At 39.6% G+C, this 144,179-nt stretch overlaps 1 protein-coding gene across 5 annotated transcripts; it reads right to left on the minus strand.

The window, feature by feature from the left end:
* Positions 1-1,992: 1,992 nt before the first annotated feature.
* On the minus strand, positions 1,993-101,067 carry PCDH19 (protocadherin 19). 5 transcript variants are annotated; one of them, XM_012767376.3, is made up of 6 exons: positions 98,833-101,067; positions 95,857-95,997; positions 94,844-95,171; positions 46,312-46,370; positions 37,828-37,997; positions 1,993-2,834 (listed from the first exon to the last, which is right to left on the minus strand). In XM_012767376.3, exons 1-6 carry the CDS (start codon positions 100,977-100,979, stop codon positions 2,236-2,238), a joined length of 3,444 nt encoding a protein of 1,147 aa, XP_012622830.1. In that variant the 5' UTR covers positions 100,980-101,067; the 3' UTR covers positions 1,993-2,235. The 5 variants fall into 5 exon arrangements, with proteins under 5 accessions (XP_012622830.1, XP_012622831.1, XP_012622834.1 ...); XM_012767377.3 differs by having other exon boundaries at positions 37,828-38,000; positions 95,857-95,907; positions 98,833-101,066; XM_012767380.3 differs by having other exon boundaries at positions 37,828-38,000; positions 98,833-101,066.
* Between the last annotated feature and the right edge of the window lie 43,112 nt (positions 101,068-144,179).

Consider the following 144,179-nt stretch of genomic DNA (forward strand, 5'->3'; position numbering starts at 1 on the left):
CAACATAATATCAGGATGGATCAGGATGAGGAACAGTCTAAATTCTATAGGCTGCCATTATAACTTAAAGCAGAAAAAATTATTTTTAATGTGCTAATCAAATAGTCACTTGCAAAGAGAAATAAATACCTAATTCAAAATCCACTACTGAAAAAAAAATAAATCAGAGGGGAGAAAAGTGTATGAGAGAGAATGAAATAAGGCAAAATGAAGATGTTATGGTAATTGATCCCTAATTGTGTCAGAGGAAAATTTTCAGCCACACCAATATTTTTGCATGAGGTAGTATTCAGCACTGAATAAAAAAAGGATGGATTTGTAGCTTCACTATAGGCTCTTTTACAGAAATGTTCTCCCCTACCTAACCCCATCCCCACTGTCTTACCCAACCTCCCACCCCACCCTCAAAACCCTTCTCCCTCCCATAAAAGAAAATATTCCTAGTAATGTATAAAGCTAGGAACTCAGGCAAAAATAACTAAAACATTTTAAAAAGATGACTTATCTACCTAAACTTAAGAAAATAAATCTTCTTTTGCATTCGAGTGCTCTAACCTCCAGGCCTTCTCTCTGGGTACCCTTGAATTTCAAAAAATGAAACAAATGAGAACAGAACCACAAAACTTGTTTCTCTAGAAACAACTCTTTCATGACAAAAGTAGAGCAAAGGTGACATTATTTCTTTATTTTTAAATAATGAGCTCTTACGCTGCAAGAATACTATGTTGGCTAGTGAATATTAATAGAGAAACAATGAATGGGGGAGTTAGAACAATGTGAAAACATAAAAGAAGAATGTACAGTTTGTTAATTTAAAAAAAGGTATATTCCTAGCCTACAGCAAAAAGAGTTAGCTAAATCAAAAGGATTTTTATTTTAATAGTCTCTTGTTCACATTTTTAATCAAAAAAAGTATTAGTCATAAAAAGACGAGTTCAAGTGTCCAAGTGTCTCCATTTAGAAGGCACAGTAATTGGATCAGCAATTCTGTTACCTGTTACCTGTCTTTTCCAAAAGGTACACTTTGTACTGCTTACTCTATCCCTATTTATAAGTCTAAGATACAGAGCAACATGGAGTTCTCCATTCCAGCCCATGACGTGCTTTGCAGTCTAATTCTAATAGTGATTGGGAAACACTGAATCAGGAAGTGTGTTTCTGAAGGGATGCTAATTTAGAGCTCAAAATAGATTCAGTTGTTTCGAGGTTTAGATTATTGTAGACAGGGAATTTCTAAGCCTGGAAACTGATAACTTCAGGAGCAACTTTCCTGTTCAGGGCCTGAAAATTAGAAAAATGGATCTCATAAAACTTTCAGCACAGTATTTCTGACAACTGCAAATTAGATAGCAGCATATCCAAAAATGACTTTCTGCAATGATCTATCATGGACCTGGGCAGAAGACTGAAAGGCAGGAAAAATACTTCACAAGGTGGTGAGCAATCACTACATGGGTTAAAAACCGTGAGTATTCTCCACGTACTCAATCTGTACGTGTGGTGTTGCTCATTCATTTGCCGTTTCAATTGTTTGAGCTTTGTTTTTGTCTGTAGTTTTATTATTTTTTTAAGAAAAAAAACACCAATCTTTAAAAGCCTTTTGCCATCACCACACACGTAGCAATTTGCAATATCAAATACAACAATAGCACAGCTAGCAAAAGGGTTCTTAAAGCAGGGGTGTCCACAGCAAAGTAGCGGCATTGGAAAGTACTCGAGCTTCAGAAACAACCTTTTGGGGGCTCAATTTCACATCACTGAATCAATGAATAATACACAATAAATGACCATTAACTTGTCTACACTACAAAAAACAGTGGCGAGCTTATTAAAGGTGTCCAGAGGTTTTTTTTTTTTTTTTTTTTTTTTTTGCTTTTTTAATGTAATCCTCCACAAACAATGGTAATTTATATTATAGTTTTGACATAGAAAAATATATAAATTCAAACACTTAATACATAATACTTTTCACAACTGAATTTGTCTCTGTTTCCCCAACATCAAGGCCCCATGAACAACTCAAGCCAAAGCTAATTTGCTCCAACTGAACACCCCTGCTGCCTGTTGAAACGAGAGGGATTGTCACAGAATGATAGTCATTTATAAACAATACATTTAGAGAAAGCTCTGAAATACAGCCACTCAAGAACCAACCATTGGTGAGCAATTAAAATGAGCAGCTCCTGCTTCTTCGCAAGCCAGCGTGGTTTCTCTCTCTTCTTCCCCGGAACTGGTTTAGAGAACGATATCCTTCAGACGCTTCACGACAGGGGACTCTTTGTCGCGACCCTCCTTCAGAATGGGCTTGACCTCATGCATGACTTTCTCGCTGTCAGCTCCACGGGGCTCAGCTTCAGAGGGACGAGAAGGGCCATTGTTGACGTTGGTGACATACTGCTCCAGATCACGCGCCGGAGGAGCCAGGGCAATGGTGTAAGACACGGAAGGCTTGGTGGGCAGAGGGCTCTTCAGGTGGAGGGGGGAGGTGACAGGGCTAATGGCCTCACAGCCATTGCCAGCCTCCCGGATAGCGCTGTTGACCTTGGGGCTGCAGATGGTCACATCGACAGTCCTCTTGCCTTTCAGGGTGGGCCTCTCCTCAGCCGGGTGGTCGCTGACATCTTTCCCAAAGGTTGCGAAAGTCCGTTTGGTGGGGCCGCAGTCGTCATAAGCCTCAACATCAGCAGCAGCAGCTTCAATGGACAGCGCGATGATGTTTCTCACGTGCTCAGGAGACTTGGAGCGGGTCGGCATCGGGTTGCGGGGCATCCAGCACCTGTCAGAGTGGCCAAGAATCCGGCATTCTTCCCTGCAATGAAATCCTTCATTCTGATCTGTTTGGAAAAAATAAAAACAAAAACAAAAACAAAAACACATCAATTTCATCAGCTTTTCCCAGGAATCATTGTTACTCCCCAGTGTTCTGGTTTCTTAGGTATCCACAGGCCCTTCTGGGAAATGGCACTTTTAGATAGTCCTTTATTGCCTTTTGGGACATGTGTGAAGAATTGGATTTTTAAAAGGCTGTAGATCTTCTCCTATGTACTATCCTTTTAAAATTGTTGTTGCTGTTCCCACTGCTGACAAAACAAAAAACCTAAAGGGAAATACGTTATGATGAAAAAATATATTTTTAAAAAGTTTATCCTGGGTGTCAAGGTGCTGAGAATCAGCAATTTTATCAACAGCTCCTGCTAAAAATCACCTGTGTTTGAAACTGGATTCAGCAGAAGATAGAATGGAGGTAAAGCAGGGAATCCAACAGTCAGTATATCTAAGAGGACTCGGCCATATTTTTGAGCAATAGCACTTCCAACCACCCTTCTACCCTACCCATCACCGATACACAGGGCTTAATTTAAATTTAGATTGGTATCATACTCTCTTTGCAAACCAACCACATCCCTTCTTTCTGATCACAAGTCCTGCTAGCCAATCTCCTCACTATGCCATTTCCATGACTTGATTTCCCATCAGAAGGAATATACTGAGATCCTTTTTCTTTCCACCTGACCCATAGGCTTCAATTGGCCCTATGCACACATCAGTCATATGTGGGGCATTATTAATTAGACCCAACTAGCCATCCTTCTTTATCTTTGTCTCCAGTTTTATTAGGGCAATATTTCTTAAAATAAAGAAATCTTTCATAGATTACTTTAACCTTATCATAGAGGATCTCATTAGCTGATGCACATCTGATAAAGGGCTAAAAACAAGAATCTATTTAGAACTTAAGAAAATTCAAACAACACTAATCAGAAGTGGGCAAAGGACATGAACTGAAACTTTTCAAAAGAAGACAGAATAATGGCCAGCAAACATTAAAAAGGGCTCAACATGTCTAATCATTAGGGAAATGCAAATCAAAACCACAATGAGATATCACCTAACTCCAGTGAGAATGGCTTTTATCAAAAAGTCCCAAAACAACAAATGCTGGCATAGATGTGGAGAGATAGGAACACTCTTATGCTGCTGGTGGGACTGCTAATTAGTACAACCCCTGTGGAAAGTAATTTGGAGATATCTCAAAGAGCTTAAAAGAGAAATACCATTTGATCCAGCAATTCCACTACTAGGCATCTACCCAAAGGAAAAAAAGTCATTCTATAATAAATATATCTGCACTCAAATGTTTATTGCAACACAATTCACAATTGCAAAGATATAGAAACAACCTAAGTGCCCGTCAATTCATGAGTGGATTAATAAAATGTGGTATATGTATACCATGGAATACTACTCCACTACAAAAAACAATGGTGAACTAGCACCTCTTATATTATCCTTGATAGAGCTTGAGCCTACCCTTCGAAGTGAGGTATCACAAAAATGGAAAAACAAGCACCACATGTACTCGCCATCAAATTGGTACTAATTGATCAACACTAAGGTGCTCACATTTTAATATTCACTGGGTACCGGTCTGGTGGGGGGGGGGGGCTGGGTAAACTCACAACTAATGGATGCAGTGTGTACTGCATGGGGGAAGGGCAAGCTTGAAGTCCTGGCTTGGATGAGGCAAAGGCATCATATGTAATCAAAATGTTTGTACCTCCATAATATTCTGAAATAAAAAAATATTTTAAGTACCATTAATAAAAATAAAATGCCGATCATTAAACTCTGAAAAAAAATCTCAGCAGTTAGAATTCATAATTATTGGGAGACATGCCTTTCTCTTTTCAGGTCAAGTTCATTAAGGTTAAGGCATCAATTTGGCTCTCAGAGGGGCTTTCTACACAGGCTTCACCAAAGAATGGACCCAGGGTTGACTTCGGCCTGTCCATTGGAAAACATTAAATCAAAGTGTCTGGTTTATAGCCCTAGTTTTCTAGATCCATATATATTTATGTTACATTCTTACATGGGATGACCTAATGAAAAATTTCATCACTTTGCACAATGCATCAAAATATGAGCAGCTTAACATTTACAGAAAACCTTGGGGCAGGATCAGAGGAGGCGGGAAGACTAGGATATTGCAAAGACTATATATATATATATATATATATATATATATATATATATATACACACATACATATATGCATGAAAAAAAGTTGAAAATGTATGCTATGACTGCTTTTTTTGCAGGGAAAGAATTCTGCAATTCATGATCTTGCCTGACATTAGTCTATATATAACATACCTTCCTTGTACACTTGTATTTCTATTTTTTTTTGGTGTGTTATATTTGCTTCTTGATTGTTTTTAAAGAGTAAATGGCATAGCAAAGCAAGATACTGCTCTGCCTCATTCATCAAAGGTTCTCTGGTGAAGGGGCACAAGGTAGAAGGCTTAAGGAGTAATGGTTAAATTGGTTGTATACTTCATCATTTGGAGAAAAGTCATTGGAAGCAGTTAAATGTCACAGATCTAATCCAAGCTGAATCAAGATTTCAACACAACTCTAGGCATGGCCCTTAACCTCATTTAAGATACTTAAAAGCCAACTAAAGATAAGACCTCTTCAGTGTACCTGGATATAATTTGCCAGTTTATCTTTAAGATGGACATTTTTCAGCACCCTTTTGGTGTTGGGGAATGAAACACTCAGAATTTTGCAGAGTTGGAACCAAATAACAAATGAATGACATAACCAACAAGACAAGTGCCTTCTGCATAGATAGAACAATGCTTCTGCAAACTCCAACACAGTTCCACATCAGCTTCCAAGGCCACCTCTGCAAAATGAAGGGTTTCTCAAAGCCCTTTCTCTGCCCTTTCCCTGCAAACTCTCAGTGCTGCCATTGGATACCCTGCCATCATTCAACATGCATATGTTCCTGGGAGGCTGAAAAATATGAAAGTAAAGGAAACATGTTAGGACCTACTTGGGAAACACTTTGTGTAGACTCAAACAGTATGAGTGGAAGAGTTGATCCACCTTTAATCTGTTTCCTCCAAATCTAGCACTTTCCCCAAAAGGTCCCAGAATCTCTCTAGTAGTAGAGCAGAAATCACATCTTTGGGGTTTCCCAATAAGATGTTTCTGCCTCTCCATCTCCTTTGGGGCCAATCTCATAATTTTCCAAGTAATAGATCTAAAGAATTAGTGTGAGTGTTTGGGGACAGAAAGTAAGGAGGTACAGGTGGGGGGAAAGTTCAATAGTTGATTTCCATTTCTACAAATCACAGCGAAAAACCCTAGAAGCCAATGAAAAATGTCCAGAAGGCTGTGACATCTCTATCCTTTTTGTCCCTAACTTAAGGCATAAAAGCATAAAGGCCTTAGCCTTTGAGTCCTAAAACCATGGCATATGACCAGCTATGAAAAGAAAATCTCAGCTGATCTTAAGACTGATATTATACCTCACTTGCTCACACTTCTAAAGCAGAACAATAGTGAACTACAATCAAGTAGAATCTGCCTAATATGCTCAACATAAAGCTTTTATTTCTTTTAGTTTTTAGTATTAAGCGACTGTCTTTAAATTTTCAAATGCAGCTTTCTTCAACACCATTCAATAGGAGAATGCCATCTATGCATCACCCTGAATCCAAGTACAGTGCTCCTTCCCTATATTAGGCTGCCTCTAATCAACAGCATGAGGAGACCTGGATCCCCGGCATACAGGAAAAGAGAACAGAAACCCCTGATACAGACACTTCCAAGATCTTATGAATCTAGGAAGACCACAGCAGGAAACTCATTCTTCTCAGAAGCTTCTCTGTCTGCAAAGATCATATTTGCCTTCAGCTTACCCACTGTTTAAATGAAAAAAATCACTGTCTGGGAAAAAGAAAACGTAAACTTACTCAGTGCCTCCAAGAATGCAATCAGGCTAAGCCTACCCACCAATCTCACTAAACCTACCTCAGCCATATATGAGCTAGAATAATATGTAATTTTCTCAGATTAATTATGTGAACTTATTATATGCATTGCTCTTACCTCATGCAAGTGAAGACTTGAATCTAAGAGACTCTTTTACTCACACTGTCTCATCCCTGGCTTAGATCTGACACCTGTATTTTCTTAGGTTCTTACCAAGGGCAGTGAGATGCTGTTTATTATTTTTGGTTTCAAACAACACTTCATGACATTTGTGTCAATAAAATTAAAATGAAATCTAACCTAGCTTTAAAGTGTTTATAGCCATTTTATATATGAAAGAAAACATCGTTAATATAGACAGGCAGGAAGAACATCTCTGCCTAGCACAAGGTAACTTACATTCATAAATGTACTACAGATGAATTACCTTTCAAAAATCGAAACTTCAGTTTAGTAAAGAAATTAAGTGTGTATTAAAAGTGGGAAAGTCACAATACAAAGCCCCTTAAGAATACCAATGAATACATGTGGTGTTTGTTTTTCCATTCTTGTGATACTTCACTTAGAAGAAAACCAAAACGTGTATACCCCTGTAGTAGTCAGAAATAAATAAATAAAATTTTGAAGTGTTCAAAAAGCAAAAGATACCAATGAAGACAGAGTAGATGTAAAAAAAATCAGAGAGACTACTTCTGGAATTGTATAGAACTGGTAAAGATTATGTGCTGGCTATCACATAGTATAGCAGCCATCGATGGAGGTATGTGGCTAGAGAGAAGCCATTTTGTATTATCACAAATAAACTGTAAATACCCTGAAATGATCACTATGCATTATACATACAACCAAATTTCACATGCACCCCATAAATTTGTACAACTAACAAGAAAATAAAATGATGCTGTCTCCAGCTTAAACAGGGGGAGGCTAAAATTTCACTAATTTCCTGCTAAGATTACTCTTATAAACCTATTTGTGACTTGATACTTTACTACACCTTTATCTGAAAGTATTGACCTGAACTTAGGCAAAGCAAAATTTAATATTCTAAAATCCACACATAGTTGTGGAAATACAAACACATTATCATGTACAGATGAATGAATGCAGGTATCTTTAATTCAAACATACACATGGTTAGGGTTGACTGATGAATTTGCAAATGGGTCTTTCATGCTTCTGATATTGTCCCTAGAATTTGGGGGAATAAAAGAGAGAGAGCGTAATTTGGAGGAGGGACACAAATCTTGAGACCAGAGAATGCCTTAGTTCAAAACAGATATGATTATTTTAGACCAAAAAAAGAAAACTACAGAGGAAAGAGCAAGTTTCTTAAATCTAGATAGTAATAAGTATTTGGGGCTCACAATTTGTCTTTAGGGACCTTGGTGAGAGAATTCTAAAACCTCTGGCAAAAAAAAAAATTAAATTTTAAAAGCATCAGTCTTGTGAGGGTGTGAGAGGCATACGTGGTAGTAATGACTAAGTCATGATGGATAAGGAAGTAATTCAAATAGAAAAAGATCAGAATATGTTATTTTGTGCAAATAATAGCAAAACTTTATGCAGCAATTACTACTGTTCTCAGGATATGAAACTGCTCTCTCTTCAGATGTGGGCAAACAATGTGCTTCCACACTAGAAAGAGCCTCCCATGGTCCCAACGAAAGTAATAAAAGCAAATGATGAAAACATCATACCAGGCTTTGCTAGAACTTTCAAAGTCCTGGTGGAATAGAGGAGCTAAGAGACTGTTGGGTTTGTATAGATGTCCAGTCACAATGGATGTGTTCAATAATGCTAGCAGTTCTTTACTGGGATTCAGAGTTTGGGTGTATTAACTCAAAGATCCTAATGATCACAGACAAAAATCCAACACTAAAATAGTTCAAGGTTACAGTTACAAGAGCAATGCGCTTCTTCTTCAGAACTGATCTGCAATCAATGAGGCAGAAAGGAAAAGTTAAAGAGCATACCAGTTCCTGAGAGCTCAAGTAGTTGGCTACTTCTAAGTGGCAGCAGTAATACAACCTATAAGCAAGTGATGTGTAAATCAGAAAAGCTTCCTGCATTATCCTCTTATATATATTCTTAGCTTAATCTGCATCATCCCATGAGCAAGAAAATCTATGACAAAAGCAGGACCAATTTTTGTGAGATATAATGGAAGGGACTGTGGCAATGATTATGAAGTTAAGTGCTATTAAAATTGGTCACATGCACCTAATCAAGAAAACACAATTGTTGAGAAATACACGCCCCCTTGGCATACCTAACTCCTACTCATCTGAAGCAGAGATAACTAATTTCCTGTTAAATATCCTTATCTATTTCTGTTAATTAGAAACAGAGCCCCACTTCTGTTAGGGGTGGTGATGTGCTCAGCTAAAATAAATCCCTATATTTCTTAGCCTACCTTGTAGACAGAGGAGCCCATATAACATAAGATTGGGCCAATATTATGAAGGCAGGATGTCAAGAAAACTTAAAAATGGGGAGCTAACTGGGAGACCATTTTGCCCTTATTCTTTTTTTGTTTGTTTTTGTTTTTTTTTAATTTCGGCATATTATGGGGGTACAGATTTTAAGGTTTCAATAAATGCCCTTTCCCCCCCTCCCCCCACAAGTCTGAGTTTCCTGCTTTGTCTGGTCTGGAATGGAGACATAATGGCTGGAGCTGCAACATCCATCTTACTATCATGAGGCATCTTACAAGACTCTAAGGATAGAAGCCATGCGCCTGTGGATGGCAGAATAGAAAGATATAAGGATCTTTGCTTATTAAAGATATTATAAAGCCACCTCACCAAACTTGAACTTCTTTTAATAAGAAAAATAAATCTTCTTACTTAAGCCACTAATTTATTTTCTTTGCTAGTGGAAGGGGGTCTTTATTACTAATAGTTAAACACAATTCATTACTGATACATTATCCCTGAAGTCTCATCTTAAATTTCACTTCCTTGGGGAGTCCTTCCCTGATCCCTTAGACTAAGTTAGGTCTCACAGCACCTCACTTTTATAGCACTCATCACATTTGTAATTACAGTTAACCCTTGAACAACAAAGGTTTGAACTGCATAGGTCCATTTACATGCAGATTTTTAAAATAAATACAGTCAGCCTTCTGTATCCTCAAGCAAATGCAGATCAAAAATACAGTATTCGTGGGATACAAAACCCACAGATACTGAGGGCCATGTTTTCACATCCACGCCTACCTCCCGATTCTGCAGGGCCGACTGCGGGGCTTGAGTATGCACAGATTTTAGTATTCATGAAGGTCCAGGAAACCAATCCCCCATGGATACTGAGAGATGACTGAATTTATTTAATGTCTATATTCTTTTGCTAGCTTTTAAGCTCTAGATGAACAAAGATTAGACCTGTCCTATTTCCTCAGTACCTACCGAACCTAGCAAAGAGTGTAGCACAGAGCAGGTGGTCAATAATGGTTTAATTTAATTGAATGAAAAATGTACAGAATGAACAAAGAATCTTGATCAACACCCCAGACACTGTTCCACTGATGCAACTCCTAAAGGTGGAAATAACTATTCTATCTACTGTAAATACTATAGAAACCTACAAAGTAAACTATGTAGCTTTGTCAGAGGCAGTAAAGTAAATGTAGAACTTGAGACACATTAAAGTCAAGTGTCATCTTAGACTCTGAGTGGTTCCCTGAACACTATGTGCAGACCTTAAAAAGATCTAGTATGCTTTGATGTCCGTTGAAAATACATTTGCCATGTACCTGCGAGTTTTCTGTTCTAACAACAGCTAATAGGGCTTATACTGTGATGAACTAACAGAGCCCTGAGTGACGGGCATCCAGGATATGGGAGTTTTGATAGGGCAAGAAATGCTAGAAATGTGTGGAGGTGGAGATGTTTCAGGGAGGGTAAAGGGTGAAGGTGGGATGTGGGAACAAAGTTCCTGAGACTGGCAAAGGGATATTGCCAAAAGAGAGAAGATTGGCAGAGAAAAAAGCCAGCCCTGATTAGCACAGCTTGGCATTTTCAGGATGGCTGATTAAACATCAGGAATTCTAAGAAGTTTAGTTTTAGCTTGAGATAGGGAGGGTGGCTGGAAAGACTGATGAGCCCCAACCTTTTCCGGGACCATTTGACAGATCAGCATGGGTATGCAAGTGCCACCCAGTATTTGGCCTCTGTGATGTCAAATGGTACACAGGCCTCTCCCCTTATTCACAGTCTATGCACCTTTAATTCACTTACTCCAAGTGCAACAAGAAAATAGATTAAAAAGATGCCTCTTTCAGAATTCAAAGCAATTGAATTATCTTCAGTGGAATCTTTAGTGCTGAGCTGGTCGAAGAGACAAAGTTAAAACATATTGAAGTATAAGTGTTTGAGAATTTAATATTTATGATAGATGAGAGTGTGGCATGTACAGTCATACAATCCAAGTTGCAATTTGGGCAATCACAATAGTTCCTGGAGTTTTCATTTTTGTACTGGGGCTCAATTCAATTCAATCCATAAAGAAGAGATTTCAAGATGTGTATAAGTATAAATCATTTGTGCTGATGCATGGGGAGCAAGGAAATGAAGCAGAAGGCTGCCTGGAAAATTGAGACTAAGAAATAAGAGGTGCTGACAGTGACTGAGATAAGCACAGATTGACTAGACTGGAATCTTTGTATTTTGGCTTCTATGATGGAGAAAATTATCTGACAAAGTGCTGAACTTCATCTAGGTGCTTAGAAACCATTTGAAAAGGCATCTTTATAAGTAAATATGAGGTGACACAGAAGACCAATGAACTATTTCCCAAAAGGCGGAACACTGAAATACAACTCTGAGCAACATGGGATCGTTTTTTGAAAGTTTTATTCTAAAATGCCCACAGAATTAAGTCCCTTAGCCTATATCCATTGGACACTTATAACACCTAGTCACTTCTCTGAAGAGTTCAAACCAGTTGTTTGACTCCATGTAGATTAAAAACAGTCAGAAACATTCTGCGGGTAGTTATGCCACTGGGAAAACAGAGCCTTTTAGATCACACTTACAAGTAGCTCTGAAGCTAAAGTTATCTCCAACTTGGTTTCACTCTTTCCTGGAAAGCAAGGAAATTGCTAGCAGATCATCAGCTTGTGAAAAAGCCACTTTTATGATGGTCATGATCTTCTGGGAGAACACATAGTAAGGATGGCATAAATAAGGCTGATACAGAAAGGGAGAGGAGACAGAGCACGTTGGCCAAGAGAAAAATCTTCCCTTTTTTAATGAAAATTTAATGTTGAATGGATAAAAAGGCACTCAGCAGCTGGTGTTCCCCTTAACAGGAACTGACACTTCCTTCAGTCAAGTCCCAAGACATTTAGTTTTGTAGAACAGGCAATGCTATACATGAGTCAATGAAAAATGTTGCAACTCTAACGTCTAAATTTTTTAAAGGTTCTTGACTACCAAAATATTTGTGAGACCGAGTGGGGAAGCTAAGAAACAGCATTAGTAATTCTCCATGCACTTCCTCCACATTTGAAAAATAAAGAGCTCAGTGAACCAATCTCTGTCTCTTGTAATGATTCAAAGGGATAGTGTGTGTTGTGTCATCAACTCACTAGTAATTGCTAGAAATGGTCACTGGAAGCAAATAGGAGTGTCCTAATAATAACATCTATTATCCACCTAGGATGGACTCTTTGTTACAAACAAAAGCCTGGTAGAAAAATCTGGCATTATCTTGATATTTCAGTGTAACTTCAGCAACCATCTGGAATAATGTAGTTGCGATGACACTGCTTCTGGGTACAGCAAACAGCATAATCATTAAAAAAATTCATTTCAAATATCTTCCTGGAAGCTAATAAATTTTACAGCAGTTTTAATCCTTCCTCTTTTCAACAAAGAAAAGCTTAGTTCCAGACAAATTAAAAGTAAATTGATTGCCTTGGGGGAATCAATTCAAATATTACTTTTCCATGTTAGAAATCTTTCTTCCTAAAACATTGAGAAAGAGAGACACAGAGAGCACGAGAGAGAGAGAGAGAGAGAGAGAGAGAGAGAGAGAGAGAGAGCGAGCAAAATCTTGGGTGGGGGAATGAGATGGATTATGGATATAAAGGGTGTGAAAGGGCTAGAAGCCAGTACTGTATATGAAAAAGACAAGCTATAGCAACAGAGGAAGAGTGAGACACAATCTAAACCAGTAAATCTTTGTTTGCAAAACCAGGTAGAAATCAACTTAAAATAAAATGCAAATGTGTCACTGGGGTGCAGGCCTAACATTTGTGCTGGAATTTATGAATAATAACTATGAATAATGAATACCAAAATTGAAGGGATCAAATGCCACCTTCTATGTTTACTTGTCATCATCCATCTTTCATGGACAATGCTCAGTTTTATTCTTTTGCTTTTTTCCTTAAAATTTACTTAGAATTATTCCTATTCCAGTTGTCCAATTAATCATACTAGTAGGAGAAAGCAAGCTAAATTTTTGGGGGGTGTTGCCTCAATAGCAGTTACACAAATTCAGAAGAGAGGCCAATTAATCTATTCTTTGAGGAAACGTAATAATTTGAAGGCATCTATACTTGTCCCTGTGTTCTTATTAGGAAGAAAATATCCATTACATCTTTAACATGTGGAAGTTCCAGTATGACCCCCTGGCCACCAGCTTGCCCAATTCTTCTCTGATAGAGAGAATAGCTCTTCCATCTGAAGCATCAGGGAAGTCTTGAAATCTAGTTGGGCCACAGATGTGAGGACTTTTTCTGAGTTGGCTCAAACCTTTGCACATAAGAATAGCAAAAGGCTCTCCAGTTGAGATGACCTGAGTTAAGACACTCTGCCATAGCTCTTGAAAAATCTATGTAGGAGCTGATGTATAGTAAGCCTGGATCATGGCCACAAAATTTCTCTGTCTCTCTCTTTCTCTCTCTCTCTGTGTGTGTGTGTGTGTGTGTGTGTGTGTGTGTGTACAAACATATATATATCACTACCACCACCACCAATTCTCATCATTCTTAATAGTAGTTTCCTTTCACAAATTAAAATAACAGAACAAATCAAAAGATTACTGAAAACCAGGCTGGTAAATTTAAATGACCTTTCCATTTGCAGATTATACATCTTTACACCCTTGGAGTAATATGTCTTTCCAAAACATTGCATCTTCTGAACTCCAATTTTATTGTGTTTTTCCCTCGTTGGTTAAAATGCTAATACTTCATGGCTGGGTCTGTGAAGCATGTGGGGTGGGGGGCGGCTAATGAAGGAATGCCATGCTGTGGTGGAAAAAGCCATGAGGAAGGACTCTAGTTCTGTGTATAGAGAGCAAGACAATACTCAGAGTAGAGAATATGAAGCTTCAGTCAAGCCTGCATGATTTCCATTCTCTGAGATTTCAATTTGGCAGTTACAAGAGGGAGGGTGTGCACTTGTTTAATATAAGATGTTGGACTCTAGCATAAAGATATTCTAAGAGTAAATGGAAATTATTAATTAAAGAAAAAGCCTTCTTTGGCCCTAGAGCTTTCTTATCCTCTTAATTCTACTTTGCAGTCTTTTTTTATTTGCTTTTATCAGTTAGTGAACAGCAAATAATCTGGCTTGTTATTAAAACTGCAGATAAAATAATCAGCTTTGGCAAAATGCAAACGGCGCCTAGCTGAAAAGCTAAGAATCATCATCTGCCCGTATATTAAGACATGGCACAACTCCTTTATCTATCCTAATGGCCCTGGATCAGTCAGTGGTAGGGGGAAGGGTAGAAAAAGGTTGGAAAGGAGAAGAGAGTGGGGAAGATGCACAATTATATTTTAAAACCTCCTACTGGCATTCAAAGAGCTCTCTGCTGTTAATCTCTCTCTCTCTCTCTCTCTCTCTCTCTCTCTCTCACACACACACACACACACACACACACACACACACACACACACACACACAGCGTCTGCACAGAATTGTAATGCTGACATAGCTTCCTGGATAAGATGCTTATAGGACACTAACAAACAAGGACATTGACGAATGGTTTTATTCTCCTGGGGAATCTTTGTCCCCCTTCTTCCAGAGTTTATGCAAACTGAAAAGTTTATATTTTTAACACCCTGTTGTCCGTTCCAATATGGGAGGTCAGCGATATTTCAACAAAGAAACCACTCATGAGTAATGATTTTACGGAGACAAGACTGGGGAAACGAACTGTTTGAAATGAGTCTAATTCCTTGTGTGACAGCTAATAAAAAGAAACATCTGAATACAGTGCTTGAGAAGCATTTTTGTACTGTTCAACAGACTGAAAATAATACCCTTTTTTCTGGTCTGCATTACCATTAATAACAGCCTTCCCTTCTGGTCATGTGTGTTTACAGAGGGAATGAAGATTGATACCAAGAGCTCTGCACCACCCAACTAGACACAGACTGTCCAGATGATTATTTTTTAGCACAAACTGACTTTAATTTTTAAAAGTAAAACTAATCATAGTCTCTAAATGTTTTGGAAATTACTTGGGAACTGTGAAGAAGCCAGAAAATTTTCAAGGTGGCTCTCAGAAAGATTGTTAGGAAAGTAAAAGGTGATGTTCATATTTGCCTTTATTTAAGGAAGCTCTTGAACCCTCCTGAGAGGAAATCTTCCATCTGTTTTGTTCACTTTCTCCTGACCACACCCTGAAGATTTTCCAGGGCAGGGAAATAGTAGATTGATTATGATTACTGGATAGAATAATCCATGAACTGCATGTTGTCAGCTCCCCTGGTGTATTTAAGATGGAATTGCCTTTAAAAAAATTTCAACATATTCACAAGCATTGCATAAAGAAAGGTTCCCCTGGAGTTCAATGAACATTTTATTCCAACCTATAAATAATAAGTGCTTTCATTAATTAATTCCCATTTTTCTTCTCAACTCCCTTTTCTCCATTCCATAGTGTTCAACTCATCTCTGCCATAACCAAAATATTCTCTCATTTTCCCATTAAATACAGCCCTCGTCTCTCTTCCTTTAGCTTTATGACCTTCCCTCATCACAGTAAATCTTTCTGCTTAGAAATCTCCAAGGAAGCTACAGGGAGACAATCAGAGACAACAGCAGTGGCTAAGTCTCTGCCAGAAAATCCGCCAATATGGAAAAAGTTTGTTCTCTGGGGCATTTCCTTCTTCCCACCAAAGAACCTTCAGAGAAAGCCTAACAGTTTGGTGTGGGGCAGGGAGAGGTCCTATTATTAGAAACAGCTGTGTCTGGAATTTCCTTAGCAGAATGTGTTACCAGCACCCTTTACAAGGAAAACAGAAGAATATTAACTGTACAACTACATAGTCTGTATACCCTATAAAAGGGCCCACATTTTGCTATTAGGAGAGTGAATGGTTAACATTTAGTATAAAATAAAATCTCAAGTCTTACAATTCCCTCAAATTCTAAAAAGCTGCCATGACTTTTGTGTCTGCCCCAAAAAACCCAACAGGGTATTCAGTAAACCACTCAACTATTTGCTCATTGGAAACTCACAGGCTAATGTAACACTGGTCCTCTCCCATCTTTCACATCAAGATCATTGGGCCATCAGCCAAAACGTAGAGAAGTAAGCCTCATCTTGGTGAACTGGAATCTCTAGTGTCAGATATAGTCAGACTGACTAATGGGAACCACAGCTTGCCAAAATCTACAGCCTCCCTGTCTGTTACACCCATCAAAAATGCTTAGAAGTCCCATGGCACAAGCCCAGCAGTCTACGGATCCCAATCAGCTATCAATAGCTTAAGTGTAAGTGATTGTGAATAAAGTACAAGCCAAATGTGTTTCCTTTTTAGTTGCAGGAATTCCAGTGGTATTATGACACCTATAATGTTCATACCTAATGATTCAGACAAGCTTCCACGAGCTAAATGTTATGGGACGCTCTGCACATGCTGCAATTACAGCATTCAGCACAGCACTAATAGGCATCCCAGTCTCAAGTTCCAGGGGCACCACATGGGCAGTACTGACAGGACCACCCCCTGCAGTTGAATATGATGGAAGAGAGAGGGGGTTCCTATATGCCCTGCTGGTAGTCTGGAGGCATGTTTCTGCCTCTTCAGGCTCCCACAGCTAGTGAACAAAAGAATGCATATATAAACATCATAGCCTGGAACTCTCTAGTAAGCCTCTTATCTCCCTGACATTCCAATATTGCATCAGTAGTAATTTATTGCATTTTCCTCCTCTTTCTCTTCTTGAACACTTTCCATATGATGCAAACTCAGTACTCTACCCAACCTAGCTTTTCTTCTCAATCCAGAGCTTCCCATTTTATAAAAGAATAGTCTCTCTCAGAGACACTGCTTTGAAGTGAGCTGCTCAGAAAAATAATTTTTCATTAGCCAGCTATATAGGAAATGGATATCATTGACTGGGTTATTACTAAACGCAGTAGCATCCCAGTACATTCAAAAGATAATCCTTTCTTTTCTTCCTTGATCAGGATCATGTCCTTACATTCACATCTAGTGGGAATCCATTGTGGTTAACTATCAATGACCCTCCCCTAAGAATAACCCGGAGAATCTGAAGCATTAAACGAAACCTGCTATCTTATCAGAAATCCCATACGTTGAAACTCAGGAATGTGTATGCCCATATTTCTCTTTAGAGAGAGAGAACAATTACTAGATCTCAGACTCAACTGAGCAGAGCAAATTTCGTACATAACCGTGGGTGGGGGGTGGGGACTAAGGAATTTGATGATCTGTAATATTTGTATTTGTTATGGAGAAATCACATTTTCTTCCATAATGATAATGCTCATATGTTAGAATTCTTTAGCATTATTAACCTACTCATTATTTAAACAAATCTCAAGGACAAAACTGAGCCCAGATATCAGAGAGAATAAATCAGTTTTTTCCAAGCAATACAATATTTCTCTGCCCTTGCTTCCAATGAGCACGAAAATAATCAACTGGAATATGAATGTAGCTACAATTTCAACAGATATTTTATTGGATTTTTTTCTTGTCATACTTAATATTTTGGACTTCCTTATTTTGTCAAATGTCTTCCATTTCTTTCTTTCCTACTACCATAACCGGAACATCTTTGAGTATATGACTTTAGATTTTCTTAGCCCTTGCCTAGTTCTCATCCCCTACTGATAAGACGCTATAACACAGTATAATTAACTCCAGCTGCCCCATCTTCACTTCTGACTCTAGGAGCTGAGCAAGCCGACCCCGCAGGGTGTGGACTGAAGTGGGTGGAAGAATGTCTGGCTCTAGCCCAGCTATGGTGTGCCTCTCCCAAATTGCAAGCTTCCCCCATTAGACAATACCTAAGTTCTGCAATCATGTTTACACAGCTGGAACTGTGCAGACCCTGAAAATCATGCAAAGCACAGACTGAGTAAGACTGCTCCTTGCTTCATTCTGAATTTAATCCTATTTATCTAAGGAAGAATAAATGAATGCATTAAATTCCCAGTGTTGGGGTAACGACTACTGGGAAAGAGTACGAATGCTCCCCTTCTGAACAGAATGTTCATTATCATGATTGCAGCAGCCCACAGGTGTGAAGCTTTCTGTTTGCTAGTAAGAAAGCAGCAGCCAATAAAAGCTCAGTCCAGAAGGAAAAACAGTAATAACAGAAAACACAACCATCCGCCTCAGAAAACAATTCATTGCATCACTACATCTTAAAAAAACTACTTTCAGCGGGGATACTGGCACTACCTGAGTGAGGCAGGGTTTCTAGCCATTCTGGCCCTTGAGTGTGAGTTCACTCTCCCCTTCACAGACCCTCTGTCTTAACTCTGTCATATTCCTGCTCCCCAACACCAAGGAGAGCCCTCCCCTTAGCTCCATCCGCTCCCTAAAGCAGGGAAAAGATAGAGTGTAAGCTTGGTTCTAGGCATTTAGCAACCATCCCCACTGAGGACCTAAAGCCATAGGGACCAGTAAAGAAATTTTTAACATTGCTAACTTTTGGGGTGCAGAAAAGCAAAGGCAATCCCTTCTGCTGCAGCGGCATCCAAAAGCAAGCTTCTCTCCAGAAAGAATGAGGCATGAGCCAGATCTACTGGAGCAACTCAAGACTTCATATGCTTCTTGCCAAAGCTTACTACCCTACAGCACATATGAAGCCACTTTCTTTCAGTTAAGTGTGCATGTGAAAAAGGCACCATCCCTCTCCCACAGGCAGTGTAGCAAAGGGTCTAAACTGTGCTTTCTGGAGTGAGACTGCCTTAGAGTCCCAGCTCTGAGACTTAATAGCCCTATCCTATGGAAATTACTTAAAGTTACCCTCTATGCCTTTTTTTTTTCATCTGTAGGATAGGACTACTAGGACTAATAGCACTGACCTCATGGGAGTGTTGGGATGATTAAAAGATGAAATGCAAGTAAGTTGAGCTAAAGAGTACCTGGCACAAAGGAAGAATTCAATACCTGTTAGGTGTTGTTATCCATCTCAGGCAGCTCTCTCTGGGGCAGATGGGGTCTAGGCTAGCCATATCTTTATATTATGTAGCCAACAATTGATGGGACAGGAAGGAAGAGGCTGAGAAAGACCCCATGTTAAAGACATCACTCCAGTCTGTAATGATGACCCAAATGCCATTATTAGTTATCATTTTGGATTGCCATCACATTAAGATGCAAATGCTATCTGGAAAAGGAGAACAGTTCATTTAACAGGTCCCTTGAAAGAATTAGGACCATGGGGGAATGGAACATGGAAGGTAAGTTTTTATGTGGAAAGTAGGAGACAAGCAAAGAAAGGCTGGGGATGCAGGGCCCTGAGTGGAAAGGCTAATGGTGACAAACTAAGAAAGCCTAAGGAGAGTATTGCATGTGCTCCCAAATGGAGGGGAAGGTGCAGGCAGACAGATATATTAGCACTGTACACACAATTGTGCCAAGGGCTGGCTCTTACATACACTTTCTAAGAATGTTGAGAAATGCTCTTTCCCTCTATGCTTGCTTTTCCTCCTAGACACAGAGCTGAATCTGACTCTCCGTTGCAGTAGATCTCATCATTTAAGAACAAAACCACACAAGCAGAATGCATCCAAATTTTAAAATTAGACCTCAGAAACGAAATATTGACAAAATGCCTAATATGCTAAGTATGAGGAATTAAAATGAATGAGGCACTTGAGATAGGGAAGCAAAAACAGGCTGCACCACACACATTTGGAAGGGCACTACTCGGTACTAAGCCCACAGTGCCTTTGGTTGATTAACAGGGAGCATAGTGTCAGAGGAAAATTGGAGTGGAGTGGAGAAGTTGACTGGATAGCTTGAAGGTAAGGAAAATATATGATAAAAGGAAATCCAAACAATTAACAATGAAAGCAGAATGATAAAATTAAAGGCCAGAGGGGCAGATTGAAGTCAAACCACCTGGGAAAAACAGCAATCACTTTCTTAAATACAGGTACATAAAACTAAAATGGAAAGACAAACAGGCAAAAGGGCCTTTTAAAAATTGAAGTAGAAAACCTATGACAAATGAGGGCCATTTAATTCAGGGGCAAAATACATTGAGTATCCCTTATCCTCTATTTCTCCATCAAAACCACATCAGGGATACCACGCTAGGTTCTCCTGATAGATCAGCATCTCAGAAGGCTAAACAATGGAATCACTGGAGATAGGGAGGCAAATGGAACTCTGAAAGATTGATAAATGTCCTACTTCATATGAATTAAGTCCTCAGAAGACTGAAAGGCACCAAAGGCAAATTGGAATGATTCTGGCCATGGGATTTGGTAGCTCTATCACACAGGAAATGGGCTAGTAGTCCTGAACTAATGGCCAGCTAAGAAATCAAAGGAAAGAGCTAATCATTCCATTTTGGGAAAGGCAGAGGCAGCTGCCAAGGCATCAGAGGGGGAACAGCTGTGTTCTTCACTTAGGGGAAAGACCTAATTAAGTTGAAAATTGCAAACTATTCAGAAATGGATGATTCAGTAAGGGAGAAGGAAGATGAGAACATGAATTTGGTGTAAAAGGAAAAGAGGACCATTTCCACGAAAATACACACACTTGAAAGCAGAGTTAAGCTAAATATATGCAAACAAAAGCTGAAGAGGAGGAAGAAACTCAGAATGTTTAACACAAGCTAGCTTCACCAGTTTTTCATTCTCATTCCCTTTGCCATGAGGGAAAGATTTTTACAACCCAAAGCCCCATGACTAATGGTCAGATTTCCCACTTCACCTTGGTCTTTAGAAATACAGGGGAAAATCCAGCCCAAACTCCTTCCACTTCCTCAATAATCTCACACTAAACGAACAAGAAAGAGTCATAGAGTATTCGTTCCTATAAATCATTTCAGTCAAAACTCTTCACTTATAGATGAGGAAAATGCGGCCCAAAGGAAGGAAGTAGGTTGCTTGAGATCACATAGAGTTAGTGGCAGGTCCAGGATTTGAATCTAGGTGCTTGAATCAGTGCTTTTTCCCCTCCCTACAGAACAACAACAACAACAACAAAAAAAAAAAAACAGTAAAAAGAAAAAGACGATAGAAAACACCTCAATAACTATTGAGATGTCAAGGGTGGTCACAGGGTATTTTAACAATGTGGAAAATGTCTTTTTAGATCATCTTTGAGAAATGACCATCAACAAAATGCCCAAACAGCACCACAACGAACAAACCAACCTAGAATGACTGCACCTCAGCAAACTTGTAGTCCAGTAAGCCAAAAAGAATAGAGCCATCTGATAAAACTTTTGAAAACATCCAATCTAAAACAACCCAGATTGGAGGAAATGATGATGGGGACAGAAGCTAAAGACTAGAATTTCACCAGGCATTTTTTTTAAAGAAAAAGTTTTAAACACCAACATGAGCAAGAAAACAGCAAGGTTAGAGGGAAGGAAACTTCAAGAAGACTCAAGCTGTGATTCAATTGAGATGCTGTGATCAACGGAATTGCCAGTGACACAGATAACACAGCAGGCCAACTCAAAGAGTGAAATGTAAGAAACAAAGTGAAAGGCCAATATCTATACAGGTGCCAATGCTGTAGACTTATCTGGGAATTATCAAACATGCCCCTGGGCTAGTTAAACACACCAATTATTTCTTTCCATCTCATCGTAATGCTCCTGACTCCCTGATCTGTCTGACTTCACTGCTATATTCTGCTACAGTTTCCCTAAACAACAGTTCTTCCAAACTGGAGGAGGTAGCCCTTTCATAACAGGAATGAAAACTTCCTGCCAGTCCAGTAGCCTTTGAGATTTCAAATGGAAAAACAGAACAATGCCCTGGAGTCACATAATATATCCAGGAAACACAAGCTCTGTTCTGATCCTTGCACTGTCTTAGAGTAAATCAATTCAGCTCCAGCATCTATCTGTAAAATGGGGAGGGTGAGAACTGTCTTGGAGATCAAACATTGCTGAATGGCATCTGTTGTTTGGTAGTGTTCAGAGAAATGAATTGATCAACACTTGTTCATTGAGAGTCTTCTCCATTCACAGTAGTGTGCTATGAGCTGTGTGAGAGGGTGAAAAAAGTAGTAAAGAAGGCAACTTTACTAAATAAAAAGAAGTCATAAAAGTCTTCACAAAAGAAGACTAAACCACTACAACCAGAAAAATTTGATGTCATTGAAAATTATCTCTATTTTCTGTTAAAAAAATATATATATATATATGAATGGGAAGTTCTCCCTAGATGGAAAGAAGACAAAATTAGGCTGAGCTGAAAAAGGAGAGAGTTGGAAGAAGAACTAAGTAAGAAGCATCAAGGGAAAAAGTATGTGTGGAATGAGGGGAGGATGAGGAGATAGGGAGGGAGAATCTGTAGTAAACTTAACAATTTTTTTTTTTTTTTTTTTTTTTTTTTTTTTTTAGTCCGTTAGCACTGGCCATATAAACTTAACAATTTATAAGCAGCCCCACAGAAGAAAGGATGTGAGATTTAGCTTAAAGTGTTAGAGTTTAAGAACAGACCAACTGTGAGAGGTGTGACATGTTATCCAAGGAGGAGGAGTCATCTTAAACTTAGTTCAAGGAAAATGGAGAGTTATCACCTAATACTAGCCACCTTGCTTAGGAAAGGAGGGAATGACTGGACAAATAAGTTCATTGCACCCTTAAAACTTATTTGGTCCCTAAGAGTTAAAAACCCCCTCCCTTGGTATAACTGCCCTTGTTCTTAGTTTTTAACCATGTTTTTCTTTCTGAGATAAAGTAACCTGCTACTTTACTTTGATTTTTACCCCATGCTTCATGACATTGCCATTGAGCAGCTTCCACGGAAGTAATGCCAAAGGGAGGAAGTTAAGATGAAAGAGCAATTACCCCTCAAAGCAAGCACACCACACCATCTGTTACCTTGAGTATAGCACTCAGTACAGACCCACTGGCAAATGGCTGTGTGTACTCAGGAATCTGCAAATGTTTGCCCAGAACCCAAAATCTGAATAAAAGAAGCTTAGAAGTTGAAGGGTCTTAACAATTCTCAACTTCCTCATTTAATATTTTTTTAAAATAGGCAAAAAGCGAATTAACATGATATAAACTGTGTACCTGGGTATTGAAGTGTACCAAGCAAAGGAGAGATCAGGCCAAACTGTTAGTCAAAAAAAGGCTACTTATTGGACTTAAATTTTGTCCACAATTTTAAAGTGAGAAAGAGACATGGATAAGTGAAAAAGAGGGAGAGGAAACCAAGGAGAATGTTTCATTAGCATCATCTTACCACTACCATTTTTTTCAGTGTCTATTATAGAATAGGCATGGTACTAAGTGTTTTACATGTACTATCTTATTGAATCCTTTCAACCACACTACAAGGCTGGTACTACCAGTATCCCTCATTCTGGAGATAAGAAATCCAAAGACTAGACTGGGCAAGTAACTTGTTTATAGATACACAGCTATTAATTAGAGGAACATGATGAGAACCTAAAGCCCCTGATTCTCAGGTCAGTGCTCTTTCTGCTAAACTAGATCATGCTAAGAGGAAAGGACTTAGGTCAACAGGCCAAGGACGAGAAGGGCACAGAAAAAAAACACCAGCAATCTGATTGACAGTTGTATCGTACTAATACAAAGCATTATACACATATAAATGTCACTTTTGTAATTGATCTTATCAACATTATTGCAGCATTGCTCATCATTCCATATATAAATATATGAATTGAAATTTTGAGAGGTTAGTGACTTACTCAAGGCTCTACAAAGAACAAATAATAGAGTGAAAACTACAATTCTCAGTTCCTACTGAACCACATGGCATTAAATTATTTTAGGGACTATAATGATCTTAGAATTTTGCATATAGCATGTGGATTTAGATTTTTGGAAAGGCAAAAATTATGTACTTCCAGTTACATCAATCATGGAATAGTATGGTCAGGCTATAAAAGAAAGTTTATTTTCACAATGAATCTGCCTTCTTCAAAAAGATGGTGCTTGTCCCTGTGCTGTAAGTTCTTTTTGCATGTCTCTAATTCCTCACAGTTCTCTGTGTGTGCATGCCCTTCCCCCTTTCCATATGAATGTTGACAAACACAAACATGTCATAAGGTCCCTTATAAACCAAAGCATTTATGCCACAAAGCTGCAGCTTGCCAACTACATTCAACACCCCACAATCAGTGGAAGTGAGCCATCTGACTTACATTAATATAAGACAAACAGCTCTAAGCAAGACAAGGGTAAAAAGAAATTTCATTTATCAACTGTGTATCTGAGTGGCTCTCTCCTGGGATTTATAGAGAGAGGATTTTATAAGGAGCTTTGGTTGAGATTTTTTTTCTATCATTAACAAAGTCCTTTTTTCCACTACAAAATGAGGCTGAAATCCAAAGGCACATAAATTCCCATCATTTGTCAGATGACACTGTCCCCGTGGACTTGCTGTGAGCTCATTCCTATGGCAAGGAGATATGACCTTTCAGGTAGGAGCTGAGCATTTTTCAGCCCATTGTTAGAAAAAAAGAATAGAAGGGATCCTTTGCAGGGTGACTTTTTTAGAGGAAACTAGAAATGAAAAATGTATTTCCTCATTTATTTTTTAATGGAAGTCTGGGCATGAGGTAGGAACAATAAAAAAGGAATCAAAATGATGTCTACCACCCATTAGCCATTTAAGAGCACTGAGGCAAGAGAGAGAAAGCAGAGAAGAGTGACTGGGACCCTGGGGTTGGGATGTGCAGTTTTGGACATAGGAAAGGCAAAGCAAAATCAATGCTTCCAGAAAGAACCAGAGCTTTGCTTACCTCATCACAGCTGCTCAAAAATATGCATTTTCCAACGTAGATGAACACAGACCTCTCTTCAAACCTTTGGTGGACAACCTATAATTTCTCAAACCAGACTCTGAGCTGATTAAGAAAAATGATTTGATAGTGAAGGCAGCTTTCCAGTCTCCAAACATTTCACAGTTAGTAAATCAGATGAAAGTTATTCCCCGGTTCCTTTGGACATTGATAGGTCTGGCAAACTCATGAGGTTGTTGCCCCTTGGCACCCGTTTTCTATGTGTTTCTCCTCTCTGAGACTCTTAATGTTCAATATTCCAGAAACTATCCTCCTTCCCCCAGCCCTACCAAATTCTAAACTTGGAAACAATCTAATAGCATCCATTTACAACTTAGTGTGAATGTGAATAAATGCATTTCCTCTCACAAATGGGCTGCTTGAATTTTGAACTATAATTGTAAAATGAAATGCTTCACCCTCTGTTAAAGGGATCACAGCAGCAAGCAGATGAGAAGCTTTGCGTGGTGAGGTCCCCGAAATCCTACAAAGTGGATATTTCGCTTATTCAATGTCCATAATAACAATAGCACTTACTGGCCGGGCTCATGCCTGTAATCCTGGCACTCTGGGAGGTGAAGGCAGAAGGATTGCTTGAGCTCGGGAGTTCCAAACAGCCTGAGCAAAAGCAAGACCCTGTCTCTACTAAAAATGGAAAAATTAGCCAGGCAACATGGTACATGCCTGTAGTCCCAGCTACTCGGGAGGCTTAGGCAGGAGGATCACTTGAGCCCAGGAGTTTGAGGTTGCTGTGAACTATAGTGACACCACTGTACTCCATCCAGGATGACAGAGCAAGACTCCATCTCAAAAAAATAATAATAATAGCACTTGCTATGTTTTGAGCACTTACTATGTATCAGGCAATATACTAAGTGCTTTACCTGGATCATCAGGGCTTTGCTTACCTCATCGCAGCTGCTCAAAAATATATATTTTTGAGCACCAACCATCTGATAGGTCGTTTCTATTATGACTCCCATTTTGTAGCTGACAAAATTGAGGGTTCAAAAAAATAAGTAACTTGACTAAGGTCAATAGCTATTAAGTGACAAAATAAACATGAAACTTAGATTTGTCTCATTCCAAAGTCTGTACTCTTAGCTGCTATGACATTCTGCCTGCTTTTGGGTTTATAGACAGACTGACAATATCAATCTTGAAGATAATGGAGTAGGGTGGAAGTAGTTGTACTGACTCATTAGGACTGGCTCAGATTAGTAGGAGCCTGAATTGATGGGACACTATCTGTCTGGAAGATCCAATCAGACTTAAAATTCTCAGGCTTACGTATGAAGATTAGCTATTAATAGATAGTACATATTAAAGGAAGTCTGGATTATACCCCTCCTGTCCCTGCCAATTTCAGTTTCAACCATAGATATTTGTATCTTCTTTCATTTCTCTCTAATCACCTCCTTCTAATTTTCTGAACCTTTCTCAATCAGCCAAGATTCTGACTTTGATCCTTTGTCATTTCTCTGTTGACTTTTTGGAATTCTATGCTTGTCTCTCCCTCTCAGAGTTGCTGTAAGGAAAATGATATATTATAACATGAGCTCCCTATCACAATGATTTGGGGGACTTTTTAGGACTTTAAGCATTCTGTATGGATAACAGTGGAAACTTAAGATACCAAAGATGACTCCAGGTAATATTGCAGGTAGAATACTAGGTTCTGTGCCTGCATTTCTGGTATAGATATTTTAATCTCTAAAGGATCCTAGTTGATTAATATTAGGCTTCTGGAAGAAGTACCCCTTTGATAAATCAAATAAAACAATGTCTAGCTTTGCAAATCTCACTTATTTAATAGACAGCCAATTCCTCACCTAGAGATTCTGTCCCATAGGATCATGTAAGTCATTTATTCTAGGTAATTGTTATTTAGAACAAACGAGAGAGAAATGAGGCACTAAAAGGTGCTGTAGACAGATAAACAAAAGCGCAAGATGAACACATGGGTCCAACATGCTTGGAACACTTATCTCAAAATGTTCTTTGTTCAATGACACAATTATTTCTGAGTGTACAGAATATCAAAGAGGGAGTGGGATGGGGGACTAGAGCAACAAAGCATGCTGTTCCTCCTTCGTCGTGCAAATGTAATAGTTTGAATGTTCGATAACCTATCATTTTGAGCTAAACAGCACTTCAACTTGGAAGACAGTTCCCTCTCTGAAGAGTACAAAGCTCATTCCTTAGCTCATCATCCTGCAGAAAGAAAGCAAAACATACCTCTAACTCCCTCAGGCAATCAAGAGGAATTCAGTCCAAAGCAGAAGGCAGACAGGCAGTCTGACAGGCAGGGCTACAGCCTGGGAATGGGTGCCTTCAGACCACCAACATCTGCCACCCACTTCGGTACCAACACAATCTGGAGAGCATTATAAATTACACCAACTACAGAAGCAACTCTTTCTGGCATTTTAATTACAAGACATTACAGATTAATCATCTAAACTTTACTTAAATGGCAAGTCAGGCATTTTCCTTCAGAAGGGCAAAAGGCCATACTAAGAGGAGCCTTAAAGTGAATTGTGTTTCTTTGAAAATTGTATTTCAAACCAAAGATGCAGAGCAGATAGTTTTATGGATCTTTAATTAGTGTCACAAAGGAAACACCAAAAGACTAGTAAGAGATGGTTAGTTTGGAATGGTGGTTTCCTGGTGCCAGCTCCTGCCGCTTAGTCTGTTTGCAAACTCATTAGCTGCTAAGACTGATTATCAGCTGAATTCAGGAAGTGCTCACTTGCTCTGTTAGTAGAAGGCTAGTGTGATTCAATACACTACCCTCCAGCTATCTAAGGCCCAACAGTAAGGTAATGTCTTCTACAGTCAAAAAAGGAAGGTTTTCTTCGCCTTCAACTTCAATTGACATCAATTATAAATCTGAAAGTCTCTGGTAAAGCTCAGAGAGACATAATGAGACCTTCGAAGTTGGCAGTTGGCACAAAGGTCTGGCTTTAGGTCCTTAGAATCCACTTTGCACATAGACACTGTATTTCTGGATTCTCATTTTGCCACTAAGCAAAATCATCCAGTGTAAGAAAACCCAAACTCAACAGAGTACTCACAGATAATCAGTAAACCTCTCAAATGTACAAACAATTTGATGGGCATAGAGTCAAACAAAAGAATTTGCGCTTTAGGCTTCACTCTGGACTTTACCATCAGTTTGTGTTCTGACATTAATAAAGTCTTTAAACCTTTGGTGCATCCGTTTTTCTTCCAGGAAAAAACATGTAACGGATACTTATATGTAGCATGTCTCTGGAATACAATGGCTCCTTGAATGAAAAGGACTAAATTTTCTGGTAGTGATGGTAATAATAATAGTTTCCCAAGTTTAAAACAGTTCACGTTTGCATATGAATGACAGTTCAGCTTTTACATTTGACTTGCTTTGGTTTATCAACAGTGTGCAACCTGACTCTTACAAGCTGGAGGCATTTTTTTTTTCAATAAGCTGATTTTTAAATTAAATTAAAATCAAAACCATTCTTTTGGTTCACCTCCCAGATTAGAGCAACTGACAGCCTCATTAATGATTAAAAACAGCAGGTGGTGATGCCTTGGAACAGTTTGACCAGTCTAAATATCTTGGAACCTACATCATTCCTCTTTTCCCTCCCTTCCATGTATTAAAAGGGAAAGATTCTATCGTTCACACAGGTTAGGACTCTATATAGGCTGAAAGAGGAGGGAAGAAAGCAAATTCTCAAACACCTATTATTATCCAAGGTAAAGGATAGAAAATGAGAGAACATATGAACTGAGAGCTGGAGAGAGTGGCCACACAGACATTGGAAAATATATCTCTGGCACTGGATTTGAATTTGCAAACTCATGACTGGGAAGCTGCCTCACTGCAATCAACTACAGTTACCAAGTTTCTCCAGATTAGAACGGTATATGTTTACAAATTTCTACTTAAAAGAAAAGCAGACATTATAAATTATACTTTTATTCAAAACTTTTATAGTTGCATTCCTGTATGACTTACAGTCTAGGTACTAGACCACGATTTAGAAAGGCCCTATGGCCTAGCTGACTGGGTCAGGGGAAGATAAACTTGCTTGTAGAGTTCTAACTTCAGCCAGATTGAAACTCTCCCCATTAAAATAAGAGAGGAAACTAAAGAGTCTCATTTGCCATTAAAGTAAATATTACTAAGGTTAAAAAAGAACTAAACTAACGATAAGACAAGGCTGTCTATTATTTCATTTTTTTTAATTTTATTTATTTAAAAAATATTTTTTGATACAAGGTCTTGCTCTGTCACCCAGGCTAGAGTGCAGTGGCATCATCATAACTCACTGCAACCTCAAACTCTTGAGCTCAAGCCATCTTCCTGCCTCAGCCTTCCTAGTAGCTGGGACTATAGTAACGTGCCACCACACCTGGCTAATTTTTCTATTTTTGTAGAGACAGGGTGTCACTCTTGCTCAGGATGGTCTTGAATTCCTGGCCTCAAGCAATCCTCCCACATCAGCCTCCCAAAGTGCTAGGATTACAGGTGTGAGCCACCCTATTATTTCAGATTTAACAGCTTGCATGTTTGTTGTCCAAACTGTTGTAAAGGATAAAAAAGCCAAAGTATTATTTCTGATTACCAGGGAGCCTCAAAAGACAAAGTGTCTTTCATGAAGCCACCTCAGTGAGACAAAACTGGGAGTAAATTCAGCTGCAAAGGGTTTATTTTCTGATAAACTCCTTGGCCCCTTCTGGATTCACTGCCTTTCAAATCATCTCTGCTACACACTATCTTATATCAATACATACTTCCAACCACACAGTAGATCTCTGAACTACACATTTGTAAGAGAAGTCCAGTGTTTACCACAAAACCTAAAATTCCACAACACTCTTCTGACTTGGACATCTATGCACACATGTCCAGCCCCAAAGGATTTCTTCCAAAACAACTGTGGAGACTAATATCTTGTTGATAATCTCTTTAGCCCAAACTATGAGGAAGTGCTTTATATTCTTTCTACATAGTAGAATGACTGGTTTGTGGGGCTCCATTCTGCCCTGTTGCAAAAGAGTCTGTATAATCTGTCCACCTTGAGCTTTAAAAGTTCATCTAAGACCTAAGCTTACATTAGGTAAGATTTTTCAAAACATCCCCAGAAGAAGAACTTGTGTCAACTTTTCTGATGGCCCTAAAAAGGCCAGCTCAGACATTCTCTAATCTAGTGCTTGGCGATTCTTCCATACTGGAGTTTTATTGGGGGCAAGCCTTGTAAAGAATAGAAAGCATAAAGACTTTCTTGTCAAAAGACTACATTTTCAAAGTGGATATGTCAATTAAGCTTTCTCTGACCCAAGGTGTACAGGCAATGAGCCATCTGGTAAAAACGGAGGCCAAAAGTACCTGGGGCAAGTCCTGACCCTGGATGACAAAAAGCATCTATGGTAAGAGTGGAAAGCCATCTCACGAGTATTTTGTACACAGAGTAAAAAAAATGACACATAATGTTAGTATTCTTGAAATTGCTTTTAAAATTATGAATGGAAATAATTCCCCATATTTATTTCATAATAAAGGTATTAAAGGGAAAATAAACAGAAAAAATACTCTGTAAATATTTCAAAACCATGTTCAGATTCATGTTTTCCCATCCTGATGGAGTCTATAGCTCTTAACCTGGTGACAGGACAGAAATAATGATAAATAGAAAGAAAGAAGCAAAGAACATAATGATCTTGATATTTCAATAGACTTTTTGAGTATTTGAAGCAGTCCATATGATCTGGTGCTATAAAACAACTTGCTTTGCTTCTCATCTGTTATCCTATTGGCAGTGTCCCTACTTATGGCCTACAGAAATTGCTTTTTCATGAAGCAACTGGAAAACTTTCACCTAGCAAACAGAGCATAACTTCATCTAGCATACTATGTAGGGGCCTGGCTTCCACTATTCCCCCAAAGGGATCCCATTACACCAAAGTGTCTTTTTAAATGCATTTTGCTTTCCAGCTCAACTAATCTTAATTAATTTCTTCACTGATCTTATGTAGTCTATTCCATACTGGACCATTTGTGCTATTGGGCCATAAACTTACAGAGAATGAAATTCTTAATTGTTCCATGTGCTCCCTTTATATAGCCTCCATCCACCAATGCTTTTTAAGTGCTGAGAAATATCGAAATTCTTAGTGTCAACTAGTCAAGAAAACCCTTGGCATTTATTCCTTTGATGCGTAATAAATCCCTTACCACAGGTAATTATTAATAATAATAAATTTTAAAATGATCTTGAATATGAGACAACTAAACTTTCTAAGAGGATCAGAAAAACATATATGTGTGTGTGCCTCTGTGTGTGTGTATTCAATAGCATTTCTATTTGAAAGCAGATGAACAGTTGGTATTATTTCTAATGTACTGCATGAAGAAACCTATAGTAAACTGTCCTAAAAGGATTATCTGACCAAAGGGCCTATGCCAAAATAATGCTAGCAAACAACTTCTAATGGCATAGATGGTTCCATTAGTTAAGGACAATTGTTTATTCTAAGGACTATTTTGCCAGTAAAATGTAAACAATTCTTTGAAAGGAATCCAATTATCTGGTGTAGCAATGTAGTAGAAATAAACAAAAGCTCCACCTGTCACCTCTCTTTCTACCTGCCCAACAATTACTGAGAACAGATAATGTTTCTGGGCATCAGAGGAAAGTGGGGAATTAGGCATTGAGTACCACTAGTACCTCTGAACCAAAAAGGTAACTGAGCATATCAGAGATTAAACCTACTATCCTACAGTGATATTAACCAAAGATGAGAGGAAATTCAACCTCGGAGCAGGAGAAGTTTAAAAAAAAAATGTTTACCAATGCAATATTGTTCGAATTAGAACATCAAGAAAGAATCTTTCATGATATTCTCATTGAAAATAAGATCTTGATTGTAACAGCCCTCTCATATTGTTTCTTTTGCTTTATTGGCACAATATTAACAAGGTTTTTAGTAGTCCCAAGCTATTCTTATGAATTTTAAAATTATAAAAAGCTATTTATTTCATCATTGAGCTGATCTTGGTCACCTCAGTAAACGTCAGATAGGCAAAAGTAAAATGATGATAACTTTTAGAGCCAATAAAAGTAGTAAACATATCCAATTCTCAGAGCCACACACATAGTGAGTACTCAAAATTATTGTTGAGTTAATGAATGATATATATCTGTGCATGGATTATTCCTCCCAGGTATTAGAATACTGTATACCTGAGGCAAGATGAAAGCTTGCCTAGAAGTTCCATATATAGAAACACCATATATCCATTCCTGAGTTCAAGTAATTAAACATTTCACCAGGTATATATTTGCAAGAGGATGAAGACATTTAAAAATGATACTGTATGAGCAAAACTGGGAAAGAAAGAACCACATGAATTGCAAAACAGTATATCTAGCCTCAAAGATGCTAATTCAGGTCCAGGGGGATCTAATCAACCTCTTTGTTCAAGTAAAGATAAAACTTTTTGACAGCAAATGCTATTCTGATAAAATGGAATTTTCAATTACTCTATGAACATCTGGTCCACGCTACCATTTCTGGAGCCCAGCAGCGCACTTCTTTACAATGACACAAAATAGTCTCCATTGAGAACTCCCTATTTTGCCAAGAGACTAATTGAAATGAGTGTTTGGAAATTTAGTGAGGTGAGAGGTGAGTCAGGGGGATAGGTAAGAAAATAAAGAAAGGGATGTTCAGTCACTGAATCATAATTTCATTAAAAGGTTAGAGGAAATAAAATTACACATTGTTGGTAGAGCCTTGAAAGTGTAAACATCTTAATACACCTGAGGTTGGCACTAGAATATGCATAGTATGCACCCTACAGAATATCTTCATGGCTAATTTGTAAGAGCAGTTGCATTAGGCATAGATCAAGTTCTTCAAATCCATGTTTTACACAGCAAACATGTTAAACAATATTCAGGTGATGAAACTAGTAAATAAACGAGTCTAGTAAAACACAGAAGAACCTACACTTCCAGAAATCAAGCAATCATTATATCACATTTGGGTACATTTGGATGTGAAAAAGCAGATAAATATTACTGCAAATTTCTGTATATTGCTTCCATTTGGTATCAATTAGCATGGGAGGGAAAACAATTCAGTGTTGTAGCGAATTTCAAATTGTGTACATATTAGAACAATTAAGTCATCTTTTCAGCTGATGAATTTATAATCAATAATAAAAATCATATGGAAAGAGAAACTGAGTATTATTTGAAATAAATGAGTGGAGTTTGGGATTAGTGTACAGTTCTAGGACATGATCCTCATAAACCCCAATTTCACATCAGGATTACATATTTAAGTAAGCATAATGGGATATCTACATCATCACAAAGGGTCATGCACAGAAGCAAGAAGGAGCCAGATGCCTATTAACTTCAGCACTACTCAACTCAGAAATAAAGAAAGAGATTCACCTCTACTTCAGCACTACTCAACTCAGAAATAAAGAGAAATAATAGAAAGAGATTCAAGCCTGGTGATATCCCCAAACCCACGAGCTTCTGGCATCTCTGACCACTCTACTTGTCAATTACTCTTCTTAGATACTGTATGCAGGAATTGCATAAGGCAAAATTCTTATCCCCACCAGAAGGTGGTAATTTTACCAAATAACTCAAATTCAGGTAGGGAAGTAATTGGTTAAAATATTTGAGTGTGACTCTCAAACTCAGCACCAAATTGCCTTGCCTCAGAAACCAAATCAAGTGGTAAAACCTGCCAATGACAACATTTACTTTTTCTGGACGCACTCTGAGAGCTACTGAGTGATAGTATTCCAAAATATATATACTACATATGCTAGTTGGAAGCACATGATAAAAAATTCTTAATCACATTCTTTTCTGGGAGGCCATAACAAGAGCTGCAGTACCAGGGACAAACTGAGACATTAATTCATGGACACTGTGGATGACAGATGAATTTGTAATTCAGTCAGCTGGCAACCAGGAAATTCACCTTAGCCAGTTCATCAACCAACTGACCTGGTCTTAGGCATGTCAAGAGAAATAACCAAGATTGATAGTAATCCAGAAAGCAAAGAATCCTGTCATTCCCTCTTATCTCCACCCTCACTCAGTTCACAAATGTGTTTGGTTGGGCAATCAAAACACAATCCATTTGGTGTTCTGTTACACAGTAGGATGGCTATAGCTAATGACAATGTATTATATATTTCAAAATAGCTAGAAAAGAGGGTCTTGTCTTGAAAGTTATCGTCATAAAGAAATGATAAAAGTTTGAGGTGATTGATATGCATATATTGAAACGTTACCACAGTATACCCCATAAAAATGTAAAATTATTATGTGTCAATTATAAATGAAATAAAAAATAAATTTTAAAATTTTAAAAATTGAAAAAAAAAAACACAGCCCCAACTCTCTAATGACTAAACACCTGACTTTTGCTCTTTGAGTTCAAAAGTCTTCTAGATAGACATTCTTCCTGCATTGAATATGACATTCTCCTTCCTTCATTGCATATAGTGATTCTGGGTTCCCATCCTTAGGTATGTTCTGAGAGACTAGATGCTGAAAATTAAGAGATTTGGGCCCTTAGTCAAGAAGCAATTAGAGTCATTCGCACTGAGCATTCTTCCGCTATAATAAAAGTATAAGAACAAATGCCATAGAAACTTTTAGCCCTGTGAAAAACCACAGGGCCCAGGACCTGGGTGTCTCTCAAAAAGGAAGGAACAAATGCAGATATATCTTTATCTCAAACACTGGCAACACAATATCAGCTCATTGAACAACCCATTCCTGCTCAAGGAAAAATTAACACATTCATAAAATTATTTTTATTTTGAAAATTCTGAAATTCCTCATCAATCATGTGCCTGCATATGTGCAAGGAAAAATGTAGTACTGATATCCAAATTAGAAAAGTCACAAAGAGAGCTATAGACATGAAATCCAAGATGAGTCAAATTCCCCAAAACAAAGATATAAGGTATACTACTCTTATTGAGTACATTTGGCCCATTTTTGGAGTGGTTCTGGCAGGACCAAAATAAATATCAGGATCAAAGTTAACTTGACAAATTCATTATAATCCTCACTCTTCTCCAGTGACACCTACCCAAACCTCAAGAATAGTTCAGCACCAGAACTCCCAGGATTTCAAAGCACTCAGGTTTAAGATGCCTATCATAGTGTCAATGAACCAAAGAGACTAGGGACTATTTTTTTTTTCTCAAGGAATTCTTGAGATTTCAGTGGAGGTCTGAGTCCAGAACAGATTCTGTTTTCCCTCCTCAGCTTTCTAAATTAGTAATCCTTTGAAGCAACAATACCATATTACCCTGCAACGAATCTAACTAAAATGACTACAAGATCAGGCATGCATGATGGATTCATCCAGTGATTGCATTTAAACCACTGTGCCTTAGGATAAAATGAGATATACTTATTATGCGAATGTAAGTTTGAGATAGGAAAATGCTATAAAATGTTCATTGTTGGAATTGTTGCTGTTTTTTGATGTAGCAGTAATGAATCCAAGTGATACAATATGTGTGGCAAACCTGGAGTTGACTTGGGATACAAAATTAATTATCATTACAGAAAGCTTCAGAAGTAATGAGATATCACAAGGTAGGGACTGAGATGTAAACAAGACCTGAATTCCTTTTGTACCTAAATTTTAGTCACTCACCTAAGTTGAAAAGAACCAACCCAAGGGATGGTTCAAGGTTTAGCCACTGCTGGAATAATGAAAAAAATGAAGACATATACATGCAATCAAATATTGAGAAACAAAATGTGAAAATGTTGCCAAAATGGAACAGCAAAAAGTGTGTGTGTGTGTGTGTGTGTGTGTGTGTGTGTATGTGAAATCATCTTATATGTAGGAGAGTCTTGAGATAATGTCACAGATTTGCTTTTGAATATTCTCATTATTGATTAGGCCAAGGACATAGATACAAAGTGAGGTATACAAGGCAAATTGGGATATGTGGTCACTCTACCTATATGGAGACTGGTGGAACTGTACCTTCAACTCAAATGGCTATGGCTGAAATAAAATTTAGATATGCATTCACCAAAAAAAGAATATTCTCATTACTATCCAATATACACAATGTGTATATATATTATCCCATTGTAAGAAACAGTCTCTCAGAAAAACTAGCAGCAGTCCACTGATACTGTTTTCCTAGAGAAATGTGACAAAAAATTAAAACAGATGTTGTTCTAGCCAGGCATAAAGTAAGAATCAATTATGACTATTTCCTTTCCTAGAGTCATTTCATTTTAGAGAGCATCTAACTAAAACCCTCTCTCGATATAAATGAAAAAGCATTTGTTTGAGACACGACTAGTAAATGATACACATCAGTCTGCATCCTGTGACACACTACTAATCCTCTGAGAATTAAATTGCCTCTATTTCAGTTATATAAATGTTTAAGTTTTTTCATCTTTAGCCATAGTAAGGTTTCCCAGAAAGTATATTATCTCTGCAGATGTCACCACTCACCAATTAGGGAAGGCAGCAGTGCACAATTGGTAGTGACCTCTATATGTAATAGGGTCTGACACTCGGGTCTGCTGAGGAGGGGATGGATTAGACAATTTAATATAATGTACAGTGACTAATTTTTTTCCATGGAAAACATTTTGTTTTGTAGATCATGCATTTTTTTTCTTTCGGATTCATTTCCATAACCAAAACAAAAGCATTTAATGATGTTTACAGTGAAATGAAACAGCTGAAGACCAGCACATAATCACCATATTTTGTTTTCTCATCTTTAAATCTTTTAGCAGGAGGGCTTCCAGCTGAGCTTGAGTCTAGCTTCTCTCAAGATATAGCCAAGCATTCTGAAGCTTCACTGAGCCTAAACACCAAGTTGAATTCATACTTCCTAATTGAAAAAGACAGGCTGTTTGCATAGCATGTTTGCATCAGTAAAATATTGAAAATGACATTTGTGCCCAAGTCCATCTGAACATTCTGCCTTAGCTGAACTCTGCTAATGTTTTCATACCCTGGCTTCTACCTAGCACAGTTTAAAATAGCGCCTCTTGCTGAAGTATGTGTGGCTGAGGCTGAGTTCACAAAAATAGACTCCTCTTCATACATGAGGATGCCCCTCCTGACATGTGCTTTGAGGTGCCATTCATATTAGTGGAATGTTTTACATTGACTCAGCTGCACTCTCTCACCCTGGTCTCCCCTATGACCAATGGCATGGATTTGCATGGTAGCTATGGCAATTTGGCATAGCAGCCCCATAGGCAAAATGGGAAGTTTTATACAAAATTTCTATCCCCAGTAAAAAGAACACAAGTTGTGGTCAGAGAACAGAGTCTCTTTCTGGGTAAAGCTAACCAACCCAATAGGGAACTAAAACTCACCCCTTTGGTCTCATTAGTGTTGTGTTCTATGCAACTCGATTGATCAGTCGAGTTCATGTAAGGCAAAAAGAGCCATTTATTCCTGGAGAGAAGGCATCTGTTCATTTCCTATGTACTCAGTGCAGTTATTATAGAAGGGAATGTATGCTATATGTATATGCAGTCTGCTTTTAAAATGCCTGAACATTTTACAATCCTGGGGGATCCACTCGGGAAGGGTGAAGAAGAATTTGGCTAGGTGTCAGGACATCTCAAAAACCTGTAGATGCTGCTGAGGTGTGAGCTCAGTAGACATGTTGATAATACATTCATTACAGTAAAGTAGTACAGTGTGTCTGCAAACATTCTGGGTTCTTTGGAGTCAACTGTTGCAACTTACATCAAACCAGCCCTTACCATGGTCAGGCATCTGGGATCCCATGGAAGTCACACTGGTGTTCAGCACATCGTTGACGGCAGTATCACAATACAGGCTCCGCTGGACATCATGCTCGCTGTCAGTCTGGTCACTCTCCTCATGGCCACTATCCTTCAGGCTGTTGCCCTCCAAGTCCTTGAAGGTGGAGCTGCTGGGTTGAAGAAAGAATGATAATTTACGGCTGCGATAGATCTGATTTTTTAAAATCTTTCTGAGCCAGGATGATGTCAGCTCTATAATGAGGCTAACCGTGGCTCCATTGCCCAATAGGGAGAAGAGAAATTCCTGTTATAGATAATGGAAGTTAACACTGCAGAGAGGTTCCCACTATTGGAGGCTGATGCAGCTAATATTTTTATTCACTTATCTTCAATGCATCACTATAGGCAAGGCAGGAAAAGCTACAAATCTAAAACAACCACCTCTAAAGAATGTCATCATTTCAGAAGGTTTTTTTCTCTTTTTTTACAAAGTAAAATAATAAATAGCTAATGTTTACTGAGGGATTACTGTTTGTGAGGCATCGTTTTAAGTGCTTGACATTTATTAATTTTTTAAATCATCATGACTGTATAGGAGAAAGGTGTTACTAATATTCTCATTTACAGATGAAAAAACAGAAGTACACAGACGTTGAATAACTTGCCCAAGGTCACACAGCTGGTAATGTAGCAGATAAAAAAAAAAAAAAAGAACTAGAGGCCAAAAAGTCCATAACACACACACACACACACACAAAAGACCAAACCCAGGTAGTCCAGCTTCAGGGTCTTCATGGGACCTTAACCACTATGTATATTGCCTCTCCAAAGATGTCTACCCGTCAACTATAAAAAGAAAAAGTATCAGAAATTGAAGTGGTACAATTAAAATATGAAGGAGTATCAAGATCAGAGATCCCAGGACAGTTTTTAACTGAGAAAGGAGAACAAATTCAAAGAAAAAGAGGAGACGCAGGAACTGAGAAGAAGAGAGCCTTGGTGCATGGAAGGTGTGATGGTTACTTTTATGTGTCAACTTGACTGCACCATGAGATGCCCAGATAGCTGGTTAAACATTGTTTCTGGGTATGTCTATGGGGGTGTTTCCAGAAGAAATTAGCATTTGATTAGTGGACTGAGTAAAGCAGATGGCTCTCTACTATGTGGGTGAATATCATCCAATCTATTAAAGGCCCAAATTGAACAAAAATGGGAGAAGGTTAAATTTACTCTTTGCCTTACCACTTGAGCTGGAACATCAATCTCCTGCCCTCAGTGCACCTGGTTCTCAAGGCTTCAGATCCAGACTTGAATCAACACTATTGGTTCTCTGGTTCTCGGGCCTTCAAACTATTATCACCAGCTTCTCTGATTCTCCAGCTTACAGATGACTGATTGTGGGACTTCTCAGCATCCACAATCACGTAAGCCAACACCTCATAATAAAACTCTTTCTAGATAGATATAGATATAGAAATGCCTATTGGTTCTGTTTCTCTGAAGAACCCTAACTAATAAGAAGGTAAGATAAAAGTGAGAACCAGAGAGTGAGCATTAAATAATTGTGGGTATAGTTATACTTAGAACATTAAAACTTTCAGCACAAGAGTTTGTAGGTAAAATTTTTCCTGCATTTATTAAATCAATCCACCACACAATGCACTGAGCATACTATCCAAGAACTCCACATCATCTCTCATGAAATAGAGAATAATACATAAGGTACATCTATAGGGGACCCACCTGCTATTTCTAATACTTTGTATGCCTGACAGAATCTGCAGCTGTGCTACACCGTGGAGCATAAATTATGCATCTGAAATACCTAGTGGATGGCGAATCCATTCCCTAGTCAGTGAGGAAGCAGCAAAGGTATACTGAAGAAAATGTGTTGTTGTCTCAATAAGGGAGAGTGGCACGCTTGTGAATTAAAACAAGCCCCAACAGACCTACTGTGCCTCTGAAAAAAGAGCCCTGTGGAGATGACACTGCAAACTCAATTGATCTGATCAACCTTGAACATTCACAGGCTTGGTTCTCTGAGACTTTCATAAGAACATTCAGTATATATGATGAAGAGCAACACAAGGGACACAATGGATGCATTGTCATTCTCCACACTTGGTCAAGAGGAATCACAGCAGATATTTAACATATGACCAACCTACATGTAGAATGCTTGGTGACTTGAATATAAAAAGGAAAAGATCAAGAGGGCAGTAACTGGAAAGCCATAATTATAAGAAAATGAAGAGTAAGAAAGTGAAGCATTGACCTGTTAGCTAATTATTTCCAGGAAGGATAACTGGGCATCAACTGCACTAAAACTAAAATCACTCAATAGGCCAGCTCACTCAGCTCCTTCAAATTGTGTCACACAGCTAACTCAGCCCTATGGACCCTCCAGGATGCAGTTCTATTAAAAAACAAATTATCCTGCAGTTCATTTATGGTAAAGAAGGCCCATTGGAAACACATGATTTAAAGTATTTCACCATTTTTAGTTTATGACACATATTCTGGGTTTCTACCTGCAAATACTATTCCCAGAGTTTAAATAGATTCAAATTTTTTTTTTAGAAAAATAAAATTGGTCCCTGCCTACAAGCACCCATGTACCTCCAGAGAAAGGATATGATCTTCCTGGATAATATCCCATTTTTATAACATAGATTAATTTTTAAGCTGTATACATGATATCTGAAAATTTCCTTAATCTATCATACAAAATTGTCACTTTAAGCCAGAGAATTCTACCCTGATTTGACTACATTTCAGCAGTTGTCAATTTGCTTGAAACATGATGGTGAGGGATATAGTATAAGGGCAATGTAATTAACCAGCCCTTAGAGCAGGGCTTCTCAACCTTGGCACTATTGACATCTTGGGACACATAATTCTTTGTTGTGGCTGTCCTGTGCATTGTGAAATGTTTAGCAGCATCCCTGGCCTTTACCTACTAGAAGCCAGTAGTGAGCCCAACACGATGTAAAAACCAAAAATGTTTCAGGAGAGACATTGCCAAATCACCCTCAGTTGAGAACAACTGCTCTAGATTCTTTAAACTTGATTCCTATAATCGACTGCAGTGGAACGAGCACTGAACTTGGAGTCATTAGGACAAATGATAATTCCTAATCTGCCACTTCATCTATGTGACCCTGGGCCTGATATCTAATGTCTTTGAGTTTCAATTTCCTTGTCTGTAAAATGCATTTGCTAAAACCTCCTTCAGAAGTCATTTGGAAAACCTAATGGGACACTGTACATGAAGTACCAGATACACATAGATGCTCCATAAATGGTTATTGTTTACTACGATCATTATTCTCTATGGTAATGCCTTCACTGAGTTACAATTAAATATTATGTCCTGGGTCTTTTATAGGATTAGTATGGGATATTTATATTTAAAGAACTTGTCTATATCTTCTGTAGTATCACACTGTCCATTATATTAATTTCTCCTAATACTCAAAAACAGAAAAAAATAGTTCTCTTGTCAAATGTCTATCCTTCCTTTACTGAATAATGAAAACTATGTGACCTGATGTACTTATCATTTTGTCTGGGCTTCTCACAAGCTTCAAGGTAAACATAATGTTTAATTGCAGTGAGTTATCTCCCTGCATGCTCGGGATCTCTATCTCACTTCTAATTGGTTTTGAATCTGCCTCTTTAAAATTTGATCATCCATTTTATATGCACCTGAATGTTATATGCCACCTCAGAACTGTTGTTTTTAGGTAGAAAGGACAGAAATAATAAAACAGTAAAGGGTTAGCTACTAGGATGTAAGGGACTGGTAGTGTGAACACAAGAAGTTGCGTATTCTCAGAAGAAAAAGCAAGAGGTATAACACCTCTCCCAATCCTTGAAATAGTTAACTCATTTGAAGATCCGTTTGCCCATCCAACAAACTAAGGACCTCTTACTCTGATCTTGTAAGGGCATTTAGTAGCTTAATGAATGGATTTGTGTAAGGCAGTTTAAGACCCAGTGAGCAAGATGCTGCAAATTGTAAAACAACCCGGCAAATGGCTACTCACCTAAAACAAATAACAATTTATGCCAGGCATAAAAAATGCTGATTTCACTTGCTTTATTACCTGTGTACCTCTTGGGAGATGAAAGACTTGTAAAACAACTTTTGTGGGACTATAAATTAGGGGTACCTGTTTGCAATAGTATTGTAAATGTAAATGTTTCTATTACTGCTCTAGCGGCCAACAGAAAGACAGGTATGTTTGAAAACACCTAGAAAAGTGCTCTGCACACAAGAGTTATTTAGCGAATGCTTGATGAATGAACATGACACAAATTCAGACCTGTATTTATTCTTTCAAATATTAGAACTCTTTTCCGAAAGACAGAAGAATCTGAACGGAAACAGGTCGTATGTTCCTACTAGGTGACACCACATATGCAGGGAATGGCATGTGAGGCTAAGAATAAGAGGAAAGAGAGAATCAAAATATTATTGTAACTGTATTTAAATAACATAAAGAAAATCCTTGTTTCTGGACCGCCTATATCACCCTGAGAACCTATTATAACTGGAGATTCTCTAGCGATGGAGCTAGATAGAGACTCTGCATTTAACAAGCCTCCCAGGTGATTCCAATGCACATCAAAGTTCAGAGATCACTGGCTTAAATGGAAGTTTAGTGCTAGTTTTTAATGGAAAAAATGGTGAGGTTTACCTCAACCTCTCTTATCCATTCATTCAATAAACATGTACCAAGCACTAGTTACTATATACAAGGCGCCATGCCAGGTGCCGCAAAACCCCAGGACAACTTGGGTGGAAAAGGAAAGCACTGAGCAATGTTCATTTTCCCTTCCACACTGCTTCCGTGCCTTGTTTATTTCCTATTTTATTTTCTTTGAGCTACAGCCTCACGCCCTGCTTGATGTTGTTCCAAAAGCACCACAGGACTGGCTATCAGAGAGCAGCACAGAAAACAGGCATGAGGAAAGAAAGTTGCAGTAGGGGCAAAGAACCACTGCTGGCTTTCCTTGCTCTGAGAAGATAGCAAGGAAACAATCATAGCAGGAAGGAAGTCCATCCAGAAAAAATTCTGAACTGTCTTGGCTTATCAACCATGGACTCTCACACAAGCCTCCTTGGGTACACCTGCAGGTTGCAAGTAACATTCTGAAGAAGAAGAAAAATAACTACAGAAATATGATACTAGATTACTCAGTGAAGAAAGTTATGAGAAATGTGTCATATATTTTCCTTTTCCCTTTCAGATCCTTCTCAACCTTGATTTGTGCCTATGAGAACCCCCTTGCCCTCTGGCATTCCGATGGGTTTAGCCTTTGGAGGGGTACCAGCAGAGCAGAGGATGGGATGAGAGTCATGTCAGGATATTGATTGTCTCTGCTCCCTTCCTTCAGGGTCACTTCATGAGGCCTGGATGCCTTGAACGACCAGAAGTCACTGTAACTCTCAAATCAATGTTCTCTACATACTCTTTTCCCTGCTTCTTTCAGAAGTATTTTTAGCTCCTCCAGAGCCAGGATACTGCAGTATCCCTTCAGATTCACTAATCTTAACCAGGCTTTTGTAAATAGCCCCCTTTGTAGATAAACGTTCCTCAAGCCATTCTAATTTGGGGGTGCCAACTATTTCATGTTGGAACCCTGGCTGATGCAGGAAAGAACCAGAGGTGGACAGCGGTAGCTGCTGTTCAACTACCCAAGGTAGACAGAAGTGAGAGAGGAAATGATGCTTATGTGTGAATGGTCTGGCCAAGAATGCTAACTACTGCTAGGAAATGCCAAAAAGAAGAGCACAAGAAACATCCTTGGATAAGTAGCAGAAAGTGAACAGAGGAAGAGAAAATGGATAGGAAAACACATTCTCAAAGTTGACCTGAAATTGGATTAGCATTCAAAGAAACAGGCTTGATAGTAAAATTAAAACTAATAATCAGATTCAGAATTTCCTGGCCAGGAGCTTTTTCCATGCATGTAAATAGATCTTCAAGAAACCACATACAGCCAAACCCCTTTCAAACATGGCTGTGAGCTATTTGAACAGGCTTTGCATGATTTTATCACCTGGTGTTAGTCACCACTTTCTTTTAACATTTTCCACACATTTTATGTTTAACATGGTAGTCCCCAGAACAGCACAATACACAAGATTCTGTATATCTTTCTGGGTATTGGGTTTTGTCTAAACTCAACTGACTCCATAAATTTCAAGGCCTGTGTGGTTTTCCAAAGCCCTTTTGGTTCCATAAACAGAACCGAGCAAAAATGTATATGTCCCCAAGCTTTCAGTTGTTTCCTCTTAATCAAGGTGGTCTCTGGTGAAAACCACTGTCTTTGATTTCAGGCAATGTCAGGGGACCTTTCCACCAAGAGCCTGTTAAGCCTAGGTTGTGCCTTTTGTTGTATAAACAAAAAGTATATAAAGTAATTAATCAAAATCAGAGGCTCCCAGTATGTCTCAAAGCTACTGTGGAAATACATGTATCTCAAAAGCAAAATGTTTGAACATAAGTTTTCATATCAACAGTCTGCCTTATAAATTGGATATTCAGGGCTGACCTAAGACGTGAGGGTCCCCAGAAGTCTTAGCTTTCTGCCAGGCTATGAAAATCATGCTCGTAGGCCAGGCGCGGTGGCTCATGCCTGTAATCCTAGCATTCTGGGAGGCCAAGGCAGGAGGATCGCTTGAGCTCAGGAGTTCGAGACCAGCCTGAGCAACAGCAAGACCCCGTCTCTACTAAAAATAGAAATAAATTAGCTGAACAACCAAAAATATATAGAAAAACTTAGCCGGGCATGGTGGTGCATGACTGTAGTCCCAGTTACTCGGGAGGTTGAGGCAGAAGGATCGTTTGAGTCCAGGAGTTTGAGGTTGCTGTAAGCTAGGCTGACACCACCGCACTCTAGCCCAGGCAACAGAGTGAGACTATCTCAAAAAAAAAAAAAGAGAGAGAGAGAAATCAGGCTCATCTTATTAGTTTAACCTGATCACAGAATTCTCAGGTACCCTGAATTAGCTCAAGGAACCTGTGAGGATAAGGCAAGTCACAGTTTTTACCAGAGTTTTAAAAAGGAGCTTTGAAAAAAACAGTCCTGAAGCACAAATGTAATCAGTATACATAAGAAGGTTTTCTTTTTCCTCCTAAAACGAATTAGCCAGATAATTTTGAATTCCTCACCTTTTGCTTTTATTCTGTGAGCCAAAAAAAAAAAAAAATTCTAAATGGATTTCTCCTAACCCGTCAAAAAAATTCGCAATTGTGCTTTAACTGGTAATATAAGGCTATCCATTTCAGATGACTAAATTATCATCATTTAAGGTCACAAGTGATCCCAGAACAGTACAGATAAACCTAGCCTGTTTTTAGGGGTTACTGCAGCCTCTTTAATTAAATTAGATATGAATTCAAGTTACTCATACAACAAGTTAGTTTATTCCTCAAATTCTACTCTTCAGTGATATTAATTTATGGGTTAAAGCCAGCAAAATTATAGAATTTTCAGGTCTTCTCGCTGCAGCTCTAACATACCCTGCTTGCCTCTATTTCATTTCTATTATTTTAACAAACATACTCAGAGTTCAATTTTAGCTGCAAAAATAACCACTGGATCATTCAAGTGGCTATTTACATGAAACAGCAATAAAGGCATCATCTGAATGGTCAGTACTGGGGTTTTTTACATGAGAAGTTTTCTTTTGCTTAGTTTCTTTTCCTTAGAGGGCTTCCTGAACCCCTTGTTTTTCTATCATTGGGTGACTTTGGTGCCCACTGCACAATCTTCCTTGGCAGTATTCAACTCTGTACTCACATACGTTGTGGCTCCATGGATAACTGAGTTATGCCCAATCAATTACACAAATCTCAACTTTGACTGTTTCATCTGAAACACTTCTAAATATTTTAAGAAGTATTGGATCAGGCAAATTTCTCGTCCTCTGTCATCTGTAAAGTATTCTAAAAGATAAAGAATTAGTTTCTCTTTCATTAAAATATCTTTAAAAGGATTTCAAAGTTGTCAAAAGAACAGCAATCTCAAAACTCACTGGAAGTTCTACACAGAAAATTTTTTAAGGCGTCTCTTTATTCAAAGTGAAGAGCAAAAAGAATTTTGATAACAACATGATCGTGAAAGTTTTCTATTACTTTCTAATATTCTAATATTAGACTTCTAAATCATATATAAAACTATATTTTAATATGACCCCAATTTTATTTTTAATTGTGTTTATACATACATTTGGATGTAAAGAAATATGATAAAATGCCAACAGTTATTCCATTTGGGGATGGAATCATCAGTGACATTTAATTTATTTTTTATGCTTTTTCTCAATTTTCCAAACTTTCTAAAGTAAGCAGATAGGCATTCATCTTAAAATCTGGAAAAAAAATTAGGTTCAAAAGAAATTATTCTATTTTGCTTTTTATATTAAATCAAGCTTAGCTGTATAAATAGGTAAGCAAACCAACATACCTCTTGATTAAATGGGCTCGGCTGTTCACGTAGTTGGAGTCAAAAGAGTAGTTTTCAGTCTGCAATGAGAAGAAAAGATTTAAAAGGTTACATAGATGGTTCATAAGAAGAATTGAACTGTCCTACATGGAAGGAATTTTTTTACTGGCCAAGAAGCAATGAATGAATTGGAAATCAAGGCCACAGTGGAGCAGCAAACAGCCTGGGGAACGCCTCTTCTTCCTTGGGGCCCTGGGGGCCCTGTGGAGGCAGCAGCTCACCCCTGAAGACCAGGATGGATTGGCACAAATGTTCCCTCGATTATGGCTGGCTACTGACCATGCAACCACTTACACAGAAAAGACAATATGACCCACAATCATTACAGAAACTAACTGCTTCCCAGTCCCCAGTGGAGACAATTCTATGCCCATCAAATTGACTGTAAGTTCAAAGGTATTTTTATTAGTAGATAATTAAGATGCTAAAATATTTATTCCAAAGATATGGAAATGTAGGCAAGGTAATCCTCCACTGTGGATTTAAACTCTGCACCTTGCTTTGTTTTAAGACATTTGCTCAGCACTAGTAATGCAGGAAGGCCTTCGTTTCATCACAGATACAAAGGCAAACAAGTATTATGCCTAAAACAGGGTGAAGGGCAGTCCACAGGGGATGCCAAAGCCTTTCATGTAAAACATGAAGTTTGCAAGCAAACCCCTGCCTCAGCTCCTATCATTAGAATACCACTGTTTAATCTGGTTACAGGAGACTGCTGGAACAACGGCTTTATAAAAGCAAATGCAGAATACCTGCCAGATGAAAGAGACGAGAAAACAGTTTATGATCACTCAGAGGTGGGGGGGACTGGAGGAGGGAGGAACCTTAGAAGGGGTGGAAGCCAGGGAAAAATTGACACTGCAGTAACTGAATGGCCTAGTAAAGTGGATCTTACCTCCAACACCAGCACCACTCACATCAAACCGTTGTATGAACTGAAAAATGCCCAAATGCATCTCCTCCACCCTCCTGCCATCCCACCAGAAATCTCTACCATTCCCATTATTCCTTAGGGGTCTTCTGAAATCACTTCAACTGAAAGTGCTTGGAAAAGGAAACACAATAGCTGTCTAGTGAACAAAATAGCAGATTCCTTTCAGAACACTACCTGTCAAACACTAACTGCACTGGGCTCTTAGATGCAGCCCTTGCTTCCAAGGAACTCACAGTTTGACAGAGGAGAAAACAGGACAGGTAATAGCAGATCCAGCTACCACATGAGCATCAAACAGCCAGCAATCAGGGTATGAACCCTAAGTACCTAGAGTAGGTAGGAAGTGGGGGTGGAGGAGTGAATAGGTGAGAGAGAGGAGGAGAGAGTATTGAGAAGGAAACTAAACCCCAACATTGCCCTATACTCACTCAGGCACGTTAACCCCCTCCCATGCTCCTGATTTGAAAATGGACAATGTAATATCCATTCACACTGCTTTTATCTAGAAGTTTATATCCACTTTAATGTAAACCCAAGCAATTTTTGATGCTATTGGAAGGCATGGATTGGGAGAGTAAAAATCAAAAGTGTCAGTTCATTTCTAATTTGTTCATAAGAGAGTGCTGAAATTGTTGCAAACACAAGTACAGGAGGAGGAGGCAAACTTGAAGCTGTGTTAAGAATACAATCTAAGTATTTGTTGGAAGAGGTTTATCCATCAGTCAGTCAACCAACAAACACTTCTGAGTCAATTTGTTGCACCAACATAATAGGTAAAAATAGTGTTGGTTAAATGTGTTCTTGTATGAATTCAGCACAATATATAATTTAACAAGTTAGAAGTCCCCCATCCCCTGAAAATTATTGTTAAAACAGGGAGTCGATTAAGCACTCAGCAGTTCAATTATTCATCTCACTGTGCAACATTGGGCAAATTATTTAATCCCTGCATGCCTCAGTTTCCTCCTCTGTAAAATAGGGATAATAGAACATGAATCCAAAGGAGAAGTTCAACTGCGTTAATCATGATTCATAATGAGAATGGTGAGAATCTTTATTCTCTGCTTTCTACAGAACCAGAAATTCCAGTTAGGATCAGGAATTTGATTTCATTCAGGCAGTGAAACAGTAGCACATGCATGTTCCATTTCCACTTCCTAAATCATTTTTTCAAGAAAGTTAGTAGTTAGACACAGATACAAAAAAGGAAATCTAAAGGATACTGGCTTTGCAGGAAATGCATGAGCAATATCCCAAGCTACTGTCTTTTAAAGACACTGTCTTTACTATTTTTAAAGAAGCTAGTTTTCAAGGAGGAAATTTTGCATAGTTTTGTGTATGAAGCCATCAAACCTGTGTGCATTCTGCCTCACATACAAAGCTCTGTAGAGACCTGACCTCCAGGCATGGTGCCAGAACTACATGTTCAGGCAAAGAAGCAAAACCATGCAAATTTTATCCCTGATGACTATACTACTTCTTGGTCCTAATGCAGCAATATATCTCAACATGAGGATTCCCACTCTCGGACACTGAGTTAAGAAAAGAAGCAGGTCTATAAGATTTGCTTATAGTGACCTTAACAATTCTCCACTGCCCGCCCCCGCCCTCCAGCTTGATACAGATCTGTTAACCGTGGGCAGATGTGCCAGGCATGATCTGCCACTGGAAGTAGGAGATTATCGTTGAAGCTTATCACTTTTCTATCTTTCTTTCTCCTTTTATTTCACTCTAAAAGAGTAAACTACCCATTCTTGTGGTCCTTGGCCTTCAAATGTAAATATTCCATTTCCCAAATCAGCACAAACCATCATGGGCAGATGTGCCACGCTGCATCCTAATGCAATTAGTAGCATTAGTCAATGAGGCGGGTTCCTAGAACCAATTTTCTCAGAGTGGATGGGGCTATGCTGATTCACCCATTGTCTTGTGCCTTTGTAATCAGCCTCAGGTCTCTTTGTGAGGCAGCTGGTCACAGTTATGGGAAAAAAAAATCTATGCAACAGAATTATTCTAATTGGATAGAATACACCATTCTGGCCTCATTAATACTACATTCCAAACAACTGAGTTAACTGGCCATAGATGGCCTAGTATATTATAGGTCTACATATACAGACATCAAGTGTTCTAGCTCATACTGGTTCAAGGTGTGTGCTCAAATCCAACTTCTGTGCACTGAAAGAGTAGATTTTTTCACACTTCTGGTGGAGAAAAGGATGTGACTCAGACCATTTTGAAGAAGGAAATAATACAATCTTTTCTTTTTTTTTTTTTATTTTATTTTGTCTTAGAAAACTGATGCATAACAATCTTTTCTTAATGAATAGTTTTCATGTCTTAAGGGAGTGGTTCTCATCCTGATTGCACATTGGAATCATCTCAGAAATGTCTTTTTTGTTAAAAAAAGAAATACTGTCACCAAGGACCCACTCATGGAGATTCTAAGCTAATTAGCCTAGAGTTGGGCCCAGGTACTAGTATTTTATTAAAAGAAAAAAAAAAGCTTTTTAGGTAATTCTAGTGTACCTCCACGGTAGAGAACAATTGTCCTGAGCAAAGGACAGGCTTCAGGCTTTGACCTAACATATGCATTTTCTAAAATGAGCACAGTTGTTTAGAAGATGGTACCTCTTTTGTCAGATTATCTGCCGAGGCCATCTCAATATGGGATAAAGAACCACAAAAGAAATACATTTTTTGAGAAATAATACAAAAGCTTTCCTTTTTTGCATGAATGTATTGGCTCTTGGTTAGCCTTATTTAATCAAAATTTGCTTGACATTATTCCAATCCCCTCTCTAAGTATTCTAAATGGCAAATAACATGAAACATTTGAGAGAGGAAATTTTCTGTAAATGTCACATTAATTTCACTAGGAAATGTCCCCATCCTTAATGAGACAGCCAGGTTAACATAGGAACATAGCAAAGAGACAAGAACAACATTGGCTTCCGAAAAACCTAATTTTAACATTGAAAAAATAGGTCTAGAGCAAACTTTTATTTCCAGTCTCAATGACAAATAAGAGTCACTTCCTTGCCATGTAATATATTTCTCCCAAATCCTTTCTCTAATTAGAAGTCTTTATCCTAGGAATTCACCAAGAGCAGGCTTCTCACTTGACCTAGGTTTAATAAAATATTGACTTTCTAAAACCCTCAAAGAATAAATAATTCTGGATAGCTCAGTTTTCCAGATAGCTTAGGGCTTTCGCCTTTAAGAATTAAAACTTTTATTTAAAACCCTAACCATTCTGCTTAGTTCCTGACACGTATCACAAAGTTTCCCTCCATAAAATAAAGTATTAAAAGCATAATTTAACCTCCTACTAGTTACTTAAGAGCACCTTTCTAAACATAAAATTATTGTACCATGCAGGTTTTGCCTGCACACTCAATGACCCCAAAGTACTGTGGTTTTTTTCTTGTCTTTAATTTTTCACATAGATCTGTCACCAACTTGCTATCAAACACTCAGTGTTGTTATTTCTCACTGCCGTTAGTATATCAAAAGCAGCTCATCTTCCATTTTGAATTTGATATTTTTACTCTGCTGTGTTCTTGGAAACTATATAAATTATGCTTGGGAGAACAGTCTAGAAGATAAGAGTTAATAAGTTCTGGGTAGAGAGCTGAGATGTTGTTGTCCTAAGAGGGAAATGACATGATCTTCGATACATGGATTTTTGTGTAATATTGTAGTTTGTGGTGGTGTTTGTTTTTTACCTGTTCAGCAGCCTTCTTTGCTTACTACTTTCTGTTCTCAGCTCCCTTCTACATATGGGAGGTTTCTAGTGAGACTTTCGGATGGGTGATATGTTATTATGTTTCTATGTTAATAAGTCTGGCACATCAGAAGTCAAATACTTCCACTTTGTCAGGCCCCCAAGGTACCAGAGAATGCCCTACTTTAATTGTCATTTTGCATTACTTTTACAGTTCACTGAATCGTGCCCTAGTATCTGGAAGAGTGACTGTAGCTCTCTCAGCACCACATTTATCACCAGGAGAGACTTCAACCCTAAGGAGAAAGAAGCCCAATAAATGCAGATATTCAGGACTAGACTCTTTGCCCAGTAGCACAAATCCCCAGGTCACTACACCAACCTAAAAAGGGTTGCAGAGCTGGGATTAAGACAGATATTCTTCAAAACATTAAGGTTTTCATTTGAAAATGAACAATCCTTTTAAATTATACTTTAAAAATCCCATCAAACTAAAAAATCATTATAAATGCAACTTGCTAATTATTTTTTTAAATTTTGGACTCAAGTCATTTTAGCAATAAAAACAAGAAAACTGGAAATCCATATCAGATGCGCAGCAAAGTGATCTTAAAATGCTGGTTCTTTTTTTAACTGGTGACTTCCAATAATGATGATTATACCTATTGATCAACGGTGAAAAGACTCATAACCTTTTCTAAAAGTGGTTGCTGTTTTCGGTGTTCAAATGGCCATCTCCTCACAAAGATGTTTTTTGGAAACGAATTGACGAGTGACTTTTTTCCTACTTCCTATCCCCAACACGTAAAAATGAAAATGTAAATTCTATGTAAAAATGTAGCCAACGTGCCTCCAGCTAGAATGTATATTCAAAGAGTCATCCACCCAAACAGCAGCAGCTGAAACAGGAATTAGTGAAAGTTGATTAAAGGCACAAGTTGCCATCACTAGAAAGCTCATATTTACCCTGAACTAGAAAACAAGTAATCTCTACTAACCACGCCTATTGTCAGTCATATGCTCTCCACATACCCCAGCCCTAATTCTCTCTCTCTCTCTCTCTCTCTCTCTCTCTCTCTCTCTCTCTCTCTCTCTCTCTCTCTCTCACACACACACACACACACACACACACACACACACATACAGAGTTTGATTACAACAGCAATGCGGTATAGTGGGGAAACCTGGATTCTGTCCCCATGTTTGTCACTGACTCACTAATGACATTAGATAAATCACTTTATCCCTCCAGAGGTCTTAATTTATCCATCTTTAAAATGAGAATGGCCAAATGATTTCAGTGTTTCATTCAAGCTCCAACAATTCTAGGTTTCTAAAACAAAATGGTTCTTATTAATTCATTCATCCATTCAATAAATATAAACCAAAGCCTGGGGAATTTTTTAAAAAAATACATAGCCTACACCCTCAAGGAGCTAACAAACTAATGGATCTCTTATCAGGGATAGTCAAAATGTCACCCATTCAGATTAACACACACAGAGACTGGCACCTACCTACCTGCAGATATATGCATATACTTGTACACAGGCTACTGGAGTGCAACTTGGAGAATTATACTCTTACTTTACAGAACTAAATATTAATAGCAGCCTAATGACTTGATGAGTGTAGGTGACTTATGTAGAAGAATTCTGCTCTCGTATTTGTTACATGTGAATAACCCATGTCGTAAATGCAAGAAACCTCCCTCTCCTATCAAACAAGTTATAAAATTATTAAAGTTCTTAGACACAGCTCATATATCTGGCCCTTTGTCTCCATTTCCATAGCCTTCATCTTCTTGTGCCACTGTTTCTTCACCTCCATTTGCCTTTTGCTCCAGCCCATTTTGCAAAATGCTATTTGGAAAATCTTTCACTAGTTTCATCACATCACTTTTCTTTTGAAGACCTTACAGTGGCTCCTTGTTGTAATTAGCATTGAATCTAAATGAAGTTCTTAGCTAAGCAGTCATCCAATGCAAGCCACCTAATTTCCATCATTTCTAATATATCTCCATCACTGATCATACCACATTGCTTAGCATTTTCTCATTACTTTGCATACAGACTGTACAATGCAATTATGCATTTCCTCGGGTTCTATGATTATTTCATGGTACAAAGGCAATATATGTAACCAAAGTGTTTGTACCCCTGTAATATTCTGGCATAAAAAAATTAAAAATTAAAAAAAATCTATGATTATTTCATGTGTAGTATGTCAGTTCATTGCCTAACTGGACTGGAAGCTCTCTTTTGAGGTCCCTATCCCATCTGCCACAATACTGGACACTTAGCAAGTATTCATATAATGCATAAATGAATGATAAGAGAAGAGATGGAAGAGATTAAGCATGAGGCTACTCATCACAATTAAGGCAAATGACCAATTCTATTAGGCCAAGGTGGTCTCATTTCTTCAGAAAGCATCCATTCTGCACACTGTCTTCTGTGGTTGCAGTTCATTGTCTGTTGTCAACTCCACCAGTCCTGCCACATCTCTGGGAATAGCAGTGATAACACATGATAGTGTTTCCAAACCCAGTTAGATAACATTTCTGTGAAAAGATAAGGGCTCACGAGAATGTAGACCTCTGAGTCACAGATTAAGAGTGTGGCAGCTACTTTTCTACATGTGATAGACAATTCTAGGATTCCAGTGGCTTTCAGGACAGGGCAATCAGTGAGAAACACAGGCCGTGTGGTAAACATCCAACAAGTTAAGCTGAAAAAGTTCTCCTCTGAGCAGCCTTTCATCATCACTCCTAAAGTTTCACTGGCACCATTGATGTGGTCAGACTACCTAGAGGTAGCAAAGAAGGCCTAGGGAAAGCACTTTGCTCTCATCTTTGGTCAAAGTCGTGCCTTTAGAAGAGCAACCCAGTAGCAAATTTCACTATAAAGGCCTCCTTGAGAAACCTAACAGCTTTCTGCAGGGATCCATGCAATTCAGAGACAAAGAACAAGCTGAAAAATCAGGCTAAACACCATATCATTAAACAAACAAATACAGGCTTCTGAATCAGGCCCTTGGACCTTTTTCTAAGTCCTTTGTGGGGCATAGTGCATTCTGAAATCGTATCTGTTTATAAAAAGCTCTCTGGAACCAGTTAATGCCTATTGTACATAACAAATGAAAAATCAACAAGACCTCACTGTGAGTAAAAGTAGCTTCAGAGTAAATAAAATGAAGACTCCAGTCATGTAAGTCAAACTATCTCATCCCACATAAACAAAACTAAACCTGAGGATTAAATAACTATCAACCACATTTGCCAGTGGAACAAACCCTACAGTCCAATCACCATCCCAAATATGTAACTACAACACATTAAAGCTATTTTGTAGGCACAGAGTACCTTTCATCCCCAAATATCAAAGCACTTTACAAGCAAGTGCCAACTTTCATTTCCCCCTTAAACAGCCAAGAAAACAAACACACAGGTTAAATGCTACAGCCACTTTAAATACTGACTCAGCTAGGGCAGGCCACAACAACAAGGACAACAAGAAAACCCCCAGGAGCACTGTTCTTGGCATTATCTACTACTGAGATGGGAAGCAAATAGAAGATGGTAACATCAGGGAAGTAATTAGCCCACTTCATACCTATTTTTCTCAGAGTGACTTCCTTGGCTACTTCCAATGAATGGGTCAGCAGAATATAGTCTAGCAGTTAGACAAAGGAAAAATTTGGTACACACTAACTCAAGATAGTTCCCCAGGCCCAGCTGCAGGGCCTAGTCACATAGCCCAAGGGATCCAGGAATGAGCCACTCTCTTCCCTGGAATCTTGGTGACCATTAGAGGCACGGGCAACCATCTTTAGAAGGTAACCTAAGATGAGGAGTGATTTAGGGAGTGGCATCAATTTCAGAAGCTATGATTTGGTAAAGCTCATCCAATTGACAGTAAGAAAACCCGTATAAGCCCACAAGCAATGGGATCCATGGATCCACAGTATGAGCTTTCCCTGATCTAGCCTATTTTTCAGTATCTCTGGCTCAGAGAAGGCCCAGCAATCTCAAATCTAAGCTGGTCCATTCCTTTCTGCTAAATTCTATTTTATCAGTGCCTCAATTCTCGGCTGCTTAGCAGCTACAGAGCCCTGACTGCCTGCAGAGTGCAATTTCTATTGAGCAAGCCTTGTCAGCTGAAAAGACTTTCAAAATATTTGGAGGGAAAGCAGCGGGTGGCCTTGTGCCTGTGGGCCAAAACAACACCCCCAAATTCAGTTCCAACCCCAATCCCATTATTTATATTATACACCACTTAAAACCCAGTTGCCTCTACAAGCTTATTTAAGAGTGAAGGAGTAACAGCCCTTGGCATATCGTTCTGAATTCATTTCCCTTGTACCAGCTTGTTGCTCACGCCTATAAAATGTGATCCATGCCAACAAGAAACAATCGAGTGGTACACCATCTTAGAAACAGTGAATGCATTAGCTTCTAATATTGATGCTTTCTAATTAGATACAATATAATAGATCATTTTCTTATTTGTGGCCAATGAAACCCTCCATAGTTCTTTTTTGCTGCAGATATTTTGATTACTGCCATGGCAAACAGAGGTGTCTCAGTACATTGGAAGGAATAGAGTCAGGTTGTGTACACAGAGCATCCACTTATATTTATCATCACACATACACACAAAAAACAGATTATTTCTGACCTTTTAAGTACTAATTTCAAATTTAATGAGGCATAATAAACATTTCTCAAAATCATATTCCATGGTTGCTTAACATTGGTAGCTCTCTAATTATCACCGCAGTTTAAATAAAGGGTATTTGGTTCTGTTGAAATTATTAGGCACTGAAGGAAACCCACGGGAGTCTCCAGTTTCTAGCATCTTAAGCTTTGCAGCAAATCAGTGTTGGAGGCAAGATAGAGCTTACACTTTAGTGTCACTTTGTGAACCATAAATGGGAAACAATAAGAAGAGGATTCGAGGAAATAATAGAAATTTTTACTCATTCTCTAAAATGCCCCACCTGTCCTTCTCCCAAAGCCTAACATTGCTTCTTGTTCTATGCCAGTGGAGGGGGGTGTGAGGGCAGGTTACAATTTGACCTGATTTGAAAATTGAGAGTAACCAAAAGGCTATCTGACATAAGAGTGCTGGCAGCCATGCACATGAAAGCCATAATTACACCCCACAAAGTAGCTAATATTTTCAGCAGCTTGAAGCAGAGTATTAGAAATCTGTAATGCACTTATGCAACACACCAACAGAACAACAATTACTAAAGCACCTCCTATTTATATGGAACCTTTTATCACAAAAATTTCCAGAATGTCTAACAGGCTGTTATAAAAAGGGCTCATTTCCCCCCACAGTTGAAACACAATAATCATTTTACATCAGTAAAAGAAAGTATAAAGGATTGCAGGAGAGAGAAAAATTACTAAACTAGAGAAACGATACGGGAGAGGAATGTTTTTAGATGGGCAGAAAACAGACACCAGAGTTGGAAACTGTGGCTGAAGGTAGCTACATTTTCTCAGAGCCCGTGGCACAGAACTGAAGAATTTTCCTTCTCATTCAGCCAGCAAGACTTTGGTGAGGTTCTTAATGACTGTAATGGAGCAGGTGCCTCCTGTTAACAAGAATTAGCATTTGAAAATAGACACAATACACAAAAACTTGCCATTTCTTTTCCTCAAAGCCTTTTCACCAACATTAACTAGTTAATCCTCCTGCTTCCATTATGAGCTAAATAAATATTATTTAAACCCATTAACAGCACTACAGAAGAGGTTAAGGGACTTGCCCTCTACTAGAAAGAAGCATCTAGCATCTGCAACTAGAATTCGAGACTCCTCACATCAGGTCCTGCACTCACACCACTAGGCCACACCTCATTAGGATTCTGGAAAATGCAGTGAAATGAAAGTAATTAGGACTGGATTACTGGGTGTACGTACTATTTGGGAGGAAAAAAAAAATACCCTAGCCTGCTTAAACATGACAGGCTCAAGGGCGGTGAACACAACTAGAGCAATTTCCTCCTGCAGGAAGATTAAGAAATAATGAGGAGGAACACCTCACTCTCCCTCTACCATCAGATTTCCAGCAGCAAAAACCAGGAAGAATTCCAAACCTAACTGTCAAAAAAAAAAAAATTAACGCTGTCAGAAACATAATACCATACTGTGTCAGACAGCATACCCCTCAACCAGTGCAATGGATGTCTCCCTTCCTTTCCTCACACTGTTCTCAGCTTCTTCCCTCTCCAGCTCTCTCCTGGTCAGTATTTCAAATTTAGGGATGCCTTTTTCTTTATTCACTCTTTTATGTACACAACCTTCTCTCAAAGGAAACTATACACCTACTCCTCATCCCGGTCGGCTCAATACTTATGTTTACTTGATAACAAAGAAATATTTTGTTTGGGGCTAAATGAACACAAACAGGTGTGGGCAGTCATCCATTAACTCTATTTATGCATATATTTATATATACATATACTTATATATATTTATATTTTATATATATATATATGTATATGTAGTAACAGAAAACGTGATAAACTTTTGTATCTGGATATTTTAAAATGTTTGTTTCCTGGTAGACCCAGCTTTAGTTAGGGCCAAAAATCACACTGGCAATTGTTTTTGCAGACAGTTACAAGCTAAGAAAATATCACAGAATATTAAAAGAAAAATCCTACAAAGCTTCCAAACACAGAACCTTTAAGATGAAAATAGAAAATATTCTTACTAGCTGTGTGACATTGCAGACATGATGGAACTTCTCTGACCCTTGACTTCCTAATCTGTACAGTGGAAATAATATCTGTTCTAACTATCTTACAGGTCTACCTTTAGGACCAAATAGAATAACGAATGTGCAAGTGCTTTTCAAAAACTGTGAATCACCAGAAAAATGATAGGTTTTCTTATTATCAGTTCATAAACTTGATTTCTTACCTATAAGAAATAAGAATATACTTTATTTATTTAGAATATTTATTTCTATTTGCAACTAAACTACTATTGAACATTGTAAACAGTTTCCTTTCTGAGATTCCCTACTATGATATTTTATCTCATTCTCCTCCTATCTGTCCTATCAGTAAAAGGAATAATGTGGTGAACAGTCTTGCTTTCGGAATGGGAAAATCTGGCTTTGGAAATCTCTGATTGCTGATTCAATAGGAATAAGGAGAGAGTGTGTGTGTAAAAAAGAGAGAGAAAACTCAGCTTAAAGAGAGTTGAAATGACCTCACATCATCTGAAATTATATGAAAGGCAATATTTGAGACATTTTAAAAGCCTTTATAAACTAGTTTTCTTTGTTCCATTTCCTTCTTTTGTTGTGATTGAACTGTCACAGGATATCTTTTCTTAAAAAAAAAAAAAAAAAAAAAAAACTCATCCCAGGGTTAAGTAAAACACATTAGCATGCATAATTCAGAGCTGTCAGCTGGAAATGAGCCATTCAAAGGTTAGTGTAGTATATAGCTAGGAAAACAGGGTTAGAGCACAGGGGTGGCTTGACCAAAGCTTTCTGAGATCCAATTCAGGACTATCTTGGAGCCTGACTATGGCCCTACTCTATCATTCCTTAGAGCTATGCAGTCCAATAGGATAGACATTAGTCACATGTGGCTATTTAAATTTAAATTAACAAAAGTTAAATTAAAATTTTAGTTCTTCAATCACAGTAGCCACATTTCAAGTGCTCAATAGCCACACATGTCTAGGGCATCCCGGACAGCACAGACATAGAATATTTCCATCATCACAGAAAGTTCTATTGGACAGCAGTGCCTTAGAGTGAGACTGTTGGCTTGTGACTCAGGATTCACCAGTTCTGAAACGTGACCTAAGGAAATATGAAAAGTATACTTGCCTCTATCACATAGCACATTGTGTTGCTTAGTTATCTGTCACCCCTGCTAGGTGTCATCCCCCCAAGTGGGGAACTTAAGAGCAAGGACAGAGTCTTTAGTATCTGTATCTGTAGCGCTTGTCACTGTCCCAGGCACAGGCTCACCCATTGTTTATTAACTGATCAACAGCTGACATTAGACTAATCTGTGAGATAGGAATACCTCACTCACCTATCTCTTCCATAGGTTGAATCAGAAATGCAAAGTTTATAAAGATTTTTTAAGAAAGGCTGCTGTGCTTTCTAGACTTGTATTTGTTTCAAAATTTCTCAAGAATTTAGACAAAAGGGACTGACTGGTTTAAGTAAAAAAAAATAATTTTCTGTCTCCCCATCCCTCTATTCCCAATTCTTTCATTCATCCAAATCCAAATTTCATTTATACATCTAAAAAATTAGAATCCCATGTTTGTTAATATTAAGATGTCAGTATGTAATACATATAATATTGAACGTGACATAATCCACATCTCCAAAGAGGGTATTTTACAATCTAACACAATGAGAAACACCTGTAAGGCTGTATATATCAATGGTCCAATTTTAAAAATTACTTTCTCAAAATAGCACCTTGTATTGGTATGGCAATTGTTTTTTACAGTCCTGACCAATGCTCTTTTCCAATAACCACAACAATCCTAAGACTTATATAAGCAAAGTACTATTTTCCCTTTTTAATAGATGGAAAAACTGAGGCCCAGAGAGCTTCCGAAATCACGATCCAATAGTCAGTTAATGGCAGAGATAGAGCAAGAACCTAAGACTCCTGTTTCCCAGACCAGGGGACCTTCTGCCCCATCTAACTTTATAGACTGTAGAAAATGGAAGCCCAGTTGGCTGATTTACTGCTTTTGCTTTCAAATTATAGTCCCTTCTGAGATCTATCCTTCATAAATTAAAAAAATACATCCTTTTATGCAATATTAATTATTTCTTCAGATCCTGATAGAGTCTTCAGTTGCTTTACTGCCAAATACCATTTGAAAAGATTCTTGAAATCATTACTGCAACCTGACAACGCTATGCTGTCCACTGCAGGCTTTGAAAAATTCCCTTTTGGGCTCATGAACATCACAGAATCATATACCCATAGAGTATTAAAACTCAATATGACCTTAGAGTATCTAATCTCTTTCTCTTTCTCCTCTCTCTCACACTCTCTCTCTCTTACACACACACACTCACACTCATACACACACACAGTATTTTGAAGACAAGGAAATGTGCCCAAAGAACCTTACAACCAGCCCAAAGCAACACAGCTGGTTATTAGAAACCCAAGCATGAGTTTAGAACTCAGCTCTTTGACATCCAGGCCATGGCTCATCCCTCTCCACTTGCCCAAACCCTTCCTTTTAGTTTTCCTAAGAAGTCCTGGAACAATAAAACCTAGTACTCAAAGTCCCATCAACTAAATTTCTCATGGCAGGAAAGAAGAGAAATTTAGTGCAAATGATGTTTGTAGATCACTTCTTGTCAATATCCTATCATTAAGAAAAGTAATTGCTCCTAGGGATACTGTAGAAAGAGGATGTATGATCCACCCAAGGAAACAGACTGCCTCTAGCTGAGTGATCAGGAGAATGTCGAATGATAAAGCTCTGTGAAATACAGCCTCATTCTAGCAAATGACTTGCTTTGTTGCCACTTAAATTGCTCATCTATAATTGCTAGAGATAAACTGCAATCAAAATACAGTATCTTCTATTAGTTTTGCCCACTAGGGATTGTTTGATCATAGTGAAATTATCTAAAAGGTAAATTTTCTCATTTTTATTGCCTCAGTGGAAACTCTCGCGTTAGACCACCAAGGGGGGCAGGAATGATGACAAGTATTGCTTCCTGGTGAAGGAATTTTTTCTTCTCTAAATTGGACTGAGCAAGTAACTATAAGCCTTCACTTCTGTGACTAACAACTAAGTAAGAAAAGAAGGATCTGTTCTGTTTACTTCCTAAAAATATCTATCTCAGGCTTATTTGCTTCACTGTGTTAGAGTCACACCTTTGCAGTTCACATTTCACTAATTCATATTTGGTGATCATTCAGATAGAGCTAGGCTGCCGTATCTATTTTTAAAAGGGTTTGCTGGGCAAATTATGGTGTAAACAAGATTACAAGGGAAGTGTTTAAACTACTTAAGAGAATAAATTGTTTTTAAGCACTTTAGAAGCAATTTACAAACAATAAATATGTTAATTGCACATCATTCTTATTTATTCATTAAAACAAGTCCAAGGACTTCTACTTGGCAAAACTTCCTGGCAAGGGCTTTGTTAGTCCACTTCTTATTACTCTATGAACTTGAAAGTAATAAAATTGCATTTCTTTTCTATCTATAATTCCGACTGGCCTTCCCCCAAGTTAGTCTCAATTAATCAGATTTGACTATACTATATAAAGGCTGAGTAAAATGACAAAGTCATCAGCCCTGGGTCGAAAGACATAAAAGTCACAGAAAATCCTACACTATGTTTGAGACCTTTCTTTGCACAAACTGTAGGCAACCAGTAGTGAAAAAGAATAGATAGGAGCAATGAAAAGGGGTAGAAAGAAAAGCAAAAAGAGATCATTCAGAGGCCTCCCCACAATTGAAAAGATTTGCCTCATGCTCCCTAGTTGTCCTTGACTGACTATTATAGAACAAATGGCAGCTAGTACAGCTCAGGGCTGAAATAATTTAATTTAATAAAATTCAACAAAGACTGTTAAGTCTATGTGCCAAGCCCTATGGTAAATACTAGGGATATGGAAATGAACTCGATTCCACTCCTTCCCTCAAGGAACTCACATTTCTAGTGTTGGGGAGGGTTAAGTGAAGAGAAAATTATAATGCAGTGAGTGTTGTAAGTGCTACCACAGTGGTTTCTCAGTCCATTTGTGCTGTGATAACAAAATACCTGAGACTGAGTAATTCATAAAGAACAGAAATTTATTTTTCACAGTTTTGGATGCTGGGAAGTCCAAGATCAAGGCACAAGCAGATCTGGTGTCCAGTGAGGGCTGCTCTCTGCTTCCAAGATGGCAGCTTGTTGCTGCATCTTCCTCCAGAGGAGACAAACAACTGTGTCCTCACATGACAAAAACCAGAAGAACAAAAAGCAGTGGAGCCCTCATGACTTAATCACCTCCTAAAGGCCCCACCTTTCAATATTCAATTGGGTCTTAGGTTCCAACATATAAATTTTGGGAGGACACCAATATTCAGACCATAGCAAGTGGTGTGTATATATACTGTGCCATGGGAGCACAGAGGAAAGAGCAACAGAGAAGAATACCCCCCTAGGTAACAAAGGGCACCAGATCTGCCTTCAGACACGTGCCATCTAAGGAGGGGTGGAACTAGGGAAAACATTTGGTTTGAGGGAAGAGTTCGCTTCTCTCTAGTTCTAATTCTTGATTTTGCAAGTTATATATGAGTGTCAGGGGAGAAAAAGAGAAAAAAAAAACATAAGCCATGCTTAATAAAATCAAGCAACTTCCCTACAGCCACAAATCCAGCTGGATTTGGGTTGGCTCTTCTGTAAAGTTTGGAAGACAAGTTACATTTCGTACAAGTGCTAGAAAAATCAATGTCCGAAGGGGTAGCTAATTAAACCACAAAGACTTATTTTTTGAGCCAGTAAAGGTTTTCTCCAGTGGTCAAATGTTCATGACTTTCAAATTCTTTGTGCAGCTTTTGCATAAAGATGAGTCCTGAGACAAGTCGACCCTAACTTGGATAGCCTCTGAAAACTTACTCTAGTCCCCTTGTCGAGGGTAGAAAGGCAGATGGAGCTTTTCCCTGCAGCAGCCTGTAGGTGGAGACCTTCACTTCCCTCAGCAGGTCAGACCCACTCTCTCTCAGCCCTACAAATAAAGATTACCATAAAACTTGCCACTTGGTGGGGAGCAGAGAGCACTTTCCTTTCTCTATTTATGGACTTTAAGGATGTGGATTTTATGCTTGTTCTCTTCCTTTCCTGATTGCCTACACTGTGCCTTTCCTTTGAAAACAGCTGAAAAGTTATTGGGTCACCCTTCTGCTTTCCAGGTGCTGCTGGACCCCAAGTCCCTACCTGTCTCTCACCAGCCGTGTGCCATCCCTAGAGGCCTGACCTCATTCAGTGCCCCAAAGCAAGGTAAGGCCAGGAGATGCAGCCATGGATATCCTTGCTGGCTCAGAAACAGTCTCTATTCTGAAAACGACATTTCTGTGTCTTCTCTTCCTGGACAGCAGGGCCTGAAAGACTCTGAAGCCAAACTCTTTCTGTCCACTACAGGCCTTAAGCCAACAATATACACATTGTGTTGCTGTGCAAACAGGGATTACTTTTATCTCTTCCCTCCAAAGTTTTCTCTGCTGTGCTTTAAAAAAATAAATAAATGAGGCATGAAAAGATAGGGAATGAATAAATAAAGGTATGAACAAACCTCTCCTGTGTGTTCTAAAGAGAATAAAGAACCTATGGCAGTCAACCGTTTTATAAAATTTGCATTTTCAAATTTTATTTTTATAAGTTAATATTTCTTCTGTAATTTGAGCTAATCATTAGTAGTATTACCACTACTACTACAAGTGCCTTTTGGAAATAAGCCTATAGCACAAAGAAATTTCAAAATTCTCCACTATGTATTCATCTTTTCAATATCCCTAAGAGAAAAACAAGCCACACCTAAAGTTTTTCCAAGGTATTAACTCCTTCCTAACCCTACTAAAGCACATAGTCACTAAGCTGCCAAAGGTGTCAAGAAGATGGAAAAACAATAACAGCCATCAGTCCATCCTTTCTAGGACCTTGCCTCTATCAATGGTGAGCACCCGTTTTTAATGATGAGAAAATTAAATACAGAGCACTCTACAAGGGGAAGGGAAATCCTCTAATCACCCAAGGATCAGGCTTTGGCCTCATACCTAACAACGGATTGCCCTTGCTGAGTATGTCAAAATTGTTTGCTGGTCAACCAATTAGCTGGTCCTAGGCTCAAATACAGTATATATTTGTATTCAATGTAACTAATTCATAAGCCAAACAATGATAAGAAGGTTTTATGCTTTGTGACAGTTTAGTTTTACTCTCTTTATTTCAACACATTTGCCCAGTGCAGACCAATGTTAACATTTGGCTCCATGCAACTGACTTTTTGCTACTCAACATGGATATTGTTACACAAATGATGTGGTCTCTAGGTCCTTTACCAGTTACTTAACCTTCCTTGAAGCTCATTCTAGTCTGTCAGTATTCCACTTAAAATAAGGCATCCAGAATTGAACATAATTCCCCAGATGTAGTTTGAGCAGCAAAGAGTTCAGAGGGGCTAATACCTCTCGTAATCAGAAAACTATACTTCCTTAATGAGGCCCAAGATTACATTTGTTTTCACAGTCCGTTTACCCTCAACTTGCTTCCCTCATAACTTATTTACCCTTATCAAAGACTCCTTCCATTTCAGCATTACCAGATCCACTCCAGATTGTTATTGAGTTGGAACTTCCAAAAGACTACCAGATAGGCAAACAGAGCCACTGAAGGAAAAGTGGGCCAAAAGGAAAGTAACAGACATCCCAAACAAAAGAAATTCTACTGAAAAGGAAAGGCAATAGGCCAGTTAATGGTGTACCCAGATAGAGAGGACAACTGGAGACTGGCAGATATCATGGTATGGAAAAGAATATTCCAGCTGTGCCTACTGCATTCTTCATTTGTAAATAACTAATTACTCCTGCTCACCCAAAGTAACACCACATGACACATAAAAGTAGAAATCAACAAACATAAATAACAAAGCTGTTGTCTACTTAGAGAATAAACTGAAAGGAGAAAAAAAGTTCAATGAACTATATTTTACAGCTGCCCATTTGATTGGCCTTTATTGAAAGTCACAGTCTTCCTAGACCCACTTTTCCCTGACCTAGACTTTTGCTCTTCTGTCCCCCTCCCCCACTAACCTCTCTACACGATTAAGAAGTTGGTAAATATAGTCAATTATTCTAAAGGTGCCAAAACTCTCATTTCAACTTGTTTCCCAGTTAATGTACCATAGCAGAGAATGAATCGTTATTACAAGGAACTAAAAATAAAAATATTTCATAGTCCATAATTGGCTTGTCTTATTGGACTTTTTAGAGAGCCAAAGTACCAGTTCCGGATTATTAGTCCTTGGTTTGTAGGAAAATAATATATTTCCTCATTAAAATACTCTGTTCTCCACAGTTTAAAAATTAAAAAAATGCATTTTGTCCCACAGTCTTTCATTTTTAGGGAGTTTTGAAGCTTTGGAGGCACAATGAGAGGGCAAGAAAAAACAAATAGGTGCTCTGCTTTGAAAATCAGCCATTACCTTCATTAATGCTTCCCCTCCTTCTAAGTCAGTTTCCTAGCAGCTGCACAATTCACCACATTAAAAGATCATTTACTTGTTTTCCAAAAAATATAGCTGTGTGTGCATGTGCGCATGCGTCTGTGTGTGTGTGTGTGTGTGTGTGTGTTTAAAATCAAATGCCAGTAATTAGCTAGGTTGGAGGCTGAAGGTATCTATATGTAATTATGGCAATCAAACATTTGAAATCACAAATTCATGGATCCCTAGGCACAACCTAAACCAAATGAGACTTGCTGCTTAGTAAGCATGTCATCATGGTCCTTTCTATTAGAATCCAGTGAAACCAAATGTTCAGTGGTCTGTCTGTGGCCTTTAGCCTAATAGAATTTGTAGCTGTGTACTGCTTCCCATATGTGGTACATGTTAGTACCTTGTACTGTTTTCCATCATACTTACCAAGATTGCAAGTAATTATCTATGTGACCATTTTTTTAATGTCTATTTCCTGTACTATACTCTGGGCTTCAAAAGCATAGGGACAATGTTTGGTTTGTTTTTCAATGTGAATCCAAGCCTGGTAGGATACAAAGGTAGACAGGATAGGAACTAATAAACAAATGAGCCATCAGCCTGGCTGGAGAAGAAAGTCTGTTTTAAAAGGATAAGAAATAAAAGTAGGTCTCATTGAAGTCTTACCTAATCACCTATTTAAATTTGCAAATTTTCTCCAATACTCACTATGTTCCTTTTTTGCCTTATTGTTCTCCATAGCACTTATAAATGCTCCATAGCACTTAAAATACCATACATTTCACTTGTTTGTTTATTATCTCTCTCCCCCTTCTAGAATGTTAACTTCAGGATGTTAGGAATCGTTGTCTGTTTAGTTCATAGCTGTTCCTGGAAACCTGAACACAGCCCCTGGAACAAAATAGGTATTCAATAAATATTTGTCGAGTGAATGAATGTCCTTTATGGATTATGCACAAAAAATTTAAATACTGTCTGTATGATATCATTCCCCATTTAGTAATGCCACATGAAAGAAATTGGCCTAGAATAGTCCCTTCTGTCAGTTTTCAGCTTCCTAAGATGTCAGAACATGGTCCTGATCTCTGGCTTACTAGGACAGGAACACCCAGAGGACTCTAACCACCTCTATCTTCCATGTATCCTGTGTTGCCTCTAAGTACCACCAAGCCACCTCTGACAACACAAAACCTTTCTTCCCCAATAGGGCAACTGAATGCAAAATAGAGAAAAAAGCTACCTTCTCCTGATCATGAGACTCCAGTGTGACATGAGAATAAAGTGCTTTGGCCCAATTCTAAGGTATTGACCTAATGCCCTCTGCTAAAAGCTTTTCACCAGAATTGCCCCCAAACTTGAATTCCATGTGCTAGCCAGAATGCTGGCTCCTGACCTAGAAGTCTCAATTGCCAAAGAGGCAGCAAAGCAAGAAAAAAAAAATAGCAAGAAAAAAAAAATTCAATGAAAGTTTGAGGTGTTGTTCAGGCATGTGAAATTTATAAAGTACTAGAAGCCTCTTACTTTTCTGTGAAATGCTGTTCTAGTTGGTGTTAAAAAAAAAAAAAAAGGACTCTGGATCAGAGACCTGAGTTTAAGTCTTGATTATGTGTGACCTCAGAAAAAATACTTAACATTCATATTCTTTAGTTTTTTTCATCCGTAAAGCTAGTATAATAATGTTTCCAGTCTCATAGAGTTGTTGTGAGGATTAAATTAGTTAATATATGAAAAGCATCTAGCCCAGAAACTGACATAGATTAGATGTTCAATTAATATCCATAGTTCTCTTCCTGTCTCGTATCCTTTCTTGTTTTATGCAAGAAACAAAAAGAAATTGACGTGCTATTCAAAACCACTAGAAAAAGTCTTAGATTCTTTTTGTTAACAACAATATCCTCTGAAAGGATGATCTCATCAGGGAAAACCAGTTTCCGTTTTTAACCTCTCCCTCTCTCTCTTCTTTACACTGGAATAAGAAAAACAACTTAATATGCTGAGATGCACAGAGAACACATTTGGACTTTTACCCTTTACTGTTTTAGGGAAGTGAAAGAGAAAGCTCCTTTTCCTTTCTTTGAAAAAAGAGCAAAGCCACCATCAGGCAATGTTAGATGATCCCCAAGGCATTAAATAAAAAAAAGTCCTCCAACAAAATTAAAACTTGGAAAACCTCAGAGGGGCAGAAACCCAGGCAAGAAAAACTCACAACTTCCTTGTGAGGGAAAAATAAGAAAAGAAAACTGATACAATGAACAAGCTTCAGGGAACAGCAAGAAAGTTCTAGATGAGCAAAAAACAAAGCAGGGCTTTGCTAAAACTGGAAGCCAGAAGGACAGTCCCCTGGGAGTTCTCACAGGTAACTAAAAGGAAAGCAGCAACCTCAGGGACCTATTTAGCTCCTCTTTTTAAGTACATTTTTTGCAGTGTGGCTTGTGCTTGCTGACTCAAAACTAGGAGAGGGTCCCATTAAAAAAAGAAAAAGAGTTTCTCTAGGGGAACCACCTTTGGAGGGTGGGTAGTTTTCATTGATTTCAAAAGTGGCTTTCTTAGCAGAAGGATTCAAACTTTTTCTTTAATTTTACCTCCCCCCTTTTGATAATGCTGAGGTGATACCTTGGGAAAAAGGGGCCAAATAACAGTTATTAATTACCCTAATTAACCCAATTCATAAGACATATTTGTATGGCTGTCATGACAACTGCTTTGACTAACTTGCCAAGAATAGCTTAGCTGTCCATTCAAATAAATCCCCGATAATTACCAGTCTAGTTTACTGGGCTTCTGTGATAATAATAATTAGTGCTACTGTGCAAAAGGTCGCACTAAACAATTTATGAATGATGCATATTGCATGGTGATTATGTGAGTCACAGGCAATGTACAGAATGTTCGCCATTATGCTATTAATGTAAAGGAGGGTGGTTAGATTTGAGGCAGTAGCTGACTCTATGGTCTTTATAGCTAAAAATGAGCAACAGGGCAAAAGTAGAAATTGTATTATTAAATAAAGCATGCCCAAGGAATCATAGGGTAATTGTAACTCACTGTTTCTCTGAAGCCATAATTCATAAATTATGGCCACAGTCTTGGATTCAAAAGAAGATGAAATATGAAATATTTGAGTTATGGAAGTACATGCCCTGGTAGGAGTATTTGTGAGGGTATGAAGATGCTATGTTACATACAGTAGGGGCCCAGTAAAGATTTGGGGACAGCATTACAGAAGAATAAAGTCTGTGTCCAAATGTGCATATGAATCCCTCTGTGATTAAGGACAAGCCTCAAGAAAGAAAACCTCCCCGACTACTGGTGATAACCATGGTCAAGTAAGTAGGACATTTCAGTTGACAAGCAATGTGTTATTACCCTCATGAAACAGTGTGATGGTCCAGACACCTTCCATAGTAACACACCTTTGAGAAATGAGTTCTGAATGTTGCTGTCACTTTTTCATCCTTACTAAAATCTCTTTCTACTACACAATTAGACTGAGAAATGCAGATATCATACTCTGAGTTCTGGGCACATTTGACTAGTTAGAAAAGACTGAGTGGACTACAAAGGCATTGGTCCTGTCACCTCTTTCTATTACATACTTTGACTTTGGGTTCCCTTCCTTCTAGGGATTTATAAAAATGATATAATATTTTGGTATCAAAGAAATAAAAAATTAACCCAAAGTCTGTGTTTTTATTGAATTTCTACATCAAATAATTTTACTTATTAGCTAGGTCTTTTTCTGAACCGTGTTTCTTTTTAAATCACTATTTGTCATTCGAAGTTTCAGACTACACTGTGAGTAGTGTTCACATCAAATTAGAAATTTGGCATTAACGAAGTACTCTGGTTGAGTTGGCAGAAAGAGATACAAAACACATCCCTTTGTTGCCAGTAAACTTGGATTTCTTTTTATCTACAGCAAATGCAGAGAAGGAAAGTTCATTTATGGTGAGCAATAATTGGAATACTACAGTGACGCACCTGGAACAGTGCCTGGCACATGGTAAGTGTTCAAGGAATGAGAAGCTATATGAAGCAGGAATCAGGCAATATTTACACCATCGTAACACACGAGGTTGTGAATCTGCCACCAAGTTGAGATCTTTGAGCATTAAGATCACAAAGGGTAATGCCTCCCCCACTCTCTGTTGCTTGTGGGAAACCATGACTCACTCCACTTTGTATTACTTTTGGTTCCCTCCCTTCCAGGGATGAATAAGATTGCACAATATTTTGGTGTCAAAAGAAAAAAATAGAGATAGACCCTAGTCTGTATGCAAATTGAAGGCATGTTAGAGAGTAATCTACATAGTAATCTTTATTTCTCTATGCCTAATGGGTATTTCTTAGGATCATATGATTTCTAATACTGTGTAAGGTCTATATGAAAGCAGGACTGTTAGAGAGTGTGTTAAGAGACCCAAGAGTCTTATCCCAACTCTACCAATAATTGTATTGGAACCTGGTAAAAAATTTTTACACAATTTTGCATTTTTAATGTGTTTTTTTTTTGTTATGGAACAGAGTCATGGCATTATAATGAACACGTTGCCTTCTAAGGTGCTTTAAATATGCCAAATACCAGACTGTTTCTAGGAAAGGACTAAAACCAACACTTACCCTTCATGCATATATTCTTCATATTATGCATTGCCCTCCCCTGTCCCCACTTCAATACACTGTAAACTACTTGAGGACAAGGATTATTCAGTACTCATTTTTATAAACGCTGAAGCATCTAGCACAGACTCTAATGCATAGGTGCTCAATACCAAACAGCTGAAATATACTGAATCTGTGAGCACATATGGCTGGCTAAGGCACTGAAGTGTGAGGTCAGAGCGTTGGAGAGCTGTGAGTCAGAGAATGTGCAGGAGAAGTGAATCTGCAAGTGTATAATTAACAATCCAGTGACTGCTGATGAGAAAGAGAATTCGATACTATGCAGCACCGAACACAACTTAACAAGCAGCAACCCATGTAAGGGAACCTAATACTCTACACATTGTGGAGAGGAAAATCCTGCTAGGCAGTGAGGTGTAAGGGAATCTAATCTGCTGTGAATGGAAGGCAGCCTAATAGGGTTTGATGTGATTGGAAATCCAATGTACTGGAGTAGAAGAAAACCCAATATGGAATAGTAGTGAAGAGGGAATAAGCACTGGTGATTAACCAGACTGGTCACTGGAAGTTTCCTTTGTTCCAAAAACACAAAACCAAGCCGGATAAGTATTCAGCCCAGGATTGCAACTCTATTGAGAAAGGGCAGAAATGACCCTGACTATACAAATACTTTTCTTAAGTTGTTCATTTATACCACACAAACCAAGGAGTAGCCTGGGCCCAACTGCCAATCCTGCTCCCATCATACAGAAGCCATCCAAGAGAAAGCAAGCTGGCAGCACCACTTGCTCCATCAAAAACAGTTACTGTGTTAAACTTCCTTTGTGTTTACAGTATTAGTGTTTTGCTGGCATGAAAAGTAAGAATGCTTCTATTAGGTTCTCAAGCTAACGTGCAATCTGCCCACGTGGATCTTCAGGACGGGGGTGGGGGGCACCCCAGAGCCCCAGAGGGAAAATCTGATAAGTATTTTATTGGGAAATCGTTCTGCTTTTTAAATAACCTGTTCTTCAAGACAGCTCTTTTCCAAGCTCACTAACAGTAAGGAAATTTACATGAAAAATGGCCTTTAGGAGCCATCACCATTATTTATGAGGAGCTATAACTGTGCCTGATGTTTTACAATAGGCAGAATATGATAAACTAAACCTTGCCTGTTCTTCATGTGTAGTTATTATGAGACTAGTTGGTTATACAGCATCCTGCACTTGTACTAACGTGCTAGCCAGTATAACCACCACCAGTCAAGCAATTCTTTCTGTCACCAGGATCGTTTGAGCAAACTAGAACAAAAATCAGGTTAAGACATCAGAAGGAGATTGGCATTAGGGGCAGATGAATGTGAAGTGTGTGGGCTTTTGTCAGAAGGCTGTAGTAAGCTGCACACCTCCTCGCTCCCTGCAGCTGGGCTCTGGATGTCTACTCTGATTATGTCACTGACACAAACAAGTCTCCACTTTCATCAGCACTACCATGCCAAGACATCTTTGGAGGAGCTTAAACTAGCACTCCTCTGCCTCTCACACATCAGACACAGAACTGTCACAAACATACACGGATTGCTCTCTGCAGCCAGTGATGAGGGAAGGCAGACAGGCCACAGCTGGATTCTCTGACCTTGGGCAGAGTGAAGAGAGCACACAGTTAAGAGGGAACAATCCTCTCTGGACTTCAGCAAGGGGCAAATTCAATGAAGAAGTCAGATTGGGGAAGAAGATGAATCTCCCCCTGGCCACATCATCCTCATTATTAGGACATGTCAGGAAGCGGGGCAGCTGCTATCAGGACAACAGCCGGGGGAAAGCAAAGAAGAAGAGAAGCCCAGACTGTCTGCTTTGCTACTGGCAAAATGAGTCCTTCCCAAACGAGTCACGTAGGGTACCAGGAACTCTGAAATCTCTCTCTCTCTCTCTCTCTCTCTCTCTCTTTGTCTCTCTCTCTGTGTGTGTGTGTGTGTGTGTGTGTGTGTGTGTGTGTGTGTGTGTGTCTGTGTCTGTGTCTGTGTCAAACGCACGCGGGCACACACACACGCACACACAACACACCCCATTTCCTCCCAGATCTCAATAACACGATCCTTTTTTTCTTTTTTATCTAGACAGTAGCTTTGACCCACCTTTACAAAATAGGTGGGGAACAGTTGCCCTTGATGGGACTATTACAAAAAGAAAAGGCCAGGATGCATCCCTGTCTCAGAGGAATGTAAAGATGAAGAGATAAAGACAATGAAATTACTGTGGCCAGAGGAATAAAGGCTGGATTTTAGTGCATCGGTGCGCCCTCTGCTGACTGTCAGGCAGAACTTCACAGAAAAAAAAAAGCGGAAAGAGAAGAGAGAAAAAGAAACAGAGACTGGAAGCAAGAAATAGGGAAAGGAAAAGGCCTTTTTCCTCTGGGGCCTGCTGTCTGTGTATCCAGAGGAAAGATGAAGAGGAGGAATTCCTTGACATCCTATCTATTAAGAGCAGCTGAGAAAAAAGGTAAAATCACCCAAAGGGAAAAAAGACATTCTATAAAAAAAGACACCTGCACTCGAAGGTTTATAGCAGCACAATTCACAATTGAAAAGATGTGGAATCAGCCCAAGTACCCATCAATACATGAGTGGATTAATAAAATGTAGTATATGTATACCATGGAGCCACATGTATACCACTCAGCCACAAAAAATAATGGTGAACTAACACCTCTTGTATTAACCTGGATGGAACTGGAGACCATTTCTTCTAAGTGAAGTGTCACAAGAATGGAAAAACGAACACCACATGTACTCACAATTAAATTGGAACTAATCAATCAACACTTATGTGCACATATGGAAGTAACATTCAACGGAAATCAAGCAAGTGGGAATGGGGAGGAGGTGATGGGTAAATTCACACCTAACAGACACAATGCACACTATCTGGGTGATAGGCACACTTATAACTTTGACTCAAATGGTACAAAAGCAATTTATGTAACCAAAACGTTTGCACCCTTGTAATATTCTGACATTTAAAAAATAAATTAAAAAAGGGCGAATAATCCCCCCCCCCAAAAAAGAAAAGAACAAAAAGAAAATAAATACCAAGCAAAATGATCTAAGACTCCTCAGCACCTAGTTGGATTTTATTTTATGGCATTGAATCTGGTTGGTTTGTTTGGTCCACTCTGGCCTCTAAGAAGCTCAATTTAATTTGTTGCCTGTCTCAAATCATTACATCCTGTAGTCAATGGCAATAAATCTTAAATATTAAGCTTTAAAAAAAGAAAGAAAGAAAATAAAATCACAAATATTTCCTTGACACTACTCTGATTCCACGTTGCAAATGTGACTAGATGAGGCTTGCTTATATGTGCTACAAGCACCATCTTACTGAGCTGCATCTGCATGCTACCCATCGGATGTTGCAGGGGAAGAGTGGTGGCAGCATGCACATAAAAGGCCACCAAGCAGGGACTGGGAGAATGGATTTGAGCCACAAACCATCCATCTGAAGCTGGCTGCAGGTGGCTTCTTTCTTTACTTTGAAATAGATTATTTCCATGGCTGCTTTTCTGAAATGAATTTGCTTTTTTTTTTTCAGAATTCACGATAGATAGACTCTGTGCATTACCACCACCACCACTCTCCTGCCTCAGCCCCTTTCCACTTTTTTAACCAATGGCTTTGTGTTGGATTCAAGACTTCAGCACTCAGATTCAGACCACCTTGGGGAAAAAATGGCTCCCTGAGATTACACCAAGAATTGAACTCCAGATCCATATCTCAGCAGCCAGCTTTCAACCATCTTCCTGTCCTCACATGTTTTTCCCTCACAAACTCCTCACTCTTCAAGAGTCAGCTCAAATATTACTTCCTTAATCCCCCGGACTACGTCAGGTTCCCCAATTTTTCTCTTTCATATTAATATGCTCTTTTCTTTCATCATACTATAATTTTATATTATGGTGATGTTTTGTCTCCCTATTCTATGAAGGCAGAGAGTATGTCAGTTTTGCTGACTGCTATTTAGCCAGTATCTAGAACAATACCAAGAATTTCAGTGTCAGGGTAGACACTGAAAATAAAACCATGAAATGAAATAAATGAATATATCCATACCAAAGCAAACTGAACTATTCAACAAAATGATTTGCTAATATTGACATAACCCTTAAGAAAGCATTTTGAAACACTTCCCTCAAAGTCTCTGTTCTCTGGTTCTTATTCCTCCCGAACACCCAGAGATACTTAATTACCTCGAGAAATGCTGGCAGAAATTTTATGCCACAGCCCACTTTCTGCTTCAATCACCTTTAATTTTGTTTTCAAATTCCAAATCAAAACCCGTTTCTCTGCTACAACTTACCACTGCAAGTGCTTATGCTATGTTTATTTAATTTTGCAAACCAAAGAATCAATAAAACATTATATTGATAACATAATTTCATTGTATCCTGCAAACAGGCCATCAGTTGATACTGAACCAATTAATATTGAGCTCTATGTATTCTCATTTGGTCTAACAGTCACATATGGTATTTACAAAGTCCATTATTCAGCAATAAAAAGGCCCAGAATTATTTGATCTATTTCTGACCTTTCCAGTTCCAAGCAATCTTTTTTTTTTGTCTGCTTTGAAACATTATTTATAAGGCATTTTACCAAACTGTACTCTGTACAATATATAAGGTCCAAGGCCAAAGACAAATGCTATTATTTTAAAACTCTTCTTCCTACTAGTAAGTGAGTAAACATGTAATATTACCTAGCCTGAAAATGTTTAACATTGGTAAGAAAAAAACGGAACGTTTTAGCTTACTGAAATTTCACATACCTGACTTAAAGATGGGTTAAAACAATCCACCAACAGAAGTATTGAAAGCCTTCCTTATGGCATACACTATCATCACGAAAGACAGCATCATCCAATAAACTGAAACCCCAGTAAAACTGAGCCTCTTGTGGTTATTGAAGATAGATTTTTTTTCCTATGCTACTCAATGACAGGGGAATTAAATTTCACTTGGAGTTAATGCTTACTAGGTTTGCTATGGAGAGAATTTTTCCCCTCTTGGTTCTTTACTCGCACCAAGAAAAAGCACATCCCATGGAGCATTTTAGGTAGACTGTCAAGGTTATGGAGCACAATGGATATGATACACTTTTCTCTGCTACATAGTTATCAACCACTGAATTACCTTTACCCTGAACAAGAAAGCAAGAAAAAAAAATGGGAGGATATGTTTACTGCAGAGAACCACTTCTAAAATTACTTTAAAAGAAACTGTCCACCTGAAATGAATCATTAGATAAGCCTTGTATTTTGCACATTTCACAATGGTTAGGATGATGTAATATGGGCAATTACACACAGGCAACTAGAAAGTTGTCGTCCAAAATAGCTACAGCACAGCTGAGGTTTACTCTGGGTCTGTGGTTTATACCAAAGCAACAACCTTCCCTATGAACAAAGCCACTACAAATTCAAAGGAAACCCTGAGCTGCATTTGGATATCATTTTAATTATACGTCGTGCGTGGATTACAACTCCATAAGCTAGAGAAGGGAAAAAAATCAGCCGAAATGAACAGAAAGCAGTTAGTATTCAACTGCTGACTCTACAGAGAACAATATCTACTCATTTAAAAAAGCAAATTGGTATATCAGGGCTATGTACAACCTGATTAAGAAATAGTCAGAACCAGCTACCTTATTATTTTGTTGGCAATGATTCACTTACAATGACATCACAATTGCCAGGGTGTGCACATTTCATTCAAGTTAAATATTATAATAGAGAATCAAGCTTTTGTTCTCCCCACCTGCCAAGCCTCCTGGCACTTCCCTAAAACCTGCCAAAAATATAAATTGACCCCCAAGTGGCCAAAGTGGCATTGGAGATCATTCCCTAGGCCACTATATTTCATCTCAAAATTGAGAAAAGAATATAAAATATCCCTAGATAAGAGATACCAGGGGCTGGTTTCCTGGGTGGAAGGAAAGCATCTCTGAGACAGAGCATAGTTCTGGGAACATGAGCTCAAAAGTTCCTCACCATGAACTGGCTATTTAAAATTCATTTGTAAGTCACTTGCATGAAAGAAAGAAGAAAAAGCAGTGGCCCTGAAACACAGACCAGGTCTGCGGAAGTAGCAGGTCACAGGAGAAGAAAGGCATGGGACAGTATGTATTAAAGTGCAGGTCACAACCCCAAGCCAGTGGTCCATGAAATTGCCATCTCCAGAGCTTCCTAGCTAATGGAGATGCCCAGCACAAAGTCACACAGGAGAAAGGTTGAAAAATGCCAGATTAAGGCCTAAATTGATATCCACTGACTCTAGGAAGAAAATACAAGGGGATAACATCAGAGCTTTTGGCTCTCTCACCAGCACATCTAGCTAATGCTGATTCATATAGGACCCTTCCAACTTCACAACTGAACTAGAGATGGACGTCACAGTAGAGAACAATGAGAAACCTTGAAGGTGCCCCTAATGAAAAGAATAAATATTGTCATGTAAAAAAGACTTTGTGTAACTAAAAGCAGAAAAGCACACTGGGGCCAAATTTATTTGCAATAACAAAACAGAGGCAAACAGAAGTTCTCCTTAATTTCTAAACTTGATTGCGTTGCCCTCTACAGTACATTGCTAGGGGTAGTAACAATCAGATTGCCTCCTTCCAGATAGAGAGGTATAAATTAGATATCTTTCTAGGCAAAAAGAGATCATGATAATAATAGCTACTTAACATTTATTTAAAAGCTTATTATGTGCCAGGTGCTTGAACACTCACATTGAATCTTCATAAGAATCTATGCAGTAGGTACCATTACTCTTACTTTACAGACAAGGAAGTTGAGGCAGAGAGAGGAAGTAATTTCTCTAAAGTCACTCAGTTACTGATTCTTACTTCTAAAAGCAAAGATGCAATAAATCAAAATAACTCTTACATGAACAAACACCCAAATGACAAGTTATATCTAACAAAAACAAGAAGAGCTCGCTACAAAATAAAGATGCAAAAGTCAAGAGCTCTCCTATGTACTCTAGTAGCTTTGTCCAGTTAGACGATGTAATGGAAAAAAGAGGCCACTCAAAATAACAGCCAAACTATTAAATAGCCAGAAATAATCTTAATGAGAATTGTAAGAAGAACTATACAAATGTACTGAAGACATTAGGATGAAATGTGACTAAATGGACATATGTCATGTTCCTAGATAAAAAGACTACATGTCAATTCTTCCTAAATTTACCAGTTTGGCACCTTTCCAGTCAAAATCCCAACATAGTTATTTGTGATACTTAACATGATTCCAAGGTTCATTTGAAATAATAAACAAAAACTAAAACATTTTTAAAAGACAAAGAATGAGGAGAAACTAACCCTACCATCTATTAATATCTATTATAAAGCATCAATAATTAAATCAGTGTGTCTTTGGTACAAGAGCAGAAAAACATATCAGTGCAAAATAAATGAATAGCTCAGGAAAGTCCCTAGTCTTGATAAAAAACTAATATATGATGTTTTTTAGAAGCACCAGAAAGTAGTGGGAGAGAAACAAACAATAAATGACACAAAGTCAACCAATTAGCCATCTAGAAAAATATCTTTTACATGATTACCTCCAACCATATGTCAAAATTAATTTATTAATGAGTTAAAAATTTAATGAAAAAATGAATTCATAAAGATACTGGAAGAAATGTCATATATATATATAAAATCTCTGGGTTGAAAGAAAGTTTCGTAGCTTAAAAGCAACAGGAGAAATAACAGATTAAAAAACTGATAAAGTTTTCCATATAATGATTCCAAAACACTGTAAATCAAAAATAAGCATAAACATAATTAAAAGTCATACAACTAACTGAAAAAAAGTCTTTGCAATAAATGAAACAAGGAATTTACCTTAATATATGCATTAGTAATCAAAGAGGCACAAATTAAAACTAAAATTAGAAACCCATTTTCATCTACGAAACTAATAATTCTCCCTCCCACCCCATCCTCTATTCTCTCATTTGCCATTCTCCCAACAGGTACCCATTTTAATTAATTTCTTGTTTATCTTTTCATGCAATTTCACATATGTATAAAACAATAAAATATGTATTCTCTTTTTCCCTCCTTTTGTCACAATGATGATAGTGTGCCCTGCACATTTTTCTGAATCTTTCTTTTATTTAGTTACCAACATATCTAGAGATCTTTCCATATCGATATACAAAACACTCTTTAAAAAAAAACAACTTTCTACTGCTAGATATACACACTGTTTCCATTTTTGCTACTTCAAATAATACATCAGTGAAGAACCTTGTATATACCTCATATTTCATGTAGTCAAACATATCTGGAACATGAATTCCCTAAAAGTGAAATTGCTGGGTCGAAGGGTATATATATTTGTCATTTTGAGAGATATTGTCAAATTGCCCTATGTGGGACTGGTACCAATTTATACTCCCACCAACAATGTATGAGACGGCCTGTTTCTCACAGCTTCACCAGATTGGTGGTGACATTTAAAATCATAATAATGCTTTGTGAGTACAGTGAAATGGGCTCTTATACACTGGTTGGTGGGAGTGTACATTTGTATAATTTATATGGGGGAAATACTTATGAGAAGTTTCAAATATTAAATATATATAAACCCTCAGATAAAACAAGTTCACTTCTAGAGAATTTATTCTAAGGAAACAAACAGAGATCACAAGATTTTTATATAATGATATCCATAATAGTGTTATTTATATAAGGAAAAAATGTAAATAACCTCAAAGTTCAATATTAGAGATTGAGTAAAGGTAAACTCTATCTATAGAACTTCTAGAATATGATTCAGCCATTAAAAAATTTTGCTTATAAATATTTTCTAATGACATGGAAAAATGTTATGGTATAATGTAAAGATAAAAGAAAGAATGACCTCAACTAAAATTTTAAAACATTAAACCATGTGAGTTTTTCTCATTAATTCAACAAACATTTATTGACCATTTATTTAATGTCAGGCACAGAACAGGAAGTTAATGGTGGTTGCCTCAGAATAATAGAATTATGGATGATTTTCTAACTTTTTCATATATTTCTATGTTTCCATTTTTTTCACAATGGAAATGAATGGATTTTATAATGACTAGCCAGTAAAAACAAATATAAAAGACACCAGAACCCAGCCTACTTTCTCCCAGATAGCAACAGATTCCTTAACAATTGTCAAGTAAAAAGCCGGGACACTACACTATATTTACTCAGTCATGACATTAATAGCTGTGTCTTCAAAAAATCATCCTATTGAGATTAGCATTTGTTGCAGGGAGCTTTTGTGTATCTGTATCTCCCTACCTGACTCAATATCCCTCATATTGGCACTGGTAAACAAAAACAACTCAGCCACCACATCCCATCGATTCTGTCCTTGGGTCCTAGGCAACAGCAACCATGGGGAGTGGGAAAAAAAGGAGTACTTCAAAGCCTTTTGGCCTATACAGGGCCCATAAGCAAGTTCAGAATTAGGCCTTCACACATCCTACAAAGCAACATGTGTTTGGTAGGGCCTTCCTCACAGCCAGTCCCAAACCCCCACAGACTGGCAAGTATAAATAGAATTGGAGTTCAATAAACAAAATTCCTTGCTTTCAATCTTCTTATCTCCTTCTGGAGTTTTATATTCACTTTCATGCTGATATGAATTTACATAGTATTACATAATTTTTTTTCAGCTAGAACACTCTGCTTTATGACATTAATTTCTTCCAAATCCTGGCTTAAAGGCAATTAAATATTTTAATTTCCTGGAAATTCTTTTCTAATCCAAAGGATTTCATCTTTAAGCCATACAAAGGGAAAATGTGAATCTTTTAAGTTGCTTCATAATCAAGTTTCAAACATTCTCAATATTTCTTTAAATAAAGACTTTTACATTAAGGACCTAAAATAAAAAAGAGACTGTGAAGGGTTCCCCTCAATTTTTAGTCCCTTCTTTTTACTCACCCACATGAAAAAGCAATAGATATTTATTTCTATCCAATGCTCCATGTTATAAAGTGAAAACCTTATCATTTAAATCTAAACTCATCTGGTTAAATGGTTGAACATGTAAGAATTGGAGACTACTGAAGGCCATAGTCTCTATTTATCCAAGGGACAGAATAAAGAATTAGGCCATAGATGTTTTCCTGTAGCAGGCAAACATTTCATCCACAATCAGTGATGTTGCGCAGAATTCTCATCTACTAGCTATGGGGGAGAAGAAGTGTGAAGCATCTGTGTGGGTTTTTTCCATGAGAATTTTCTTTGCAATACCTAAATAGTTCTGATGTCTATCTACACGGGGCCACTGAATTAAACATTTTGCACCTTAGTATAGTACTTAGTATGTGAGAAGTTTATATAGACATCGATTAAAGAGGTGTTCCAAAGGATACTGGTTTTTGTATTTTCGCTATTCAAAACTAGACTACTATATAATAAGGCAATCAAATAAATTTGCCTTTTGTAAAAGGATTGAACTTATTCCATTATGTTGAAAAAAGAAAAAATAGTGCATTTAGTCAAGGTTGAATTTGAAATCTTCAGCATCTCAATGACCACCAAATCATTAACTCCCTCTTTTTTTGTTGTTCTCAATTTTTGAGGCTATCATGTTCAAGCAGTATGCCTCAAAGCCAAGGAACAGGTACATGAAATCAAATAATGGAGAGTATTAAAAAGGTTCCCCCACCATACAAATTGGCCATTTGGTACTGAAGAGAGTACTGAAAAAAACATATTTTGCCAAAAGTGGCCTTTAGATAAGGCCTATATCATTTTTATGGTACTAAATATCTGTACAGGTTACAGTTAAATGTTACTATTTTAAAACCTCTCATCCTAAAAATAAAATTTGTGAACCAGATGTCTAACGCTGGTGAGATAAATCTACTTCTACAACAGTATACATATGGGCAAGAATGAAGGAGGAAAAAGTACTTTTTATAACTATTTCTCACATAAATAAAAGCGTTATTTTTAAATGTAAGCCTTCATACCTGTTATCATCTGAAAGAGACCTCCAAGAGAAAGGAAAAATAGGAAGAAAAACTGGTATGATTTGATTGAACAATGAAAATAGAAAACATATTTGGTCTGGCCCTCCTCAGAATAACTGCACCCTGTCTATGCCAACTCTTTTGCCCTTTAATATATACTGCATAGTATAATAGTTAACTTTTTAAGATAATTGCATTTCTGACCTCAAAAATATTACATATTCAGTGTAGAGAATTTGGGAAATTTAAAAAGTACACTATTTAAAATGTGAAAATCAACTGATTTCCTACAACCAGAGATAACTGTTAATGCTTTGGTTATTTTCCTTCCAATCTTTTTAAACATATTTTTAAACAATTGGAATTAAATCTATGTGTGCTATTTTGTTTTCTGATTTTTTCAATTAAAGTATGTATTAACCATGGGCATTTGCCTGTGTCATTAAATATTCCTCAAAATATTTTAACAGCTTCATAGTATTCTAGAATATGTATGCATCATAATATATTTAGCCTTTCACATATTTATGATATTTAAGATACTTCCAATGTCTTATCTCTATAAATTATATTGAGATGAACACCTTTGTACATGAATTTCTATGCAGATCCAACATTATTTCCTTAGGATAAATCCCAGAGATAGAAATATTTTATATTTTTAGGGGTTTTAATGTGTATTGTTAAAGTGCCCCCAAGAAAGAGTATATCAAATTCTATCAATTATGTACACTGTAGCAGTGTATCATAACCACACCCTTGCCATCACTGGATATTTTTTAAAAATCTTTCCTAATTTGAAAAGTAAAAAATGACATCTTGCATATCAAATTGTTGTCTGTGATTCCCTTCAGCTGATGAATTGGTGAGGAGAGGGTTGTGGAGACTGTAACATTCCTGTATTGCTTGACTCTTTTAGTAATAAGTTTGCATAGTTTTTGCAATTAAAAATTAATAATAGTATTGCATTGCTATTATCTGATTACTAGGATTGAAATATTTTCATATGCCTATTGGCTGTTTGTACAGTTTCTTTATGAATTACTAATTTGTGTCCATTTTACATTTTTTATATTGTGAGGTTTGTCTTTTTATTGATTTGTAAGAGCTCTTTATATATAAAGGTATTGCTTAAATGTCCTCTTATCTGATATGTCTTCCCTGACCTTTCTAAAGCAACCCTCATTCCTGACAGAACGTGAATGCTTCTTACTTATTTATCTCCATATCACCAGCAAACATTTTATATATTTTTTATTATTTGTCTCTGTCCATAAAAATGCAAACTAAGCGGGAACAATGACTTTGTTTGGCTCACTGTTGTATCCCCGGCACCTTGAATCCTGACTAACATGTAGCAAGCACTCTATAAATATTTGTAGAATTTATTAATGAATTAATGAACATAGGTTCTTCGTAGAAGCAGAGTAGAATGGTGGTTGCCAGCGGTTGTGAGTAAGGAAAATGGGAAGATATTGGTCAAAGGGTACAAAGTTCTAGTTACACAAGTTATGTTCTAGAGATCTAATAGCATGATGACTATAGTCAACAATACTGTAATGTATTCCTAAAATTTTCTAAGAGGGTAGATCTTAAGTGTTCTCAACATTAAAAAATGATAACTATATGATAACTATATGGGTATGTTAATTAACTTGACAGTGGTAATCACTTCACAATGTATATGTATATAAAAAATCAAGTTGTATACTTTATGCAATTTCTGTTTGTCAATTATGCCCCCAAGAAAGCTGAAAAACAAAACAAATAAATATAGATTTTTGTCAGTGATATAAATTTCAAATATTTTCCTTGATTGTGGTTTATTTTTTGATTGAGCTATGATAGTTTTGGACATACAGACATTTCTAAATTGTATGTAGTCAGAGCTGCTGGTATTTTTCTTTGTGCTCATTTCCACTGCTTTTATGCTTCTGAAGTTTTCTTCAATTTCAAAATTAGATGGATATTTATGTTTTCTTCTAATAATTTTATATGAGTTTTCATCTTTAACTTTTTAATCTATGTGGAATTTATTTTTGTTATATAGTAAATCAAATCATATTTTTCCAATCATTAACCAATTACATGGCGCCACTTAGAGAATAATCCTTGCTTTCCTCGTTGATTTAAAGAAAGTATGTTTAACTTTCATCTTGTCTCCTCAATAACAATGTAAGCTATGAGGGTACGTACCGCTTATACTTTTTCTATATCTCTGTGGGCTGAACACAGGGCCAGTCAGTAAAGAATGATCTATAAATATTTTGTGAATGGATGAATGGGTGGATATTTTCAAGCCAAAATAATTTTTTGGAAAGACCCTAACTACTAAACAGGAAGTCCATTCACTAAAATCTGGATGAAAATCATCATAGAAGGCCAGGTTTTACTTAGAATAAATGAATCCCCTTTAAAAGTAGAGCACTATAACCACTGTAGAACTAAAATCATTAGTAACAAAAGATACAAAATCTACCCATCAGGTACAACATACAGCTATTCTAGTGATGGGCACACTAAAAGCCCAGACTTCAGCATTATACAATTCATGCATGTAACAAAAAACACTTGTACTCCCTAAATCTATTGAATTTTTTTAAAGAGATACTTAATAAACACTTAACACTGTCCAAAAGGATTTACATAGAGTGTGCCCTACCCTCAAGGAGCTCAGGGAAAATTAATTTTAGGGAGCTTAGGGTAGAGCAGAGCTCCCCAAGAGTGCCCCCACTAACTTCCTCTTCCCCTGAAGTAGCAGTTGGCTCCCTGAAAGAATGGATGGCCTTGTTACAGAGAGTGCCCCAAATACTGCTGAATGTAATCCATCAGCCTCCAACATGCATTGGGTTTAATAATTCTGGAATAAAAACTAGTTTAAAAGAAAATTTACTTCATTTTTGGCTCTCAAGAAAAACCCCAAGTGCCCTGTCTATATTGCTTCTGTAGGGCTCGGTCAGCCTCCTGTGGCCTGAACTTAAAAATAACAACAACAAAAATACATTTTTTTTTATTGAATTCTGGCTCTTTGCTGATAATCTATAGCAAAGAGCAAAATGAGCAGAGCCATGGTGAACCGCCTCTCGTGCCAACAAATCCCACAAAGAGAATGACAATCAGTGAAATATACTGTTAAGCATGAATAGTAGCTAAAATATTTATCTCTGTTGCAAGGTATTAAAATGAAAAAAACTTTCAAAGCGGAAGCTTCAAGCAATTGCATTAGAAGTTGCATAATTTGGTTAGACTGACCTTAGAATGGAATAAAAAGCTGCTTATTTCCATAATGTTGGCCTTCAACTGTATAAAAGGTTAGATAATTCATCATGATATACAAAACAGTTCTTAAGAATATCCAACTTAAAAAGGAGATCTCGGTGACTTCCAGCTCTGTGAATTGTTAGGTAGTGTGATAATCAACAAAATTTATATTTAAGCGAATTTGTGTTCTCCTGAAAGGTCTAGTTTGCCAGGCAAGAGGACTGCATCCCTATTCATCCCTAGGACAAATTCAGATGAACTGAAGCAAGGTTAGTATACTCGTTGCTGCCTTTATGTAAGAACTCACATTGGACAGAAAGCCATATTTGAATGGGAAAGCTACTGTTTTGACATGCACACTCACAACTCGGATTACACACAGAATCTGTGGCCATCATCTAAAACCTAAAGGTCTGTACCTATTGTGTCACCTGCCATAGCTAAATCCTTTGCCCTCAATACCAGCTACAGAGTAGCTATTGTCATCACATGGACTCAAACCTTAATGCAGGCAACTATTTGAAGCCCTTCAAACCAATACTGCAAAAATTCACAGAATTACACTTGGACGGAATTTGGAGATCCTCTAATCCAATCTCCTCACATATTATTCCAGGTTTGGTGTAGTTTGGCATTTGCTTGGGTTTTTCAGAATTCTCAGTATCTTGGATGCTGATTTCCTTAGTAATAACAGGTTTCAATGAACTAAAAGCTTCTCTTTTATGAAGTTTTAAATTGTTTCATCTATTTTGTAGATTTCTAGATTGTTATCTTTGGAGATACAGTAACTCAAAGGGTCATTTACATATTAGAGAAAACTGTCCTGATGGAGTTTACTAGGCTCAAAGAGTGAGGAGAGCAAATTGTTGTGAGCGTCACACACATTTTTTGATCCACACCTCCAAATATGACAGCATGCACAGCCACAAACCTTTCCAATTCTGGATTTTTCTCCACCTTCCATGATCTCCTCTTGAAGGCACCTGATGATCAGATGTGCAAAGACTGAGCGCCCAGTTGTCATTCCAGCAATGTGCAGTGATGCCATGGCATTTACAGCTTACCAGTTTTATAGGGTTTTCCTCTAACAAGCCACTACAGAATGCATACTTTGTGCAAAGGCAGTTTAGCTTTCTTTCCATTTCAGATATTTCCTTATAATATTTTTATTGCAGCAAAGCACACCCTTTTTTCCATTTCTAAAGAATTACTAGTAGAGGCAAAAGTAGAGAGAGTGACTTAAAGATGTAAGGATTAGCAATCTGACAAATCACACAGAAAATTGGTGTTTCATATGTAGTCTTTGAGTTTCTTTTTAAAGAGCCATAACTATCATAAATTGTTTTACAATTAAAAAATCAGGCAAAACCCCACTATGAAAAAGCCATTATTTAATACTAATGCCATTGTGTTCTCTCCCCTAAGCTCTTAGGAACAAACATTACCATTAGCATACTCTATCACTCAAAAGTCTATACTGGAAAAAATGGAAATGCACTAATTAAATAAATGATCAGTACAGCAATCGCATAGTCAATGCCAGCCTTATGAAGGCAGTGAGACTGTGTCCTTCATGGCCTCTATGCCTAGCAGCACAGAGGAGAAAATCCAACAAGCCGTTCACCATTACCGATAGCCAGATGCCTCTGCTCGTCCCTGCATTTCCAGAGCCCTGCTTCCCTCAAGCATGTCAAGTTTCAAATATGAATGTCAGATTACAGACATTTTTAGTCATAAAAAAGTTGCTTAAAGGTTAAGCCAATCCCTCCAAATACAGTCTCACACAGTCTCCCCTACTCATGCATCTCACTTAGAAAAGATATGATTTTATAGCAAACTACCTGTGCACATAGGCAGCCCAAACCAGACTTCCTCAGGCCAGGTGAATTAAAGAAGAAGAGGAAAGTTTGAAATAGAATTATGCCCAAAAGAGACAAAAAGAGAAACCAAGGCTTAGAAAATAATTTCCAAGAAATTGAAAATATATGCACCACAAGGTATTCTTAAAGCTGGGTTATATGCACAGCAATGATTATTTCGGTGCTTCCTACTCAGAGCTCTCAATTAAAAATAGTCCCTGGGAGATCTATCCTTGGGCTATATCAAATTGAGGTGCCCTGGCCTCACATTTGGGGGATCACATCCTGCTGTGACTAGTAGCCTTATGAGCATTTCCTCGGGGAGGCAAACAGCAGAGTGTAGGTGGGGAGTGAGAGGGGGCCTCAGAGGACTTAAGAGCACAGATATGTGTACGATCAGTCCAGCCAGTAAAGGCTCCATCACCACAAAGGCAGATAAGTGAGTAAGAGAAGCAGATAACTTTTGTTTCCACCCCCCACTGTCGAGATCTCTCTCTCTCTCTCTCTCTCTCTCTCTCTCTCTCTCTCTCTCTCTCTCTCTCTCTCTCTCTCTCTCATACACACACACACACACACACACACCTATTCCTCTAAAGAGGGGTCTGGCCTTTGGATTGAACTTTTCTTCCTGCCAGCTTACACAGGGAATCCATTTTGCTCAGAAAAGCAAACTACACAATCTGAGAAGAGGTGCCCTTCATGCTCTGGAAATCAGATTTAGGAGCGAAAATAATCCAGAAAGCAGAGACCGCCAAGGCCAGTGCTGGTGGCAGTGAGGGAGAGCAGCTTGCCACAGAACAGCGGCCAGATGGGGCCCAGTGGGAGAAGCTGAAAACTGGCCACCCTGGCACTCAGAGACGTAATGGAGCATTAGAAGACTATGCACATCAAGGCAGTGCTTAAGCATCTGACATTAAGAAGCAATGGTGCTAGTCCATGAACACTGAGCTCAAGGAGAACACCAGTTTGACACCGAGCTTCTTGCCTGCTTCATCTCAAATGCTTTGCTCAAAACCCTTAAGGTAGTTGCTCCTAACACCTGTCTGTCTGTCAATCTGTCTGTTTCACTCTCACTCTCATTTTTGTTTTTTCCGTTCTGAAAAGTAATTTTTTCTCCCTCCCCAAAGGCTAAATTTAAAGGAAAGAGCACTCTTTCATTTTCCAAAGTAGTTCCCAGGCTCTAAACAATCCAAGAAACCGTTATTGATGCAGGGAGCTTTCAGGACCTGGGACAGCAAAGGGGGGAGCCATTTCTTTTCAGGAAGGAGCTTAAGAGGTGAAGACAAAAAAACACCAAAAATATTCTCGGTGGGCTTCTGTTCTTTCGGCCACAGGTTTACAAAGAGTGGAGGGAGAGGAACAGTATGGGAAGGGGATAGCTGTAACATTTTATTTCATTTTTTAAATCTGGAGCAAATATGAAATGTTAACATTTGTTAAATCTAGATCAGCTGTATATGTCTTTTCCAGAATCTGGTTATTTTAAATGTTACATAATTGAAATTTTTTTAATCAAGTGAAATTCAACCAGGAAGGCTAACCAGTGGGGAATCAAGGTGTAGATATCAGCCATCAGGGAATAATGAATTAGCCCACCTGTCAAAGGTTTTGTCAATCTTGTCAATGTGAGGAATCTCATTTTAAGCAAATAAGATATGTAAAAATCCAGACTTAAAGGAAATCGGTTAGGAGCTGACTATTCATATTATATAAGGACTCTTTCCTTTACAATAGGATCCATCACAAAGTTTCTTTAAATATAGAATACCACTACTATGGTTAACATAGGGTCTAATTTGCAAAACAAACTCTCTCTGGCTGCACAGTTTTTCAGGAATGCAACTACCATCAAAGGTATAGCTGCAGGTCCTCCTGAAGAACCCAATCAGGTTTTCTGTTATGTAACAGAAAGTGCTTGGAAGGTGCACCAGAGGAACTATTGTCAAGCAAAATGGAGTCTAGTTTGGCTCCAAATGTTGTGTGCCTGGATGAGTCATTTGCCTTTTCTATAAACTTCATTTTCATAAGGGTAAAATGGAAACACTGCTCCTTTCTGACACCTCTTCTAGGAATGCCGTGGAGCTGTGTGGTCGTAGCCAATATTTTTAAGCAAAACTCTGAATGATAGCAAATAAGGTTTCTGCATGGAAGCCCAAACTCCTGGAGCTGGCAGAGCTGCTGTCCCCATAGCTGCAAGACTTTCCTCATCATCCCCCCAGGGAGACAAAGGGAGGCGCTAGCAGCCTGGGTACACCCACTAGAAGCTGAGCGACCCCACTATGCAGCCCACACAAAAACCACTCTAACTACACAACAGTCAAGTAGGAAATGTAACTTGAAGAACATTTCCCTCTGCAAACAACTGATCCTCTGGGACTTTCACTTCAAGCCTCTCAATTGTTCGAAGTAAATGAAGCTCACATTAAAGGCCAGCCAGTCACACATCAAGAAATCAAGCCTCTTCTCAGTGAGGGAAAATGGCTGCTCCAGAGCCAGCCTCCCACCTCTCACACACAGGCCTCTGGTACAAATGGCTTCATTTACCTACATCTGAGACACTCTATCCAGCAAAGCCTGGCCTCCCCTAAGTCCTGGGAGCTGAGATAGACGAGCAGAGGGGTCAACATCTGAAACTCCAGGCAGATGCCTCAGATCCACTGCAGCGCCATAATTGAAAGACTTCAGCTTTGCCAGGAGGTGACTTCATCCTTTTTTAGTCCTCTAATTCCTCACAAGCAATCCCCCAAACCCCTAGCTTCAGCCTATGGGCACAATATACAGAAGCCACAGCAGGGACTGGGACAAGGTTAGGGAGGAAGAGGTCTACAGCTCCTCCCACCTTATAAGTCTGTCTGACAATCAGAGAAATATCAAGTGGGGCCACTGGGACCCAAAACAAGGGGTCCTCTGATAAAAGGAATTCCAAAGCCTCAGAGCCCTCTCTGGAAAATGTCCTGCCTCCAGACCCCTAGGGAGAGAAATCTCAGGATCATTAGCAAGCACTCTGGCTGAGCTCAACTTTAGTGAAGGTGTATGGGGAGAGAGGTGATCTCTAAGGTAACCAGTTAATTGCCAATAAGGAATGATAATAATAAATTAGCAAATACTAATGTAAACTAACTCAGTTCTAAGGCAGTTGCATGGAGACGACAGAGGAACAGTTTATTCTGAGGCACATCTTGCAAGCGGATCCCCGCTGGGAAACAGGCTACCTCATCTTGATGTGCCAGAGGCCAATAAGACACAATGTAGGCAACAGGGTGGCCCTAGAGTGACTGCTGGTAGAAGTGGAGCCCTTGATTTCTAAAGAAAACTGGAAGGAGAATGCTTGGAAAGATGTGGGCTATGTTGTTTTTCATTGCTTTCTCCTGAAGACTGAGGTTTACTTTGGACCCTTAGAAATAAGACTTAAATGATTCCAAGACCCCACTGTAATAAGGAAACAAATTTTTTACATGCTCACTGTAGGGTTTGTTGGTTTGTTTTAATTGGAGGTGATGTGTTGTGTCATTTCCATGCTATCCAAACTAGCCTCATCATACCTATTGATTTTCTAGTGCTTTCTGAATCTGCCATCTGATAGGTTTATGGCTCTCGTTAGCCCAGAGTTTCCTTCAAATTACTGCAAATCTCTAACTTTAAAACTCTGTTTTAGGGACCAAAGCCTGCTGAGCTATTTTTTTTTCTTTCTTTTTATCTTTCTTCAAAGTCTAACTGATGTTTTATTTCCATTATTTGCACTAAGATGATCATGTATTCAGAGTTTATGTAGGATAATTGGAAACATTCAATTTGACTACCACACACGTTCTTGTTCTGCAAACCCTTCCACTGCTACTATGTCATTACTTATGAAAATGTCGCATGAGTGACCATAGCAGAGCTTGCACACACACCCTTTAGGATGCCTCATATCAAAGATACTACAGTTTTCTGGCAAAAAATAGAAAATGGATTAAGATTGAAACCAAAATCTAAATCCTTATGCATCTATGTCTAGAATTCTGGAAGCTCTTGCTCATTATCACTCCCTTAGTGTTGTCAGCTCAGAAACATTCAATACCAGGAAACTAAAACTTAAAAATACCTCACAAAAGAGACTGAGTGTTTTGGCCATTTCACCCCTCCTGAAGGCAGGAAAAGTCCTCACTAAAGTCTCCATTCCCAGTAGAAGCAATGAGTTGCATTTTCTTCCTCCAACAATGACCAGGGCCCAGGTGACACAAAAGGTAATACAGTACTGCTCATGTACAAAGGAATAACGCTTTTGAACATCCAGAGGCACCCAGTAGGCATGCCTCCATTCCATATGATTGGAAGAAAACTTATTTGCCATACTAAAAAGCCTCTCAAAAAAATTAGAATTTTTTAGTAAAATCTTAGCAAACTGACAAACCTACTTTTTTCTCCATTTTCCTTCTTTTTCAACCTCCTTTCCTCTCTCTTCACTCTTTTCTCCCCCCATAGACATTTACAAACATGCAAACATACTCACACACTCTCTCATTCATTCACATATGCACTCAGTCTATGAACAAAATAAACAGAGATGCCAAGGAGTACAAACCTCGTCCTTCAATTTAAAATATTTAAAAGATACCTGACATCACTAATTCTACAAAAGTCTTCTGTAAACAGCAAAGGCACCCTTCATTTTGCCTCCTCAAATTTGTGTACAAAACCACAAAATCCACAAAGCTGATTTCTCAAACAACATCAGAGGACGGGTAAATAATGATTATACAATTTTATGCAGGATTATCTCTGCAATACAACAAATTGAGTTCCAATTCTCTAGACTAGAGTTCCATTCCCTTTACCTCACCTACCTAACTGCATTCAAAATCATATTCCCTTTAGTTTCTGTTCAGATGTAGTTAGGTTTATACACTGATGCAAAAGTTACCTTCCATTCCGCATCACAACTCAAGAGCTCAACAGCAAATCTACATATAAATGATGGCAGGGCAACCTTGGAAGGAGAAGAAGAGAGTACCAAGGAGTCTACAAAGTAACAGGTGATCCCAGCTCCCCAACTAGACTGTGAACTCTCTGAAGGCAAAAATTACATCTTATACTTATTTGGATTCCTCATGCATGGTCCCTGCCACACAGCTGAGCACGTAGTGGATACTCCAACAATGCTTACTGCTTTGAGTTAATGCCATGGTGATAAATTTCAACATGTGATGGGGCAGAAGCAGCACACAGCCAGTGCAGCAGGTCTGACTGGACTCATCTATAATGTCATTGAGAGTAAGCCCTATAACTGACTCCACAGCTAATGAAGTGAGTGGGTTTGTCACAAGATAGCCCAGCAGAGGAACCTAATGTGTAGTGACCTTTAATCTCAACCTGGAAAGTAAGAATATAATGTATGCTCAGGAAAGAGAAGTTATCCTGAATTGAAATTATCTGTTTACTTGACTATCTCCCTGTAAGCTCCCTGGAGTCAAAAATCAAGTGTTTTATTTTTGTATCACCGGCAAGTAGTACAGTATCTGGCTCACTCTAAGTGTATAATAAATGTTAATGGGCTGAATTAATGAAAAATAAAAGAGCAAATTAAAAAAACAAATAAAAGGTTTAGCAAAATAATATAAAGAACAATGTAAGTGACATAAATACAATGTAATAGTTTCCATAGAATCTTATATTTACACATCATAGCACTTATTCTGTACTATAATTGCTTAATAAATGTTGCTTTCTTAGATGAATTTATTAATTAATGAGGAAAATATAAAGAAAAGGTAGGAAATAGATCAGAATATTATTAACACATTATCTGCCGTGTGAGTTGTATTTAACTCATGCTAGTTTTGAGTCTGGGGCCTCGTGAAGCAAAACCTGGGCAAAACCCTACAGTTGGTTCATGAAAATCTCACTTGTTGATGTTCTTATTGTTACAATTAATATTGAGAATTTAATTCTAAAAACATGTATTAAATGAAGTCAATAAATTTCATTTTTATATTTATGTTTACCTTTAAATTACACATAAGCCTGACAAGTCAAGAAAAACACTTTACCCTTATGAGCTATTTTTCAAGTTTTCACATTACTTTTTACATTTCTAATTTTCAAGTTTTTATATTACTTTTTATTGAAAAAACACAGAAAATAATAAAAATAACAAATTTTTCTAACAAATTCGAAAGGATCATTTTGTTTTCAAAGTTTTATTCTAGTTTCATAATGAAACATTGTGGCCCCAAGGAAAAATTTTTTTTCTAGTGTGGCAGTCAATGTGTTAACCTAGCAATGGAGAATGTCCCATTGCACCTTATAGTAGCACTGATTATTCCATATTACAAATCACCTATTTACTTTCTTGCCTCCTCCACTAGAATGTGCATTTCTTGTCTTTTTCATCTCTTTAATACCAGAGCCTAGAGCACTGTATTACAAAGAGTAGGCACTTAACAAATACCAGCTGAATTAATGAAATTAATCATCCTTGCTCTTCTATAGATTTCGCTGAACCTAAGTATTCTACCCAGTCCACGTTCAGGGACTTCTGACATGAAAAAAAAGAAGTGTCATTTTCCCCATGCATGACTTTGTGACAGATGCTGGTTAAAGGGTCTGGTCTGTGCTCAGCCGTGAAGGGTCCTCTCTTTTTTCTGAATGGGTTTGCCAGGTGAACTCTCCAGGACTGCATACTAGAAATGCATACAACCTCACTGTGTCTAGTACACGCTCACTTGGTCCTGACCAGCCCTACACACCAAATCTATGTGATTTTGTTAAATAAGGAGAGCATGGGGATTTGTGAGTCAGGAACAGGATCAGAACTCAGACTTTAAATGGCTTCTCTAAATAACTGATGCAATACTTTGTTTCATTCTGCCCATAGAAGAATCTCAGAAAGGACACCAAGATCTTAGGTAAACCATGCAGAAATAGTCATATGTTTCCTGCCCCCTCCATGTATTTCAGACACCAGGGCTCACATTTCTCTAGTGCCTTGAATCCATTGCATCAATGATCACCAAGCCCTTAGGATTCAGTCCTTTTGTCCATCTCCACAAGTAACAGCACTATTGGCAACTGAACCCACAACCTTGGCATCTCTCACCTCCATTGTTTAAATGACCAATATAAATAGTCTGAACACAACACTTTGTAGGTCTTGTCTATATAGAACCAGCCTAAATTCCTCTTTGGTTATAAGTGCCTAGGGAGACACCCTTTACATGTACAAGTCATATTCCTTGGAACAACCTCGCATGACAGGTGTGCCTATGTTGTAGATGAGGAAACAGAGATGCAGAAAGGTTCCATAGCAAGAGGTGATCCCCGGAATCAAAATAATGGTCTATCTGATTCCACTACACGGTACTACCTCTCACTCTCCATTGCTGAACTATTGGTGGTCCACAAGTAAGCTTGCAAGTAGTCTATGGTCTAGGCCTCAGTAGTATTCACTGACATTAATAATTACAACTGAGTCTACCTACACAATACTGGAATTTCAACAAATCCTTATTTGTAGAGTTATGGGTTAAAAATATCAGTGCTTTTGTTGCTGGCATAGTACCATCAGTTGCTTATTAAAAGCACTGCTGTTTGGTCCCATTAATTCTGGTGAGAATTATTTTTCAGAAACTGAGAGAAGCGATAGATATAAGTGGTCCTAAGACCCCTTTGCCCTACAAAATTGACACAAATTAGGATGCCATTTTACATATGCATCATAGCCTGGGTAGTCTGAATGAATTATTTCTGAGGCAGGAAGGCATCACTGAAACAGCACTTGCAAGGGACCTCGATCTAGTTTTCTCTTTCTTGATGACCAGTTCCGTGAGTCTGAGTAAGTCTCTTAGCCTTTCTGCATTTCTGTTTCATCATCTACTGAAGAGAAATCTATCAAGATACCTGATTGTGAGGATCAAACGAGACAATGCTTGGAAAGCTGCTTTGAAAAATGTGTATGTATTCTTCAAGTGTGCAGTATTCCTTTCATTGGTAGCCTGAAAGCGGGCATATGCCTCCCAGTGCATCAAATTTCCAAAGAGGGACTTAAGCAATTCATAGAAAATATGAAATCAACTTAAAAATTGTTATTTATAACCTTCCACCCACCCATCCACCCGCCATCACCCACATATCACCCTATTACCCTGAGCATCTGACCACATCATGTTTTTAAAAATGCTTCCATTTGAAAATACTCATTCCCAGCAAAGAGAAACAGAGCTAACTCGAATACACAGCGAATTCTTAAAATTTTTCATTGTTAATGACAGTTTCAAACTCCTCAACTGTCAGACATTTCCATTGGAACTGTTAAGAAATGCCAAAGTGGCTTTTTAATGTTTTTGCTTGCCTCCCTTTAACCAGCCCATATTCTCAGCAAGATGCTAGAGAACAGTGGTGTGACAAAAGAAAAAGCAAAAGGGGGCTTTATGAGACTGAATTGCTCTCACACTGGGAAATTGGCCCTGGGGCATTAGAGAGTTTTATTCATTTTCAACACTACTTGGTGACTCTAAGCCACTTCAACTGGCGTGCTGGTACCACTGGCTGTCAAGTATGCCATATTTGCAACAGGTGGAGTAAACTTGAATTATGCCAGGACACCATACAGGGAGTTCAAGGGCTCCGACCCCTTGAACTCCCATTCCCAGCATCCACCTCTATACAAAGGTCCAGTATTATGGGTTACACTTCGCCCCAAGAAGCACTGGTAGCAAACCCTCAGTATAGCAAAGGGCATAAACAGAGATGTTCTCCCCACCCCTGCCCGGGGATGTGCCACTTTAGCAGCCTATGGTGTCCAGCAAGCAGTTCGAGGAGTTCCGGGAGGATCTCGCAGAGCCCCTAAGCTGCACTCACCTCAGGCAGAGGCACACCGTTGATGATCAGGTCGGGCTGCTGGGGGCCCTGGCTGTTGAAAGAGTGATGGTAGATGTGGTTAGCGCTGGTGTTACGGGTATTCTGGTTCTCCACATTCAGGAAAGTGCTCTCAGAGCGGCGGCAGCCCAGGGGCAGTGTCTGCTGGTGGTAGTCGAAATAGTTGAGGGACGAGGTCAGGGAGGAGCAACTGACAACATTCATCTTGTCTGTCTCCTCCACGTCCCGGGGTACCAGACGGATGTCATTCTTACTGATTTTTTTCTTCTTGCTTGATTTCTTTTGATGCCCATAGGAGTACTCAGCGATTCTACGTGACAGAAAAGGCAGCATGAATCGCTAACGCCCTCCCAAACCATGCACTGATTAATAAACATTAAGCACCCCAGAGGGTTGCACCCCATCTCTGCTCCAGCTCCTTATCCTGGCGCATTACATCATCGGGTTTCTCCCTGTGCTTTTTACATGCGAAAACAAGCTGAGGGCCATAAAGTTTTCATATTAAATATAGTAACCTCCCACCCACCCGCCAAAAAAAAAAGTTTCTATACTTTGGATTTTCAATTTGTCGCTGTGAGTGGCCAGTAAGCAGGGGTGGGGAGACAGGGAAAGTTGAGCCTATGGGAGAGAAAGCATGAAAATGCTCTAACTGGAGCTTCCCTGGAACCCAAAGGAAATCCTGGGTGAAATTAGAAGCAAGTCTCAATTTAACAGAAAAGAAAATAGAGGGAAATAAAAAAAAAAGATAATCCCCTTGCCAGTTCTTGCAGGCATTTGCCACATGGCAAATGCCCTTGATCAGCTTCCTGTATGACTGACCTGATCAGTTTTGGACTGGGGTAGATCAGACCCCATCCTTTCATGTCACCTCTGCTCTTCTCCACACCCTCCTCCCTGCCCTCGCCCAACTCCCTTCTACTCTCCTCCCCACCCCCTCCTCTCCTAGAGAAATCTGATAGCCAAACCCATTTGAATGAGGGGAAATGCCTTTTTACCTCTTTCCCCTTAGGCTCACTTTCTCCTCTGCCTTTTTGTCTTGCTCCTCGCTAATAGGAGAAACCGAGATGCAATTCAGACACTTGCTGTTTTGTCCTTTTATAAAACAGCCCAGGAGACAAGTGATGGTTAAACAATTACTGCAAAGGAATTTAAAGGTTAGTGCATTCAGCATCCTTCTCCATTCAGGTGTACCTACAAGCAGCTGTGCTGCAACTGGAACATAAAGAGCTCAATTTAATTAACACTGACATAGACCCAGCAACGTGCACCAAAGACACCAAGCATTAAGAGACTTGTCAAAGGAAATACATTAAAATATAGCCAGATTCTCAAAGTCATTTATTACTTTGCACATAATGATTCAGCTTATTGTTTGGAAATTCAATTTCTGGGCAATAATCAGCAAAACAATAGGGTTAATAAATAATACAGGTTGATCTTTACAAGGGAAAGACAGTGCCTGTATTGTCACTCGACAAAGCTAATTGTCTGAATACAAAAAGGGAGCCCAATTCAAGCAGCAATTGCAGATCATCTCGCAAGTCTCATAAATGAATGTATTTCAGGAAAAGGTTCTGCAGAGGATGAGAAAAAGAAATCTCTGCCTGATCACATGGAAAGACACACTCCTGAACTTTAGGTTTCTAAAAAGTCTGAGCAGATGGGGAGATTGCATATCTACAGAGGCAAATTCTTGCTCTGTCCCAGGGATCTACCTAGAACTAAACAGTTGAGTTCCCCTCACCCTTTCACTGTGTGCCCAGGCAGACTTGCAGCAATGGCAAGCCAATGCTACTGGGACTTGGGAGCAGATAAAATCCCCAAAACCCCAGAGCTAGGGTTGATTTTCTTTTCTAATCTGTTTACAGAATCAATGGGAAGTTTTAATAATTTTGTTTACCCATGATGGATAAGTTTGGTGATGCCCCATCCAATTATTCAGCTGAGGCATTCATTGCGCAGCCCTTGCTGTATTGACCAATTATTTAATTATACTGTACTTCATTAATCCCAAACCATCACAGGGAACAGAGTGTTTTACAAAATACATTTTGGGGTGAAATTGAAGAGCACTGAGATTTACTCTTTTTTTCAATATTCAAATGCTCTCCTCCCTGTTTAATAATCTCCTTGGCAAGCTCTCAGAAAGAGCCCTCACTTCTACTCATACATCACCAAGAGGTGGCAAAGCCTTCGATATCTTTATTTCAAGCTTATTTCTTTTTCATCCAGGAAAGAGTATTATGCATTTACTTTATGCTGAGAAAATGGCTTAAAAAGAGTCCTCTCCATCATCATCTCCATATAAATAAAATTTTATTGACCCCGCATTTTTCTCCTATAAAAATCGCCACTGGCAGTCACAGGTTTCAAAGGTAAGAGCAATATTAATTTCCATTTCTCCCATCTGAAATGACTTGGTGCTGAAGGAAAGAAAAGTCACGGCCATTTCACTAGTAACAGGATTAAAGCATTTATGAGGCATTGCAGCTGCTCTTTTATGGCACCTGATTGATATTCATGTGTGGTTAGCATTTGTCTACTAACTTGTGTAACGCAGAGAATAGTAAAAGGGAAACAATAATTGCATGGCTGTTACATATTCAGGGGGCTCTGATTCACAGAAGTGTGCATTTCAGACGGTGTCAAATACAAACCGGACCTACAGGAACATATTTTGACTGATTAACATGCAAGCACAAATGGCACAAAAGACACATTGATGTGTAGGTGTGTTGAAAGCACACAGACACCTTGGTTGGAAATAGCAGCATCATTCATTTTCAGCAAACTAAAGAAACAACTTTTTTTCAACTGTTTCGATGAGACACTGCTGGAAAAAGAATTACGTATATTATCCTATATTGGATTCTAGAAATGCTTAGACTTGCTCTATCCAATTGTAAGGAAGGGCTTCAGCAAGACCCTCTAATGTGCTTATCAGTAAATATTTTTAATTACTGTGTTTCTACATTTCTCTCCTCCCCTTTCTTTTCTCTCTCTCTCTCTCTCTCTCTCTCTCTCTCTCTCTCTCTCTCTCTCTCACACACACACACACACACACACACACACACACACACACACACACAATCCAGCACATACTTCTAGAGAAACCATAACACAATAGCCCATAGTGACATCCACTGGTAGCAAACGGATCTTAAAGCCACAACACATTTCCACATTAAAAGAAAGCATCATCAACTCCAGAAGACTGCTATTTTTACTGGAAACATCTGGATGCAAAATCTTGTCCCTCATTGGGATGTTTGGTCTCCACACCACCAACCAACCAGATATTTGAAAACATAGAGTTGCCTGATAGAATTTCACTTTATATAGCCAGATGTTTGGGGACTGGATACAAAACAAGCCAAGAATAGACTAAAAAACACTTATCACCTGCTCCCCACACACTCCAGTTTTCTCTTCCCCTACTCTCCATTTCTCATCTTAGATTCCCACTCCCAGTCTCTCTCCAGAGTTTATCTCTGTAACAGGATAGGGAAGCTGCCAGCACTCCTTCTTCTTTTAGTACACTGTCACCAAAACACTGTGCCCCTGGAAATCAAGTTGTGGTACTTGGTGGTTTTGCTGAAAATATGAATCAATCTCTCTCTCTCTCTCTCTCTCTCTCTCTCTCTCTCTCTCTCTCTCTTTCTCTCCCCCCCCTCTGCCATAACTTCATGAAGGCAGCTGTGCAAATTTTAAAATGATAATTGCTTTTCTGCTCATCATCATTATGTGACAGAATCCATTCCAACAGTAAATGATTGTCTTCCAGCAAATTGTCAGATCAAAAGAATTGATCAACTTGGACTGTCACAAACTTTTCACCCTCCAAAAAGAAGCGTAAGTATGCTGCATGCATTTAAGTAGAAAACAAAAGCACTGGGATTTTCACACAGAGACAGATACACACATCATATTCATCCAAGACAAAGAAGTAAAGAAAGAAAAGTTGGCTTTACCTGCAGTTGTAGGTCCGGATCTCTTTGTTGTCTCGCTTGCACTTAATGGCCACGAAGATCATAGTGACAAAGAGGATGCCCGCAATGGAGCCCAGGGCAATAATGAAAATCAGGGACAAGTTCACTGAGCCCATTGATTCTTGGGCATCAAGAGCAGGAGACAGGTAGATTAGGACGAGCGCAGAAGCAGAAAGAGACGTCTTGCCGTGGTCATGGGCCACGACGATAAGCTCATAGGAAGCTTTGGAGTTCTCATTGAAGGTGCGGGTGGTTCTGACTTCGCCATTGACATGGTCTATTTCAAAGAAGCCGCGGTCGCCCTCGGTCATGTCATAGGTGACTCGGCCATTTTCACCTTCGTCGTAGTCTTCTGCCTTAACAATGGTCACCAGGTAGCCTATGCCGGAGTTGCGGGGGATGTACACTTCGGCGGTGCCATTGATCAGCGGAGGGGCCGTGATGACCGGGGTGTTGTCGTTGACGTCGAGGATGATGACCCGCACTGTGGCGTTGCTTTGCAGTGAGGGCAGGCCGCCGTCCTTGGCCAGCACCTTGAATTCGAACGCCTTGGTCTGCTCATGGTTAAAGGATCGCAGCGCGTAGATGTCACCCGAGTTGGGGTTGATAGAGACATAAGTGAAGACAGGCATGTCCCGCACCTGCGACGGGACGATCTGGTAGGAGACACTGCCATTGAGACCCATGTCGGGGTCGCGGGCCGACACAGAAAGCAGATAGGCGCCAGGCGTATTGTTTTCCTGCACAATGACCTGGTAGTAGGGCTTGGAAAAGTGCGGGTGGTTGTCGTTCTCGTCAGTGATGCGCACGGTAAAGGACTTGGCACTCTGCAGCATGGGCACGCCGCCATCGCGCGCCTGAATTGTGAGGTTGTATTGGTCATGTTGTTCGCGGTCCAGCCGCCCGTCCACCAGGATAGTGGAGAAGCTCTCGTATTCCTGCAGTCTAAAGGGAACATTGCCCAGCAAACGGCACTGCACCCGTCCATTGAGGCCTGAGTCGCGATCAGACACCCGCACTAGGGCGATCACGTAGCCCGGGGGGGCGCTCTCGCTCACCTCCACAAGCTCGCTATTGACTGACAGCAAGTTGATGACCGGCGGGTTGTCATTGGTGTCCAGCACACTGACGGTGACCTTACAGTGTGCCGGGATAGAGTTGGGGCCCAAGTCCTTAGCCTGCACGTCCAGTTCATACACGTGGCCCTCTTCGTAATCTAGGGCACCGGTGACAGTGACCAGGCCGCTGTGCGGGTCGATCTGGAAGAGCTCACGCGTGCGGTCGTTGACATAGCCGTAGAAGGAGTAGACCACCTGGCCGTTGGTGCCCTCGTCTGGATCGCTGGCGTTGAGGCGGATGACGGGTGTGTTGGGAGGCGAGTTCTCTGGCACGCTCACCGAGTAGGTGGACTCGCCAAAGACTGGGTTGTTGTCATTGGAGTCGGTTACTTTGATGCTGAGGCCAACGGTACCCAGGTGTGGAGGGTCACCGCCGTCGAGTGCAGTGATGCGAAAGCTGTAGTGCGACTGCGTCTCTCGGTCCAGGCTCTTCTCCACCACGAGTTCAGCAAATCGTGAGCCATCGCCTCGCGTCTTGATCTCCAGGCCGAACAGCTCGTTGGGCGTGAGCTCGTAAGTCTGCACACCAAAGCTGCCTGAGTCCGGGTCGTAGGCGCTGTCCAGCGGGATGCGCGTGCCGGGGCTGGCTGCTTCCGAGATCTCTAGCTCAATCTGTGCCGCTGGGAAACTGGGCGCATTGTCGTTCAGGTCCTTGATCTCCACCTTAATCACGCAGATCTCCATTGAACTGGACATGACCTCGAGCGAGATGATGCACTTGGGGCTCTGGCGGCACAGCAGATCGCGGTCGATCTTCTGCTTGGTGACCAGCAAGCCAGAACTCGGATTGATGTCTACTAGGTGCGGAGCGGAGTTGGACACCACACGGAACGCGGAGGCCTGCCGGGGGTCCAGCGCGAAGCCTGCCTCCCGTGCGTCCTTGGCCACATTGGCAATCACCGTCCCGGCGCGCTGCTCCTCTTCTACTGAGTACTTGAGGTTAATGAGGGCGGCAGCCTGCGTCCACAATACCGCCAGCAGCAGCAGCACCGGCAGCAGGAGAGACTCCATGGCTGCGCGGGGCTCTGCCTGGCCTCGCCTCTCCACACCCCTCCGAGGCCGACGCCGTCGGCGCTCCAGCTTCCCGCCGGCTCGGGCCGCCTGTTGCGCGCGCCCCGTGGCCCCGGAGGCCGCGGGAGGAGTCCCGCCCAGGGCGGCCCGGCGGCGCGGGGGTGATACCCGCGCCGGCTCCAATGCTGAGGTTGCGGTGGACGCGGCGGGGGCTTGCGGGGAGCCCGGGGGCTCCGGGGGGCCAAGGGAGCGCAGCGTGGCCCCGAGCCCCCTCCCTCCAGCCCGGCTACTCAGTTTTCCCCCTTTAAAGTTAGCCGGGCGCGACTGGCCGCAGCGGCGCAGGGCTGCGGGTCGGGCGACGTCTGCGCGGCCCGGACGACGCGCAGCTGAGTCCCAACCGTACTTGAGGCGAAGGCGGGGAGGGCGACGGGGACGCAGCCTTTCAGACACTGCCCGGCCCGCCGCGGCGCACCGGCACAGGGGCTGTCGAGCGCGTTGTCTGTGCACCTGGCATGCGCAAAGACCTCCCCCCAGTGCTCTAGGCTCACTGCGGAGAGAGGACCCGCCTGGAACGCGCCCTCCGGGGTCCGGGGGTGCCACGCTGGCCTCTTCAAGGCCTGCTGGGGAGAAAGGAGGGTCGCAGGTGGGAGTCTGAGTTGCTGGCAAGTGCCACCGGCGCCCAGGGATTGGGCTGAGGCGGATGGCGGTCCCGGGGCTGGCAGAGAAAGGGGGAGGGGAGAGAGGCTGCCAAGGCGAGAGCGCGCTCCTTCGCGCTGAGGTTGACTTCGGAGGGTTAGTGGGACACGACTATCCAAGGTCCTAGGTGGGCTCGGAGTACCCCCCGCCCACCACCACCACCACCACCACCACCGAGCAGTTGAGGGGCTGCAGGCGTTTGTATCTCGGAAATCAAAGTTACCAATGCAGCCCGAGCCCGCAAGTCAAGTTTGTGGAAATGGGGAGATGTCAATTTGTCCAAGAAAATCAAAGTCCCAGTTTTTCCAATGGCCCGGGGGGAGGGCGGGGAATGGGGAAGAGGGGAGGGGAAGCGACAACAGTACCGGCCAGGAGAGGCGGGGCCGCCGCCGCGGGTACCAGGGGCTTCTTCTCCTCCCTCCGTTTGGGCTGGGGTGTCGCTCCGAGGGCCGCTGCCGCGGGAGGAAGCCCTCTTAGCTCAGTCGCATGTCGCTGGGGTCCGCCTCTGCAGCTGCCACAGTGGACGATTTTGTCGCCGCCAAAGTTTACTTGAGGGAGCGTCTTGATTCCATCCTCCCGGAGAGGCGCTGGTCGCGCTGCGTTCGGCTTCCTCCCTCCCGGGCGCTCGCGCTCTCGGGAGGTCTATCTCGCTTTCTCTGTCTCGGGCTGTGTGCGAATGTGTGAGAGAGAGGAAGAGTGAGCGTGTGGTGTGGGGAGTGTGAGTGTGGAGTATGAGCAAGCAGGAGGAAATGGGTTTGGGGTGGGAGGTTCAGGATCTCGGATGAATCCGTTCAGCCGCGGAGCCCAACGCGCCAAGGGCCAGCGCCCGGCTAGGGACCCGGGCGCGAATGCCCCCCGGGCAAGCCGGGCATGGTGCGCGGGAGCTGTGCTGCCGTCTGTGCCCGCTCGTCCGTCTCTCCTCTGCGCCAGCCGCCGCCGCTACTGCTGCTGCTGCTCCTCCCGATGCCGCAAACTACTGGCCGCGGAGTCTGGAGAGAGCTGAAGAGAGCTCGAGCTGCCGAGCCCGGCTACGCCAGGCGCTGGCCAATCAGCGCGCCGCCCAGCGGGCTCCGGTCTTGGGGCGGGGCCAAGGCGAGGAGGGGGGGCGGGACGGGGAGGGGCCCGGCAGAAACTTACACACCGGCGGGACCAAGTGGTACCCCGGCCTGCCGAGCCCGGGCGGGAGACTGGGAAAGCTGGACAGGCTAACCCGGCTGGGGCAAGAGGGCAGGGTGGAGCGGGGAGGAGGTGTGCGGGCGCTGCAGTTGAGCGCCGCTCATGTTTGCAGAGATTGCAGGAAAGATGAGGAAGATTTGATTCTCTTGGCGTGTTTATCTCCCGCACATATCTTCATATCTTGAATACAATATTCATATCCCCCTCTTCTCTCTCTCTCTTTCTCTTTCTTTCTCTTTCTCTCCCTCTCCTCTCTCCTTCTTTGTCTCTTTGCCCTGGGTTGTCTGTTAGCTGTTTTCCTCTCTTCTCACTCTTGGGTAGTGGAAGGAAGAAAGAAAAGGAGAAAGCGTACATGAGGTGGTCATTCATCCAGCTTTTGGTGGTGCGTCTTCACTTCAGCTGAGAGCCACTAATGCCATCCTTGTGGGCCGTCACCCACACCCTTCCACCTGGGGCAGAAGCCGCACTACCCACCCCCTTCCCCCCAGCGGGGCCCCTGGTTTGGTTTGCTCTTGTCTATTGCTTGTAAATCAAGTGAGATTTGAGGTGCAGGGACTGAGCCGCGGAGTGGACTGAACACATTTCATTGCCCCTCACCCCACCCTGTTGGAGAATTTAGCTCTCTATAAATAAACTGTACGTTAGAGAAGAGCCGGTAGAGCGGACGCCGCCACGCCGAGCCAAGCCGGGAGAGCCCCGAGTCTGGCGAGAGCTGTGGGGCAGGCGCACTGTCCGCGTAGGTCGCCGGCAGCTGGACGCCGTTGTGTGGGGCGCCCCATCCTTCCCCCTGCTTAGATCCCGGGGGACTGCCAGCTCCGCCTGGGCGGTGGTGGCGGCTGCAGCGTGTGCCAATACTGGGAAGCAGGAGGTCGGCGTGGCCAGGGCTGACATCCAGCTCAGCTTGCCTTCTGGACTGGAGCACCCTGGGGACAGAGGGGGGACTCGTCCCCACCCGGACCTGAGACTCTTAATTAAGGTCACTGGTGGGAAAAAAATAAAAAACATCCCTGTTGAACAAGTTTTGCTTTTTTTTTTCCCCGTCATAGATTGGGGATGGGAGAGCGGCTTCTGAATTCACAGTTCTTGGAAGAGTAAAAATCCTTTCTGAGTGAGTCGTCTCAGATATTTGGGAGACTTAGGTAAGCAAACTCATAATTAGCCCAGCGACATTGGCTCGAGCCTGTGGGCTTAAAATGAGACTCACTTTTGCCCTTTAAAAAACATTAAACAAGGAAGGAAAAAAGGCATTTGGACACATAATGGGTTTTCTCAAAACTGCCATCTTCTTGCAGAGAGCAACCCAGCTGCTTTTAAATTTTTCTCCTTCCAAAAGGAGCTAGTTTAGCAGCCTTTACCTTGGCAGTGAGAAGGGAGAAAGACAGCTTCCCTCCTAGAGAAAGGAATTATTTCGAGAGCGAGATTGCAACCCTTTGAACGTGCAGCCCAGGACAAGGGGAGACGGTGGGGAGCCTGATCCGCTCTCCGCGTGGGGGTCGTTTCACTCTTTCACATTAGGATGTGATTCAGCCCAGAACATCAGGGAGAAAACCGAGGCATCCGCAATGGGTATCATTTAATTTTGGTCATTTAGAGCTGCGGGTGGACGGCAGAGTAGTGGCTGCGGCGGGCCCGCCCGGTTTTCTGCAGATACCGTTGGAGAAATGGGCAAGTAGTGGAGGAGAATGACAACATGGCAAGGCAGCGCGGGCGCACCTCGCGGGCTCCTGGAAAGGAAGGGTTGCATTTGATTTATCACAGTTATTTACCTTTGATGTCAGCGAGTGGGAATGAAGTGCATCTTGGTCTAATTAAAAAGGCCTAAAAAGGCATTTGAAATGGGTTTGCTATCTGATCACGGGATGTAAGTTCGGCGTTTGGCAGGTTTCTAAAATATTGCTTGGACTATTTAAACAGAACAATTAGCAGCATGCTAAAATGTTTGCATGCTATGCTTAGAAGCTTTTAGCTGTAAACTTTAAGGCGATCTGTTCCCCTTTAAGTTAAAAAAGGATGATGCTGCTTCCTTGTGGCGAAGGCTGTCAGGAACCCGCTGATCAATAAAAGTAAACTGGCGCCTCCACGGCTTGATTGAGCGGGAGCAAAGAGTCTGCGAAGTAGCCTCGGCCATTAACAATCCCCCAGGTAACGAGAAATGGAAGAATTACTCAGGTAAAATGATTAACATTGTCGTGGCATCTGAAAAGATGCACACAACAAGATAAGAAGACTGCGGACCTCTTACCTAAGGGAGTGCTAATAGAATGTCTATATTCTGCTGTCTTTTAAAGATAAATAGGAGAATTCAATTCATGTACAATGTCATTACCTTTGTAATTGCAATCACATTGTAAAGACATGTGCTGCATTTGCAAAGACAAACGGTCTTTGCTAAAGTGATGGCACCGTGTTCCCTGCTTCCTGCTCGCTGCTCACATTCCGGGAGCCCCTCTTTTCCAAGGAGAGCACCCAAGTACTTCCAGCTACAAAACCGCTTTTACAGAAGCCAGGTGCAGAAAGAAGCAGGGGGGGTGTGCCTATGCTGTCCTTCTTTCCCATTACTCCCTCCCCACCCCCAAGCTCCAAGTGACAGTTACACTCCCCACCCCACCCCACCCCCACACACAAAATAGCTCTTCCATCCCCCAGTCTATTTCTACGGATAATCCTAACAGCCTTTGCTCTCGGAATCTTGTTTTTTCTAATAGGCACACTTAATCATTATACTCCAACAACGCTATTGACTAAATGAGTGGCCAAAACACCTTCATGATCAGGAATTTATTAACTAACTGAATAAAACCGTTCTCCATGCAGATAATAAAAACAAGAAAGTTCCCTCCGTTTTAGCTTCCCTTTACTTCAATCCTGAAGGGAGCCCCGCCTCCTCAGCCTCTTTAGAGACACAAGAGGGACATCTAGTGACCATCCTTAGTATTTTTTATCTAATTGCTGCCGAGAAACACAAGGCCCTGGGTACCGACTCTGGTCCTATGCTGCCTGTGGCAGCTTTCTAGGCCAAGGCACCTCCTTGGGCCACTGAGACCAGAATCAAAATTGGTAGAGGGAGTTTTTTTGTCTTTAAGATTTCAGCCATGCCACTAAAATCGTGCTGAATGGCAATAGAAGAGGAAGACTAAAGTGGGGAAATCTTTACTTTTAAATCCAGTGTGAAGGTAATTCTTGCTGCCCCAAGATTGACAAGAATAGGATAAAACGTTTTGTTCAGAAAGGTAGAAAATGATGGTAAGAACGAAGATACCAACATACAAAGGATTGTGGCACTAACAAGTTTACAGCAGCTTTCTGAAATATGGTTTTTTTTTTTAATGCTTGTTTCAAGTTCCAAAGAGAATAGCTTTCAAATAACTCCAGTTTCCCCTTCCTCCTCTTCTATCTGCTGCAGAAAAGTGGATCATCTTCTAGCTTGGCTTTTGTTGCATCTCATGGGCATCCCATTCTACCCAACTAATTTGACCAGCTGCCTGGCAAGATTCTCTTAGAAAGAAAAGCTTGATTTTAAAATTAGCAATAGTCAATCAAACTTTTCCTGCCTGCATATCTGATCTCCTGACTTAGGTTACAATGCCCAGAGTAGAGAGAATCTACAAATGAAAATGGGAGATGGCACAAAATGGAAAAGTGTCGTTATTGAAACCATCATCTTATTTAATCCTTACAATATTCCTGGGAGGTAAAGACATTTTGCAGACGTGGAAGCAGAGTTGCAGAGCAGTTCAATGATTTTCCAAGATGACCTCATTACACAAAACTCAACCACTTCCCTTGTGAAATCAACAAGTGCTGGCTGTGTGCCCTGCATTGTGTTAGGGACCAAGAATGTTTTTTAAAAAAATGTACCTTCCCCTTGTGAAGTTTAAAATTCAGTTGATTAATTTAATAACAGCCTGTAATTCTATATATTATATATTTTCTTAGAGGAGGAACTTGGATGAAGTATATCATGTTGACAGCTTCCTGAAATTCTGTTCTCTTCTGATCAAAATGATTGCCCAGTTTTCTGGTTGGCTCCCCTCTCCCTCCCCCCCACTGTCCCAGCCGGCACCAGGAAAGGCATCTAGAGTAGCAGTCAGGAATGTGGACCTGCTGGGCAGGGGTGGGGTGCAGTTTCCACCATCCTGGATGCTGTTTCTGACCCTTCTGATATACCAGGAAGACCAGGGAAGGGGGCCAAGAAAAGTCTTTGAGGTCCCTTGCACTTTTTCCTCTCTCTTCCTCCCAAGGCCCACCCCCATTCTCCCCCTGTGACAGAGGATAACAGTGACAGCAGGGAGCTATAGCAGATAAACAAAGTAGAAAAATTCTTCCATAAGTGCTAAAATTGTTCACTATGGCTCTGATGCCTGCCTTTTGCAAGAAACACGAGAGAGTATGGGACAGTTGGGAAAAAGAAACTGAGAAAGCTATTAATCACTCCAAGTCTTCCCATTTTGATGAGGCAGCATCCCTGAACTAGTTATGGCACAACTCCCTCCATGCCTTATCCTCTCTCTTTAGGAATAGCACTTCCCACAGGACCAAACCCCTGCTGCTGCCAAACTCATAACTGTCCCTAAATAAACACACATCATGGGGGCCATTTAATTAGCAAAGGCTAAATCAGCAGATCCATTTCAATAAATGACATTGCTCTCTAACACCTTCTGTACTGCCCTGCAGTGATCACCTGTGATGTTTTGACAGCACCATTTGGGCTCTCAGCATTACTGCCTCAATCTTTTCATGTGAATTCTCTCCAAGTGGATCCCAAATGCCAGTTTCCTAGGTGCAACCTCATGCCAACTGTTACTGTCCCCACCACCACCACTTTTGAAAACAGAAAGCTCTCCCTTCAAAGGCACTCTGATCAGATTATGCCCAGCCTTCCCACTGCTGCCTCTCTGAGCCCAAGGAGGAGGGTAAGGATGACATTCCACAGCTCCCCAGAAGAAATGCTTTCTTGACAACTTGAATAAAAAAAAAACAATCACCAACTTAGAACCTTCAAAAAACTATTTAAATATGAACCATGATGTTAAAAAGACAAAGTAATTGAAAATGAGAAGACTAGGGATGCTCTGTTTTAGGTCAAGAGATTTTTTTTTGCACTGCTGCCCCCCAACTTCTAATGCTGCAACCTAGTAGGTAGATCACAGGGGTCCTATACCTTGTGTAACTCCCTCAGGTTACAGATCCTGATCAGGGCTTAGCTTTTGACTCCCAGCCTAGACTTCCCTCATAGTCTCTTCTGGGGCAGGAAAGGAGACAGAAATATCACTGCAAGGAATTGTTGTGGGTGCTGAAAGAGCCCTGACCAAAATATCAGCTTTCCAAATTTAAAAAATAATAATAATAAAAATAAAAATCTATTTGGTTGCTGCTGAGTTCTTTTTGGAGATGTCCACAGGATTGGAGAAAACAAACCAGATCTTTCAAGACCTTGAACCATATGGTACAGGACCCAGGGTGAGTTTGTGGATTCCACACTATAGCACCCTGTTGCATTAAGTTCAGATGAACAATAATAGCCAAAGAATTGGTGAAAAGAGGAACACAAAATTCAATCCGATGAGCCAATTTCCTGGGCTTCTCTATGTATCTTGGGTAAAAGATGATCTCAGTGAGGCACCAGAGCTGCTGTATACTCTAGCTCTAGGCGACCAAGCTGGACCTACTTTTGCTCCCACTTCCTCCAGAGCATAGCTCCCTGGGAGTTCCAGCTGCTCCACCAACCGATTTTTCACTGAACTAGGAAACTAACTAGTTGGCTAATGTCAACTTAGGAAAGAAAGAAAGAAAACTAATAAACATGAGGAACTGCCAGTTTGGCAGCTGCAGTTATTATACATTACCTGGGCTAGTAATATAAGTACCAAAGGCATGTCACGTATGCCACGAACAGCACAACGCAGTTTCTGTTCTGTTCAGGTTGACAAGCCCTGGGGCAGTGGAGAGTAAACTGAAAGAAGGAGATCCCAGAAGGAGGCTGAGAGAGCACCACAAAGGGGACGGATAGAGCAAAAGTGACAGAAAAATCATTTTAGCAGCAGGGAAGTTATGTATGTTTTTTTTTTTTTTTTTTTTTTTTTTTTTTTTGAGACAGAGTCTTGCTTTGTTGCCCAGGCTAGTGTGAGTGCCGTGGCGTCAGCCTAGCTCACAGCAACCTCAAACTCCTGGGCTCGAGCGATCCTTCTGCCTCAGCCTCCCGAGTAGCTGGGACTACAGGCATGTGCCACCATGCCCGGCTAATTTTATATATATATATCAGTTGGCCAATTAGTTTCTTTCTATTTATAGTAGAGACGGGGTCTCGCTCTTGCTCAGGCTGGTTTCGAACTCCTGACCTCGAGCAATCCGCCCGCCTCGGCCTCCCAGAGAGCTAGGATTACAGGCGTGAGCCACCGCGCCCGGCCTTATGTATGTTTTTTGAATGAGAAAAAAACAATGACTTGCCAGCTGGGAAAGCATCTCAAGTTGGGGTCCAAGAGTTTGGATACTGGTGCACTGGGCTTGGGGGAGGCAGCATTTTAATTTGTGTCTGTTGTCTCCAGCTGGAGCCAGAATGGCCATAGAGGACCAATGACCTTTCTTCCAAAAGCTGGGAGTTGGGAGGGGTAGGGAGAGTGTCCTGTATCACAGGAGACACCAGCTGGGCTGAGCTTGGCTGGTCTCTTTCAGCAAAGATCACAAAATGCAGCGACATCAGTACCAGGCAACATCCACTCAGAGGTAGCAGCCTAGGCAACAGTGATCAAATTAAGTCTCGCGCCTAATGATGGGTTGGTAAGAAAACTAACAGTCTTAGAGGGAAGTGGGCGCAGCTTGAGGCCTGTGCAGCTCTGCATGTTCTCTGCCCTGGGAACGGTGGAACTTAAGAAAACCTCACTGTCTCGCTGTGCAGTTTCATTTGGGGGAACAAGCAATCAGTTCTGGAAGGCTGACCGAAAAGAGTGGACAGGATGATAGCTCAAAATGAGATCCATCAATGACTTCGTTGCAGCCCCAGCCAAACAATCAAAAGCAAATAGTCAGCTTCTAAAATCAATGCTTTGTGAGATGATGAGCCAGCCAGTGGCGTTCATATGGGGGTGGGGTGAGAAGGAGGTTGGAGAGGGAGGATAAGAAAATTCTCTCTCTCTTTAAAGCCACCCACCAAAGCAAGCAGCTGCATTTCCTTGAAACAGCAGATTTGGTTCCTAGCGAAATCAGAACTGCAGTCTCCTAGCAGAGCAAAACAAAGGAGCAGGGGGCGAGACATTTTTGAAAACAGGAAGGCATTCTGGCAACAATCACAGGAGGGCTGGTAAGCCATTGTGCTCTTGGGATCCATCTGCTGAGCTCCAGAACATCCTCCCCACACTCCACCCCCATTCAGCTCTCAGATTGCATGCCCAGGGTCAAGAGCAGGATCACTCAGGAAGAAACGGTAAAGCGGAAAAGACAGACTCAGCCCAAGATGAGAAGTGAGAAGGGCTGGGCCTGATTTCTTCCATCCATGGAGGATGTGGTGGAAGACACAGGCAAGCCCTTCTGATTCTTGGTGCCATTGCAGGGGAGCAAGAGTAGGCTTAATTAAATTAATGGAAAATACATTTAAAATTTAAATTAAATTTAAATTTAAAATCAGCCTAGAATTTGCTGCTGTGAGAGACCATTGAGAGAAGGATAGTGACTGCATCTTTAAGGATCTGAATAATTTTATACCTATTAATAATTTTGTTAGTCATGCAATATAAGTGAACACTAGCAAGGTAATCAAATTGCATGCTCTGTGGCGGAGATCAGGGCAATCTGGAAAAATAAATTACAAAGTTTTTCTTCAGTGCAATCTGCATGAAGACATCTTTCCCAAACCTCTCTTCATAGTATAGAGAGGATAGGAAGTTATGTAATTATATATATATATATGTATATATATATATATATATATATATATATACATATATATATATAGTGTGTGTGTGTGTATGTATGTGTACAGCTTTTATTTTTAATGGAACAACATACTTGATTTGATAGTCTGTGAAGCCACTAGATTAAAACTCCAGCAGAGGTAATCACCTACAAGTGTCAAAAGTGAATTCACAATGCTGAATTTCACATCTTTTATTGTACATTTCAGGAGATTCACGCATGGGCCTCCCTTCCTTTATAACTCAGGGCTCCGAATATCACTTAGTGGACCATTAACCTGTTCCAATATAGCATTGGATTTTTCTAGCCAAGGAGAGTAAAATAAAGATGCTTAATTTAGTTCCCTTTTCCCTGAGAAATAAATAGCTGTCACATATCCAGAGCAGCAAGGTTCATGAACAACTTTGGAACATGGAGATCAATGAAATCTGATCCTCTCTTGAGAAAAGGAGCTCCACATAGAGTTTAACGAAAGATTTCCTACCATAGGCAGTCCCTGGTCATCAGGAAGCCTTTGAAGACCCTCCCAGGTTTCCTGTGCAGTCTTGTTTGATCTCCAGTGAACATTAAAATTATTGAAAAGCCATTTTATAAATGTAAATTACTCCATAAATGCAAAGTAATTATGTCCAACCTAGGAAACTAATTTGTAATTTCTAGAAGTTCCCATGGATTAGTCTAAAATAGACAGTAGACATAACAGGATAACTCAATCTCTGAAGCAGATTTATTTGTAAGGAAGATAGTTATGATGATGACTACCTAACTATTTCTACCCTGTTCCCTCAATTTCTCATTCCAGGAACTAATATTTGCACATAAAAGGACTTTCATGTTTTGATACATCTTTATGTAATATAGATCTCTTGTCAATTATGATTATTCATGAACCTAATTTCAGGGTTTTTGTCTCCATTTTAAGAGAAGAGAAAATATTAATTGATTTTTCAGGAAATATTAATTGATTGCCTACACTTGATGCTTAAGATTGAAAATATGTAACAGTATGAGACATGGATACTGCCCTCCAAGTGGTTAGGATCTTAGTTGTGGATATCATAAAAGGAGAACTACAAATATGAGGATGTATTTATCAGATGTCAGAGTAGCAGTGCTCAGTATTGATATAACTCAAATTATAGACGGGTGACTGATGACCTAGAAGCTGTGGGAAAGCCTTTCAGGCGAGAGAAGGGGTGTTTGTGAAGGCACATTAGCTGCAGTAAGTTGTATTAGGGAAGCAATGAAGAGTGTAATTTGGCTCAAGCATTTATTCTACAAACAACATTAAAGTGCTGTGGTGTAGTTACTAAGGGCACAATTCCTGGAGCTAAACAGATTTGGGTTCGAGTCCTGGTTCTACCATTTCCCTAGTTGAGTGACCTGGAGCAAATTAATATATTAATAGTATCTGTTTCAGAAAGTTGTGAGACTATATGACAGGATGCCTATAAAGTGCACTTTGTGTTTTATGCAACTAACACAGAGTAAAGAACTCAATAATTTTTAGTTGTTACATTTATTGAGCACCACAATGTGCTAGATACAATTCAAAGTGCCAGGCTACTAGTAAAGAAGAGAAATCCTCGCCGGGCGAGGTGGCTCACGCCTGTAATCCTAGCACTCTGGGAGGCTGAGGCAGGTGGATCACTCAAGGTCAGGAGTTCAAAACCAGCCTGAGCGAGACCCTGTCTCTACTAAAAATAGAAAGAAACTAATTGACCAACTAAAAATATATACAAATTAGCCAGGCATGGTGGCGCATGCCTGTAGTCCCAGCTACTTGGGAGGCTGAGGCAGGAGGATCGCTTGAGCCCAGGAGATTGAGGTTGCTGTGAGCTAGGCTGATGCCATGGCATTCACTCTAGCCTGAGCAACAAAGTGAGACTCTGTCTCAAAAAAAAAAAAAAAAAAAAAAAGAAAGAAGAAGAAGAGAAATACTCTTCCTTCAAGGATCACACAGAAGGTTTGTATAGTGGAATAATGGAAGTTGAGGTTAGAAAGGTAGGTAGAGGCTATTGTACAGTGGCTTGATTGCTGGAATGAAGGATTGGAAATACTGAAGGCCAGTAAAGTCATCCAAAGCTTCTGTTCTGGGAAATAACTAAATATCACTTTTATGATTTGTGAGTTTTAGGATTTCAAAATAGTAAGTCAGGTTGGCTTCCTCGACCTCCTTCCACTTTTCCCACATTGTAGGTCAACTCCCTGATTCTTACACAAATCAAATTCCAGTACAATATATACCAACACAGTATAACTAAAGTGAGCTCAGGAGTCAGGGCTGTTGAGAATGGGTAGTAACACAGACTAGGGGATTGCAAGGCAGAGGAGGCTAGTATCTGCAATGGCAGGTAGACATCCAAAGCATTCCAAGGAATTCATCAAGTCCTCAAATGTTTCATGAAAGCAGAGGACAGGCTATATCAGCAGAAGATTCCAGTTAACAAGCACCCAGATATAGTCTTGTACTAGTTCTAGGAGTTCGCTCAAGGTCAGGAGTTCAAAACCAGCCTGAGCGAGACCCTGTCTCTATTAAAAATAGAAAGAAACTAATTGACCAACTAAAAATATATATACAAAATTTAGCCAGGCATGGTGGCACATGCCTGTAGTCCCAGCTACTTGGGAGGCTGAGGCAGGAGGATTGCTTGAGCCCAGGAGATTGAGGTGACCAGGATCCATCTGACACAGATAGTACAGTGACCAGGATCCATGACTTGGAGGCTACACAAACACCCAAGATTCATCTCTGACACACTTCATGCTTGGGTAGGCAGTCTTTATAGTTTGTACTTAAACTATAATTACTTAAGGTGTTTATACCTTCATAATTGTTATACCCTAGACTAAAACTTCAATCATCCTGCCTTAGTTACGGCTTGGAAGATTGACTTGGGCTTTGCATCCAAGGCTAGCAGTGGGTCCCATTAGTAGATCTGGCTATAAATAGCTGGAGAAAGCAAAAGCAATAGTAAAAAGGAAGGGCTGACACAGAAGACAGCTTGGAATGTGTTGCCCTGGCATTTTGTTTGTAGCAAATGTTCCTTGAAATAAAAGGCTTTATGGTAATGAGAGCTTCGAGGAATGAGATTTATAGATTTATATCTCAGTTGTTCAGGAAATTTTTCTTAAATTATCGTTCATTCACTTGGCAAGTATTTATTGAGCTCTTACTGTGTGCTAAGCACTGAAAAAAGAAGAATGAACAAGACAAATATGATTTCTGCCTTCATGCAACTTTCAGAACAGTGAGGGAAAGACCAAAACAAGAACAGACAAACCGACACCTTCAACAATTTCAAGTCATAATAAGTGACATGAAAGATACAGCCCAGGCTCAAATAATGATCATGATGGTGGTGATGGTGATTATGATGATGATAGGAACTGTTGATGATGATAACCCTCTGAAGTATAGATTATTATTATGACTATTTTACAGATGAGGAAGCTGATATATAGAGAGGTCTATGGATGGTGCCTTGGGTAACATAGCTAGTGGTGGTCAGAGCTAGGAATGAATGCCTGGATTTAGGGCATGTTTTCTTAACCACTGTACCAAATAAACAGGTTGGAGAAACCAACTCTTGGTTGAGTAAGCATTGTCAAGGAGAGCAGATGGCCAGGGAAAGTCTCTCTGAGGAAGTAACATTTAATGTGAGATCTAAAAACCATCTAAGTCAGTCCACATTGCTAAGAATTTACTAAATGCCATGAGATGGCCTGTGGAACAAACTTGATTTTCTTCAAGATATTTGCTGGGGATTAGATCAAGAAGTTTTCCATAAAAGCAATAAGAGCTTTGCCAAAATGTTACGCAGTGTAAGAAAAAGATCAGAAGGCAGCAGTTAGTATGAGAGCTAGTAGTAGAAATTAAAATGATTAATTCTGGGAACCCTGACAGTATATCTGTAAAATCTTGTATTGCAACAATTTGCATACTCCTGAGGACTGAAGGTCCTGGAACAGGATTCTCCCATGTTCTCACAAAATGTCTACCTCTGTCAAATCTTATGACTGCGTGAAAGTGTTGTGTTGCAAGCCTATGACTTATCTCTCTTTAGCCCTTGCCTTGGAATAATGAAAGTTAAATTGTGTCTAAGAGCAGCCAGATGACCATCAGTAACAACCAACCTCTTCCATGTGAACACAAACCAAGCCTGACTTAAGAGTAGATTCAGCAAATGATAGCTCCCTTGGTGCTATCCAAAAATTTGCTTTAGGCCTGACATGTGGGCCAACTCCAAATTTCAGAAGCCCATTCTTTTCTATAAGAATGCTATGCTCTGAGTGTATGTGTCCCTCTAAAATTCATATGCTAGAACTTAAACCCCAATGTGGGAGTGTTAAGAAGTGGGGCCTTTAGGAGGTGATTAAGTCATGAGAGCAAAGCCCTGATAAATGGAATTAGTGACCTTATAAAAGGACTGAAGGAAACTAGCTAGGTCTTTTTTTTCTGTCCTTTCCATCCCTTTTACCATGTAAATGCACAGCATTCCTCTCCTCTAGTAGAGGGAGCAATAAGGTACCATCTTGGAAGCAGAGAGCAGCCCTTACCACAAACCAAATCTATCAGCACCTTGATCTTGGACTTCAAGGTTTCGGAGCCCAGAGAAATAAATTTCTCTTCTTTATAAATTGCCCAGTCTCAGATATTTTGTTATAGCAGCACAAATGGACCAAGATAAAAGACCTACCCATCTTACACTATGTTTCATTTATCTATAACAAGATAATATTTACCCTCTCCTTTAGTACAAAGATTATAGCAGATCAACCACCCAAGTTCACCTTTATCTTCTGCCAAGATTCACAGATAAAGTCTGCCATGAAGATAGACCATGGTGGCCCCAAAGGAGGAACTAGCAAAGCATATAGAACCAAGGAGATAAGTAGCAAGGCCCTCCCTCAACATAGGTTGATGATAGGAAGATAGGGCAGCCAACCAGCTTTCCCATACTTCTTTAGTCTTATAAAGCACTGAATGTGGGTTCCTGTTGTAATTAACAAGGAAGCTCTCAGTCTCCCTTGATAGCTATATGTCCTCAGACAAGAGGTTAACAAAAAAAGTTGGACTGCAGTTGGGCCACAATATTAAATCATGCCCCAGCACTGGTCAGACCTAGGTTACTAATGCACTATTTTTATTAGTCCTAATGGATAGTTGTGGCTGGTAAAGAGTACAAGAAACCTGTTTAAAGAGTCATTACTGCCAACCTTGTAAATTTCATTCAGTAGCCCAGAAGCCAAACTTCATTCCATATTCAAACACCTCCCCCAAAATCAAGAAGCTTCCGGAGAAAATGATTTTTCTCAGACAAGAGAATAAATTCAGCATTCTGTCTGTGCATGACTGGCTGCTAGGAGTGAGGTGAGGACAATCGCTGCTGAAATACCCCTCAAACCCAGGTGGTGGTGGAGCAGCTCTAGCTCCAGAAGCTGAGGCTAGCTCTTTCATGCTGAGCCTTGGAGCAGCTCAGCAGTTACAAATAGATGGTATCAAAGGAGAAATGGAAAGTTACAGCAGTGGCCAAGTCAGACTCAGGGCTGTAACTGAGGTTCTCGCAAGCTTGTTCCTCCTGTCATCCAGACACAACTCCACCAAGGCCCTTGGATTCACTGACAGGAGTACCCTGGCTGGCTGCTTTACAATGATAATTGTGCAAAGTAGGCCCCAGAATGTTTTTACATCATTCGGAAAGCCCAAGATGGATCTGGTCTGTTCTTTCATTGGCTTCTTCTTCAAAAATTAGTGACCAAAAATAGCTGGGAAAAGAGAGAAATATGGGAAAGAGACAAGAACAGCCCTCCTTTTCTTTGCCTGAGCTCTTTTCTTCCATTCCTAGTTCTCAGCCTAGAAAAAATGATGTAGGGCTGCCCAGAATGGCTTTGACCTACACAAAGTGGTGGAGTGAAGTGAAACACATAGAAGAGCTGGAATGCCATCTTCTTTTCTTCTCTACCACCCAAAGTTCTCATCTTACAAAGGATGGGCCAGCTTAGCATCACAGTAGTGATGAAGGTAAAGAACACTGTGTAAAAAGACCATAGGCAAAATTGACCTAATAAAGTATTCAGGACTAAAATTGATTCCTTAAGTATCATGCAGGAACAATAATAGTCCTTACAGTCCTATATTCCTAGAGATTCTATTTTTTTTTTTTTTACAAAATACTCTCACATACACTGTTGCATCTAAGACTCCCAGCAATACTGTGAGATGAGTTGTAGAATAACCATTTTTCATATGAGAAAACTAACTTAAATGATTAAGGGACTTGCCCAAGGTCACTCAGCTAGGAAATAAACAGAAGCCAAGATACAAACCCAGGTTTGTCTGATTCCAAATTCAGCTCTTTCTACACCATTTTTTGATGCTGCCTGAATGTTTGTATCCCCCCAAAATTCATATGTTGATACCCTAATCCCAATGTCATGGTATTTGGAAGTTGGGAATTGGGAGGTGATTATGGATAGAGCCCTCCTGATGATATTAGTGCCCTTATAAGAAGAGACATGAAAGAGATGATCGCTCTCTACCATGTGAGGTCAGCAAAAAGGTGGCCATCTGCAAACCAGAAAGAGGGCCCTCGCCAGACACTGATCCTGCCAGTACCTTGATCTAGGATTTCCCAGCCTACAGAACTGTGAGCAATAAACATTTGTTGTTTAAGCCACTCAGTGTATGTTACTTTGTTATAGCTGCCTGAACCAAGACACTTGTAGAGAGTAAAATCTTCATGAATATAGGGACTCCTTTTCCTATCAAAATATTTCAGACTCCCATAGGAGTGATTATTCTTTTAGTAGCCACCGGTTTTGTAAAATGAATCATGACCAAAAGCCATACGCTTCAATAATGCTTTTAAGTTAATTTATAGTTTATTTATTCAAACAGCACTAATATTCATTAGATAATATTAGTTGAGCACATTAATTATTTTTGTCTACAGATAATGCTTGGAGTATATGTAGATCCATAGGCTGTGAACAATATTTAGGAACCACTTCACTAAACCACCAAGGCAGGAGAACTTGACTCTTATCCTGAGAAGTAAACAATAAAATGTGGTGATTAAGTGCTTAGGCTTGGGAATCAGATCATCTGGGTTGAGGGTGGTATCTACACTAAGGTGTAGATATCTGGTTCTGATAATTTACTCACAGCACTGCCTTCAGTAATTTACTTAATCTTTCTGTCTCAGTTCTCTCTTCTTCAAAATAATAGTACTTACTTCATAATAGGTACTAGGATAATAATAGTACCTACTTCATAAGGTTTTTGTGGAAATTAAATGAGATTATATGGTAAAAACACTTAACACAATGCCTGATACATACATAGAAAGTACTAAAAAGTGTTGGATATTATAAGCTACTAACCAAATGTATTATCTTTATTATGTCACTGAAATTCTCTTCAATTATTCCATCTGCAAAATGCAAATAATGATAGTTTAATTGCTCTAAATCAGGCAGCTTATGATGCCTTGGGGTCCCTCCAACTCTAAGACATGGTTCTGAGACCATTACCAGCTCTTCTTAATAACAGGACTGCACTAGCTTCAAGGATCCATTGCTAGAAAATCTAGAAGCAGGCCGGGTGTGGTGGCTCATGCCTATAATCCTAGCACTCTGGGAGGCTGAGGCAGGAGGATTGTTTGAGCTCAGGAATTCGAGACCAGCCTGAGCAAGAGTGAGACTTCGTCTCTACTAAAAAAAATAGAAAGAAACTAGTTGGACAACTTAAAAAAAATTTATTTATATATATATATATATATATATATTAGCCAGGCATGGTGGTGCATGCCTTTAGTCCCAGCTACCTGGAAGGCTGAAGCAGGAGGATCGCTTGAGTCCAGGAGTTTGAGGTTCCTGTGAGCTAGTCTGATGCTATGGCACTCTAGCCCAGGCATCAGAGTGAGACTCTGTCAAAAAAAAGAAAGAAAGAAGAAAGAAAGAAGGAAGGAAGGAAGGAAGGAAGGAAGGAAGGAAGGAAGGAAGGAAGGAAGGAAGGAAGGAAGGAAGGAAGGAAGGAAGGAAGGAAGGAAGGAAGGAGAGAGAGAAAGAAAGAAAGAAAGAAAGAAAGAAAGAAAGAAAGAAAGAAAGAAAGAAAGAAAGAAAGAAAGAAAGAAAGAAAGAAAGAGAAAATCTAGAAGCAGAGAAACCTATGAAAACTCCAGTAATTCAGAACAATTAAAACAGCATGCCAGCTGGGCGCGGTGGCTCACGCCTATAATCCTAGCACTCTGGGAGGCTGAGGCAGGCAGATTGCTCGAGGTCAGGAGTTCGAAACCAGCCTGAGCAAGAACGAGACCATGTCTCTACTATAAATAGAAATTAATTGGCCAACTAATATATATATAGAAAAAATTAGCCGGGCATGGTGGCGCATGCCTGTAGTCCCAGCTACTGGGGAGGCTGAGGCAGGAGGATTGCTTGAGCCCAGGAGTTTGTTGCTGTGAGCTAGGCTGACGCCACGGCACTTACTCTAGCCTGGGCAACAAAGCAAGACTCTGTCTCAAAAAAAAAAAAAAAAAAAAAAAACCAGCATGCCTAATCTGGTATGGCCTCATCTTAACATGATTACATCTGCAAAGACCCGATTTCCAAATAAGATCACATTCATAGGTTCCGGGTGGACATAAATTGGGGGAGTGGGACACTATTCAACCCACTACACCTGGAAATGTCACTTAAATCTGCCCACACACCAGTTTCCCCATCAGTAAATTGGCAAGAAAAGTAGACTCAAAATATTTTCATGATTATGGCACAATTAAATATTCCAGAGTCTATAACTTTTATGGTCTACAAGCACAGTATAATCATGGGGAACTGGGACATTAGAAGAGTTCACAAAAGAAGTTCAGAAGTATGAAGGATTATGGTCTGTTGTCCAAGCAGATTAGCTCAAAGCATTAACTGACTACAAAGTACCAACTCCCTCACTGTGCCAGTACTATAAACACACATAGTAAACACTACGACAGTGGGGATCAGGTCTTTTATGTGTTTTGAACAAGTAACACCTTGCACTGTGGGTGCTTAATAAATGTTTATCATCGTCGTTATCATAATTATATCACAGATTGCCAGCAGAGATAGCTAGTGCACATTACAGCTCTGTTTTGAGACAATCTCAGTGGGGGAAACCAGAGAGGAGGAATATGTTCTCCACATGACATAGATTGGCCAATACAGCAAATTTTGCCTCTGGATAGCATCTATTGGATTTTTATACTGCTGTCACCTTAAAACTCCAATCTGTCACCTACCTCCTCATAATCATAATATTCTAAAACACAATATGCCAGAAATCCCAAAGATAATGATTTTTTAAAATTTTATCAGGGAGAGTGAGAGTAGATGGAGAAGGGGCACTCACAGGGACACATTGAGGTGTCGTAGAAAAGCAAACACTGCACTAGGGTTAAGAAAAGCCAAACCAATCCATGGACTCCCTATCTGTGCATCCCTGGTGTATTAGTTTCCTGGGGCTGCCATAACAAATTACTACAGACCGAGTGGCTTAAAACAACAAAAATTTATTATTTCACAGTTCAGGAGGCTAGAAGTCAGAAATCAAGTTGTCCACAGGGCCAAGCTCCCTCTGAAGACTCCAGGGAAGAATCTGTTCCCTGCTTCTTTCCTACCTTCTAGTGGTTGTCAGCAGTCCTTGGTGTTCCTTGGCTTCTAGCTGTGGCCCTCCAATCTCTGTCTCTGCTGTCACGTGGCCTTCTTCCTTATAGTTTTTATACCTCTCTGTCTCCAAACCTCCCACTCCTTAGAAGGACACCAGTCATTGGATTTAGGACCTATCCTAATCTGGTATGACTTTACCTTAACTTGATTACATCTGCAAAGACTCTACTTTCAAATAAGGTCCCACTCACAGCTTGTGGGTGGGTATAAATGGGGGATGGTCACTAAGGGGAGGTCACTATTCAACCCATTACACCTGGGCATGTCACTTAATCTGCTCATTCCTCAGTTTTCTTATCAGTAAATTGGTGATCAGAGCTTAAGCCATGTCTACAAAACAATTATATTTCTTTTGGGGAAACTGTGTGTACTTATGAAATTTTGTACCCACATTTTTTTGAGACAGAGTCTCACTCTGTTGCCCAGGCTAGAGTGCAGAGGCATCATAATAGCTTGCTGCAACTTCAAACTCCTGGGCTCAAGTGATCTTCTGCCGCAGCCTCCTGAGTAGCTGGGACTACAAGCGTGTGCTACCACCTGGCTATTAAAAAAAAAATTATAGACAGTGTCTCACTATGTTGCCCAGGCTGGTCTTGAACTCCTAGACTCAAGTGATCCTCCCACCTCAGCCTCCAAAATTGCTGGGATTACAGGCCCAAATCACTGCGCCCAGCCTGTACCCACATTTATGATTCTAAAACCAATTTGAAAAATGGGGAAGTAATTTTTTCCCCTTTCCAAAATACAGCTCATATTCACTGATATTCATGGTTGATTGCTTGCTGCAGGAGGGACAGTTAAAATGAAGCAAAAATATTATATGCTACAAAATTATAGGTTGTGTTTCTATAAACCAATGCAACATATATATATACACACACATATATACACACACACATATATATAGCATTACTTAATATAAATAATAGATGTTTCAGAGGTAATCACTTTTGAAAAATAAAATATGTTATCCTTTAAATAGAAATAACGCTACTGAACCACAATCAGTGAAACACAGATTTTGAACTGTTTGTCCAGCACAGGAATTCATCCAAACACTCCCCCCACGTCAGACCCCATAACATAGACATAAACCCAAGGCCGGGGTAAGATTAGTATCTGGCTGCTTCAAGTAGCACCCAGTGTATTTAAGACTCATTTAGCAAGTGACTACACAGTATAGTGAGTCCTGTCCAATTTATCTGAATCATATGTAGATAGAAATATACCAATACATTTATCATTATTTAGGGCTATCAGCAATGAGCTTTAAGGTTAAGTTGAATAAATAGGATGGTCTTGGTTATAGCTTCCTTCTGCTGGGGGCTTTATATTTTTCTACTTGGTTCGGTGAGGTTGGTTGTTGGTGTTCCATGTGCTCATGTGATACCTCCCATCAGCAATACTTTTACCTCTACTAAAACAAAAAGAAAAGCAACACCGAGAACAAATCAAGAAATACCCCTTTGGGCTAATCCTTGAGTAGTTTCCCTTGGGCCCTCTGTGTACTTACTGATGGATTGTTCTGCCACACTGCAGGACTGAGAAAATCCATCCTTTTTTCAGCCCAAACCACCTACACTTCAATAGTAGCTTTGCTCAAAGGAAAGGGAAAATTGTTTCATATGAAAATTAGGCGGCCAAGCAAAAATTCTGGTAGAAGTTCCCCAAACAACAGCTGGATGTCAAGCCTTGCCTTCAAGGAAAGATGTGAATTTGATGACTTTGGGGTGTCAGAATGATCCTCTTCTTTGATTAACCACAGTGATTTTTCTATTAAGCATTAAGAGGGAACCAGGTAGCTCAGACAATTTGGACCAGTCTTTGCAATTGGGATTTATCTGGTTCTTTAAGAAGAGAAACAGCCAGTCTGAATAATGACATAAGCTTACTAGGGTCAGACTGAAGCACCTGGCAAGGAAATATTTGTTTGGAACAGTCTCTAAAATATGCTGGGGAAAGAAGGTGTGGGCTTTGGAATATGGAATCTCTGCATATAGAGTTCAAGTGGTCTCTCTGCAGAAGTATTCCCTTTCCCCTGATCCTGTTAGGGTCAGCCTAGAGCTATAGCCAGATTATCTAAATTTAGCAAACAATTTTAAAATCATTTCATATTTGCTATTGAAAAAGCAAAGCAGTCATGACATCAAAATCAGAAGATTTTCGGACTTTCTACACTTATTTTATAGTTTAGTATAATTTTCACTTGTGCATTACATATAGAGACAATCATAAACTTTTCAGTGCTTAGAGCCTCTAGGTGTCAATCTGGCTGGGACTGAAGTACATGGTAAAGAGATGCTTAGGAGCATTGATAAAAGATGTCTGAAGAAGAAGGCATAAAAATCTGGGGGTCTGGAGTTTAATGTTTCTTTCTACAAACAAAGGCCCTTTCCTATAGATCTTACCAGAAGCTTTATGTCTGTTTGCAGCAAGTTAGTTGGGGACTGAGCGAGACTGCCAGACTAGTCTCCAGAGAGCAGATACTAGTTGGTAAGCCCTGTTTACCAGGTCATGGCAACTCTGCCAAGCACAAAGACCCTGTGGAGAGACTTTAGGTTGGAGACTCATGACTGTAGCTCTTCTGAGATGGTCTAGGACTCCAGAGCTGTCAGGCAGGCACCTGTTCCCAGAACTGAGATTAGGAGAGAAGCCAAGCAAACAAACATTCCCATCAACCAGTATTTAACCTCCTGTTGTTGGGAGTTGAGATTTCTTGATTCTGGGGATGACAGAAAAAGTACAGGATCAGTAAAGCATGAGTTCTATACAGGCTAATGGCAAAGAGGTTAAAGTCCCCCCTCAGAAACCAGCCAGTACAAAACATAGTCAACCTCATGGTGTGATTAGGGATCACACATCAGTCAATCATGGAAATGAAGCTTGTTGAAATTCTGCATGCCTTTTTAAACATACAGGAGCTTCAATCTTCCTCCCAGCCTCTTGCTTGAGTCTATATTAGATAAGTATGAAAATCCAGTTCAGGATTTTACTTCCACTGTCATGCACTGAAGCATTAACTCAAAGATTTGGCCCAGCCAGACAACTCGATCCCTACTTGAGCCAGTGCATTCACTTGAAATAATTTAGTAGCAGGGGCTTTCACCTCCGGCAAGCATAGGTAAATCCTGGATTAGCAGTCCTTGTCATTCCTAAATGGACTGCACATCTCCTGCTGCTGGGCCTTCATTAACAAACCACTGAATAAATTGAAGGGGAAATAAACAAGCTTCGTGCCGTGCACACATGTACTCACAGCCTCCTCCACTTTCGTCTCTGTTTCCCTTGCCTCCTGGGATTCTCACTTCATGCTGGGTTCTTTGAACTGTATTTTCCTCAGTGCCTTTTTACTCCAATAACACATCCACTTCTTTTAGCTCTCCTCTCTTCGACTCCTCTTTCTTTGCTTCCCAACTGCACAATGTCATCACCTCCCATGGGTTTTTTGTTTGTTTGTTTCATCTGTCTACAGTGACAATTCATGCTCAAAAATAGAGCTCTCCCATTCCCTACCTTTTTCCCTCCCTTCCCAACATGAACAGCCCTAAATAAAAACGCATGCCATTATAGGCAAGGAGATCAATGCGTGTGTGTTTCACAGTGCCATAAGCAGACTCAAAGGACTGTAGTGGACAGCTCCGTTTCAAAAAGGATCATGAAGAAGGAACTGACTTGGGCAGGTGGGCAAGAAGGAGTCCTGTGTTTGGTGCTGGCTAGGTGACCTTGACAATTTCATGATAGTTCCCCACACCTATGTGTTTCCATCTGTTAAAAAAAAATACAGACAATATTGAAATGCCAGCTATCCGATCATTTCATAGGAGACTTATAATATATGTTAGTTACACAAAAGAAAATATCTACAAAAGAATAAAGAATCCCATAAACTCCTCTCTGGAAAAGAGGGAAGAGTATTGAACATAGGAGGAGGAGGCTGCCAAATTGTTCCTCCATAAATCTGTCCCTGACTCTCTTCTCATCTCACTCCATTCTCTCTTCACAAGTACTATTGTTTGAACGTTTATGTCCCCCCCTCCAAATAATATATTGAAACCAAATACCCAATATGATAGTATTAAGAGGTAGGGTCTTTAGAAAGTGATTAGATCATGAAGGTGGGTCTCTCATGAAGAGGGATTAGTGCCCTTACAAGAGAAGCTCAAAGGGGCCTGCTTGCCCCTTCTACCATGTGAGGACACAGCATCATCTATGAGGAACAGGCCCTCATCAGGCACTGAATGTGCTGGTGCCTTGTTCGTGGACTTCCCAGCCTCCAGAACCATGAGCAATTAATTTCTATTGTTTATAAGTTACCCAGTTTAAGAGATTTTGTTATAGTGCCCAAATGGACTAAGAGAATGAGATATCTCATAGTTAAAATTTTAATCATTGTGCTCATGATATTCAAATCTAGATCTCTGGGACTGACCTCTCCACTGAGTTCTGCACTTCTATAACCATTGCATACTTACTGGGCATCTCATACACACTTGTATGTCCCATAGATATTTCATATTTAACCCCCAATCCTCTTTTCTCTTATCCCTTAATCATAAAGAGAACCAATATCCATCCAATTATCACAGAAACATGAAGTTTACCCTCTCCCGCACTCCTATCTTTATCCAGTATATTTCTATAACATGAGCATTTGTCCCTTTTTCTTAATCCCCACTGCCACCACTCTAGTCTTGGCCACCATCATTTCTCACTTATATTACTGCAACAGTCTTCCAACAGGCCATGAAACCTCATCTTTGTTTATGATCCTCCATATACTTGTCACTGTGTTTTCCTCCACCACCACCATTCTACTATTCTTTCCTACTACAATTAAGTACTTATGAGTGTCGGGTACTGGGCTAGGACCTCTATGTACACATTCCCATTTCATTCTGGCAACAACCTTTTTAGGTATGTACTATTATTATCACCATTTTGCAGAAGGGAAAACTAAGGTTCAAAGAAAAGAAATAATTTGTTCAAGAACAAACAGCTAATCTAAATTCAATTGCAGATCTGCCAAAGCCCATGTCTTTTCCACCACATTGCACTGCCTCCCTTTTTCTATCATTACATCTAGGATTCTTCATTAGACTTATGTGGTCCTTCTCTCCCTCCTAAACTATGTTTTGGGTGTGGGCACCATGTTGTTCTGATTTACTACTGTATCGTTAGCATTAAGCTCCATGCAGGCCTAGTGGGTGCTCAATATATAATCACTGAATAAAAATAATCACTGATTGAAATCCACCAAGGAATGTTCTTCACTAGTTCACACATCTCAATTTTTCCCACATCATATCCTCACTGGGGCACTGCTTCACATATTGCGCCCAATATGAGGCCTAGTTTAGAACTATATCTTGGGGATAATGTGTCAGACTAATTTTTCTGATTCTTTCTCCACTTCCCTTGTGATAGCCCAATATACTTTTCAACCTTCTGGATTTTCTTACCTAGTAAAACCTTTTCTCAGTCTCAGCACAGCTAGAAATGTGGCTGAGATGGCATAAGTCCCAGCTAACGATAAGATGGGGGTGGGGGTAAGGTATGATTTACTTCTATCTTCTTCAGTTGAAGAGGGCATAACACTATGCCCTTCTAAGCTAGTCAGAGAAAATCAGACTCACCAAATATTATACATTTTTAACCAATAGAATTTGGCCAAGAGCCACCCATTTTGTTTAATGATGCAGCCCATGATCTTGGCACTTGAACTCTAATAAGGATTGTACAGGCACTTGGCAGCACACATTCTATCAAGAGGTTTTGACAACTAGAAAGCAAACAAAAGGACAATTTAAATGTAACATCACATCCACTCAGACTGTCACTCAAGTGCCTACCAGTGATCTGACACCAAATCAATAGTATTATGGTTCATTGAAGTCAGATCAATGGCTTTACAAAGTTTCAGAGCAGCAGCAGCAGCACAATAGCAAACTTCATGTCTCCTGTCTATTATTACAAAGGAGGTAATCACTGTCTGGCTTCTCTGAGTGCCAAAGCCTCAGCACACTACTGCCTGAGGACTCTGGGACTCTAATTGAGATGACTAAGTATGCCATGCCATTTTCTCCACACCCACCTCCTCCTCTACCCTGACTCCTCTGCTCCAGGAAGGAGCTTGAGAAGTATTTCTCCCACCCTCACCCAAGAGCCAGTGACAGTCCATCTTACACAAGCTCTGTGAGGAGCCACGAACAGTAGTGCAAATGCCCAGGGAAAAGATTGCTTTTGAACACCAGCTCAAATTCGGAATGTTTCAAGTGCCTCTTGGTCTTTTGTCTTTTTTTTTTTTTTTTTTTTTGAGACAGAATCATGTTCTGTTGCCCAGGCTGGAGTGCAGTAGCATCATTACAGTTCACTGCATTCTGGAATTCCTGGGCTCAAGCGATCCTCGCACCACAGCCTCTTGAGTAGCTGGGACTACAGGAACACATCACCATGTCTGGATAATTTTTGTTTACATTTTTTGTAAAGATGGGGAGATCTCACTATGTTTGAAACCAGGCCAGGCTCAAGCTCCTGGCTTCAAGTGATCTTCCAACTTTAGCCTCCCAAAACACTGGGATTACAGTTTGAGCCTCCACACCTGGCCATCTCTTATTTAAGTTTGTTTGGCTTTGTGACCTGGTGACAGGCTTCTCTTTTCAACTAGAGGAGAACCCTCCTTCAATTGCCACTTCCCACTCTTTTCCATTTTCTCAGGTCCCTAAACACTAGCACTTGGTAGTGCCAATTTTCCAGCAGTTTCTACAGAGGAGTTTAATCATTTGGACAGCTTGATAAGGATTATACAAATATAACTCTCCCAAAAAATTAAATGAAGAGAAAGTACAATTTCCAAATGCCCCCAGCACCCTGAAAAGGGGCACAACAGGAGCCTAATAAGGTCGAAAAGCTTCTAGTCACAGGCCGGAGCAGCATTAGACGGGTGGCTCAGACAGGGGGTACATTGATTTCAGAACTCAAATGAATTCCTCCCCCGTGCCAGAGCACCTATTGCACTCACCAACCTAGCCAAAGGCTTGCACATCAATGAGATGAGGATGAATTATTGAAAAGCTTCTGTATAAAATGCTGCACTCTGCCATTTCCTACAAATCAAATTATCGAGGGAGATATTTGATTGTAAACATATTTAGAAAATGATTTCATTGTCGTTAGGTTGGTTTTGCTTGTTTCCCCCTCCCCCCCTTAAATTTCGTTTGCATTAAAGTGCTACAAAGTTAAAAAGGTCACCCACACCCACTCCCAACCAGGAGCTTGCACACCAGCCACAGAAGCAAATAAATTCAATCAGCAAAACTGAAAACCTATTATAAGCAATAGAAAAACCCTTTAAATCATGCCTAACATGCTTAAAACAAAATTGTCTCCTTCTCACCCATACCACTAACACCTAGTTATACTGAAAACAAATGGCTTCTTTTTTAGATGGAGAGACCCAAATTCTATTTATAGTTCTGAAGCTGCAAACCTAATGGGGTTAACCAGGTTCCACTGTCAGTTCAAGAAAAATCTCAATTTCAGTCATAGCTCACTTTCTGGGCCTACTATCTCTGGAGGTAGAAATGTGGCCGCACCCTGTTGGGTCTCAAGTAGACTATACCCACAGGCACAAAAGCCCACTCAGCCAAGGCTGAGCAGATTCTGTTTCTTGCTGCCTTTGGCAGAACAGTCATCAGAAAATGAGGCATCAGATGACCCAAAGGCCAAATTGCTTCTGTTGAGAGACTTGTCTAATGGCATTCAACTATGATGCCATTGCCTAAGCAAGCCTCTCATCAATGCCTTTGGCTCTAAGCACTGAAAAACAAAGAAAGGAATGTCTTGGACTTCCCTGCTGTGACATATGGTGACAGGGAGAAGAATTTAGTGGCAAGGGTGAAGGATACATTAATTCAATATTCATTCATTCTTTTTTTTTCAACAACTATGTATTGAGTGCGTGTTATATGCCAGATATTGAACTTAAGCCAGAATGATGAAGTCCAAACTTCAAATTCCTAGAGCCCTCCGACTCAGTTTCCACTTTGAAAATGATATTAATGCAGGTTTGAGTCATCGAGGTGTCATGGAATTTGATGGATTAGAAATGAGACTAGATAAGTGAACTGGTAATTGATATAGCATGCCTTTATTTGTTGCTCTCTTTGTACAAAAATTGAACTAAGCACAGTGCCCAATGGGAATTGGGGTGGGGCAGGGTACAAAGGAAAAGGAAGGCATGGTTTCTCCCATCAGCTTGGTAAGATGGCAGTGGGGATACAAGGAAACAAACAGAGACAGAGCCCAGTATTAATTCATTTGGCTCTGTTTCAACTGCAACTGAAAAAAAGTCATTTTGTGTTTTTAAGTTCATTTATTCACTCACTCCATTCAATATTAATTGAGCACCTGTGGACTCAGCACAATGCTAGGCAACCTAGGAAGATAGAAATAATGAGTTATGTAATAACAGCAATCATGCATTGAGGATCTATATACCAGTCTCTGTGCTAAGTGCTTTTACAGGTTGTTTTGCATCAAACGCTCATAAAATCACCACGTTTCAAATGATCTGGTGTGTAACAATGTGTGGAGGTCACTTTAGGCACAGGAAAAAATATTATTATCCAACAGCCAGTGGTGCCTTACATGTAGCATAAATGAAGTGAACAGTTCCCCGAGAAGTATTATCTTAGGAAACACTATTTTACTATTGTTTATTATGATTGTTATTATATTCATTGTAATGATAATAACAGGTGGGACCAACTATTAGCGTGACAAACACTGCACTAGTGGCTTTCCATGCATTATCTTTTTCATTCTGCACAACAACCTCATGTGGTATTACTATCCCTATTTTACAAAGAAGGAAACTGAGGCACAAGGGATGAAATAACTTGCCCAAGACTCCACAGCTAGTAAGAGGCAGAGTCAGGGCTGAAACGCTGACCCAGCTGCCTCCCAGAGTCCTTTCCATTATCCTCACTTCAAGATCGCTGACTTGAGGTATTTTCATTTTGGGGGGGAAAACGAGGCACATCCAATAGACATGTTAAATATGTTATTGTGGGCAAGTCCTCGAAGGATTCAGTTTCCTCTGATAATATGGAAGTAATAATATTATACCTAACTTACCAAATATTGAGGGTAATATGATAATCAAGTGAAATATTTTGGAAACCTGTTTGAATAACATTGCAATTTATAAAGCAAATAAAAATAAGTAAAGTATGCAGGAATCAGTGTAAAATTCAGCTATTCCAATACAGGTACGTAGCCAGCCTTCTCTGTATAATTTTTCTTATAAACTTTTAGTAGTCAGACCCCATAGTCTAACCAAAAAAGGAGGCTTATAGCCTTAACAGTTTTTGTTCCTTCTGCCTGAAATGCTCTTTCCCTAGAACCTTCTATGCCTGTGATAATCACCATGAAGAAAATAAAATTGTAGTTAGCCTCCCTTCCCTCCTTTTATTTTACTGCTTTATTTTTTCATGGTTCATATCATTACCTGAAATTATAATTTTTCCTTTGTTTGTTTATTATCTGTCTATCTCTACCCATTGGAATATATTCCTGAGAGTAGCAACTTGCCTTTGTATCATCAATTTGCTTGAACAGGGCCAGGAACATAGTAGATGCTTAATAAGTATCTGCATAATGGCCCTAATAGCAATGCATGGCAATGAAATAAGAGGTATTATAAGTCTTTATAGTATGAGTAGATCTGAGCATAAGACGTAGAAATTCAAAAGAGGAAGCAATTACTCTGAGCTAGGATAGACCAGTGACACATCACATGGGCATGCGGTCAAGTTCTTCCTTGAGGAATGGGGAGCATTTGAATAAGTGAAGGGCAGCCAGGAGGGCAGGATGTATGATATCAGGAGAGGGCAAATATAGAAGTGAATATGCCTTGTGCCAAGAACAGTGGAATGCCCAGTCTCCTGGAGGTTGGCAGGGTACAGAGTTGGAAATATATAAGGTTGTGGATAGATCATTGAGATACTTGAGTAGCAGGTTAAGAACTCTGAGATTTAAGGAGATTTTTCCTAGGGAAAATAATGAAAAGTGACTTTTTAAAAAATAAGCGAAATATAACAAGTTGGAAGAGAGAAACACTACTGTTTTATTTCCTTCATGGGCATTATCACAGGCATGGGAGGCTCTGGGGAAGAGGATTTCAGGCAAAAGGGAAAGCAAATACTACAGATCCAAATCTCTCTCTCTCTCTCTCTCTCTCTCTCTCTCTCTCTCTTTGGTTACAATATGGGGTCTTACTACAAAATTCTTCCTTCCCCTTCCTTTCACAGGTGTTTATGCCATCTCTGATTACTTTACTATATCACGGATTCCTGTACATACTTTCCTCAAAAATAATCCTACAAGATAGGGATCACTATCTTCCCTGCACAAATGAGGAAACTGAAGCTTAAAGAGGACAGGTAACTTAACCAAATTTGTGCACTTAGGACAAGGCCAAGCCTGGACACAGCAATTCTTGGCAGAAAAAAAACTATTCTCCCACGCACTATTCCTTTCCCTGGCCTACCTTTGTGCAGATTTGACTACCAAAAATTGTGTTGCCATTGACCAAGACCCCCACCCCAAATGTACTCCAAAAGGTACACAAGATCCAGAGAATTGTTGCCACTGTTACTTTCTCAGATTCATCAATCAAATGTGCTCAACTAGAGTAATTCTTCCATTTTGATTTAAGCCGGCTATGTCCCCCAGCAAAACAAGTTCTCAGTACAAAGACTAAATCCATCTTTAAGACTCTTGAAATGTGCCATTTAACAAACCATGGCCAGGAGTTGCTGCATTTGCACCTCGTCATGAGGCAGCTAGTTAACATTAGTTCTGCAGAACATGGACCCCTCTTCCCATCGAAACTGCAACTGAGCAACTGCTGCCAAATAAAGAAGGGCCAATGCCATCCCTCCCCCATAGATGCTGTTAGTTTCTCTCAATCAAGAAGACTGTAATTAACTGTACAGGTGTCACCAGAAAAATGTCTGAAAAGAGGCCTGTAAACTCAAGGAATGTGAAAGGTGCCAGAAATAATAATAGAATCATCTTGGAAATATATTTAGAAATGCTGAGGAGGTTCGAGGCTGGTGAAAAACAGCATATGTGTTAAAGTTTTAGGGATTGATACTCCTCCAGCAGGAACAGTGTGGGAAGCAAAGGAGGGTAGAGGAGCACTAAAGACCCTCTTGGTTGTAAATTATCTCTACCAGTGGGTTGTTCTTATTGTTTATAAAATGAAATCAATTTTAGGTCCAGCTAGTAGAAGCATTAACACAGTGTGGAGAGGAGGAGTAATTCTTGGCATAGGTTTACTTTATCCTTATTATATTGGAAGTGAGTGTCAAGTTTTTCCAGTCAAAATACATGTTTTTCATTTGTTCGGTTGTTTGCTACAAGAGGTCAACAGAACAGAGGATTCTTTTCATGAAACTTTACTTTTAGAAAACTTGGGCAAAATATAGCTATTCTAGGGTGCATGGGGAATTCTAGGTCTTATGAAAGGGAAGGCAGAGGCAGATGAACACAGCCTGCGATTCTTTTTCCTACAGCATAACAGAAAGAATATGCTTTAGTTTCACATTGGATCATTGCCTGGGTGACTTCTACAGTTTCCTTGGACCAATTAGGCTACTTAATTAGCGTTCCAGGTACCTCTTAAGCCTTTAAAAGCCAAACAAAAACATAACCGGTTTATGCATATAAGATGTGCATTACAATAAAAAGGAAAAATTTTAAGAAATTAGCTGTAAATAGCTCAAAATTAGTTCCCTCCAGGTGAAAACCTCCTCTTAATCATAATTGTATCCACCACAGGGATTAACATAGTGCCTGGCACCCAGTAGGTACTTGATTGAGTTTCCTATAATTGAGTTGAAAAGAATATATAAACCAAGTTGAAAGGAATTAATGGAGGCAATCCATTGTAAAGATATTTAACTGAGGAAGTTACATCCTGACTACACCTAGGGCACTAAGCTGTTGATCTCATGTGGCTCTCTTAATTTGAGAATTAAGGCCACCCACTTTTTCCTATTAACTGAAAGGGTAACAACACCAAGCCCTATTGCCTACCCTCTCCCCATCGCAGGGGTTCATATCATAGAGTTTTTAATGCAAACTCTTTTAGAAAGCAGAAATCTGTTCATTTCCTATCAACCACCAACTCATTTTAAATGATCAAATCCTGTGCATAGTCACATGGTCTAACATTATTCAAGTAACTTTTTTTTCTAACCTAGAAATGACTTTCAAAATTTCTGTCACACATAACAAACTGTTCTGCTGAACTCTTTTTTTAGAAAACGCAATTTATCAAAAATTGGTTGCCAACAAATATATCCAAATGTTGTCTTCCCGATCTTTTCTACTTTAATCTCGAGGCCTCTGCTTTTATTGAAATGTTTGCAAGCCATGAATTTTGCCTGGAAACATGTTTCTTGATAACATAAATTTACCCATTTGGATGCAATAGAAAAAACGAATGGGGTTTATTCCTAAAAGTTGGCCCAGTATATCATGAGAGATTAAAGAATCCTGGGCTATTGCTGTAGAAGAGGCTTTGCACTATAATTGGGTGCTATTGAGACTACTAAACATTCACTTCCCTCCTGCTGTACTTGGATGAATAATGAAAATTGAAGTGTCTATACCAATGAAAAAGCTAAGTTTTACTAATGCAGGCTTCCTTAAGGACCTTTATTATTGTAAAATAATATACATTACTTTAAAAAATTAAAGTACAGAAACTTTTAAATTGAAAAGCATCTTCCCTCCCCACACCATATTTCAGACCACCACCAATATACCCCAGTCCCACTCTCCAGCAATAACTGCTATTAACAATTGCTTAGGTATGCTTTCAGAAATTTCTGATACATATACATGCATATGTGTAATAATTATATTTTACACAAATAAATAATACCTTATGTACTGCTTTACAACTTACAGTTTCAACTTAATATATTTTGAATATCTTTCCCAATAAGAACATATATATGCAATGCTCAGAAAAAAAGATTAAATCATAATTTTAAAAAAATAAAACAATAATTTTAAAATAAAATAAACAAATAAAAGAAAAATAATTTTTAAAAAGTAAGAAAATCCTAAAAAAATTTTTTAAAAGAACATATATAGTATCTCATTCTTTTTAACAGCTGCATAGTATTCCATAATCTAAATTACCATAATTGATTTAACTCATTCCCTATTTATATATATTTGGTTGTTTCTAGGCTTTTTCTATTAGAAATGATCACCCTTGTACATATTTATTAGGGTACATGTAGGAATTATTGGATGAAAGGTAACATAGGGAAATGCAAAGTGGGACAGTCACTTTGGAAAACAGTTTGGTATTTTCTCAAAAGGTTAATTGTAGAGTTATCAGATGATCCAGCAATTTCACTCCTAGGTATATGTCCAAGAGAAACGAAAACACATTTTCAAGCAAAATTTTGTACACAAATGTTCATGCCAGCATTCTTAATTAAAGCCAAAAAGTAAAGACAATTGAAATGTCCATTAACAGATGGATGGATAAACAAAATACAATTTATACATACACAATTTCATTATACATACAATGAAACGTTCCTTAGCTATAAAAAGGAATGAAGTACTGATTCATGCTAAAACACAAATGAACCTTGAAAACATTATACTAAGTGAAAGCCCACATATCGTGTGCTTCCATTTATATGAAATATCCACAATAGGCAAATACATACCCAGGAGGTAGGGAGAGGGGTGGGGCTTGGGGAGTGGGAAGAGACTGCTAATGGGTACAGATTTTCTTTTTATGGTGACAAAAATGTTCTAGAATTAGATAATGGTGATGGCTGCATGACCATGTTAATATGCTAAAAAACATTGACTTACAAACTTTAAATGAGTGAATTTTATGGTATGGGAATTATATCTTCATAAAGCAGGTTTGAAAAAAAGACAACATGAAGTCTATCAAAAAAGGGTTAGTCTGGAATATATACACTCTACTGGAGTACTTTTATCTTGGAATATTCCCCACACACCCCAGAAAAACTTTGCCTTTATCTTATTTCTCCCACAAGACAGCTAAAATGTTTTTCCTCGTCTACTAAAGGAAATGGCTGTGTTTAAATTTGAAGAGAAAAAAATTAAATCAAAGATTAGCTTTCAGAAACAAGCTTAATGTCTTTTTTTAATAGTTTCTGTGTTGCTGTTGTTTTTTCTAATTATAAAAGTAGAACATACTCACTGTATGAAATTTGGAAAAGATTTAAAAGCCTAAAAAGAAGAAAGTAAGGATTATCTGTCATCCTACCACCCAGAGATAATCAATGTTAGCATTTAAGTGTATTTTCTCTGGCCTTTTAATATACTTTCATTTATGGAATTGGGATCATACCCTGTATACACAGCTTCATATCTTACTTTCTTATTTTAGTATTATAATATCATGAGCATTTTCTCATTTCAAAACATTATTTGTAATGGCTGCATAATTTTCTATTCTATGCCCATACCATAATTTATTTAACCAGTATCCAGTTTATTTAACCATTTGGGGGTAGGTAGTTGCTTCCAATTTTTGCTGATTCAGTTGTTTTTATAGTTAAATCTTTTTGCACACCTTAATTATTCCCTTAAGACAAACACCTACCAGTGGAAATGCTGGGTCAAATGATACACATATATTAAAGCTTTTGGTATATATTCTCAAATTTCCCTTCGGAAAGTTTAGACCAATTTAAACCTCCACTAGAACTGTAGTCAAGTACCTGTTTCTGTCTTAACCCGGCCAACACTGGCTATGATCATTTGTTTTTTACTTTTTAATCCTTGAAAATGTGTTAGGCATTAATGAAGTATAGGACTTTGTTGTTATTTTAAATTATGTCTACTGGCCATTTTACTGTTATTTCTTTGTCGTTTTTCGGTGTAAATTTTTTACCTCCTTTGTCTTTTTGTCTGTTATGATGTTTATATTATCTTATTCATCTGTAAGAGCTCTTTATATATTAATAATATCAGAATATCAAGTATCTGTCTATCATATATACTTGCCTTTTAAAGAACATCTCCACACTCACAGTACTATTATATTTCTATGATATTTTTCTGGAGTTTTTATGTCTTCATTGGGGCAAAGTTTTTTTCCTAAATCCAAAGAGAAAAAAAGGACAGACATATCCCTTTACCTTTCTTTCTACCACAAAGTAGAAGATATAAGAAACCCACAAATGATCTTAAAAATAAATGGACCACGTTATTAGAGAAATAATTCAGTCTCTGCTATGGATTCATTAATGGCTCCTATAACAGCTTTTCTCCCAAGTCTCTCTGGGCATCTAATGCTTGTTCTAAATCAACAGCCTTAAAGGTTGAGGGCCTGCCCAAACCTTGTCTTTTCACCAACAACTCAAACTGAAGCTTTCTTCATTGTCCCAGGCACTTTAACACTTGCTGGTACTTAAAGAGCAAACTCTAGAGATTCTAATCACTAAGTCTAATTACAATGAAGGGAAAATTTTTTACTAAAAAGTTAATAAAAGAAAACAATTACCAAGCCAAATGTAATCCCATTCTCTTAACAGCCTGATAATGTGGATTAGGCTATGTTTCCAAAACCTGACTCCTGAACCACATTTATGAGTAAGGGGGAGAATCTCTCCTTCTTACTACCCAAGAAGGAAGGGTCCTTGGGAATGTCATAGAACATGCCCGCATTGAACCATCTACAGGCCTGGGGTGCAGAGGGACTTGGCTTACTTACAATTTGTTATGGTTTCAGGGGCACATGAAAGGCCTGAGGTTCAAATAATCCTTTTGTGACCTGCTGTGGACTGAATTGTGTCTCCCAACCCCCCAACCAAATGCATACATTGAAACCCTAATCCCCCAATGTGATGTTATTTAGAGATGGGGCTTTGAGAGATAATTAGGTTTAGATGAGTTCATGAGGGTAGAGCCCTCATAATGAGATTCATGCCATTAGAAGAAGAAAAAGAGACACCAGGGCTATCTCTGTCTGCCGTGTGAGGACACAGCAAGACAGTAACCATCTGCAAGCCAGGAAGAGAGCCTTCACCAAAAACAGAATCAGCCAGTACCTCAAGCTCCAGAACTGTGAGAAAATAAATTTCCATTATTTAAGGCACCCCATCTATGTTTTTTTTTGTTGTTATGGCAGCCTGAGCTGACCAAACATGCCCACTGATTAATGCCTGAAATCCCACCATGAGTTTAGACTAAATACCTAGTGCTCAGTTCAAATGCAAGCAACTGTGTGGAGGAAGTTTTATCAGTCAGAGACTCCTTAGTGAGAGTGAGAGGTATTTGGCTCCTTCCACAAGCAAATGTATGGATGAAGCATGGAGGGAAGAAGAGAAAATGATTGTACAGAGTATCTGAGGAGGGTAGATGAAGGGGACACCACTAAAAACCAAAACTGACCAGTTCATATATTTACCCAAGACCAGCAGTGACAAGGGATAACTGCAAATGCACTGCCCATGTTGCTCCAACTGGCTCAAGTGAATAACAATTATTTTCTACTAAGCAACAGTATTGCCATTCTATTTAGGTCATTATATATGAAATGTCCGATTTTGAATCAAAAGTGTGGTTTATTATATCTCAAACAGGAAGCAGTACAGTTAATCAAAGTATGCACCTAAACTATCAACACAGTTTTGCCATCTTAACGGTAGCTTGTCTTTATGCCAGCAGGAAAGAAGCCTGGAGAGCGAGTGGCGATGAAATGGCCAAAGGCATTTTCCACAGCTTGTAGAGAATTGAATATTTTTCCTTGCAAGAAGTGGTCCAAAGCCTGGAAGAAGTGGTAGTCAGTTGGTGCAAGGTCTGGTGAATACAGTGGATGATAGAGAGTTTCCAAGTCCAGCCACTGTAGTTTGAGCAGTGTTGTTTGTGTGACTGTGGTCCAGTGTTGTCTTGCCAGAGGATTGGCCTGTCTCTATTGACCAATCTAGGCTGCTTAATCACAAGCCTCCTCATCATTTCATCCAGCTGGTTGCAGTAGACATCGCTATAATGGATTGACAAGGTTTCATGAAGCTGTAGTGGATAATACTAGCGCTTGATCACCAAACAGACACCATTAGCTTTTTTTGATGAATATTTGGTTTTGGACTGTGTTTTGGGACTTCATCTTTATCCAACCATTGTGTCGAAAGCTTGCAATTGTCAAAAGGAATCCATTTTTCATCACGCATAACAATATAGTGTAGAAATGGTTTACCCTTATGTCATGACAACAAAAAGAGGCAAGCTTCAAGACAATTTCTCTTCCAATGCCCATTTAATTCACACAGAACCCATCTATCCAACTACTTTACCTTGCCCATTTGTCAAATGGTACAATATTGTTGGAATAGTAACGTCATACCTTGCTGCTAATTCACACATGGCTCAATATGGATTCATTTCCACTACAGGTTTCAGATCATCATTATCCACCTTGGTCTCTGGTCACCTATACAGCTCATTTTCAAGATTAAAATGACCAGAATGGAACTTCTCAAACCATCGATGTACTATGAGTTAGTTAGCCACTTCCTTCCCAAACACTTTGTTGCTATTTCAAGTTGTTTGCACCGTATTGGTTCCACGACAGAACTCATATTAGAAAATAACACAAAGTTTTTACTTATCCATGGTTTCACAAAAATTGCTCTAAAAAAATTTTGAAAGATAATCACAAGATAAACTGTGTGTTTAAAAGAATAAGGATGTACCTTCGCAATAAACATAAAACAAGAAGTGTCAAAGTGAAATGTCAGAAATATCAACTGTCAAACTTAGTACTTAAGGAAATAGGACATTTCATACTTAATAACTTAATAATACTCTCTTTGACTTAGATAAGCCTCCTCTTCACCCACTAAGTCAAGGAAAGGACAAAATATTTAGATTCCTCTTATATCTTCATAACAGAGCCTTATCACATAGCTTTACTTATAGGCCAGGGACAGTTCTAAATGCTTTATATGTATTCACTCATTTATATTTGACAATCACCCTATCAGGGTAGCCATTATTATTTTCATTTTGCAGATAAGGAAACCAAGAGATAGAGAAGAGGCAGAGCTGAGATTTGAACCCACCTTTGGGAGACTCCAAAGTACATATTCCAATCCATGCTTGGAAACCATTTGTTCATTGCCAAAAAGATAGCATTCAAGGCAAAATGTCATTGCTATTATTCTATTTCTGCTTTTGTGCTGTATCTTGGGCATTCTTCTATGAGTTATTGAAATGGAGGTGAGGGATGGAGAGAAGCTTTCTAAGAGACTGCTAATGGTTAGGAGCACAAGCTTTGAATCAGACAGACTTGGAATGATGTCCCAGCTCTGCTATAAAGTAGCTCTGTGAATTTCAGCAAGTTACTAAACATTTTTGAGCATCAGTTTCTTCATCTGTAAAATGGATTTGATAATAATAATCCCTATGTCATTGGGCTATTGTGAAGATTACGTGAGTTAAGATGCAAAAAGGACTTATTATAGTACCTAGCACCTAGAAATCACTCAATAAATATTACTTAAACATATTATAAAGCTGGAGAAGAAGGCTTTAGGGTCACTCTGGAGTTTAACCTCAATTTGAGATTATTCTCAGTGGCAAGAAAAATATAAAAGTACCAGCCCCACCAAATGTAGCACCATCTAAGAGGGGAAGCTTCCTCCTGAGAAAAGGGGCCAAGTAGCAATTACCCACAGAGCCAGACTCAACAAATGCAGTGTCAACCAACAGCACAGATTGTATACTGATGGGAGTCAGAAGGAGGAAAGGAATGTACTACTGGACAGTAGCTCAGTCTTCTCAGTGACACCTGGTGAGTCTCCCCTTCAAAATCCAAGGACAAAGCTTCAGATATGCTTCATCTTCAGTTTGTTTATCTCATTTGCCAGAAATTTGTTTATAAGGCTTGAGGAACTGAAAATGCAAGCCTTAGTTTCCTCATCTTCAAAGGATCAAAAGGAGATAACCAAAATCATGTTTATATGCACAGGCAAAAAAAATCTAATTAATTCATAAACTGACAGTATATTGTAATAAAATGACGAAGGAAAATACATCCAAGTAGATCTGAGTTTGAGCATGACTCTGTCACTTACCAGCTGTGTGACTTAGGCAAGTAACTTAAAGTCCTTGAGCCTCATTTTCTATAAAATCAAGGACTGGCTGGGCGCGGTGGCTCACGGCTGTAATCCTAGCACTCTGGGAGGCTGAGGCGGGCGGATTGCTCGAGGTCAGGAGTTCAAAACCAGCCTGAGCAAGAACGAGACCCCATCTCTACTATAAATAGAAAGAAATTAATTGGCCAACTATACATATAGAAAAAATCAGCCGGGCATGGTGGCACATGCCTGTAGTTCCAGCTACTCAAGAGGCTGAGGCAAAAGGATTGCTTGAGCCAAGGAGTTTGAGGTTGCTGTGAGCTAGGCTGACGCCACAGCACTCACCCTAGCCTGGGCAACAAAGCAAGACTCTGTCTCAAAAAAAAAAAAATCGAGGACAGTAGTGATTGTTACAAGTAGTAAAGAAAATGTTCAATGTGAAAGTGCTTTGCAAACTCTAGGGGATATACAAATTGTGAGTATGCTAATATAGCCAAGCATAAGCAAAGAAAAATACTAAAAATCAAAATCACTGCAGGAGTAGTTTAATACACTAACTGGAAGGCACCACTGAATTATGAGTCATATATTATTTATTATTATTATTATTATTTAGGAAAAGCAAGTGTAATTTGAAGCAAATGAAAGAGTAAATAGAGAGACTTGTGGAGAAATTCTCAAGAAAGCTTGTGGGCAGTTTTTAGGACTGTAGATGGCACTAGTTCTTCAGAATGTCTCATTTCTCTGTAAAATGTATGGCTTCTCTTTTTCTTGATTTGGGGTGGGGGTAGGATAAAGGATTACCCACAATGAAGAGTTCTCCAAGACCCCAGTGAAAAGAAAAGTGGTTGTAGGCACTTTTTTCTGGTTCAAAGCCAGAAAGGACAAATACTGCAGCCATCCTGACTCTCCCCAAACAAATCCCACTCTTACCTCTGGATCCCTTGCCCCAGCTGAGCCCAGGCAGCCAGGGCTGCATTACTGCTATATGGCCACTAGGAGCATTCTTGATGTTCTCTTAAATTCATAGAAATTAGTTTAACCAGAGCAACTTTTCTCCTTACCTTTCCTGAGATAGGCTAAAATTTTTGAAAAGTTATCTCACAGAGAAGCTAAGGAAAAACAATACTGAAATAAGCAAAAGCAATTCAAGAGCAAAAAACCAATGAGTTCAGAGAGCACTAATGTCTTGTTTCTACTTTTATAAACTCTAATTACATAACTTGGCAGTTATCTACTAAATTTTACATGAGCATATTCTTCAGCCAAGCAATTCCACTTCCAAGTTTCTATCCAGAGAAATTCTTGCACATGATCATAAACAGGCATTTCAAGGATTCTTACTATGGCACTGTTTGTAAAGTTAAAAGAAAGACAGAGTTGAGGAAGAGAAAGAGAGACACAGACAGACAGAAGGATGGAAGGACAGAAAGCAGGAAGAATAAAGAAGAATGAATAAAAAGAAAATATTTACATTGACTGGTTTTTCCAAACAATAGAATATAGAGTACTGTACAATAATTTAAAAGGAGATAGATCTTTCTATATTAACATAGAAAGAGCTATAACACATATTGTTGAGTGAAAAAAAGCAAGCTGTAAAATAATGCGGACAGGGGGATATCACTATGTTAAAAACCCCCACAAAATCATACAAGATATTTCTATTTGTATATACAGTTAAATTCACTGAAAAATTTCTCAGGGGATATATGTCAAACTGGTAGTGAAAGGTAGGTCCAAGAAAATTTTTGTTTTATCATTACTGTGCGTTTTTTAAAACTTAGAATGTATTTCATATACTTATATTTTTCCTTTTAATTTAGAAACATAATTGTAACCTCCAGCCATGGACCAGGAACCCAAGCTGGCTTGCAGTTGGCACTGTAACAGCCCAAGGCCATCCTCAGTTCAAGTCCTGCAGGTTCAAATTCTCTACCCTGGTCCAGTATACATCCTACTTCAGACTGGCAGCCTCCATGGCCTTCCTAGATTTTTCCTTAATCTTGGGTTGGAATTTCCCTTTCTGTTACTCTTAAAAGCATTTATGTATTCATCATTTATTCAAATCCATCAGCTATTATTGAGTGCCCACTATTTGCTAGGGACTGGGAATAAAATTATAGGTAAAAACAGACATGGCTCTTCTGTCAGAGTAATGATCCAGAGCTTAGAGTCAGTACTCTTCAGTAGAAAGACCTTGGGCTCAGTACCGGGATTCAGGTCCAGCTCTGCATGACTTGGGACAAGTACCTCAGTCTCCCCACTGTATAAGATTGAAGTGAGGATTCCATGAAGTAGTGCAAGTAACTCATGAATATAACTCTTCCAGTAACACCTGGAATATAACTGCTTGGAGAATGTTAACCCCTCTCCTTCCTTACTTTGTATTTTCCTGCACTGACCTTTCCAAAATAATAACATTATTATTTTAGCAAACATTTATATAGTAAAATGTGCCAGGCACTATTCTAAGTGCCTTATACCTATTAGCTAATTCAATCCTATCAGCAACCTGATGAAATTCGATACTATCATTAAATACTATCCCATTTCCAGATGAGGAAATTGAGGCACAAGTTAACCAACTTGCCCTAAATCACATGAGATTTGAGGCCAGACAGTCCAGCTCTGGACTCAGTGTTTTTAACAACTATTCTTTGTTTCTCATAAGTATCTCTATGGCTATGGGCCTATCTCTTCCCTCCTCCATGATCCATTTACCTTTGCTTTCATTCATACAACAGATGTTTACTGAAGACCTATGATGTGCCAGGCACTATTCTAGGCATAGTACCATAGCAGTGAACAAGATAAAGTTCCTGCCACCGTGAAGAGTGTTCAGTGGGGTAGGGCAGGTGAGGGGTGGTAAAAGATAATAAATTAAAATATAGCACCACATAGTCATATATGTTTTGAAGAAACTAAAGCAGAGCTATGTCTTCCTCAGTTTATCTGAACCACAGTCACTAGCTGCATATCAAGGCAGTTCCTCCTGTTTACAGAAAGTCAGCTTTGCTGCTTATTGTTCTAGACTCACAGGAAAGCATGTGGCTTCTGTGAGGGCTGTTTGCCTGCTGGGATAGATAGCAGGAAAGTACAGCTTGTTCTTTTTCATAAATCCAAGCTCCTGTGGGGACTGCCCACCTTGTTATTGTTTAATAGGAGCCAAATCCTTCTCAGTCCCTTTATAGAGCAAAGATTATAATATACCCTGAGGCTGGAGAATATTCAGGCCTTTCCCAGACCAGATTCTCAGTTCCTCCCCTTCAGGGCCTTACCTCAAGTGGATAGTCTGACAACATTCCAACCACTCTGGTTTGACATGATCAAAATATTTCCAACATTCAGGAGCCATCTATTATTGTATAATCTGAGTATCTAAGCCAGGGCACCCTGCAATGCACCATGCACCACATCCATAAAATCAAGTCAAGAGAATCCATGCAATAAACCCACCCCATCAGAAAAAAACCTACTTAAGCCCACTTTTGGTATCAGCAGCTATGTGAGCCCAGACACTGCCTCTCATTAGCCCATTTTCTTTGTTTTCAGGCCTCTTTGGGACGTCCAGTAAGCCATTTGGGGCCGCCCATCTGGTTCTGCCCCTAAGCACCCTCTCTCTCAGAAGGAACTGCTGGTAAAACGCCGGCAGTCCCTCCTTCCAGCCAGCTCCCTGGTAGATCTTAGCAATTAAGAACAGAGGTTCTGGAATCAGAGAGCTTGGGTTAGATTCCCAGCTCTGCCACTTATTGGTTGTGTAACCAAAGCCTCAGTTTGCTCATGTCTAAAATGAGAATAATAAACCTACCCCTTAGGGCCATTGTGAGAATTGAATAAGATAATGCATGTAAAGTACTTAGCACAGCAAATGAACTAACAAATGTTGGTATCCTTCAGAGTCCTGTCCTTGGCTTCTCCTCTTCTCACTCTTTGTATGTTCTCTGGAAAAGCTTATCTACTCCCCAGCTTCAAATACTGCACATATGTCAATGACTCCTAGATTTCCCTCTACCTCAGAGCTATCTCTGGAGCTATTCAAAGCTGGTCAACTATGAGATAAAGAGCTTGGTCAGAATTGAGGTAAATCAGCACACCACTTCTTTCCTTGAGAAGGTCTTTCTATCAAAACAAAATCAGCTGGGCCAAAAGTTGGTGCAGTAAAATAGTTGACTCACAATCTAGTGTGCTCCTTACCTTCTCACACACCAGCAATTAAAAATTTGCAAACACACATTGAGTAGCAAAGAGATTTCTAACTGAATGCTCCAACAAACATCTGATCTCCCCACTAATGAAGAAAGTCCAGTTTGCATTCAGCATCTGTCATTCTAGACAGATGTCACTGACATGCCCACCACCGCCACCGCTGCTATACTCCACCACTATTTTTCTGGTACTTACTTCAGGTTCCTGAATCACTACATAGATCCCCATACCTGACATTGGGCCTTTGATGACTTCAGACTCCCCTCCTAGCTTTGGAAACTTGGCTTTCCTGCAGGATTTTTAGCTCTGCTCATATTTTTGGTTTTGGCAACTCCATGCTTAT

Source organism: Microcebus murinus, chromosome X (assembly GCF_040939455.1).
Source record: "Microcebus murinus isolate Inina chromosome X, M.murinus_Inina_mat1.0, whole genome shotgun sequence".
In the NCBI taxonomy this organism is placed as follows: Eukaryota; Metazoa; Chordata; class Mammalia; order Primates; family Cheirogaleidae; genus Microcebus; species Microcebus murinus.

What these genes read in the sequence shown, in the direction of transcription:
- PCDH19 (XM_012767380.3), bottom strand. Translation starts at nt 100,979, where the DNA reads ATGGAGTCTCTCCTGCTGCCGGTGCTGCTGCTGCTGGCGGTATTGTGG. An exon ending in GTGAGCCTAAGGGGAAAGAG is followed by an intron (nt 95,172 to 95,856) that starts GTAAAAAGGCAT and finishes TCTGTCACGTAG; the next exon opens with AATCGCTGAGTACTCCTATG. An exon ending in ATCCCAGATGCCTGACCATG is followed by an intron (nt 2,835 to 37,827) that starts GTAAGGGCTGGT and finishes TTTTCCAAACAG; the next exon opens with ATCAGAATGAAGGATTTCAT.